Source organism: Panthera tigris, chromosome C2 (genome assembly GCF_018350195.1).
Source record: "Panthera tigris isolate Pti1 chromosome C2, P.tigris_Pti1_mat1.1, whole genome shotgun sequence".
Lineage (NCBI taxonomy): Eukaryota > Metazoa > Chordata > Mammalia > Carnivora > Felidae > Panthera > Panthera tigris.
Genome location: NC_056668.1, coordinates 13193235 through 13311312, shown reverse-complemented (window position 1 = coordinate 13311312; position 118078 = coordinate 13193235). Strand labels below are relative to the sequence as shown.

The 118078-nt window shown below is 40.9% G+C and overlaps 2 protein-coding genes, 2 non-coding genes and 1 pseudogene across 9 annotated transcripts; 3 read left to right on the top strand and 2 right to left on the bottom strand.

The window, feature by feature from the left end:
- Nucleotides 1-3307: 3307 nt before the first annotated feature.
- LOC102955739 lies at nucleotides 3308-3906 on the top strand (annotated as a pseudogene).
- Nucleotides 3907-10814: 6908 nt separating this feature from the next.
- LOC122230872 lies at nucleotides 10815-10922 on the top strand. The gene has a single exon (XR_006207942.1). It is a non-coding gene; the product is annotated as a small nucleolar RNA SNORA1 (small nucleolar RNA).
- Nucleotides 10923-29707: 18785 nt separating this feature from the next.
- LOC122230832 lies at nucleotides 29708-29809 on the bottom strand. Its single transcript, XR_006207914.1, has one exon. It is a non-coding gene; the product is annotated as a U6 spliceosomal RNA (small nuclear RNA).
- A 16182-nt stretch (nucleotides 29810-45991) lies between these two features.
- Nucleotides 45992-54537, top strand: SOD1 (superoxide dismutase 1). Its single transcript, XM_042957079.1, has 5 exons — nucleotides 45992-46155; nucleotides 50535-50628; nucleotides 52063-52132; nucleotides 52995-53112; nucleotides 54153-54537. The coding sequence occupies exons 1-5, from the start codon at nucleotides 46084-46086 to the stop codon at nucleotides 54258-54260; spliced, it is 462 nt and encodes a 153-aa protein (XP_042813013.1). The 5' UTR covers nucleotides 45992-46083; the 3' UTR covers nucleotides 54261-54537.
- A 2371-nt stretch (nucleotides 54538-56908) lies between these two features.
- On the bottom strand, nucleotides 56909-116848 carry SCAF4 (SR-related CTD associated factor 4). Of its 6 annotated transcripts, none has more exons than XM_042957073.1 (20): nucleotides 116403-116848; nucleotides 94018-94101; nucleotides 92811-92855; nucleotides 90899-91060; nucleotides 89622-89757; nucleotides 89175-89314; nucleotides 88388-88564; nucleotides 82631-82842; nucleotides 81875-81983; nucleotides 80104-80268; nucleotides 79479-79564; nucleotides 78571-78761; nucleotides 77342-77442; nucleotides 76785-76898; nucleotides 75880-76036; nucleotides 74280-74437; nucleotides 72425-72590; nucleotides 72251-72337; nucleotides 71905-72096; nucleotides 56909-58062 (listed from the first exon to the last, which is right to left on the bottom strand). In XM_042957073.1, exons 1-20 carry the CDS (start codon nucleotides 116430-116432, stop codon nucleotides 57125-57127), a joined length of 3450 nt encoding a protein of 1149 aa, XP_042813007.1. In that variant the 5' UTR covers nucleotides 116433-116848; the 3' UTR covers nucleotides 56909-57124. The 6 variants fall into 6 exon arrangements, with proteins under 6 accessions (XP_042813007.1, XP_042813012.1, XP_042813008.1 ...); XM_042957078.1 differs by having other exon boundaries at nucleotides 71905-72030; XM_042957074.1 differs by having other exon boundaries at nucleotides 88388-88558.
- Nucleotides 116849-118078: the final 1230 nt, after the last annotated feature.

Genomic DNA, 118078 nt, shown 5'->3' with positions numbered 1-118078 from the left:
GAGTTTGAGCCCCACGTCGGGCTCTGGGCTGATGGCTCAGAGCCTGGAGCCTGCTTCCGATTCTGTGTCTCCCTCTCTCTGCCCCTCCCCCGTTCATGCTCTGTCTCTGTCTCAAAAATAAATAAACATTAAAGAAAAAAAAATTAAAAAAAATAAAAATAAAAAGACATTCCTTTTGAGGCGCCTGGGTGGCTCAGGCGGTTGAGCATCTGACTTCAGCTCAGGTCATGATCTCGTGGTTTGTGAGTTTGAGCCCTGCATCAGGCTCTGCACTGATAATGCAGATCTGCTTGGGATTCTCTCTCTCTATCCCTCCCCCATGTGCATTCTCTCTTTCTCTCTCTCAAAATAAAGAAACTTTTAAAAGTAATTAAAAAAAAAAAAAAAGACATTCCTGGGGCTCCTGGGTGGCTCAGCTGGTTAAGCGTCTGACTTCAGCTCAGGGCATGATCTCATGGTTTGTGAGTTCGAGCCTCACGTCGGGCTCTGTGCTGACAGCTCAGAGCCTGGAGCCTGCTTCCGATTCTGTGTCTCCCTCTCTCTCTGAGCCTCCCCCACTTGCACTCTTGTCTCTCTCTCTCTCAAAAATAAACAAACATTAAAAATAAAAGACATTCCTTGTGAATAAACATATTGCCAGTGATATGACACAGCTACCAATAAAATGACCAGATAAAGAGGTAGGACTCTCCTACCCACGAAGTTCCTTTTATGGAAACTCTAGACAGCCTAGATACCTGACCACTCGAGTGACCCTGTTCCCACTCTCCCATGCCCTAATTTCAGTTCTGATGCTTCAAATTAGCCAGGAGACACCCCACCCTCTGACCCTAATAAAGGCAGAGCCCTAGGTCTGTGCTAATCTCTCTCTCCCCACAGCTGTAACATGTATCATAATTTCACTTTTTTGAGTTTAAATGTTTATTTACTTTTGAGAGAGAGAGAGAGAGAGAGAGCATGAGCTGGGGAGGGGCAGAGAGAGACACACACACAGAATCCAAAGCAGTCTCCAGGCTCCGAGCCGTTGGCACAGAGCCCGACACGGGGCTCGAACTCATGAACCGTGAGATCATGACCTGAGCCAAAGTCGGATGCTTCACCGACTGAGCCACCCAGGGCCCCTCAGAATTTCATTTGTTTTAAGGCTGCATAATATTCTATTGTATAGATATATCATCCTCTGCGCCTCCATGGTCTGTCGATGGACGTTTGGGTTGTTTCCTCCTTTAGCTACTGCGAATAATGCTGCTATAAATGGTCCCTGCCTTCAGTTCTTTTGGCTACAGTCCCAGCAGTGGGACTGCTGGATCATATGGTAATTCTACAAGTTAAACTGCTCGACAATGGCCATACCATTTCACATGCCCAGCAGCAATGCACAAGCGTTCTAGTTTTTCCACATCCTTGCCAACGCTCATTATTTTCCATGGGGAGGTTATTTTAATGTTCATTTATTTATTTTTAAATGTTTTTATTTATTTTTGAGACAGAGAGAGACAGAGCATGAGCAGAGAAGGGGCAGAGAGAGAGGGAGACACAGAATCTGAAGCAGGCTCCAGGCTCTGAGCTGTCAGCACAGAGCCCGACGCGGGGCTCGAACCCACGGACCATGAGATCATGACCTGAGCCGAAGTCGGACGCTCAACCGACTGAGCCACCCAGGCGCCCCAATGTTCATTTATTTTTAAAATTTATTTATTTATTTTGTGAGAGAGAGAGAGACTGGGAGGGGCAGAGAGAGGGAGAGCAGGCTCTGGGCTGTCAGCATAGAGCTTGATGCGGGGCTCAAACTCATGAACCATGAGAGTGTGACCTGAGCCAAAATCAGGAGTTGGACACTTAACTGAGCCACCCAGGTGCCCCAGGGTTTTGTTTTTTTTTTTTTAAGATTTTATTTTTAAGTAATCTCTACATCCAGCATGGGGCTTGAACTTACAACCCTGAGATCAAGAATTCCGCGTTCTCCCTACCGAGGCAGCCAGCCGCCCCTCCATGGGGAGTTTTGGAGCTGTCCACACCAGCACACATTTCAAGAGGCTGGAATCAGTACTAGCAGTGCTGAGGTCCTTGCTTGGTTAACCATCTCCCTGTCCCCACTGGCTTGCCTCCCTTCCCCGCCTCCGAGAGCCTCCCCTGTTCAAGCCTGTGTGGTGACTGTGGTGTGGGGCCAGGCCAAAGAAGCACCACCACACTTCCCAGGGACGCAGGGCCCAGGGCACAACCCTTCTCCCACCCCCGCCCCTTTAAGGACACCGCCATTGAGAAATGAACACCTTCTTAGGTCCTGGCGTTTCTAGCTTAACAAGTGCAGGTGGCAACCCACTCCTCTCGGAATTTGTCATGGGGGCTGCTTCCTTGCACACTAGTTGTAAGGGCTTCCACCGAGAGTGAGGCACAATAGGATGCCATGTGGGTTATTCTTCGTTTGTCGTCCACACCCACGGTCCACCCTTCTCAGCCCTGTTAGTGCCCTCCGGGGCTGGCCCCTGTGGATGACCCTCTGGGTTGCCTCCACTTTGACTTCCTGTGGGTGTGGCCAGTGAGAGGTACAAAGGAGAGATCAGAGAGCTCGGGTATTTCCTCCCCCCAGCTGTGCTCCATGCACTGGCGCCTGGCTCCTTCTCTCGGGCTCCACGAAGCTCAGCAAGCCTGTTTACTCCCCTTGCCTCTGCTTACCCTCTCTTTGCCTCCATCACGGTTATTGGTCTCAAGGGTCTTCACTCTCCTTCTTTGTCTCCATTATCCTTGCGTGCCGCTCTGTAAACGGATGCTTTGTTAAATTCTCTCCAGAGTTCCGTTTGAGTGTACCTTCAGTTTAAGAAAGCTCTGCCCATGGGCAAGGGCAGGAAGGGGTCACAGGATTGTGGTATGATTTCTCTTTTATTCGTCACTGACATGGTGTAATGTTGTTGATGTCAGTGAGATCAAGGAGAGAAAATGGAGCCCTGTGGATTTGAGAGGGGCCCGGCTCTACATGTGCTACACCGCACATTCATTCTTCTCTCCACCTGCTGTCACATCAGGAAGGTGGACTTACTGGAGGCTGCTCAGTGTGGAGAAATACATCAACATGAGATCAATTCCTCCAACCTTGGGGAAAGGTGGAATCAACCTTTTTTTTCATGCAAATTACTTTTTTTGAAGCTTATGCATCTTTAAAAAAATTTTTTTAAGTTTGTTTGTTTGTTTATGTATAATCTCTCCACCCAAGTTGGGGCTCAAACTCACAATCCCAATATCAAGAGTTGCATGTTCTCGGCTGTTTTTCTTCTTCTCTGGATAGTGGCGCAGCCTGCGGTCCATGAAGATGCAGCTCAAACTGCTGGAGATTAACCTCGAGATGCTGAACAAAGTGCTGGCCTGGCCGGGGGTCGCCGGCCAGGGGCGCTTCGAGGACGTGCTGGGGCTGGAGGCGGCTCTGGGCTTGGGACCAGCGCCTGCCTGAGCACTGCTGCTTCTGCTGCTGCTGTTTCCCCTCACGGCCCAGCAGGAGACCTTTAGGAAGAAAACAGACTGGAGACCAGATGGGAAGTCAGTCCTAAGGGGCACTTCATGAAGCGGACCATCGGGAACTTGCGAGGTACCACTGGACTTACACAGGCGGTGGCCAGTAACCAAGACAAACTGGAGTGTGAGGACGGGGTCAGTCCTGAAACAGATTCTTTCTGAAACGGAGAAGCTGTCCCCTGAAGGCAGAGCAAAATGCTTTGAAAAGAATGAGGCCATTCAGGCAGCCCACGGTGCTGTGACACAGGAAGGCCAATGTCGGGGAGATGGCAGAGTGAATTTCCATTTGATGCTTTTTACCAATGTGGATGGCCACTTCTCGATGGACAAATGCCTTTTCCGGTAAACCGTGGCACCGGTTCAGAGGATGCATCGCTGCAGGAGGCCGCCAAGGTCTGAGCGTGAGCAACGGAGGTCCGTTGTCCTGTGGCGCTCTGCAAGGCGGCCTCATGCCCTAGGGGAGGGACACAGCCTTTTTCCCCCCTCTTCCCTTCACTGGGAAACCTGTCCCCACAATGCGGTCTAAAATGCGTCAGTACTTGTGGAACAGAGTGGTTCTCCTTTGGTTCTGCGGATAATGTTCTTACCCTCAACTAGCAGAGCTCAGCTGTTGATGGAGCAAAGTTTGATATATGGTCAGATGGTGAAGCATTTTTCTCCAACGTATGTATTGTACCTCAGTAGCTAATGCTTTAAATGGCTACTTTGTTTTTTTTTAATATGAAATTTATTGTCAAATTGGTTTCCATACAACGCCCAGTGCTCATCCCAACAGGTGCCCTCCTCAATGCCCATCACCCACTTTCCCCTCCCTCCCACCCCCCATCAACCCTCAGTTTATTCTCAGTTTTTAAGAGGCTCTTATGGTTTGCCTCCCTCCCTCTCTTTTTTTTTTTCCTTCCCCGCCCCCATGGCCTTCTGTTAAGTTTCTCAGGATCCACATAAAAGTGAAAACATATGGTATCTGTCTTTCTCTGTATGACTTATTTCACTTAACATAACACTCTCCAGTTCCATCCATGTTGCTACAAAAGGCCATATTTCATTCTCATTGCCAAGTAGTATTCCATTGTGTATATAAACCACAATTTCTTTATCCATTCATCACTTGATGGACATTTAGGCTCTTTCCATAATTTGGCTATTGTTGAAAGGGCTGCTGTAAACATTGGGGTAAAAGTGACCCTATGCATCAGCACTCCTGTATCCCTTGGGTAAATTCCTAGCAGTGTTATTGCTGGGTCATAGGGTAGATCTAGTTTTAATTTTTTGAGGAACCTCCACACTGTTTTCCAGAGCGGCTGCACCAGTTTGCATTCCCACCAACAGTGCAAGAGGGTTCCTGTTTCTCCACATCCTCTCCAGCATCTATAGTCTCCTGAGTTGTTCAGTTTAGCCACTCTGACCAGCGTGAGGTGGTATCTCAGTGTGGTTTTGATTTGTATTTCCCTGATGAGGAGCAACGTTGAGCATCTTTTCATGTGCCTGTTGGCCAGTTGGATGTCTTCTTTAGAGAAGTGTCTATTCATGTTTTCTGCCCATTTCTTCACTGGATTATTTGATTTTCGGTGTGGAGTTTGGTGAGTTCTTTATAGATTTTGGGTACTAGCCCTTTGTCCGATATGTCATTTGCAAATATCTTTTCCCATTCCATTGGTTGCCTTTTAGTTTTGTGGAGTGTTTCCCTTGCAGTGCAGACTTTTTGTCTCCATGAGGTCCCAATAGTTCATTTTTGCTTTTAGTTCCCTTGCCTTTGGAGATGTGTCAAGTAAGAAATTGCTGCGGCTGAGGTCAGAGAGGTTTTTTCCTGCTTTCTCCTCTAGGGTTTTGATGGTTTCCTGTCTCACATTCAGGTCCTTCATCCATTTTGAGTTTATTTTTGTGTATAGTGGTAAGAAAGTGGTCTAGTTTCATTCTTCTGCATGTTGTTGTCCAGTTCTCCCAGCACCATTTGTTGAAGAGACTGTCTTTTTTCCATGGGATATTCTCTCCTGCTTTGTCAAAGATTAGTTGGCCGTACTTTTGTGGGTCCAATTCTGTAGTCTCTATTCTATTCCATTGGTCTATGTGTCTGTTTTTGTGCCAATACCATGCTGTCTTGATGATTATAGCTTTGTGGTAGAGGCTAAAGTCTGGGATTGTGATGCCTCCTGATTTGGTCTTCTTCAATATTACTTTGGCTATTCGGGGTCTTTTGTGGTTGAGTGCACATGGAACATTCTCTGAGATAGATCACATACTGGGTCACAAAACAGCCCTTCATAAGTATGAAAGAATTGAGATCATACCATGCACACTTTCAGATCACAATGCTATGAAGCTTGAAATCAACCACAGGAAAAAGTCTGGAAAACCTCCAAAAGCATGCAGGTTAAAGAGCACCCTACTAAAGAATGAATGGTCAACCAGGCAATTAGAGAAGAAATTTTCAAATATATGGAAACAAATGAAAATGAAAATACAACAATCCAAACACTTTGGGATGCAGCGAAGGCAGTCCTGAGAGGAGAATACATTGCAATCCAGGCCTAGCTCAAGAAACAAGAAAAATCTCAAATACAAAACCTAACAGCACACCTAAAGGAACTAAAAGCAGAACAGCAAAGACACCCCAAACCCAGCAGAAGAAGCGAAATAATAAAGATCAGAGCAGAAATAAATATAGAATCTAAAAAAACTGTAGAGTATATCAATGAAACCAAGAGTTGGTTTTTTGAAAAAATAAACAAAATTGATAAAACTCTAGCCAGGCTTCTCAAAAAGAAAAGGGAGAGGACCCAAATAGATAAAATCATGAATGAAAATGGAACTATTACAACCAATCCCTCAGAAATACAACCAATTATCAGGGAATATTATGAAAAATTATATGCCAACAAACTGGACAACCTGGAAGAAATGGACAAATTCCTAAACACCCACCCACTTCCAAAAGTCAAACAGGAAGAAATAGAAAACTTGAACAGACCCATTACCAGTGAAGAAATTGAATCAGTTATCAAAAATCTCCCAACAAATAAGAGTCCAGGGCCAGATGGCTTCCCTGGGGAATTCTACCAGACATTTAAAGCAGAGATAATACCTATCCTTCTCAAGCTGTTCCAAAAAATAGAAAGGGAAGGAAAACTTCCAGACTCATTCTATGAAGCCAGCATTACTTTGCTTCCCAAACCAGACAGAGACCCAGAAAAAAAGAGAACTACAGGCCAATATCCCTGATGAATATGGATGCAAAAGTTCTCAATAAAATACTAGCAAATCAAATTCAACAGCATATAAAAAGAATTATTCACTGTGATCGAGTGGGATTCATTCCTGGGCTGCAGGGCTGGTTCAACATTCGCAAATCAACCAATGTGATACATCACATTAATAAAAGAAAAGAAACGAACCATATGATCCTGTCAATCGATGCAGAAAAAGCATTTGAGAAAATAAAGCATCCTTTCTTAATAAAAACCCTTGAGAAAGTCGGGATAGAAGGAACATTCTTAAACATCATAAAAGCCATTTATGAAAAGCCCACAGCTAATATCATCCTCAGTGGGGAAAAACTGAGAGCTTTCTCCCTGAGATCAGGAACATGACAGGGATGTCCACTCTCACTGCTGTTGTTTAACATAGTGTTGGAAGTTCTAGCATCAGCAATCAGACAACACAAGGAAATCAAAGGCATCAAAATTAGCAAAGATGAAGTTAAGCTTTCACTTTTTGCAGATGACATGATATTATACATGGAAAATCCAATGGACTCCACCAAAAGTCTGCTAGAACTGATACATGAATTCAGCAAAGTCACAGGATATAAAATCAATGTACAGAAATCAGTTGCATTCTTATACACTAATAATGAAGCAACAGAAAGGCAAATAAAGAAACTGATCCCATTCACAATTGCACCAAGAAGCATAAAATACCTCGGAATAAACCTAACCAAAGATGTAAAAGATCTGTATGCTGAAAACTATAGAAAGCTTATGAAGGAAATTGAAGAAGATATAAAGAAATGGCAAAACATTCCATGCTCATGGATTGGAAGAATAAATATTGTTAAAATGTCAATACTACCCAAAGCTATCTACACATTCAATGCAATCCCAATCAAAATTGCACCAGCATTCTTCTTGAAGCTAGAACAAGCAATCCTAAATGGCTACTTTGGTTTGTGTCTATATATTTAGGCCTCGGGTGTGGTTTAATTGTTTGTCCCTAAAAGAAACAAACCTTTTCTGATTAAAAAAAAAAAGAGTTGCATGTTCTTCCTACTGAGTTAGCCAAGCACCCCAAAATTAAAAAAAAATTTTTTACTCAAGTTTAATGAACACACAGTGCATTAGTTTAAGATGTGCAATACAGTGATTCAACAATTCTATACATTACTCAGTAGTTCTCATCTCAAGAAGTATATTCTTTTTTAAATTAAAAAAACTTTAAAATATTTAATTTTTTGTAAATGTTTAGTTTTGAGAGAGAAAGAGAGACAGTGTGAGTGGGGAGGGGGAGAGAGGGAGAGAGGGAGAAAAAGAACTTGAGGCAGGCTCCAGGCTCTGAGCTGTCAGCACGGAGCCTGATGCAGGGCTCAAGCTCGTGAATTACGACATCATGACCTGAGCCGAAGTCAGACACTCAACCGACTGAGCCACCCAGGCACCCCTCAATAAGTATGTTCTGAATCCACTCCACTTATTTCATCCATTTCCCCACGTACCTCTCCCTGGCAACCTCCAGTTTGTTCTCTACAGTTAAGTGTCTGTATTTTTGTTTCTTTTTTCTTCATTTGTTTCTTAAATTCCACATGAGTGAAATCATATTTGTCTTTCTCCTACTGACTTATTTCACTTAGCATTATAGCCTTTATATCTATTCATATTGTTGCAAATGGCAAGACTTCATTTTTTATGCCACACCTTCTTTATCGATTCATCTACTGATGGTCTCCTGGGTTGCTTCCATATCTTGGCTGTCAGTGTTTTCATTCTCTTTAGGTAAATACCTGATAGTGGAATTACTGAATCATATGGCAATTATATTTTTAATTTTCTGACGAGCTGCTATACTGTTCTCCACAATGGCTGCACCAGCCTGTACTCCTACCAACAGTGCACGAGTGTTCCTTCTTCTCCACATCTTTGCCAATACTTGTCTCTTGTGTTTTTGAGACTAGCCATTCTGACAGGAGTGAGGTGATATCTCATTGTGGTTTTGGTTTGTATTTCCCTGATGATGAGTGATGTTGAACATTTTTTTTCATGTGTCTTTTGGCCATCTGTATGTCTCCTTTGGCAAAATGTCTATTTGTGTCCTGTGCTCATTTTTTAATTGGATCATTTGTGGGTTTTTGGTGTTGAGTTGTATAAGTTCTTTGTATGTTTTGGATATTAACCTTTATTGAGCATGTCCTCTGCAAGTATCTTCTCTCATTTAGTAGGCTGTCTTTTTGATGGTATCGGTTGTAAAAACATTTTTCTAGATATGTCTCCTTTGGCAAGGGAAACAAGCAAAATAAAACTATTGGGACCACACCCAAATAAAAAGCTTCTGCATAGCAAAAGAAACCATCAATAAAACAAAAAGACAACGTATTAAATAGAATCAACCTTTTATTTGTTGGTGAGAGTTCCTCACTTGGTGTGCAATCTTCTAGATTAGAAAATGTCGCCAGGCTGATTCCACCATGAGATCAACAAATTTAATAAAATATATTTACATAAATCATTAATATATTAAATACATTAATTAAACACATCACATTTATTTAATGCCCATTCTGCTCCACATTCTGCTGAGCTCTACTTAATAATTCACAAATAGACCACAGGTGTACCCCTATATTTTTGGTTCTTAAAAACATAAAATCTGTTTAATAAAATTGATTATGAGGTTTCTTAGCAGCCCCTCCAGCTGGATGGCTCCATGCAAGACGGCACCCAGGACCCCTCCTCAGGAAGTTCCCCCGGCCTGGCAGAAGCTCTTTCCCTGGGGTTTTCTGCCTCTGCATCCTTGACTGCAGTTTCCAAAAGGAAGTGTCAGCAGACAGCATGTCCTTTGGTTCTGTTGAGATTCTCCTTGGGAACCTGGTCTTCAAACTCCTCTTCTAATCTCACTTCTAAAGGTATCATTACTGGGGCGCCTGGGTGGCTCAGTCGGTTAAGCGGCCGACTTCGGCTCAGGTCATGATCTCTCGCGGTCCGTGTGTTCGAGCCCCGCGTCGGGCTCTGTGCTGACAGCTCAGAGCCTGGAGCCCATTTCAGATTCTGTGTCTCCCTCTCTCTGACCCTCCCCTGTTCATGCTCTGTCTCTCCCTGTCTCAAAAATAAATAAAAACGTTAAAAAATTAAAAAATAAATAAATAAATAAAGGTATCATTACTGTCTGTGGAGAGTTCCAAGGACTATGTCTTGAAGACTCTAAGGGAAAGTAGTTGGTATTTTTCCTCCATCATTTCGATTTCGGTTTGGTGTGTCAAAGAGAAATTGTCGCTTTTGGTGACAAAGAAAAGGGAACACGTCAATGAAGGGATTAACTGGGCGTTAATTGATTCAGTGGATTCCCACTGTAGCCAAGGTGATGGTCAATTTTATGGGCCAACTTGGCTAGGCTGCGGTACCAGTTGTTTGATCAAGCACCGGTCTTGATGTTGCTGTGAAGGTATTTTTAGACTTTGAGTAAAGTCAGTTACCCTGCACAAGGTGGGTGGGCCTTATCCAATCAGTTGAAGACCTTAACAGAAAAGACTGAGGTCCACAGAAGAGAGAGGAATTCTGCTTCCAGACTGACTGTGGACTCAAGACTGCAACTCTTCCTTGGGTCTCCAGCCTGCCCTACATATTTCAGACTTGCCAGCCCACATAATCATATGAGCCAGTTCTTTAAAATCAATCTCTTAAAACCAATCAATTTATTTTTAGTTGTTTATTTGTATTTTAGAGGGAGAGTGCAAATGGGGAAGAGGGACAGAGGGAAAGACAGAGAATCCCAAGCAGTCTCCATGCTCAGTGTGGAGCCCAATGTGGGCCTTGATCCAACGACCCTGAGATCATGACCTGAGCTGAAACCAAGAGTCAGACATTCAACTGACTGAACCACCCCGGTGGCCCTGCCAATCAATCAGTGTATATACATACGTACAAACTATTGGTTCTGCTTCTCTGGAGAACACTGACTGATACAGTAGGATAAAAAGAGCCGACTCCACTTTCTCAGCAACTTTAAGGGCTACGTAAAAGGCTGGAATTTAGTATTGCCAAAATTACCCTCATGAATCTTAAGTTTTCAATAGGGACCATCTTTACACAATATTTGATGAGTGACACATGGGCTGTCCAAAACAGTCCTCTGTGGCTACACTGACACATAGGTGATCCTTCCATCACAGCAAGTTTACTGCAGTGGTGACCATGAGACCTATAACATTTTCTGCTAGGCTCATGGAGCAGAGGGAAAGTAACAAGACTTTCCAATATTAGAAACAATTAAGGAATAAGAATTTTAGATCATTTGCCAAAATAGCAATTGGTATACTTCCTACAGTTTGACTTCTAGGGCCCTAAAGTAAAAAAACTGAATTCCAAAGATTACAGGTGGGGAATTTTGGAAGAATGTCTATATTCAAGTGGAGATCAAAGAGGCCCAACAGAGGGGTGCCTGGGTGGCTCAGATGGTTAAGTGTCAGGCTCTTGATGTTGGCTCAGGTCACAAATTCATGGTTCATGGAATCAAGCCCCGCATTGGGCTCTATGCTGACAGCAAAGGGCCTGCTTGGGATTCTCTTTCTCCCTCTCTCTTTGCCTTTCGCTGCTCGCACACTCTCTCTCTCTCTCTCAAAATAAATAAATAGACTTCAAAAAAAAAAAAAAAAGCCTAACCGAAAGAACTCTGGACTGATAGTGGCAACTGGATTAAACAAAAGTTCTTTTTAAAGGGACTATTTTGAAGATTATGATCATGACTTTGGAGGAACTAGGGTGATTGGCAGTGGAAGGAATCACATGTAAAATTCCTTAAATAAAAATTTATTCACTTAAAAATAATAGTCCTCTTCCCCGATACCAGAGGTGAACAGATTGTTGTTTTTATGTTTATTTTCAACTGAGCATCAGTTGAAATAACCACTTGGGTATACAGGGCCTGTATACAGTACCTAAACTACATCAAACTAAAAAGCTTCTGCACAGCAAAGGAAATAATCAACAAAGTGAAAAGGCAACCTATTGAATGGGAGAAAATATTTTCAAATCATTTGTCTGACAAGGGCTTAATAACTAAAATATATAAAGAACTCACACAACTCAATAGCAATAAACCAAACCATCCGATTTAAAAACGGGTGGAGGATCTGAATAGACATTTTCCCCAAGAAGACATCCAGATGGCCAACAGACACATGAAAGGATGTTCAACATCATTCATCGTCAGGGAAATGCAAATCAAAATCACAATGAGATATCACCTCGCACCTGTCAGGATGGCTAATATCAAAAAGACAAGAAATAACAATTGTTGGTGAGGATGTAGAGAAAAGGGTACCCTCGTATACTGTTGTTAGGAATGCAAGCTGGTGCAGCTATGGTGGAAAACAGTATGGCAGTTCCTCAAAAAATCAAAAATAGAGGGGTGCTGGGCTCAGTCAGTAGAGCATGCAGCTCTTGATCTTGGGGTTGTGAGTTCAAGCCCCACATTGGATGTAGAGCTTACTTTAAAAAAATTAAAAAATAGGGGCACTTAGGTGGTTCAGTTGGTTGAGCGTCCAACTTTGGCTCAGGTCATGATCTCGTGGTTTGTGGGCTTGATCCCCACATGGGGCTCACTGCTGTCAGCTTGTCAGCACAGAGCCTGCTTCGGATCCTCTGTCCCCCTTTCTCTGCCCCTCCTCCACTTGCACTCTCCCAAAAATAAATAAATATTTTTTAAAAATTTAAAAATAAAACTAATATATCATGTGATTCCACTTCTGGGTATTTATTCTAAGAAAATAAAAACATCAATTTGAAAAAATATATGCATTCCCACGTTCATTCGCTACAGCATTATTTACAATAGTCAAGACGTGGAAACAACCTAAGTGTCCATTGATGGATGACTGGATAAACAGGATGTGGTATACAATGAAATCCTGCTATCTGTGACAACATGGATGGACCTTGAGGGCATTAAGCTAAGAGAAATAAATCAGACAGAGGACAAATAACCATATAATCTCACCATATAACCCATTTATGTGTAGGGGCACTTGGCTGGCTCAGTCAGAAAAGCATGCAACTCTTGATCTCGGGGTCATGAGTTCAAGCTCTATGTGTAGAGATTACTTAAATAAATAAAACTTTAAAAAATCCATATATATGTGGAATCTAAAAAACAAAACAAACAAGAAACCAAGCTTATAGATACAGAGAACAGATTGTAAATGCTGGGGGGGGGACAGGTGGGTCAGGGGAGGAATGGGTGAAGAAGGACAAAAGGTACAATCTTCCAGCTATAAAATAAATATGTCCTGGGGATGTAAGGTGCCACATGGTGACTGTAGTTAATAATACTGTGTTTCGTATTTGAAAGTTGCTAAGAGAGTAGAGCTTTAAAGTCTTCATCATAAGAAAGAAAAGAAAAAAAATTATAACCACATTTGGTGAGAGATGTTAAGTAGAAACGTAGTGACCATTTCACAATATATACAAGTATGGAATCATTATGTCATATACCTGAAACAAATATAATGTTATATGCCAATTATACCTTAGTAACTTTTTAAAAAAAATATGTACTTATAATAGTAGAATCACACACACAGTGTGAAATGCTCACACAATGAGAGTTACCCAGAAACTGAGAGCATGTGAAGAAATATTTGATTCAAATCTCCAATCTCCCTTCTACTCCAGGGCATAGACTTATTGATGGGAATAGTAGGCAAAAATCTCCTTCATGATGTAAATTTATATTCTTTCATTCTTTCTATCTTTGCCCCTGTCCCCAATATGCATATATAATTAAGTTCATGTAAGTTATACATAAATGTATGTTGGAAGTGATCCTACATTAAGAGTGATGGCTGAGGCTACTGTCAGATTTGACTAAACAAATTGCCCGAGACTAGGGGGCGCTTTATTTACTTATAATTTTTTTAAATATTTATTTGGGGGAGGGGGAGACAGAGCGTGAGTGGGGGAGGGGCAGAGAGAACAGGAGACACAGAATCTGAAGTAAGCTCCAGGTTCCAAGCTGTCAGCACAGAGCCTGAAGCAGGGCTCAAACTCATGAACTGTGAGATCATGACCTAAGCCAAAGTTGGATGCTTAACTGACTGAGCCACCCAGGCGCCCCTAGGGGGGTGCTTTAAAGTGGCCTGATCTTGCAGTACGAGGCCTCTTCATAACTGTCCCCAAGGGGGGGTCATCAATTATTTGAGTTTGGGTAGAAATGTGTAAGAGACTACTCTGATCTTGGCATAAAAAAATGCGAGCAAATGTAGATCCATGGAATCTGTCCTACAAACTGCAGACTGGACTCTGCAACCATTGGTCTAAGTGCTTCCAAAGACTCAAGATCTTCTAGGGAATAGAAGCTCTATAATTTCATTTAACTACCCAAACAATTACAAATGTGGTCTACTTTTATTATTTATTTTAGTGTTTGTTTATTTTTGAGAGAGACAGAGTGTGAGCCGGGGACAGTCAGAAAGAGAGGGAGACACAGAATCCAAAGTAGGCTCTAGGCTCTAAGCTGTCAGCACAGAGCCTGACATGGGGCTCGAACACACAAACTGCTAGATCATGACCTGAGTCGAAGTCTGATGCTTAGCCGACTGAGCCACCCAGGTGCCCCAAATATAATCTACTTTTAGCATATAAAAGTGTTTATAGAGGTGAAAAAATAATTATGCTTATAGTAAAAAATTATATCCTTAACATTTCTTTTCATAACACTGGCAGAAAGACTTTTCAAATTGAGTTTAGCTGTGATTCTTTTTTTTTTTTTTTTGAGTTTAGCTGTGATTCTTAACAGCCAGTCAGTCTTTATGGGATGTATATCTCAAATGAGACATAAAATACACATATGATGATACATATGTTCATTGGGAAGAGGCAGCTTCACTTCTGTTAGCTTTCCTGAATCCTGAGTCTAATGAAAATTTCAAATGTAGTTTTGTGCACAACAAAAGAGAATGGAAAAAAAATTTTTAATGTCTATTTTTTAAAGAGAGTGTGTGTACATGTGCGTGAGCCGGGGAGGGGCAGAGAGAGGGGGGGACAGAGGATCTGAAGTGGGTGCTGTGCTGACAACAGAGAGCCCGATGCAGGGCTCAAACTCTCAAACTGTGAGATCATGACCTGAGCCTGAGCTGAAGTCAGACGCTTAACTGACTGAGCCTTCCAGGCGCCCTGAGAATGGAAATTTCTGATAAAATCTCCTGTTATGTTTCTTCTCAAACATCTTTGAATTAAGCTAAATTTTATTTTATTTTTTAAGCAGTTCCGAAGTTATCATCAGAAATGTAATTTAAGTCTGGTAAGGTTTATATAATATGAACATGAAACTGGTAGCCAGCCTCTAAGATGTTCGCTATTGACCCCTGCCTCCTGGTGTCCACACCCTTGCACAGGTGTCCACCCTCCTAGCTTGAACCTGGGTTGGCCTGTGGGACCAGTAGGATGCTGTGAAAAGTGGTGGTGTGTGGCTTCCAAGGCTGGGTCATAACAGACATGGTGGCTCTCCTGGATCACTCATGCTGAGGGGAGTGGTTGCCATCCTCTGAGGATGCTCAAGCAGCCCCATGGAAAGGCTCATGCAGGGAGTAACTGAAGCCTCCCACCAACCTGCAGGCAAGTGAGGGAGCCATGACCCAGGCACATCCTTCAGCCCCAGTTGAGCCTTCAGATAATAGCAGCCCAGCCAATGTCTAACTACAACCTCAGGAGTAGCCTTAAGCTAGAACTACTGAACCATACCACTTCTGAAATCTACAGCCATAGAAATGATCAGAGATAATAAATGATTATTGCTGTGTAAAGACACTATGCGTGGGGTGATTTGTTCACAGCAATGAACAATACAGGAACATGATTTTATTTCAAACATCAGTTATATGGCGGCAAAATGGCAAAACTAATCATGCATGATATCCATTCCTGTGGTTTATAATTGATACGCTTCTTTCACTTTTATTCTTTAGTCATATTAGTGCCTAGATACATCTGCAGACATTAAAAACTGAGTATCATTATAAAAATATTTTTTTCAGTCCACGATTTCAATTTGGCAATTGTTTTTTTAAGATTTTAATTTTTTAATTTTTTATTTTTATTATTATTTTTTAACATTTATTTATTTTTGAGACAGAGAGAGACAGAGCACGAACGGGGGAGGGGCAGAGAGAGAGGGAGACAGAATCCGAAGCAGGCTCCAGGCTCTGAGCTGTCAGCACAGAGCCCGACGCGGGGCTCAAACCCACAGACCGCGAGATCATGACCTGGGCTGAAGTCGGCCGCTCAACCGACTAAGCCACCCAGGTGCCCCAAATTTTTTTATTTTTAAAAAGAGAGCAAATGGGGAAGGGGCAGAGAGCGAGAGAGAATCTCAAGCAGGTTCTGTGCTGAGCTCGAATTCATGACCATGAGATTACAACCTGAGCTGAAATCAAGAGTCAGATGCCCAACTGACTGCACCACCCAGGCTCCCCTAAAGACTTTATTTTTTTTTATTATTTAAAAAAAATTTTTTTTAATGTTTATTTATTTTTGAGAGAAGCAGAGACAGAATGCGAGTGGGTTAGGGACAGAGAGAGAGGGAGACACAGAATCCGAAGCAGGCTCCAGGCTCTGAGCTGTCAGCAGAGAGCCCGACGTGGGGCTCGAACTCACGAGCTGTGAGATCATGACCTGAGCCAAAGTCGGATGCTCAACCGACTGAGCCACCCACGCGCCCCAAGACTTTATTTTTTATTTTATTTTATTTTATTTTATTAAAAAAAATTTTTTTTTTCAACATTTATTTATTTTTGGGACAGAGAGAGACAGAGCATGAACGGGGGAGGGGCAGAGAGAGAGGGAGACACAGAATTGGAAACAGGCTCCAGGCTCTGAGCCATCAGCCCAGAGCCTGACGCGGGGCTCGAACTCACGGACCGCGAGATCGTGACCTGGCTGAAGTCGGACGCCCAACTGACTGCGCCACCCAGGCGCCCCAAGACTTTATTTTTTAAAGTAGTCTCTACACCTAACATGGGGCTATTAAAATAAATATATAAAAGTAGACCACATTTGTAATTGTCTGGGTAGTTAAATTCATGTGCCAGCCCCTGAATTTGGCAATTGTAAACATTTATAGTCATGAGGTATTCAATCTATGATCAAATGTGAAGGTATTTTTTGAATCTAAAGGAGTAAAAATTGATTTCGTACCTGTTACGGGCAAGGTACTGTCATAAAACAAAGGTGAGTGAGATGTGGCTGCTGTCTTCAAAGAATAGATTCTAGTAGGAAAATTAAGACACATGTAGTACACAGACCCACACTTTGATGGCTAAATGCCATTCCCAATGAAGAGGAACCCAGGATTCTTTGAGAAAGACCAAACAGGGAATGTAGGAGAGGAGGGACATTTCTACCACAGAAAGCAAGATCAAAGAGCAGTGGGGTCCTGTCATGAAAACTCAGAACCAACTTGAAGGAATTGCCATGGGTCTAAGGGAGCATCAAAACCAATAATGCACTGATGGTGAATGGATAAACAAAATGTGGTATATACGTATACACAGGAATATTATTCAGTCTTTTTTTTTTTTAATTTTTTTAACGTTTATTTATTTTTGAGACAGAGAGAGACAGAGCATGAACGGGGGAGAGTCAGAGAGAGGGAGACACAGAATCTGAAACAGGCTCCAGGCCCTGAGCTGTCAGCACAGAGCCCGACGCGGGGCTCGAACTCACGGATGGCGAGATCATGACCTGAGCCGAAGTCGGCCACTTAACCGACTGAGCCACCCAGGCGCCCCTATTATTCAGTCTTTAAGAGGAAGGAAGTTCTGACACATGCTACAACATGGATGGACCTTACGCTAAGTGAAATCAGCCAGTCATAAAAAGACAAATACCGTATGATTCCACTTTCAGGAGATGCCCAGAGAAGCCAGATTCACAGAGGCAGAAAGTAGAAGGGTGGGTACCCCAGGGACTGGGGGAGGGGAATGGGGAGTTCTTTTGTAATGGGTATACTGTTTTGGTTTAGAATGATGAGAAAGTTCTGGAGACAGATGGCGGTGACGGTTACATAACAATGCGAATGTATTTAATGCCACTGAAGTGTACACTTCAAAATGGTAAATTTATGTTATGTATATTTTACTGCAATTAAAAGGAAGAGAATACTTAGAAATGATTATAGCCAGGAAAGATGTTCTCTTAATCTAATACATACACTGTAAGGGCAATAAATAAATAAATAAATAAATAAATAAGAATAATGACTACAACTGATTGAAGCAGTGGGTTATATAAAAAACCCAGAGCAGAAGGTAAATATGAGTGAACAGAAGTCAGGTAAACTTACGCTCACTTCCAGAGGCAAAGATAAGGGAATGAAATTCCACTATGTGTTTTCTCCAACACCACAGGCAGTTAGCTCACTCCTAACACCATCTACCTGCAGACTGTGTCACGTCCCACAGGTTAAGGGCTCAGTCCCACTATACTCTCCCCCACCCCCGCCCCTTCGGATGCCGATTACAAGTCCAAGTTGTTACCTGTGCTTCTGGTGACTTGCCATAAATTGGAGCATCCCACGATCCCCCCTTGGGTTGAATTAACTTGCTAGAGAGGCTCACAGAACTAGCTCAGAGGAACATTTTACTTGCCAATTATTGGTTTCTTATAAGAGGGTACAACTCAGGAACCATCAGATGGAAGAGATGTGTAGGGCAAGGTACGTGGGAAAGGGTGTGGAGCTTCCGTGACCTCACTGAGAACTCCGCTCTCCTAGCACCTCCCCTTATTCACCAACCCGGAAGTTCTCTGAACCCCATCCTTTTGGCTTTTTACGGAGGTTTCGTTACATAGGCAGGACTGATGAAATCACTGGCCAATGGCAACCGATTCAACCTGTATTCTCTCTCCCTTCCTCAAAGGTCAGGGGTCAGGGCTGACATTTTCAACCTCTATTCAACCTCTATTTCCCTGGTAACTGGCCCTGATCCTTAGACGCTTTCCAAAAGTTACCTGGTTGATATAAACGCATGTGCGGCTGAGAGGGGTTTGTTATGAGTATCAAGACACTTTATCGCTATCGTCACTTCGGAAATTCCAAGGGCTTTTGGAGCTCTGGGCTATAGATGGGGACAAAGACCAAATATGTATTTACTGGACATCACAGTATCACAGACATCTTCGAGGAGAAGTGATAGGGCGTTCAGGCAGAGCAAGCAGCCAAGGGAAGGGTTTGAGGTGGGACGGCGATGGTGTAGCAGAAGAGCAGCACGAGGCCCACTTGGCTAGAAGCCGGAGAGCGTGGTTCTTGAGTAAGAGATGGGGCAAAGGGCTGGCCGGCGGGAAGGCAGGACATGGGACACGGGAGGGCCCTGTGATACGTGTGGACTTACTGCTGAAGGAAGCCAGTGGGGCTGCTGGGCAGAAAGAAAATGTTACAAACTTGAAAAAATAAAAATCAAGTGTCAATGAAAATGGGAGGAATCACACACTCTCACACAGCTGCAGTTGTATGACCGAGTTCATTCAGTCTGGAGGGAAGTGTCTCAGAACACAGAGACATTAAGTGTGTGCCTGCCCAGCGGGCAGCAAGTCCATGTTTACTCAGGGACACAAAGAAACACGCATGAGAAGGTACATCTGGTAGCAAAGCGCATAGTCAGGGTTCTTCGGAGAAACAGAACCAAGATGCACATACGCCTGTGTGCGTGCATATGTGTATACCTGTACAAAATACAGAATCAGCTCACCTGATTATGGAGGCTGAGAAGTCCCAAGATCTGCAGCTGGCAAGCTGGGGAACCAGGAGAACTCATCTAAGTTCCAGTCAGAGGATAGGAAGAGACGGATGTTCTGATTCAAAGGGTCAGGCAGGAGACGTTCCCTCTTATTCAATCTTTTTATTCTATTCACGTCTTCAGTTGATTGCATGAGTCCCACCTATACCGGGAGGACAATCTGCTTTACTCAGTTTACACATTCAAATGTTATTCTCACAAGAAAAGAACAGCCTTACAGATGGTCAGAATGAAGTTTGACAACATGTCTGCACCCCCCCCCCTCACCGCCCCCCGCATGGCCTACTCAAGCTGACACATAAAGTTAACTATCATAAGAAGTATTGGTAGCAACATAGGTGCTCAGCCCAAGGGGATTTATAATTAAAGTGTAGTAAATGGAAAGCATAAAATGTACTGCTGACCAGTTGCAAGCAATGAAATTGTCTCGTATCACCATATGGATAAAACAGAAAAAAACGATCAGTATCAGGTAACAAGGTAAAAAACAAAACAAAAGAAACAAACTTATTTTTATTGAGACTCTAGAATGAGACCTAAAAAATCTCCCCCATCAAAAAACCCCCAAATCATAAACTCATTGTGATATTCAACAAAAAGAGAAAGTTCCTTCCCCTAAAACAATGCATTTGCCACCACTGATGGTAGCCAGCGCTATAACTCCTTACTTGGAAAATGGATCATTAAAGAGAAATATGTGAACATTTATTTTACCTTTCCTACAGAAACTGTATTTCAGGATGACCAAATGGGCCTGAGGGATGAGAAAAGTCTCTGCTTTACAGAAGGAAACCGGTTAATTAAAAAAAATTTTTTTTAATGTTTATTTTTGACAGAGAGAGACAGAGCACGAGCAGGGGAGGGGCAGAGAGAGAGGGAGACACAGAATCCGAAGCAGGCTCCAGGCTCCGAGCTGTCAGCGCAGAGCCCGACGCGGGGCTCAAACCCACAGACCGCGAGATCATGACCTGAGCCAAAGTCTGACGCTCAACTGACTGAGCCACCCAGGTGCCCTGGAAACCGGTTAATAAATGTACAAAAGTCATGATATAAAATCCCCATTGTGCAAACTCTAATGAAAAAACTGACTCAAGCAATATCCCTCAGCAGATGGCACACCCTTTAGGTGAAAGACTGACGGCAAACAGGGTACCAAGTGTCATGCCAGAGATTACTTGCTGGTTGACAGGGGGAAATGCAATTTTTTTTTAATGTTATTTATTTTTGAGAGCGAGTGAGAGAGAGTGGGTGAAGGGCAGAGCGAGAGGGGGTAGGACAGAGGATCTGAAGCAGGCTCTATGCTGAGAGCAGAGCCCGATGCAGGGCTTGAACTCACGAACTAAGAGGCACCCAGGCGCTCCGAGAAACACAATTCTACACAAGCGATCATGCTGCCAGAACTCACCAGATCCTAGCATCATTAGTAATAGGGCAGCCAGATATTCTAAGCAAGCTGGTGAAGCCCACAACATCACTTTTAAATATTCTTACTAAAAATATTTAACATTTTTGTTAAGTCTAAGCAGGATTCTAGATTTAAATGCCAGGTGACAGGAAGTATAGAGGACAAGTTAAATGACCACATGAGGAAGAAACCAGCCAGATTCAGAATGGCAGAGTAACTGATTTGGTTTTCTCAATCAGACAAGGATATGAAACAAAGAAAAAACTGGGAGTTGTTCTATACTAATTCTAACAAACCAACTGTACTAAAGTTTTTTTAAGGACAACTGGAGAAATTTGAATGTGGGCTAAGTGGAAGAAGATGCTAAGGAATTAATTTTCTTATGGCGACGAAGGAATTATTCTGGAAGACACTGTCCCTTAAGGTTGAGCTGCTGTGATGTTTGTAACTGACTTTAACATGCTTCAGGAGGGGCGCCTGGGTGGCTCAGTTGGTTAAGCATCTGACTCTTGATTTCAGCTCAGGTCAGGATCTCATGGTTTGTGGGATTGAGCCCTGCGTCCAGCTCTGTGCTCAGAGCACAAAGCCTGCTTGGGATTGTCTCTCTCTCTCTCTCTCTCTCTCTCTCTCTCTCTCTGCCTCTCCCCTGCTCACCCTTTGTCTCTCTCTCAAAATAAATAACCAAACATTTTTTAAAAATAAATAAAATGCTTCAATAAATTATATAAGACAAAGCATGAAGCAAAAAATGGCAAAATGGTAATTGTTCAATGTAGGTGATGGGTTCACTAAATCATTCTCTGTACTTTTCTGAATATTTAGAATTTTTCATATGTGAAAATTAGAAAGAGCCAGTGGGGCTCTTGGGAAGAAGAAATTCAGGAGCTTTAGGAATCATTTCACATATAAATGTTACATCCAAACAGAAAATGGTGGGTCTAATTCTTGCTGACATATTTATCTTTCCATTAAACCTGTCTCAGAAAGATTATTTCCTCGACGCAGTAAGACAACACAAGTTCCGGTTGTTAAGAGAAATTCTAGGTCATAACGTGGTGAAACTGGCCAGACACCCAGCGCTCTATAGTGGATTGGGAACTCCAGCTCAGGGCCCAGGAATCTTGGGTCCTCCAAAAGCCTGGGGCTTCTCACCTGGGCCTGCCTATTCTTACTGCAAAATGAGGATCTGTATCTGTTCAACCGCACAAACCTAACTTACAACCATGCGCAGTGCTCCAGCATAGGGTTAGCAGCTGCCAGGATGAAGGATGTCCCTAAGGGGCTTCCCATCCTGTAGGAAAGACAGTAGAGAGACAGGTAAAGTCCAAAAACCTGCGGGTGCTGATCAGGGTTATGAAGGCAAATAAATGAAGCACGGAACGAACAGAAAGGGAAGGACTGATTTGGGCTGGGGTACAGGGATCATCTCAAGAAAGACCAAGTCTGGAAGGACAGCAGGTTTTCTTTTTGAAGCAGAAGAGAAGACACACGGCAGGCCATGTCATGAGCAACAGAACAAAGGGGTGTCTGGGTGAGGCCAGATTAGTGGGAGCAGCAGATGAAAAACCCAAGACCAGATCGTGGCAAACCTCCAAGCAGTTCCTTTGATTCTGGTGCCCAAAGCAGCAAATGCTCGAGGGCCACAGAGGAAAACCAGGAAAGCTGGTGTTTTCAAAAGGTGATTCTGGAGAGGTAAGGAGGACCAGCTAGAGAGGAGAGAGGACAGAGGCAGGGGTCATTAACCTTTTTTGTGCCATGGGCTCCTGCTCAGGATAATGTCCCTATGTGCTGCTGTGGTCTGAGTGTTTGGTCCCTCACAAATTCACATGTTGAATTCCTAACGCCCAGTGTGGTGATAATTAGGACGTGAGGTCTCTGAGGCGGTGCTCAGTCAGGAGAGTGGAGCCCCACGAGTGGGATTAGTGCTCTTCTAAAACAGACCCCACAGAGCTCCCTGCCCCTTCCACATATGGGGACGCAGCCGGAAGCAGCAGTCTGCAACTCACTAGAACACTACCAGGCCGGCCCCCTGATCTGTCTTGCAGCCTCCAGGACTGTGAGAAATTAATGTCTGTTGTTTGTAAATACCCAGCCTCTAGTACTTTGTTATGACAGCCTGAATGCATTAATGCATTAAGACAAGTGCAGAAAGTCAAGTGCACAGGCTGACAAAGGAAACACTGTTGAAATTCTAGCATCAAAATGTATTTAAAATTTGATATGTAATATATGTGCTTCTTTATTAATACACGGAATGACAAGATCTAGTGATGAGTCTAATAACTTAGGATTTCAAAGGAATGATGAGTGTAAATAATAGTCCGTATCAGTTGTAATGTGATACAAAAACATCTGGAATTTCCATGGGTGACATAGACACTGGTACTGCTATGGTTTGCTGTCTCTTCATAATTTACAAGACTAATGAATTTTACTTCGAGGTTGGTGGAAATATCAACCTAACTGCTTTCCCAGCCAAGTGTAAGGCCTCCTGAGTTCTATCCAAGGACCCCTTGGGACACCAGTTAAAGACTCCTGGGACACCAGTTAAAGGCTCCTGAGCTTGAGGGTGCCCTGTTTCCCCTGAAAATAGATACAGCACTGATGGGTAAATTTTTAGGATCTTGTCAAGTTCAGGGAGAATCCATTTTCTTTACAAGGTCTGAGTTCACTGATTCTTTTGGGTGAGACAGACTAGAGCACTATATTAACTAAGGCTCTAAGTGGCTCCCCACAGGTGAGGTATTAACTATAGAGAGGAAAAAACACCTTTATAGTGGAGAACTATCCCAGATATTATAATGTTGACCACAGAGCAAGTGTCCAACATTCAAACAATAATAATAGGACACACTGAGATCACAATACTCCAGACCCAAAATGTGTAACCAGAATAATCTCAAGGAAGCAATCAGATAAGCCCCAATTAAGGGGCCCTCTATAAAACTAGGCACTTGTCCTCTAAAAAACGTACATGTCATGACAAAGTAAGGCAGAGGAATGCTTCCAGATTATGGGAGATTCAAGAGATTTGACAATTAAATGTCTTGATTAATCCAGGACTGGAGCCAAGCTTGAAAACAAAGGTTTATAAAAGATATTATTGGGACAACTGGCAAAATATGAACATGGAAAAAAAAAATATATATATATATATTTATTTATCTAAAAATGTTTTTTAAAGTTTATTTATTTCTTTTGAGACAGAGAGTGTGTGAACACAGGAGGGGCAGAGAGACAGTGAGAGAGATAGAATCTGAAGCAGGCTCCATGCTATCAGCATGGAGGCCGATTCAGGGCTCGAACCCACAAACTGTGAAATCATGACCTGAGCCGCAATGAGTCAGATGCTTAACCGACTAAGCCACCTAGATGTCCCTACAATACTTTGTTTAATATATTTTCCATGTTCGGGTGGAAAATGTTTGGGTGGCTCAGTCAGTTAAGCATCCAACTCTTGATTTCAACTCAGGTTATGATCCCAGGGTCATGGGATTGAGCTTACACCGGGCTCCATGTTGTCTTGTGCTTCTCTCTCTCTCCCTCTGCCCCCTCCCCACCTTGAGTTCTCTCTCTCTCTCTCTAAAATAAAACAAACAAAACCAAACAAAAAAAACAGTATTATATTAATACTAATTTCTTGAATTAGATGATTTTTCTGAGATTATATAAGAGAATGTTTTTGTTGTTAGTATATTCTAAATTATTTAGGTGTAAAGGGTACATATTAGTAGTCTTAGTGATTCAGCAAAAATGTCTCTTTTATTAGACACATAAATATACATATATATACATGTATATCCAGACACATATATATACATATATGGAGAGAGTGTTCATGAACAATTGTGACATAAAAATAAAAATGTTGGGGCACCTGGGTGGCTCAGTCGGTTGAGCATCTGACTTCAGCTCAGGTCATGATCTCACGGTCCGTGAGTTCGAGCCCCATGTCAGGCTCTGCGCTGACAGCTCGGAGCCTGAAGCCTGCTTCAGATTCTGTCTGTCTCTCTCTCTCTCTCTCTCTCTCTGCCCCTCCCCTGCTCACACTCTATCAATCTCTCTCTCAAAAATAAATAAACATTAAAAAAACCCTTAAAATAAATAAATAAAAATGTTAACAATCGGTTGATTCTAGATAAAAGGTATAAAGAATATCGATCTATCTACCTACCAACCTATTTCTTGTAAAAAAAAAAAAATGAAGTCTCCCTGAACTTGGCAAGATCCTATTTACCCATCAGTGCTGTATAGATAGAGCTTATCTATAGTGATATCGAGAGAGAGAGAGAGAGAGAGAGAGAGAGAGAGAGAGAGAGAGAGAGAAGGAGGGAGGGACAGAGAGGGGGAGAGGGACAGAGAGAGAAGTGTAATTCAGGATAATACCAGAAGTGCTATTTCTAGGTCAAAGGTAAATACTGTGTACTTTTGTTAGATACCGCTCAATTCCCTTCATCAGGGGATGTACCATTTTGTATTCCCACCACCGTGTGTGAAAGCCTACTTCCTCACAGCCTCGCCACAGAGTAGTTTGTCAAGATTTTGAGGTTTTGTCCTGATGACAGGTGCACTGTAGCTTAAATTCGTGTCTTGTGACATGCACAGGGCTTTCATTCTTCTACCAGGTAAGTGGCTCCTGAGACCTTATTTCAGAGAAATGGCTTCCACTTAGGCTCCAGGTACTTGCTCTTCAACCCCAACCCCCCTTTCTTCCCTGTCTAGACAGATAAGCTCAGTCAGACTGTAGGAGTGGGATCCTCACTGTCATCATCATCATTATCAAATCTGCCTAGACAAGAGAGGGCACTCAACACATTTGTGCCAGTGGTACATTGGCACGGAACTGGACAGCTTCCCCTCCATCTCTTATATCTTCCACCTCAATATCCACAGCAGCCTCCTCTGGGGGGCACACAGACAACACCCTCCACATTGAGTGGTGACAAAAACGAGGTTCAAGGAGATGAAGTGGCTTGTCCAGCCTGTAAGCGGAGAATTTAGGACTAGGGATCACACGTTTGGGTCCCTACTGAGTGCCTGTAAAGTTAGGGTACAGTCCCCAAGACTACCCTCACTTCTGACACCACTGGCAAGTCCAAGGATTCCCACAACCACCCTAAGTTCAAGAATTCACTAGAAGGACTCTCAGAACTTGCTGAAACCTGCTATACTCACTGCTATGATTTATTAAGCGAAAGGATACAGATTAAAATCAGCCAAGGGAAGAGACACAGAGGGTCCAGGAGAGTTCCACACACAAAGCCTCCAGCTGTCCTCTCCCAGTGAAGTCATGGACAGTGTCAACTCTTGGAAACAATGTGTGGCAATATGCATGGACTACTGCCAACCAGGAAAGTTTACTCAAGCCATGGTGTAGAGTTAATTTTAATTGGGCTCTGATCGTGAGGACATGGTCAGTTGCCCACATGGCTGACCTCAGTCTCCAGTGTATCCAAGGATTGAGCTGATACTGCATGACCAACACCCCCACACAAATCACATTGTTAGACCATCTGGCACACGGCCCAAGGATCCAAGTAAACAAAATCACTCTTATCAGGGAGGACCTTCTCAGAGTTTAGAGATCACCTCCTGGCTGAGGGCAAAGACGAGATCTCTCTTTGGGCAAGGTTAATTCTCTACTGCACAGCGCCCTTTCCTTGTAATCCACTATGATAAGTGGGGGTACCGGCTCACCGCCACAGAGGGCTCGGCCTCTGCACCCACACAGCTGTGATGGAGTAATCCCCCTGGCTGAGCACCAGGACTGGGGAATGGAATCCAAGAATAACAGAAGGGAGGATGGCACAGGGGAACTCAGGAGTGAACTGAATGATGGCCTTTGGCAAGAAAAAGTACAATCGATGCTGGTGACTGAGAATTTGCATCTGATACTTTTCTCTGCTCACCAAGCGTGGAAGAAAAGTGCTAGTTTGAGCCCCTGTCTCTTGGGTCAGGCCCGGCTGGCCTCAGTATCATTCTCTGAGTGCATCCGGGACCCCTAGGTGGTGCCCATTTTCAGTTTAGGAAGCAAATTTAAAAAAACAAACAAAAAACAAAGAAACAAAAACAAGGAATCCAAAAGATTAACAAACCTCAGCCTTCTATCAAGTCACATTTCCTGCTGAGGTACTGTTACAGTGAAAACTGGCTTGCAATTTGTGCAAAAGGTGTTGAGTTCACCTCTTTATTCGCTTTTTAAATCTTAGCCGTGGGAATGTTGTGGACATTTGGAAAAATATTCCACCCCCAAATAGGACGAAGTTCAACAGAGATGAGGCCAGGGGTCACAACAGAGAGGAGAAGGAGAGGATGGGGCGACAGGGAGTTGGGAGTGAGCAGAGAAGTCTCATTCACTTTCCCTCAGAGCTTCCTCTACTGTGTTATCTGAAGGAGGACGGGAGACCTTTGCTCCGGCTCCCTGAGCCCATCCCAGCTGCTCTTTTCAGGATTTCCATTCTCTTCCAGCCTTCCCTGGAAAGGACCCCACAGCCACAGGCAGCTGTTTTATTTCTTCATAACACAGAAGGCTGGAAAGACCCAAACCCAACACCTGGGTTACCAAAGCGTTGGTGGGTGCTTATTTGGGCATAAGATTGAAATAAGACTTCTTACTCGAGACTTGCTCTTCCCTGCCCCCTTCCTCTTCCCTGTCTCATTCCCGCAAAGGAACCAGAACTTTCCTCCCAGGGATACTTTACTTATTGATTAACAAGTATTAACTGAGCATCTATTAATGCCAAGCATCGATGGGAGTGATGATGGGGAAACACAAATGATAAAAACAAACCAGAAAAATACCAGCGGGTGACCATTGCTTACAGGTGAGTAAAATAGTGTTTGGTAGAGAATGGGTGGGTGGTTTTCCCATGATCAGGAATGGTCTAAGAAGGTGACACTGAGGGGCACCTGGCTGGCTCAGTCAGAAGAACATGCAACTCTTGATCTCAGGGTCATAAGTTCGAGGCCCACATTGGTTATAGAGATTACTTAAAATAAATAAAAATTAAAAAAAAAAGGTGACATTGAAATAAAGGCTTGAAAGACAAGAATGGGCCAGCAATGTTAAGAGCTTCTGTGGGGAAAGAAAAGGGAAAAAACCTTGACTTGATGAACCAGCCCTGACTTGCCCCAGAAGATGTGGAATCAACTAGGGTGAACTGAACTGACTGAAACATGGCTTCTACACCTTGTGGAATGAGTGAAAGAGAAGTTTGTAGGGAAATTAAGAAAGCTACAGTTCTCTCCAAGAGGGGGAGAGGCAGGTTAAAGAACAGGGCTGTGGGCTGCTCTACTGAAACCCACCAAAAAGTCTCCAGGGTCTTCCTACCAGATTTGCCCCAGTGGGGACCTGCATTATTTTCAGCTTAGTGAAGTGGTAATGAGCAGGGACGCTGGCATCAGATGGATAAATCTTTGAATTCTGAGTGTGTGACTTTAGGCAGAAACTTAATGAGTTGGAGCCTCAGTCTCCTCCTTTGTAAAAGGGGTATAATGAACTCTCGCACTCAGGGAGGTCAGGAGGGCTAGATGTGATGGCCCGGCACAAGGGACCACAAAGGGCAGTGCCCAGCCCTTGGGGTGGCCCAGGAGGACTGCTCAGAGGGATAAGTAGGGTTCCCTTTGGCAGCCCCAGGGACAGGGTTAGGGTCAGGGTCTAAGAAAGGAGTAAGGAATGTCTTTACAATGTGGTGGGCTCTCTTCCAGCAAACTCCTGGCAAAGGCCAAAGGGCACTATCTCACGCTGCTGTTACATAACTGGTTATATAACTGCTTATGGGGAAACATAATTCTACTGAAGGCTGCGATTTAACAGCACCATTTGTAATTGTTTTAAAACACATCATTTCCCCACACCAACATGGAAACAGCCAGCAAAACAGGCAATGCAGGTGGCTTGTGACCATGTGTAAGGTTCGGATTTCTAGGGATTGTCAACATAAACTGAAAGAAAAAGGCAAAAGTAAGCCCATCTTGTTTTGGGACACAGTAGATCAGAATTCCAGTCCTGCTTGGGTAGCCTTGGGCAAGTTGCTTAACCCTTGCTACTCAAAGTGTGGTCCATGTGCCAGCAGTAGAAGGATACTTGGGAGCTTGGTGGCAATGCACAATTTCAGGCTCCACCCTAGATCTGCTGATTCAGAGCTTGCATTATTAACCAGATCTCTAGGTGATTTTAGGCGCGTGAGAACTGAGGAAGCATTCGTTATACTGCATACCTGAAATACAATATTGTATTTTAACTGAAAGTATTATTATTGTTATATCTTTTAAGTAAGCTCTATGCCCAACGTGGGACTTGAAATCATGACCCTGAGATCAAGAGTCATATGCTTTACTGTTGGACCCAGCCAGGTGCCCCTTAACTAACTGGAATTAAAACGGAAACTTAAAAAGCCAAAAAAAAAAAAAAGAACTGGGGAAGCATTTAACATCCCTGAGAGTCACTCTCCTAAGACAGGGGCCAAAGTGGCTTTTAAACAAATTAAATATAAGTATAAACAGCTTTTTTTTTCTAATTTGCTAAATCATTCTCACCAATTTATTCTTCCCAACAAGTTTTCAAATCCTTTGTAAGCACTCTGCCAAAAAAGAAAACCATTGGAATTCTCATTAGAATTGCATTAAAAATATAAAATAATTTGAGAATTGATATCTTTATAATATTTTCCTATCCAGGAACATGGGCTGTCTCTATACTCAGTCTTTTTATTTTTTATTCAAGTATAGTTAATATGAAGTGTTGTATTAATTTCAGGTATATAATATAATATAATGACTCAATGATTCTATACATTACTCATAATGATCAAATCTGCTTCACAAATTTTTATGTCATCCTTGTGTAGGGGTTATATTAATCTTCTTCATATAGTCCCGATTTTAGTATATGTGCTGCCAAGCAACCAATAAATATACCCAGCTTTTGAACAATTAAAAATTAACCAGGGCATGCCTGGCCGGCTCAGTTGGTGGAACACGCAATTCCTGATCTCATGGGTTGTAAGTCCCAGCCCCATGCCGGGTGTAGAGATTACTTAATGAAATCTTTAAAAACAAAATTAAGCAGAACAGCGAGTAAAAGTGAAAAAGCAAAGTCCTCCTCCATTCCCCAACTCCTCTTCATCCCACAACTCCTGCCCCCCCCCCCCCCCCCAGCCACTCCCTGAACCTTCTCCAGCTTGGCCTGGTATTGGGTCTTTCTCCTCTGCAGGCAGGCAACCCCTGCACTCTAGGCATTACTTGCCTGGAGTTTGGGGGGTGGCAGTAGAAAATCACCCTCCCGCCCACAAGCCAACATGCTCTTCAAAGAAATGTTCACTCTGATCTGGCTGACAGATCACTCCAATAGATCACTTCTTCCAATAGAGCCCATAGGAGGCGATGGTTCCAGGTCAAAAACTGGTCCGGCCACCTCTTAGCAAGTTATGAGGGGAGGTCCCTACACCTCTCTTAAGAATGTCAGGTTCTTGGGGCACCTGGGTGGCTCAGTCATTTGAGCAGCCAACTCTTGATTTCAGCTCAGGTCGTGATCTCATGGTTTGTGAGTTCAAACCCCACAGCGGGCTTTCTGCTGTCAGTGCAGAGCCCGCTTTGGATTCTCTGTCTCCCTCAATCTGCCCCTCCCCTGCTCATGCACACACATACTTTCTCTCTTTCAAAAATAAATAAACATAAAAAAAAAAAAAAAAAAAAAAAAAAAGAATGTCAGGGTCTTGTCACATGTCACTTATATTCTTGGTTTGGAGCATCAGTTGTTATTCCCGGACAGGGGTCTGCTACAGTTCTCCAAATCTGCAGTTGGTGGATTGACTCCAGAGACGGAATCTGTCCCAATGCTCATTTCATGGTCAGCTCCTTCAATATGAACGTGACATGATCGAAATGTGACTTCCCTTCATGTGGGCCATTCTAGACGCTCTAAGGGAAATCAACCAGCATTTTGGGCTTCCCTGACTGCTCAGATACCTTCCATCTTTCTCCAGTTTTAAGAGTCTGGGCATCTTGGCCCAACTTAAAATCTAAGGTTCTCATCCGTCATCTCAACTAATGAACAATAAATATTATATACTCTGCTGATTTCTGTGTAAAATGATTCTAGTACCAATCCTCATGTGCGTGTGTTGGGGGAGGGGCTCCCCACACCGTTCAACAAGTATCCGGACACCAGCTAGGTGTCCTACAGTTCAACTCAATTCTGCCACCATCTACCCAGAGAAAGCATTAGATTCCACAGGTTGAGGTCTCAGTCCTGCAAGAATGGTCTCACCACCCCTCCACCTCAGAAGCTTATCATAAGCCCAATTTATCACCTGTGCTTCTGACCAGCCAGCTGTAGATCCGAGGTTCTAATGGCCCCCTCCTTGGGCTTGATTAATTTGTTAGAGCGGCTCACAGAAATGAAGAGGAACATGTCGCTTGCTAGATTACTGGTTTATTATCAAAAGAAGATATGCCTCAGGAACAGCCAGCTAGAAGAGATGCATAGGGCAAAGGGGGGAAAGGGTGGAGAGCTCCCATGCCCTCTCCCGGGGTGCCACTCTCCCTAAATCTCCACATGTTCACCCACCCACAAGCTCTGTACACCAGTCCTTTTGGGATCTTGTGGAGATCTCGCTGGATAGGTCTGACTGATTAAACCACTGGCCACTGGTGAGATCCAACCTCCAGCCCTCCCCCCCCCCCCTTGTGTAGGGCAGGGGAGGCGAAATTAAGTTCTGACCCTTGAGGCACACGGTTGGTTCTCAAGGTAACCGGTTTCCATCCTTAGGTGCTTTCAAAAGTCACCTCGCTAATGCTCTTATCACTTATGGAATTGCAAGGGCTTTTTAAAGGAGCTCTGTGCCAGACATGGAAAAAGATCACATATATATTTCAGCACAGTATCACACTGGACACAAATATCCTTTCCTTAGCGAAATGCGGACTTGAGGAACATAAGCAGCCTGCATCTTCTTTTGATACCAATTGATTGATCCATCAAATATTTATTAAGAGTTCGCTCTGTGCCAGTGCTATGCTGGCACTAGTGGTTTCATGATGAGTAAGACAGGCAAGGTCAAGGTTGAAGAAGGACACTCCTGTGAGCTGGCTTTCAGTTATTTCTAATTCTAAAGGAAAAGACTCTCTGAAAACTGAAAAACTTACCTCAGTCTTGTTGAAAGTAAACTGAAGCATATTAAACATTTTAAGACTTGGAGCAAAAATCGACCGCAATCAGACAGCACCCAATCTAACAGATAGGAGCCCCAAGGAGCTCCTAGCTGAAAATGAAAGACTTTTATAGGCAGAAGGGAACAGGAACAAGGGAATTATACTGGGCAAAAAAGTGGGTTGGTTACTGAAAGGTTACTTTTCTTTGGGGACGGCAGGGAGTCTCTCAGGCAGAACACCTAACTATTGCTGATTCCTGACTGACTGGTTTGAGATTCCATTTCTGGGAGAGCCAAAACTGTAGTTCAATTAATTCTCGGTTTGGTGATGTGGGGCTTAACATAAGCAACTCAATTTTGGGCTGGCTGGCTTGTTTTTAAGTCCCAACCAAAGGTGAATTTTTTTTTAATGCCTATTTATTTATTTTGAGAGTGAAAATGAGAGACAGAGGGTGAGCAGGGGAGGGGCAGAGAGGGAGAGAGAGGATCCCAAGCAGGCTCCACACTGTCAGCATAGTGGGGCTCAAACTCACGAACCATGAGATCCTGACCTGAGTGGAAATCAAGAGTCTGATTAACTGACTGAGCCACCCTGGTGCTCCAACCAAAGGTGAATCTTATATCCTAAAAATTTGCTTCGTAGTATTTTTAATAGTTAAGCATTTAAAAAAAACTATAATATTTTTGGAAAAATTAACACAGTACATGAACATGGCAAAGTCAAATGGCCCAAAAGGCTATACAGGTAAAAGCCCTTCCCTTCCTTCCCAACCCTGTTTCTGGCTCCCTCTCCCAGGGCTGCTAGGTGAAGTTTTGGACTTAATGCCTAAGTGGGGCCTCCTGGCCAGCTCTCCTTCTCCTCAGTCCTATCTGAGATCTTTGGACCCGAGGGCTTTGGCTTGCTGGACAAAGGGGGCGGGGTGAGGACAAGTCCCCAGTCCCCACATGAGGCCCTGAGTTCTCATACCCCATCAGCTATCGGGAGTAGAGATAGAAGTCATTCATTCTCAAATGCTTATTGATTGATCCAGGCATTTGGAACACACTGGCCAGTAAAACAAACAAGTCTCTGCACTCATGACAGCTCACATTCTAACGGGGGAGGACACGGTGAAATGCAAACATGAAAAGTAAATTACAGGAATGAGTAAACCTTCCTTCTTGGGGGTGGAGAGCTGGTGGCAGCGGGGGGGGGGGGTGGCGAGTGCCTGGCTTAACGTTTGCTTTCTTGCTACTCTTACTGCAAACTAAAGAGCTGTAAGTTGGGAAGTGGGCAGTGCAAGGGGTCAGTGGCTATCACCGATGGCTCTAAAACAAACACGTGTTCCTGCGCTTCCCTTCAACAACAAAAATAAAACAGACCTCACAACACAAGAACCCAGTGAATGACCAATTTTTCATCTTTAAGCAGTACTCTTCTAGAAAAGGGGCCATTTCTGATTTCCAGGAAGACTTCTTATGGCCAGTGGGTTGGAGGTGGGGCCCAGGAAGAAAGGAGTGAGTGCACATCACTCACAGGGGCCACGATCCTGGGCAGGCCCTCGCGTGTGAAATTCCCTGGTGTGAAACAAGGCAAAAATGACCCCTCTTCACTCTTCCCTGTTCCTTCACTTACTTGTTTTTAATTGCGATAAAATACACATAACAAAAAATTTACTACCATAACCCTTTTTTAACGTTTATTTATTTTTGAGACAGAGACAGAGCATGAACGGGGCAGGGTCAGAGAGAGAGGGAGACACAGAATCCGAAACAGGCTCCAGGCTCCGAGCGGTCAGCACAGAGCCCGACGTGGGGCTCGAACTCACGGACCGCGAGATCATGACCTGAGGCGAAGTCGGACGCTTAACCGACTGAGCCACCCAGGCGCCCCTCATAACCATTTTTAAGTACACAGTTCAGTGGTACCTAGTACATTCATATTTCTGCAACCATCACCACCATCTACCTCCAGGTCTTTTTTCGTCTTGCGAAACTGAAACTCTATCCCCATTGAACGACAACCCCCCCATTCTCCCCTCCCCCAGCCCCTGGCACCCACCATTCTACTTTCTGTTGTCTGTGGCCTCCTCTGGGTCCCTCATACAAATGGAATCACACAGTGTTTGTCCTTTTGTGTCTGGCTTCTATCATTCAGCATAATGGAAGGTAACCTCATGGTTCATTCCTGTTGTAGCAAGTGTAAGGATTTCCCTCCTTCCTGTTTAAGGCTGAGTAATATTCCACTGCACCTCTGTACCACATTTTGTTTACCCATTTGTCCAGGGACACTTGGGTTGCTTCCACCTTGTGGTTATTTCAAATAAGGCTGCTAAAGAAACATGGGTATACAAATAACTACCTGTTCATGAGCTGCTTTCAATTCTTTTGGGTTTATGCCCAGAAGTGGAGCTGACCTCCTTACTTTTCTTTTTTAAATTTTTTTGACATTTATTTATTTTTGAGAAAGAGAGACAGAGTGTGAGCAGGGGAGGGGCAGAGAGAGAGAGAGAGAGAGAGAGAGAGAGAGAGAGAGAAAGAGAATATGAAGCAGGTTCCAGACTCTGAGCTGTCAGCACAGAGTCCGATGTGGGGCTTGAACTCACAAATCATGAGATCATGACCTAAGTCGAAGTTGGATGCTTAACTGACTGAGCCACCCAGGCACCCCTAGAATTAATGTGACTCGAAGCCCTGTACTATAAGACACTGAAAGGTTAACAGAAAGCACATGTTATGAGAAAACTGTAAGGGGGAAAAGAGCCCTGATCAAGTGGCATATGAAGGAAGGTAACTGTTATTTTGAAGGGGGGCACCTGGCTGGCTCAGTTGGTGGAGCATGTGACTCTTGGTCTGGGGGTTGTGGGTTTGAGCCCCATGTATAGAGGTTACTTAAAAATAAAATCTTAGGGGCATCTGGGTGGCTCAGTCAGTTAAGCGTCTTTGGCTCAGGTCATGATCTCACAGTTTGTGGGTTTGAGCCCCGCGTCGGGCTCTGGGCTGACAGCTCAGAGCCTGGCGTCTGCTTCAGATTCTGGGTCTCCCTCTCTCTCTGGCTCTCCCCTGCTCATCCTCTATCTGTCAAGAATAAATAAACATTAAAAAAGTTTTCTTAAAAAATAATAAAATCTTTAAAAAAAATTACTATCATTTTTGGTAATAGTTTGGTAAAACCAAACATATTCTACAGACCTTAGGTACTCAGTGTGTGTTTTGTCTGAATCAAGACTCATGGCAGTCTGACGATATTTAGTTCCTTTAATTGTATTTAACATGCAAAATTAGAATAACCAAATAAAGTGTGGCTAGCAGACCAGCAGCAGCAGCAGGTCCTGGTGGCCCATTAGAAATGCACATTCTCAGGCCCCATCTTGGACCTGCTGGATCAGAAACGCTGAGGGGTGGGGCTGAGTCATCTGTTCTTTAACAAGCTCTCCAGAGGGTTCTGACGCACAGAAAATTTGAGGCCCTCTCAGGTGGAGAAAGTGAAACACTTTTTCCTCAATATTGTGGGAAGTGAGGGAAAAAGAGAGCTGCAGAGGCAACAAGTACTTCCTCTCTCCCTAGTTCTGAGGGCTGAGGCAGAAACACAGAGAGAGACATGGAAGATCTTGAGAACTTTAAGAGGGTTAGTGGCACGCATACAATAGCGGGCGGAAGAAGATCAAAGGTCTTGGAGAAGGTCCATGTGAGGAGACATTTCAACTTGGCACCAGGCGGGTGCAGCCGGGTATGGAGGGAAATGTCAGGAGAGGGAGGTCTGAAGAGCTTCACGTGGCCTATGCCGGGTCCCTGGGGTTTCTGTGGGCCCCAGTGTCGGAATACAAAGAGGCCAAATCAACCGGTAGGCCAGCAGAAGACTGGGGGCAGGGCAAAGAAGTAGGGACCTGGTGATGAGGCAAATGGTTGGAACCACAGGTGGGACCAGTGACACCACAGCTGTCACCCAGTCCAGAACCATACTGGACCAGCTGCTCCGCGGCAGAAACCAACAAGGACCCTGATGACATCACATGGATAGAAGGTGCCCTCCTCCACTGGTGCCCAGAGTCAATCCTGGAGCGCACTCTCAGGAATGGAGGGAAACTCAGCATCTACCAGTGAGACAGGAGACTGTCCACAGTCTGAGGAAGGCAGGCTTCTCCAGATGGAGAAGTGTGGGGTTTGGGATAATTAATAACCTCCTCCGGAAAGTGACTAGCATTTATGAGAAAATAATTAAGCAATTTTCTCGTAGACTCTGATGAGATTAAGAGCCTCTGTGGGCAGTTAGATTTACCCGCACTGTCTTGTTATGAATCACCTGAAGCGCTAACCATCAGGCTGATACTGAATAGACAATCGTTCACCTGACAGTCCTTTTTGAACCTAACGTTAACAATATTAGCTTACTTTTTTCATTTTTTTGAGAGACAGCGCATGCACACGAACAGAGGGCAGAGGGGGGAAAGAGAGAACCTTAAGCGGGTTCATCGCCCAGTGCAAAGGTTGTGTGTGTGTGGGGGGAGGACATTAGGCTCAATCTCACGACTGTGAGATCATGACCTGAGCCAAAATCAAGAGTCTGACTCTGAACCAACTGAGCCACCCAGGTGCCTCTGGTCTCCTTACTTCTATCCAAAGTTTTTACCAAAAGAAATCTCTGAACTGGCTTTATTCCATGCCTTGCTCTTCTATAGCAAATTTAAATAAAGTTTTATGCATGCTCATAACAAGTTCATGAGAAAGTTGCTTTAGTGTCTAAAAAGCACTGAGTTAATCTAAAACAGTGGTTTTCTGGGGGCGCCTGGGTGGCTCAGTCGGTTGAGCATCCGGCCCTTGATTTTGGCTCAGGTCATGATCTCACGGTTCACGAGATGGAGCCCTGTGCGGGGCAGCACTGACAATGCAGAGCCTGCTTGAGATTCTCTCCCTCTCTCTATGCCCCACCCCCTGCCTATGTGTGTGCGCGCGCGCTCTCTCTCTCTCTCTCAAAATAAATAAACACTAAAAAAATCAAATCAAATCAAATTGGTAAAAAAAATAAATAAATAAAGCAGTGGTTTTCAAAAGTGTGCTCTCTGGGACAACCAGCATTACCTGAGAATACACTAAATGTAAATTCTCTAGCTACACCCAGGTCTAATGGATCATAAACACAGGGAGAGGAAGGTGACTTCTGGCTATGGCCAAGTGAAAAGGTCAGCAAATCCTCTCCCCAGAATGCAACTATAAAGTGAGACAAAATTGACAAGAATGACAATTTCAGTGCTCCGGAAATGGGCCAGAGGCATACGACCATCTGAGAAGTGTTTATGCTTGAAAACTGTTGACCTGTGGGTCAGAACAGAGGATGTCCAAGGCATTCTGGCCTGGGACTGCTTCTATGCCCGCCAGCCCAGTGGGTGTGAAGGCTCTGCCGGGGCGGGACAGGCCGTGACGGCTGGCAGCCATGCTGCTGTGGTTGAGGGGGGCCCAGGGGAGTTAGTGTAGGGGACATGATGCCCACGTCCAGTGACACTGTCAGTGGAAGAGACGGCAGCCTTGCCTTTCAGGAAGTATTACAGGAAGTCTTTCAGACTGAAAGGAAGTGACATCAGATGGCAATTAGATGCACAGGGAAAAATAAAAAGCACTGGAAATGGTAAATATGTGGGTTAATATAAAAGACTTTTTAAACATTATTTCCTCATTTCTCCTCTTCATTTCTTTACAAGGTATAAGATTACGTAAAGCAACACTCATAGCACTGTATTGTTGGGTTCATACCACGTATAAATGTAATACATACAACAATAGTAATACATGAGAAGGGGAAGAGAACTGAGCTATACTGCGGTAAAGTTTCTATATTTTGCCAGAAGTAAATTTGTGTTAATCTCAACTAGATTTGGTAAGTTTAGATGCTGTAATCTGTAGAGCAACTACTAAGAAAATTCATTTTAAAATAGTAAAAAAAGTTAAGAGGAATTTCAATGCTATACCAAAAAATATTTAGCACAAAAGAAAGCAATAAAAGAGGAACAGAGAAGCAAAGAAGAAGACATATAGAAGACAAATAGCAAAATAGCAAATGTAAATCCAAACATATTATTAATTATATTAAATGTGAATGGCCTAGGGGTGCCTGGATGGCTCAGTCGGTTGGATGTCCGACTTCAGCTCAGGTCATGATCTCGCCCTTCATGAGTTTGAGTCCCATGTTGAGCTCTATGTTGACAGCTCAGAGTCTGGAGACTGCTTCGGATTCTGTGTCTCCCTCTGTCTCTGCCCCTCTCCTGCTCATGCTTTATCTCTCTCTCTCTCTCTCAAAAATAAATAAACATTAAAAAATAATAAAAATTTTAAAAATGTGAATGGCCTAAACATCCCAATCGAAAAGTGGAGATATTCAGATTGGATAAAAAAAAGCAAGATCCAAATACATGCTCTCTGCAAGAGACACATTTAGATTCAGAGACACAAATAGTCTGAAAGTAAAAAAATGAAAAAAGATATATCATGAAAATAATAATGATAAGAAAGTTGAAGCGGCTATTATATGGACATCAGCTAAATAAGATGTTAGAGGGATATTTCATAGTGATTAAAGAGTCACTAGATCAGCAATCTACAAAACCCTATTTCCAAATAAGATCACATTCCAATGTAAGGGAGGTTAGACCTCAATGTATGAATTTTGGAGGGGTCACAATTCAACCCACAACAAATCCAATGTCCATCAACTTGTGAGTGGAAAAACAATTTGTAGTATATACATACAATAAAATACCATTTAGACATAAAAAGGAATGAACTACTGATACATGCTACAACACAGATTAAGCTCTAAAACATTATACTAAGTGAAAACACTCGGGCGCCTGGGTGGTTTAGTTCGTTAAGCATCTGACTTTGGCTCAGGTCACGATCTCACGGTTAGCAGGTTCGAGCCCTGCATTGGGCTCTGTGCTAAAAGCTCAGAGCCTGGATGGAGCCTGCTTCAGATCTGTGTCTCCCTCTCTCTCTGTCCCTCTCCTGCTTGTGCTCTCTCTCTTTCTCTCTCAAAAGTAAACAAACATTAAAAAAAATTAAAAAAAAAAAAAAGAAAGAAGTCAGATGCAGAAGACTACATGTTGTATGGTTCCATTTACAAAAAATGTCCAGAAAAGGCAAATTTATAGAGAAAAAGGCAGATCAGTGGTTGCCTAGGGCTTGGGATGGGAGAAGGGATTAAGCAAAAACCAGCAGGAGGAAACTTATTGGGCTGACAGAGAAGTTTTAAAACTGAATTTTGGTAATGATTGCCAACTATGCAAATTTACTTTAAAAAAAAGAAAGAAATCACTGAAGTGTACACTTATAATGGGTGATTTTTTTATAGTATATAAATTATATTTTAATCAAGGTATTTCTTTTTAAAAAGTTTCGGGGCGGGGGGGTGGCGCCTGGGTGGCTCAGTCAGTAAGCATCCAACTTCAGCTTGGGTCATGATCTCGCGGTTTGTGAGTTCGAACCCCGCATCGGGCTCTGTGCTGACCGCTCAGGGCCTGGAGCCTGCTTCGGATTCTGTGTCTCCCTCTCTCTCTGCTCCTCCCCCACTCACACTCTGTCTCTCTCTCAAAAATAAACATTTAGAAAAATAATTAAAAAATAAAAATAAATAAAAACTTTCGGGGGTGGGGACCTACAACCTGGGTATTAAAAAGCCTTCTAGCTAATTCTTATACTAAGGTGTGCAAATCACTGCTCTAAACTGATTAAACTAGATGAACTTGACATAACATCACTGGCACATCCAAGTCTCACCCAGTTCTTACCCACCTAAAGTGGTAGAGGATCATGAAGACAATTACATCCGCCTAGAGGGAACAAATTACTATATTTTCTTTATAAATCTGAATAGCATGTGTGTTAAATTTGATATAGAGCCTGGACTTAGAAGTGACCCTGAGGTTCAGACCCACATCCAGGTGGACAATGCCAGCTTGGCACTTCCAAGGTTCCTCAGGCACCCCAGATGCATCCTGTCCTGAATGAGGCTCTTTATCCTTCCACTTGCTTTCCTTGGTAAATAGCACCACCATCCACACCCTGTGCCCCAAGCCTGAACCCAGAAACTACATTTGCCACCGCCCCCACCCCCCATCCTGACCGTTGATAGTCAATGAGGCTAGCAGTTGCATTTCCATTATCTCTCCCCTTTTTTTCCAGTAATGGCCTTAGGCCAGGACCTTATCACGGCTCCCAAATGGCCTCTCTGCCTTCAGTCCACCCAACCCTTGGTCAGTCCCCACACTCAGATATCCTAGGAATCGCCCTCACATATGAACACAATCGTGCTGCTTCCTGCTAAAACTCCTTGGGTGGCTTCTCTTTATCAGTTAGAAACTGCTTTTGACTGCACATAACAGAAACCTGGTTATGCTTGTTTCACCAAATAAAGGTGTTATTTTTCTCATGTGATAAAACAATACCCATTCTCAAAGAAAACCATTGTTAGTTTCTTAAAAAAAAATTTTTTTTTTTTAATATTTACTTATTTTTGACAGAGAGAGACAGAGCGCGAGCAGGGGAGGGGCAGTGAGAGAGGGAGACCCAGAACCCGAAGCAAGCTCCAGGCTCTGAGCTGTCAGCACAGAGCACGACATGGGGCTCGAACCCATGAACTGTGAGATCATGACCTGAGCTGAAGCTGGACACTTAACCGACTGAGCCACCCAGGTGCCCCAGAAGGAATGTCTTTTTTCTTTTCAAGTTTATTTATTTTTGAGAGTGAGCTAGCATAAGCGGGGGAGGGGCAGAGAGAGAGGGAGGGAGAATCTGAACCAGGCTCTGCCAGTGCAGGGCTCAAACCCACGAACCATGATATCACGACCTGAGCTGAAACCGAGTTGGATGTTGAACCCACTCAGACACCCAGCTACCCAGAGATCATGACCTGAGCTGAGGTCAGACGTTCAACCAACTGAGCCACCCAGTTGCCCCCCACAAGCCCAGTGTCTAAAAAAAACCCAAAAAACTCCCAGGTGGTTCTAATGTGGGGCCCAGGTAGCTTCGATTTACAGCCGAGATCTAGACAGAATTATCCAAGAAGACACTGTGGGCCAGACTGAGCCAGAGACCAGCTTGGAACTGCTGAAAATAAAGCATATGACATATGTTATTGATGAGATTATTAAATATCCAGCTAACTGGCAATCACAGTTTGCAAACTTCTAATTGCAGACTGTTCACTCCTGCTTACTAACGTAACAATCTACATTAACTCTTACGCTATTCACTTTCCAACTTTTAAAAATGCCTCCGATACTTCATGATTCTGTGATATAATCTTCTTACAAGGTTTATTGGGAATAGGTTTCAGGTTGGGGGATTTACTATCATCTGCATTTTAATAGCTGCAGAAAAACTAGCTAATACCACTTTTAACGGTTTCTCGTGGGCTTCCTAGTTGTTGGTGCATTTGTTTCTTAGCATTAAAAAAACCCTCTCTCTTTCTACTTTGCTTCTTTTGGATTATCCCTAGCTTGGACGTTTTCCTACAATTCATATAAAAATATGTTTTCATTAGCAAAGGCCTTGGTGATAATCCCTTTGTGATGTGTGATATGAAGGAGATTAATAGAAAACTAAATATTTACCGAGAATGATGAAGATATAAGGGGGAAATTACTTGCAGTCACAGAAATACAAATGATTCAGGGAAAGAGAAAGATGAGATAAAAGAGAAAAGTAGAAAAATGAGCCCTAGGAAAGGAAGAAGAGGAAGGGGAAAATGGAAACGCAAGACTGAATTTCTAGTCTACCTTCTCACTCACCTCTCAACGACAGAGGTCCCCAAAACACTGATTTTCATTCTCAGGAATGCCAGAATGACACATCACAAGCTGCTTAGTCATCTACACAGGCTGCAGTAATATCGGAGACATCTATCCCCCTTCATCATTCCCTATAAAATCAAAGTCTCTCTGGTTTACCTGTGCTTTATTCTGACTGTCAAATTCCAGCCACATTCTGGGGCTCAAGACAACCCCAGCTACTTTAGGACTCTTTGGACTTCTTGGAGATAATGATTCTCAGTCGGACTGGCCTGATACAACAGTGAACTTTTCAAAATTACCCGTCTGAGTACTCTGGTCACACTCCAGTTTGAAACACACGAACTCTGGGGCTAAATTATGGAATTGAGTCCAAAGCCATCATGGAATCCCAAGGTTCAAACGAATAGGCCTGCCCTAACATTTACAAGACTGGGGCAAGGGCACCATACGCTAAATATTTAAATGATATAAATCAAGATAACAGCTAAATAAAATATACCCTATCCTCTGCCTTAACAAATATACCTTCATAAAGACCCAGAAGGCAGATTCAAATATGGAATTCTTGGACTTCTTGAGTTCTATGTAGGAAGGCGGCAAAAGAATGAACGCCAGTCCTCTGTCCCTGGTCCTTCCTTCCTTCCCCAGCCCCAGGCTTCAAGGTGCACTGAGGGGGCCTATGGTCAAATTCAGACATATACCCATGGTGGCACAATCCATCTTTGGTGTGTCCAAGCCCTGGAAACAGGTCTAGTGTGCCAAGAAATTCCAAGGTCTTACATATTTAATGACAGTTCTGAACAGTGGTTCTCAACTGGGGGCAATTTTGCCCCTCAGGGAACAGTTGGCAATTTGTAGTGGTATTCGGCTTGTCACAGCTTGTGGAGGGGGTGTGTTAGAGCATCTACTGGGTAGAGGCCCGGGGATGCTACTAAACATCCTACAAGGTACAGGACAACAACAACAAGTGTTATCTGACCCAATATTAATAGCGCCAAGACTCAGATACCCTGCTGTAGAAGGACACAATACTGCTCAAGATCACATACAGGCACGCCTTGGAGATATTGTGGGCTTGGTTCTAGACCCCTGCAATAACGTGAATATTGCAATAAAGGAAGTCAGATTAATTTATGGTTTTGTTTACACTATATGAAAGTCCAGTAAGTGTGCAACAGCATCAAGTCTAAAAAAATGTACACACCTTAATTTAAAAATACCTTATTGCTAAAAAATGCTAACCATCATCTGGGCTTTCAGCCAGTCGTAATCACTGATCACAGATCATAACGTAATAATAACAAAGCTTGATATACTGCAAGAATTACCAAAAATGCGACACAGAGAGTGAGCAAAGTGAGCAAAGTGAGCAAAGGCTGTTGGAAAAATGGTGCCAACAGACGTGCTTGATCAGGGTTGCCACAAACCTTCAATCTGTCAAAAAATGCGACATCTGCCAAGCATGATAAAGCGAAGTGCAACAAAATGAGGTATGCCTGTATTTAAATTCCTTAACCCTGTTCTAGAAGGAGGGGTAAGGTTCACCCCCCTGGCTCCACAGACTCCCCCTCAGGAGAGCTGGCTTGAGGAGGGGCAGAACAGGGCCTTCTAAAGTATGGGGCCCAGGGCCAGGAACTCCCTTGCCCAGGAGGGAGGGCAGTGCTGGGAATGAACCTCCGGGGTCCTCTAAACTGGCAGGACAACAAAGGCCTTCCACTGACCAAAACAGGGGGATGCCCAGGCTTCATCTGAATAGCTCAAGAGAGAACCAAGCCCCTGTCTCAGGCCGTTCTTTGCATCCATGGGCTGGCTGGTTCGGGGGCTGGATCCTTGCCAAGTACTCCCGATGGACTGAAACCTGACTCTCTAACTTCCTGGAACCCAAAGAAACTTAGACCTTGAGCAAAGGCCCTTTGGCTGGCATGCACACATTTATCCAACTCTCTATTGGCATATGCCTGGAGAATAGTAAGTATAAGCAGCAAAATTACAAATATGTGCACTTTTGAGAGGACGATAAAAAATGTGGATTGTGCATCTCAGGTAGAGGAAGGCTTGGAGTCTAAGGATCTAAATAAATAAATAAGGTTTAACACAGATGTGGCTGAAGCACTCCCTGCCCTGGTGTCACTGTGGCCTTGGATTAGGTCTCAGTATTTTGTCATCCTCACCACCGAATCCTGCCGACTGAGGGAAATATGGATCCCATGGTGAAGAGTTCTCAGGAAATGGGGAGGATTTAAAAATCCCACAAAGCAAACAGAACACAAATCCCCAGCAAGCAGAGCTCTTTTTCCCGCATGTCTGTCCCTTCTTGGCCCCTGTCGGGGTCTCCTTGTCTCCACTTTTCTTTTCAGGACACTTTCCCCATCTCCTCTTTGGAGTCAGGTAGGGTCCAGCCCTTTGCCTCAATTTTCCTGCTTTCGTGGGCAAGAACTCCTGCAAGCCACAGCTTCTCAAAGCGAGGTCCCAGGCCAGCAGCACCGGTGCTACCTGGGAACAAGTCAGGAATGAAAGTTCCAGAACCACAGCAACCTGCAGTTTAACGAGCCCTTTGGGTGACTCTAATGCACACTTCCACTTTAAGGTAACTTCATCCCACCTCCAAAAACAGTTTAGTCAACTTTGTAGGTGTTCAGTCAGGCATGCCCTGTCGGGGTGGAAGATGAAGATGCCTACTCTCCTCCATGCCCCCAGCGTGGTTTATTTTAAAAATATCAACTTTTTTTTTTTAATTTTTTTTTTTTTTTAGCATTTATTCATTTTTTGAGGAACAGAGAGACAGCATAAGCGGGGGAGGGGCAGAGAGAGGGGGAGACACAGAATCCAAAGCAGGCTCCAGGCTCTGAGCTGTCAGCACAGAGCCCGATGCGGGGCTTGAACTCATGAAACGTGAGATCACGACCGGAACCAAAGTCGGACACTTAACTGACTGAGCCACCCAGGCGCCCCTCAACTTTTTTTTTTTTAAGTTTATTATTCTTTTTTTGAGAGAGAGAGAGAGAGAGAGCAGGGGAAGGGGCAGAGAGAGAGGAGAGAGAGAATCCCAAGCAGGCTCTGCCCTCCCCAGGTGGGGCTTGAACCCAGGAACCATAAGATCATGACCTTAGCCGAAACCAAGAGTCCCAAGCTCAACAGACTGAGCCACCCAGGCGCCGCCCCCTTCCCATGGCCTATCAAACTAGCCTCCCTGCAAAAGTGTGTGCGGAGGAAGGTGGATAGGATTCTCAAAGCCATATCGTTGCAAACAAATTCACATTCACTGTAAAAAAAAAAAAAAAAATCTACGAGAACCTAGCAGAAGTTAAATTTGCACCCCAAAGGTGCCAGAGTCTCCTGTCCATCTTTCTAGACATTTCGGAGCACACCGTGAATATGTTTATCCTTTAATAACATACACACACAAGTAGTTTGTGTTTTTGCTCATTTCGTAACAAATTTGGGAATATCTTTCTGGAAGACTAAGCAATATTCCGGCGTTTGGAGGTATAAATTGTGTGCCCATTCTGCCCTCCTCCCCGACCGCTGGGGCAGGAGGGCCGGACGAAACACGAGAGACGTGCAGAAGTCAGTCAGCTGACGTTTTGGGATTCTCACCGGTTGTGGCCTTCTCGGTCTAACAGGAAAACTGTGAAGAGAACACAGAGTTCCTCTAGCCAGATTACCAACTCTGTGTGCAAAGGACGAAAACAACCGCAGGGAAGAAAAGGCAAGGGCAGGGATTCAGATGCGCCGACCTTACACACCCTCAGAAACCCAAGAAACAAGACACACATGAAAACCACAAAAAGCAACCAGCTTGACGCATCCCGATTTCCAAGCAACAGAGGAGACAAGGTCATTATAACCGATGACATTTCCAGACAAAGTGACTTAAGAAATTAAAGGCGTGCCACGTATACCTCATTTCCCCAGGTTCGCGTACTGCAATCCACAGGCTGGAAGGGAATGGCTGATTTTTTCCACAGTTCCATGTTTCTGGGCGTTTTCGAGCCGCGGGGCGGAGGGAGCCGGCGGCGCGGGACGCAAGGTTCCCCACGCCGCCCCTTAGTCCCGCCCCCGGTCGTTCCAGGCCACTCGCGTGCCAAAGCCCTGTGGGGCGCGGGCTGAGCGCGGGGGACGATTGGTTCCGGGCCAGGGTGGGCGGAGCCAGAGTTTCGGCCTTTAAGAGCGCGCGGCGCGGCCACCTCGGTTTGCGTCGGCGTCTTCTGCGGCGTCCTCCGGTGTCCTCGGAGCCCTCGAAGCTCGGACCGGACCCCGAGAGTCATGGAGATGAAGGCCGTGTGCGTGCTGAAGGGCCAGGGCCCGGTGGAGGGCACCATCCACTTCGTACAGAAGGCAAGGGCTGGGGCGGAGGCCGGCGGGAAGGCCGCGCCCGCTCACCTGTGCCCCGGAGCGCGGGCCCGCCGGGCCTCGAGCCGCCTTCGTCACGCCCCCGCCGCGCGGAGTCTGCGGGTTCGCGCCGCCCGAGGCTTCTGCCCCGCGGCGGTGCGGCGGCCGAGTGCTGAGTCACCGGGCGGGCCGGGCAGGGGCGGCGGTGCGTGGCTAGGCCTGGGCGGGGGTGCAGGGAAGGAGCCTCGGGCGGCCCCGGGGGTGCTTGGAGAGCGCGGACGGAGGCCGGCTGCCCCGAGGGCCTGGGCCGGCGTCGCCGCGTCGGTAGGCCGGGGCGGAGACGTGACGTTTTTGCAGAGGCTGTGGCCCTTCCTTGCGGGGTCGTTTTCTGGGTCCTGAAGCTCGTGCCGATTCGGCGTTGCGCAGTCCGGGGCCTGGCCGCCCTTGAGGTTCGGGAATGGGGCGGGGGGGTGGGGGGAGGCTGGTGGTGGCGAGTGCGGCAGAGCCACCTGGGTATAGTCGCATCCGTTACCCCGCTTTGGGGTTTCCTTTCCGTTCAAGGGGTCTGCAGCTTGCAGCCTGTGGGCACAGCCCGTCCCCATGCGGGTGTTCGTACAGCCCCGGAGCTAAGAGTGGTTTGTATATGGTTAGTTCAGAGGGTCCTAAAAAACAAGTCATGCGACTGTACAAAGAAATAAAACCATTGAATCCCTGAAGTACTGATTAGTGGAAGTTTATTGTGCACACACCAAAAGATGGTCGTGAACCGGGAGCACTCAGACCAATTCATGGAACGCGGCTGAGGGGTATATATTGTCGTAAAGCATCTTCTGTAGTGAGAAGGCAGTGACTTTATGTTTCGCAGTGATGGGTTATGATTTCAGTTTTCTTAGATGCTAAGAAATTGGTTAGTGGCTACCACATACTGACCTTGGGAAACAGCTTGACTTTTGCTTACCATTTCCACAAGGCATAAATAAGAAATGACCCGTGTCAAGTTAGTCTTGCCAAATAAGCCAATTAAGCTTTTGCTTGTATGACTAACTTGGTTTTGTCTGATCAGGGAATTATCAAGGCTGGTCTCCGTTTGTTTTTGATTTTAAGGGGACAGAAACCTTGGCCCCTTGCAGAAAAGTTTGCTGACCCTTGCTCTGGGTCATGGTCTGGCTGTAAAGTCAAAGAAGATGGCCCTGGGCAAAGCTCCTTTTCCTCCTCCAAAGCTCCAGAAGCCAGAGATCTAACCTACTCCCTTGGGTGTTTTCCAGACCTGCGATGTTTTACCCTGGGTGCACAGTAGACTCATTTGGGGAGCTTTTAAAAAATGTGATACTGATACTAATTCCAGATCAATTATATCAAAATCTGTCAGGGCGCAATATGAGCATGGCTGGTTGGCTTTTTTTTTTTTTTTTTTTAACGTTTATTTTCAGAGGGAGAGAACCAGTGTGGGGGGGGGGGGGGCGGGCAGAGAGAGAGAGAAAGAGAATCCCAAGCAGGCCTGGCACTGACATCGCAGCGAGCTTGATGCAGGGCTGGATCTGACGAATTGTGAGATCATGGCCTGAGCTGAGATTGAGAGTCCGAAGCTTAACCCACTAAGACACCCAGGTGCCCCTGAGCATTGCTGGGTTTAGTTTCTACACTAGTACTAATTTGCATCAAGCTTTGAGAACTTTTAGAGGGTAGTGGATGGGATTTTGGAGTTGGAGGTCAGGAGACCTGGAGTGTCACTCAACTTGCTTGTCTGGACATTGATTTAACCAAATTTTCTGTAAAGTGGTTTTGAAATTGCTCTACCAACAAGCCCCCTACTGAGATGGTCAAAAAATAAAGTATACAGAAATACTCATTAATTATATTATGAAACACATGTTTTAGATTCGTCTCCCAAATCTTAGCAAGGTTACGAACTGATGGAAAATTGTCGTACTTTGCTTGATAATCATGATATTCAATATATGAATGAGGTTTAATCTTTAAAGGGGCTTACAGAAATGTGAGAGGACAGGAAAAGTAATCTTTGTAAGTGTCCCTGTTTATGAAATTTATGCAAGGGAGTTTAATTTTATCCTTTGAGTGGTTTGCAAATTTTCTGGAAAAGGCTTTTTGGCAGTTGACTAAATTTTGCTGCTTTCATTTGCCAGACTTTGTTTTGCTCCTCTTCTCTCCTTGTGTAATTTTGCCAAAATACTAGAGAATCTGGGCAGCTCCTGAGGGATCCCTTCCCTCTGGCTATGCAGAAATGGCTTCTGCTTTACATTCAGAAGCCGAGCTGTGAATCCATACGTAACTCAATCTACCCACCTTCCCTGAGCTGCATGTATGACTCCCCTTTTTCAAGTTCCAAACTTCATTTTGGTGGTGCTGTTTGTACCTGATAAAAGATCCTTGTGTAGTTCAGCATTACAGCTCTACGGATATGCAGGTGTGTTAAATTGGAAATAAACCATATTTGTTTGGTTTAGAGAGCGTTTAAAATTCTGGATTAGTGGGGCATCTGGGTGGCTCAGTCAGTTAAGCATGGTTTGTGAGTTCGAGCCCCTCATTTGGCTCTTTGCTGACAGCACAGAGCTTGCTTGGGATTCTGTTTCCCTCTTTGTCTGCCCCTCCCTTGCTTGCTCTCTGTCAAATTAAATAAAAATAAACTTAAAATATTTTTGGATTAGTTTCCAGTTTTTAAAAATCTAAAATTTTCACCCAGAAGTCCAGATTCCTGGCTTCTTTTTGAAAAATTTGGAGATCTTTTGAAAAATTTGAGCCTTCGTTAGCTCAGGACAGCACTCTGCGGGACCAGTTGGTTTATATTCCTTTCGCTTCCCTGACCTGTTTTTACTCATTTAAGACAACAGCGCAGCCCCTGTAGGGCTGTAACTAGGCAGCTTACTGCTGAGCTACTCCCGTGTGCTCTGCCTTTACCCAGGACCCGTGTGCAGATGCTGGGAAGACCCTGCCCTTTGTCTCTGTGCTCTCGGTAACGCTGTGTATTCTTGGGGGGGGGGGGGTAACACTCTCATTTTGGTTTTTACAGAATTAAAGCTTATGCTTAGAAAAATTCTAATGTATCTGTCCTCAAAAAGCAAAGAAGGGCAGCAGTTGCCACACTACTTCCTTTGAGCGGTGCTTTGTATCCAATGGGAAGTCAGATGTTCAAGGCCAACACCTCTTGTAACTGTTGGCCCTGACTATTAAAAAACAAACCAAGCTAAAAACAAAGACGCCATCATGTGTACTTCTGTGTGTGTTTTATTTTAGTTCCTAAGATCTCTTTGTAGCTATACTAGTTAACTTTCTTTCTTTCTGTATGTAGCTGTATAGTACTGTTACCTGTTATTGTTGCCTGCATGGTGATCCCTATGTGTTTTTCTGCCTTTGTGTTTTCATTGCCCTTTCTCTGTGCTGTCAGAGTGGAAAGGTTATCTGGGTTTGAATGCCTAAAATGACTTTAGAAGACAGTACCTTTGGTTAGAGCAGAATCAGTCCCCCGGGGACAGTGGGACAGGATATTTTCTGGCTATTAATAAAAAAATCTCTCTGGTGGAAACTGATAAATACCCACCTAGGGGGAGAGTGGAGAACCAGGGATCCTAGGTTAGTTGTATATGATTAGTGTCGTTTCGTTTTGTTTCTTTTTTTTTCTTTCCTTTTTTTTTTTTTTTTTTTTTTTGAAGGCAAATTTGCATGTTTGCTTTATGGAAGAGGGTCTGCATGAATAAAAAAAGGTGCTATGATGTGTTGACATTTGGGTTAAAAAGTTTGATATATACACCTATTCAGCATGTGCAGATATAGCATATTCAAAAGTATTTACAAAATAAATAACTTATTCATGTTACATATTCACTGTAAGGGAGTCAATCCCTACAAAGTCTATAATCTACCATTTAAGTGCTCACTCTACTTGCCACTCTGATTAGGTGCTTTTTCTGGGCTATTTTATTTATTTTAATGTTTATTTTTGAGAGAGAACAAGCAGGGGAGGGACAGAGAGAGAGGGGGACAGAGGATCCGAAGCAGGGTCCTAGCTGACACCAGCGAGCATGATGTGGGGCTTGAACCCAAGAACCATAAGATCATGACCTGAGCGGAAGTCAGATACTCATCCTCAACCCACTGAGCCACCCAGGCGCCACTGGGCTCTTTTATTTAATTGTGATGCTGGCTTCAGGGCTCCTGGGCTGTCTTAGAACAAGGTCACATCTCCCTAGTGTTGGGTCCCTGGCCTGGAACAGTTAAATAGCTCACTAGAAAGGGGTGGGCCTGGGATTTGGACACAGATCTTTCAACTCCCGTGTTCTTTTCCTGTGACTGGTAAAGATAATTCACCTGTTTTCTTTGTTTAGCAGCACTTGCTCTCTCAAACTTCTTGCACTTTTCTTTGACTAAAGGGCAATGGGCCTGTTGTGGTATCAGGAACCATTAGAGGATTGACTGAAGGCGAGCATGGATTCCACGTCCATCAGTTTGGAGATAATACACAAGGTGGGTGTTGTGTTGGTCCAGGGACTCCTACCTGTTTCACACAATAAGATAAATGTACTGAGTAGAGCTACCCCTTAACATGGAAAAAAAAAAAAAAGTCAAGATAATATGATTACTAAGGTCGACCTTAGGGCAATGAGCCATAGCACTGGCTTTGGACTCTTGAAGTGTGGAAAGGAAGAGGAAGAAGTTGATGTGGTTTTTGTTTCTTTTTACGATCACATCTTGATTATAAAAGAGTCTCAAGTATTTTTTTAGAAAACAAAAAAGCTACTTTCTTACTGCCATAGTGATCGCGGGTGTTTGTGAGCTGGGGTTGAGGGTGGGTGCTTCAAGCACAGGGTCTGCACTTATTTGCATCATCCTGTAAGAACAGCTCCTGCTGCCGACGCAGGGGTCTTAGTGGGACAGAAGTAAAGTCAAATATGAAAAAAGAATGTAAACTCTTGATGCTTTGGATTGAGTTCCATTAATTAGAAGCAAGTTAACAAAAGTTTATGGGTTAAAATGCATTTAATCCTCTTCTACCATATTTGAGTAATCTGAACTGGGTGTTGAGACTTTTTATGGTGAAAACTTGATTCATCTTGCTGGAATTTGTTTTTACTGTTCTGTAATTTAGTTGCTGTAAAAATTGTGATTTAATGACACGCTTTGATCTATTTCAACAATTACTAAAACTCCTCAGGTTGCTCTTTACTTTTTTCCTGGCTCTGCTTTGGGAGGTGTGTGCCCGGCCGCTTGGACTTACTGTGCTGCTTCCTGTAACCTGTGTGTCTTCTCCCTGGGGGAGCTGGGTAGTAGCTGTAAACAATGGAGACTTTCCGTCACCTGCTGAGGGAAGAGAGCCATGTCACAAAAGCACTTTCTGCATTGTTGTGTTCTGTGAGAAAGGCCTTCCCTGAAGCACAAGAGTGCCATTTTTACAGAATATATTCTGAATGCCAACTCCTGGAGTTCTGTGAGGCAACAGCCTTGGCCCTTAGACAGAAGGTGCCATTTTATATTCTGCGGGTACCAAGTAAAGGCCACAGTAGGGCTCCTTGGTAGTGTGTTGCTGGGGAGGTGAGTTTTTGTAGTTAAGGTATGCTACCTTATAAACTACAGTCATAATCCTGGGGTTTTAATGATAGAAGAACCATGAAGATCAAGTCTTGGCCCTCTTGTTTTACGGGGCAGTGAAGAAATCAAAGCCCAGAGAAGGGTATTACCTTTACCGCTGTCACACACACTAGTTAGAACTTGTCCCTACTGCTTGCCTATTTTATTTTGTCTTAAGGTGTTGCTTCCTGTTTTTATGAACCTAGAAGTTATGATGTAGGTCAGTATTTTCTCTGTTTGAGGTTTTAGTAATGACCAGTTTGTTTTAAGAATTTATTTTGGAATTCGGATTCATAATTTAGCTACCTTTTTGTTTTTGCTTTTGGCAAATAGGCTGTACCAGTGCAGGCCCTCACTTTAATCCTCTATCCAAAAAACACGGTGGGCCAAAAGATGAAGAGAGGTGAGTGACAAAGTGCTTAACTCTTCTCAAAAGTATGGCACTGGCTTGTCGGGTCAGAGCGGGTATAGTACTTGTAGATTGCACGCTGACATAACTGAGTGGTCTTCCCCACCTCTGCTCTTGAATTCACTGCCTTCTAGGTAGGCCCTCTATGTATGTATGCCTCCCACCCCGCCCCAAGTAACCCTGTATCCCCAAGTGCTGGAGCGGCTTATTCCCTGGGCTGGTAACTGACAAATGGGGACGCTTAAGACGATTTGGTTTTGTAGCATTTATTGAATATAGAACTAATACAAGTGCCAAAGGGAACTAATACAGGAAATGTCATGAATAACAGTACTGTCAACCACTAGCAACATAAACCATCATTGTGAAACATAGGTAGCCTTGTAGATAAAATTGTTACTGAAAATTCAGTGAGTCCATTTGTATGTGTGTTTCCTGAGAGAGCCTTTCAGGAAAATACTAAATTTAAGGACTGGGAGTAATTTATTTTTATAACAGGCCTGGGGCATAGCTTTCTTAGCCATGCCAAGAAGTAACAGGCATAACTCAGAATTTACCCTTTGGTACTTTACCTCTGAAATTCTAGATGTGCCCCCATCCCACGATTCTTCCCAGAGTATTACTTTGTAGATTTGAAGCTTTGAAGAGCAATGGGTCTAGAATGTCAAGTTGTTTCTGGTTTGTATGTTCCAAAATTTTGTCATTCTGAAAAAGTGGGTCCTATTTGATACATATTGTATCCACCTCTTTGTCCATCCTTATGTATCCGACTCAGTTTTTAATTCAGCTCACAAACTAGCCTGATGGTAAGGTAAATGGAAATTAGTCCTAATCCCTGACGCTTTTTCAATGTTAGGCATGTTGGAGACCTTGGCAACGTAACTGCTGGCAAGGACGGTGTGGCCAACGTGTCTATGGAAGATTCTCTGATTGCACTCTCAGGAGACCATTCCATCATTGGCCGCACGATGGTGGTGAGTTTTCGTATAATAGGATATGCGTACAGTTTTTTCTAACAGTCCTGTATCTTCTCACAATTTCATGATTATCGATCCTGATCCACATACATTGTACTTTTAGTTCAGATTAGGAAAAGCAGTTAACCTATCGATGACAGTGACGATGAAGGAATGATCTAGGTTGGTTACGAACACTGTTCTGCTAAGATGCAGTAGTAAAGTAGGTTACGTTTGATCATGTTAGATCCGTATTGTGGAAGCAGAAGTCGTCTTTGTCTGGTTTTTAAATGGCCGTATTTTCTTGCCACGATTGAATGTCCCCCTCCGCCCCCCGTAGTTAAACAGAACATTTTGTTAGGTCTAAAATCTGAGACAGGCCTCAGTATTCCTTATTCGCATCTGCAGGTTATGGTCACTTGTCTAACACGTGGAAGGGACTGCCTGGGAGCTGCATCTGGTTCTCACAAACACCAAGTAGTCTAGGCTCTCTGTTGCCTGTAGTCCTTTCTTTACAGCTGACCCTTGACTTTTCTTCAGCTGTAGTTGTGAGGCAGAAAAATCATCGATCAGTGTTAGATGAGCCAAATTGAAAATGCTGTTATTTAAATAGTCCCGAGATATTTTTAAGATCATTTAGACTTCTAGTTCATTAGGCACAATTTTGAGTTTTTAAAATTCACTTTCCTTTTCTTTTCTCTCCAAAACAATGTTTATTGTAAGAGAATACGTGTAATTGAGGCCATGAACATTTCTCACGGAGGGTTAACATTGGCAGGTGGTGGCCTAGAAGAGTTGTTGGGGTTTTAGCGATAGCAGCTCAAACCTAGCATGGACAGTTAACTTCCATCTGAATCATCAAGTGAAAGCTTTGAGTAGTAGTTGTTGCTGTTTTTTACTACTAGATTAAATATTAGCGTATTTCCCTGCTAGGAATTATTTTAACATGGTGTTTTCTAACATTAAGTGGTTCTTAAAAGTCTTTTGGGTATTGTTGGGAAGAGGTGGTAATTACTTGCTAGCACTAAGTATGTTAATGTTCTTAAAACTTTTTAAAGGTCCACGAGAAACGAGATGACTTGGGCAAAGGTGGAAATGAAGAAAGTACGCAAACGGGAAACGCTGGGAGTCGTTTGGCTTGTGGTGTCATTGGGATCGCCAAGTAAATATTCCCTAGGATGCGATCTGAGTCCTAGTAACTCCTATGTTATCTTGCTAGTTGTAGAAATTTCACTTGATAAACATTAAACACTGTAACTTTAAAAGTGTAATTTGTGTGACTTTTTAATTGCTTTAAGTACCTGTAATGAGAACTGATTTATGATCACTTGGAAGATTTGTATAATTTTATAAAACTCCTGTTCAGTTAAAATGTCTGTTTCAATGATCTCTGTATTTTGCCAGGCTTAATAATCATATGGGTATTAAACTTCATTGTCTGAATTTCTTCAATTCCCATTCAAGCCCGCAATAAACAAATATACCATATGGCACTGAATTTTGAACCTAGTGAAGTATCCAGATTGAAACTCAAAATTAGCTCTTGATACCCTACATAGAGTTTGAACAGAACAGATTTAGTAGTAGGTTGACAGGTATTACATGTTTCATAGAGGTCACTTTTCAAAGTGTTTTAAATGATGTTTAAATTTTTAGCAGCCGGTCTTTTAGCTAAGACTAACCTCAATTTCAATCTTGGACGAATATCTTTTGTCAGCTTCAGGGAAATTAAGATGGTTTCTCTGATTAGCTCCTTAGCATTTCGACTCAGTAAGATTAAATTACCTACCTGCCACGGTGGCACATATTCCTCTCCATACACACATGAACAGTTGCTCCATCTGTGCCAGTCTGCTTTCACATTAGCCATTTAAAGAAATCTACCATAGCATTTTAAGATGGAACCAAGGAAATGTTTAAACGTGGGTTATGTCTAAGGATTTCTGCATCGAATTAGTAAAGTTAAGGCTAGTTCTCCTATCGCAAGTACTTGCTATGTACCTATGAGAAACTGCTTTTAAATGAATGTTAACCTATTTCAGATTTGACTCTGGAGCACAGTCGTTTATTGAGAGTTGCAGAACATTATTTCTAACAGAGAAACCAGAAAGAAGCTACAGTTCTGATTGATCATAAATATATGATATACTTAATCAAATGTAGGATATCCTTGGGAGGGGAAAAGCAAATTTGGAAAAGGACAATTTGTAATGCTTTCAGAGTTTTAAAATTGGTGATAAAGAATATGCTCAGAATAAGTGGTTAAAATCAGTCAGGATTTAAAAATATGAACAGATTTCACTAATGTGCGATTTGGAGTACATATGTGGGATAGGACTCAAATATAGGGACCTGCTTGTGACCTTTCAAGTCTCAAGTGTAATCACTACCACTTGGTATTGGGCGGGCGGGCGGGCGGGGGGGGGGGGGGGGGGCTTGTCATGTGCAAATTGGATGATCCCAATACTTACAATTGGAAACACGGGTTTCTTAAATCCCTGAAATCTGACCACTAAATGATCACATGTATGTTTCTTTCCAGAAGCAGTTTCAGTTAGGACTTTTTAAAACCTCTCCGTGGGCCAACATCAAAGGACAAGTTTTATCATTTAAGTGCAGATACGAACCTGGATTTTTTTCTCATTTTCTAAAGTCGGGAACACAAGAACATTGTCCTAGATACATTCTCCCTGTCAAAACAAAGATCTTGCTGCAGAGTACTATTTAAGAACCAAAGTAATAAAGCAGCTTCGCCTGGGGATGAGGGCAAAGAAAAAGTTACTGCTCAACACACTGAATGAAACGAGGACAGTTTAAAAATGTAATTTATGGGGGAAAAAAAGCTTCAACAAGGCCATAAATACTTGGATTGTGTGGTCTTTTCCTTGGCACTGAGTAAAGCAGTTTTATGGAACTGCTGTTCTGAACTATTTCAGACACAGGTTTGATTTGGCTTTGGATGACTTCATGTAATAGTTCTTGGATAACCTACATCTATTTTTCCTAGTAAACCCAACAATTTTAAGCGAAAGAGAAAATACTTTATATGTTCTCATATGTGACAAAAAGTTCAGTCTACCTCTGCCCAGCAGGGGAGTTTAAAAAATGGTAAAGAAAGGCAACAGGCAAAGCCTATATTATAGGAAACAATAGGTTGCTTTTAAGTCCTTAAAACATGTAAGACAAAAAGCTTTTAGGTTGCAAATCTAACCTTGATTTCTCTCACCCTTTTGAAAAATTTAATGGGATGGTAAGAAAACATTCAACCTTCTAAATAAGTAATACGCAGGCAATCGGATAATTTTATAGTACAAACGGGTACTCTGGGATCCAGTTTTTTTCCCCCCAGCAAAATTTCTCTTTACAAATTAATTAGGGCAACATTTACCACAAAGCCAATGGCAAAAAAGAAATCCTTGATTGAACTGCGAAACTAACAAGCTTTTCCATTAACATTAAAACCATGAACCTTTACACCTTATGATTGAAATGCTAAAAATAAAAAGTATTACAAATGAAGTGTTTGAGAGTAACTACATAAAGATGTCTATTTCCATCAAGTAAACAAGTCTAATTTAGACTCCAATACAGTATTAACAGCTCAAACTTTGATGGTGAACAATCCTTTTCCACCTTAATGCAGTGTAGGAAGAATAGCACACATTAAAGTTTGTTATGAAAATAGAGTTTATTAAAAACATCCCTATTGTTTTGAGGAGCTTTCACCGTTACCTTGTCTTAAATTAAAAAAAAAAAAATAGAGAGCACTTCTAATTACGATTTGTAAACTTTTTAAAGTCAAAACTTTTAAAAAGTTACAGCAAAAAGGGTAATATTTATTCATATTTTCAGTATTTTTTGTTATTTTGTGGCTATTTTTAAATAGAAGGGAAGCAATCAAATTGCTTACAATTCCCCACCAACTACTGCGGGGCTGTGATATAGCAGGAGCAAATATAATACAGCATCTGTACACCTCAAGCTCTACACTCCAGAAGCGTCACTGTCACATTTTGACAAATTCCAGTCTCTAACGAGGAGCCTCTGCTGCTGAGCCAGAATCCTTTTCGGGTTCAACGGATGAGGTAGCCTCAGCAGGTAACTCTTCAGAAGATTTTACAACTGCAGACTCAGACTCCCCCTTATCAAGTTCTGAAACAGTGTCTACGTCTCCCACTTGGCTACTGGGAGGTTCAACGGTTTTGTTACCACCTGCCCTGTCTGTCACCTCAGGCTTCTCCTTTCCTCGGTTTTCTTCCTTCTCTCTACGAGACTCTCTATCTCTAGAATCTCTCTCTCTGTCTCGATGCCCACTAGAGCGTCTATTTCTCTCTTCCAAGTCTCTGTGCCTGTCCCGGTCAGGGCTCCTTCTTCCCCACTCTCTCCTTTCACGATTGCTATTATCTCTATCATCATTACGGTTCCCATACCGTTCCCGGTCATTTTCCACCCTATTTCCAAAAGATCTTCTTCCAAACCTCTCTTGGTCTCTACCTGAATTGAACTGCTGCCTGTTATCGTTTCTAAACGGTTGTGGTTGCTGCTGAGCCGGTGGCGGCTGCTGAGCTGGTGGCGGCTGCTGTGGCTGTGGTTGTGGCGGTGGCGGCTGCTGTGGCTGTGGCTGTGGCTGTTGCTGCCTCCCGTCTCTGTCTTCGGGACCCCCTGGGCCTGGCCCCGGGCCCCCAAGCCCTGGCATTCCCCCAGGCCTAACAAAGGGGCCATGCGGTGGAAAGGGGCCTTTCATTCCATGAGGTGGAGGCATTCCAAAGCCCCCGGGGCCTGGCGGTGGACCTCTATGCATCATGTGCGGTGGCATGGGACGAGGTGGCATCAAAGGAAATCGCTGTAAATGAGGTGGAGGCATTCCTGGAGGGCGCTGAAGTGGGATTAGGCCAGGTCGGGCACCAAGGAGACCAGTGGATGGTGCTTGGAGCCCAATTACAGGACCAGGTGCAACTCCTTGAGTACCTAAAAGAGTAATAAAAATGTATATAAAATAATGCAGAAGATGGCATTCTGGTTTCAGCTGTTTCCTGTGGAGCCTGAATCAAAATGAAGTTCAACCCGGAATCTTCAAAGTTGTCTGCCAGTCTACCTGCGCAAAACTCAACGTGAGGCCAACAACCCATAGCATGTAGTCTTAAAGATAGATTACATACTATATAAAGACATGTATTAGTGTGTAGATGATGAGGATCTAATAATGGTAGAGGTCAAAGTAAGATGGAAAAGGAAACTGCAATATACCAATTTTTGGAAAGAGTATGTCCATCACTAGTGGTTGGTAAAAATACTTAAAACACTCAAAATACTTAAGACATTTGAGAAAGACAATGTACGGGTCCTCATGACACAAAGAGCTGAACTGTGCTATGTGAGCCAACTGAAGGCCATCTCAGGTGTACTTAGGAAATCTTACACTTTTAAGTCTTAACTTACTGGAAAAAAAATAGGGTCACTAACCCAGAAAATCCACTGAAGAGGGAGGTCTCCGATTCCATGTCATTAAAATGCCTTATTAAACGGTAAACATCACTTGAACAGTAAAGCTTATAAAATAAAGATCAACACACCAGTGGGGAGTTTATTTTTACAGGTCCTTTTTCAAAGCACACCCGAAGGCATAAACCTGCTAGGCCGAAATGATGGAATTATGCTGAAAAGTCCGGCCATTCACTTTCTATTCATTCCTCCTAAGGTGGCGAGACCAATGAAGTCGGTGCTGTTGAAGGTGACAAGGACTTCACTGGTTTTATTTCCTGTTTTCATGAGGGTTGGCTCAGGTTTTGGTGTTAAGTCCTACAAATAAAACCACCCATCGTTTAAAACGATATGGCAAAATAGTACAGATTCGGTTTTGGTTCACCACTTCAGTAACAGAACGACATCATCCCCCTCTCTATTTCTTTGCAAATATCAACACCACAAGGCAAACACTATGACCAATACGAGTTACTCTAACAATGGAAAATGTTCCAGATATTGTCAGAATATATTATTTACCCATCTACTGCATGCAGAAAGGCCTTTGAGCAAGTTAGGGGCTATGACGCTCAACCACCGATGGTTAAGAGAAATGCTTTTGGGACACTGATACCCAATACTTTAATAGGAAGTTTTCTTCCCCCTCCCCCGACAGCAGGTTATTTTATGTTGACAGAACCACTTCTTCATGTGTGCTTTAGCATGCATTAAACAAGTCCTGCTTGCTCCTCAATTTTCTGTACCAGCAATACTAAACCTAAACAAGAGTGTCTACTTCAGTTTCGGATCCTCACAACATGTGGTCCAATCCTGTTCTGTCCGATTTAAGGACTAACTAGAGTGGACCTGAAAATCTACGTATACCAGTTTACAACTCACCAGCTGTGGTATTTACTTAAACACAATACCTTCTTTCAAATGCTTAAAATGAAGTCTATTATGTCTGGTGAAATACAATCTCACTTAGGAATGACCTTGGACGTGTGCCTCAGAAACAGTACCTGCCTCTTGTGGAGATTAAGTGGGATAAAATACATAAGACCGAGCTCAGAGCCTTGTCCACAGTTAAATGCTGAAATTTTCACATCTATCTTGACAGATGATAAATATCCTAACATTAAATATCTGACTTTGCAAAACTGAATGCATTTTTCATTTATGATAGGATCTTATTAACCTCTTGTGGTCGGTCCCCCAATACCCACCATAGTTTAAAGTCCAGCACTTGACAGTTGGGGAAAACGTGAATACACCGAGCTTCTACGTGTCAGGTCTTAATTTTAAAAATGCAAATGACTTCAGTAAGAAGCCAGAAATTATGAAGTGGATAAATGAAGCAAAGACCTAGTTGCTTCACACACTCTTCAGACGTTCCTTAGGAAAACCCCAATGAACATATACAGAACCACCACCTATATACTGTATTTCAGATTGAATAAATCCAATGGCAAACTTATTCCTAGTGTTTAGTAAACATTTACGGAGTGCATACCATACAGTGGGACAGCAAAAGCCCCTAAGATATGTCCTTGCTCTCACTTTTAAAAGGAATCAGTACTGGGGCGCCTGGATGGCTCACTCAGTTGAGCATCCAACTCTTGATTTCGTCTCAGGTCACGATCTCACAGTTTGTGAGTTCAAGCCCCGAGTTGGGCTCTGTGCTGACAATGTGGAGCCTGCTTGGATTCTCTCTCTAACCCATCCCCACTCACTAGCTCTCTCAAAATAAGCAAAGATTAAAAAAAAGTTAAAATAAAAGGAATCCGTGCCAACATTTCCAGACTATACCTCAAAACAACATAAAATGTATGTACCCCATTACTGCCCTTTAAACAAAGAAATCCTGCACAGATGCACTTAAACAAATTGAACTTTACTTTCCCACCAGTCCTTAAGGAGTAAAATGACCACTGAGGTGGGATTAGGCCTTTTTCAGAGATTTGAGTACTTGTTTATAGGGTGAAGAGACCAATGCCAAATTTTTAAGTAACACTAGAAAAATGTAGAAGAGGTTCAAAGCATCTTATTGTTGTTAAAGAATTAAGTTCAGATGAACTTTTAAGAGGAAACGATGACTCTTACAGGACAATGGAAAGGTCCTGTTTCTTGATTTACCCAGGAAGACTGGCTTCCTCAGCTACCAATCTGACAGTGGCCAAAGGATGTATGGCCACCTCACCCTTGTGCCAATCAGACAAAATGGGCAATCATTCTCCATAAAATATAAACCTGTCTCTAGGAACGCAGCTCTTAAGTCCTTCATAACAGGCATCTGAGAGTGTACGAACATCGATTTGATAGGGTTAACATTTACAGTCATGTATTTAAACTACCTACAAAGCAGTATTTTTATACAGCAAAATTATTGCCTAATTTGATTCTGTATGTATGAATATTTGTATTCGCCTAATACTATACACTCAAATCCCTTCCCTCATTTGTAAATAAGTGGATTTCCTTTTAATCCTTCATGAACCAACATTTACAGATTCCCCTGACAGAATATCCAACCCCATAGTCCTAAACGTTGGCTTTCAGGCCACAAAAGTGATAAAAGTGTGGATTACAATTTTTTTTTCTGTAGTGGACAAGTATTGCTTTAATAAGTTATATTTAACTAAAAATATACCAGGTGGCATAAAGCCCTAGATAGGCATGCTAGCTGAATTTCATTTTTAATTAGGAAAGCAGACGTTATGCATATTCAATGGACTGTATAGTGAGTTACCCAGGTCTAAAGGGCATTCAAAGCAATTATTCATTTTATCTGGAAGTATGACGTGCAATGTCACTGCCAAGTTTTCTAGAGTTGCAAGTTAAAAAGAATTCACACATATTGAACATCTGAACTTTATTAACTCATTTCATGTGCTGAAGATAAAACAAGGCCCTCTCCTTTAAACAGGACATAGCCTAAGTAGAAAGAAACTGCTGGAAGAGATGGCACGAGCTAGTATTGGTGACAGAGGTGGAAGTGATTAAGCTGGTGGGCATGAGTCTGAGTGCAAGTCCTAGAGCGTTTGAATAGGGTCTTGAAATAAAGGGCGGAAAGACATCACTGGTCAAGAGAACTGCAACAGAATGCCTTTTGCCAAGAGAGAAACAAATACAGAAGATGAGGTTTGTTACTGAAGTAGCAGGAAAGAATTTGTGTAAATACAAATTACTATCAATTAAAGAAAAAAAGAGGTTCATAAGGCTGAGCAGGCAGGCCAGGGCAATTCAGAAGTGTTACATGCCACAAGAAGAAACCTGGGACTTACCAAGAAATTTTTTGCAGGGATGATCCCGTGTTCATTTTTGAAAGACCTTTCTAGCAAGCAGTGTACAGGAAAGGAAGGGAAAGACACTGGAGAGCAGGTTGACTCTCACTCTCAGAATCTAGGGTACAGAAATGAGAGACTGAACAGAAACAGAGGTGACAGAGAGGAGGTACACAGCTCTCTGCTCTGAATAAGTGGATGGAAGCATCAATACAACGCAGGAATTTAAGAAAAGAAGCTATTTTGGGAGACAGATGACAAATTTCATTCCCTCCACCCCCCCCCGCCCCCCCCACCCCCACCAAATTTCTGAAAGTTAGAGGGGCCTGGCTTAGATCTGGTGGAAATGTGAAGAAACTGGCATGTATACCTAGAGTTCACAAGAGTCACAGTGTTACCCACAGCACAGGCAGGAAAAAGGGAACTCAGACCTGGGAAAGACTCTGAGATTCCTAACACAGTAAGATTTTAATGCAGAAAAAGGTGACAGCCGCAAATATCTGTATTCAAATTTGAAGACGAATGAGAAATACACTGCACTTTAACTCAAAATAACCAAGACTTAACTGTGGATATTCCAATGATGAGCCCCAAACCAGTCATTTCACCATTAAAAAACAAAAGATTAAAGGGGAGGTGACTGCTATCTAGAGCAAAGACGTTCAGAATTGTGTGAAATAAAGAACAAGTGTGTTAAAAGGCTGAAGGGGCAGTGAGGGGGCGGGGGGGTGACTGGGATCATGGTTGGAGTCCAATGTGGACCTTGAAATCTCAGGAGAACATAAATAAGGGCTGCAAATAGGATCTTTCTGCCAAGTACCACAGTGCGTGGGGACAGGGAGACACACAAAGGTTACAACTAAATACTGTGGGTGTGACCAACTGCCTCAGTCATAGTTGGACGCTCTTCAAGAGGATATAGGGGCACCTGGGTGGCTCAGTCGGCTAAGCATCCCAACTCTTTGTTTCAGCTCAGATCTCATGATTGGTTGAGTTCGAGCCCCATGTTGGGCTCTGCGTTGGCAGCACAGAGCCTGTTTGGGATTCTCTCTCCCTCTGCCCCTCCTGCATGTTTTCTTTCAAAATAATAAACAAACTTAAAAAAAAAAAAAAAAGAGGATGTAAAGTGGAATCTTTTAAGGAGAGCAAGGACTTGCTAGGTGAAAAGGGGAGGGAAGAGAGGAGGAGGAGAAAAGGTGGACGGGACATCTAAATACCTCTTCTACAATCTTGTCCTCCAATCTACCAAAGTCGCTGCCTCTAGGAAGTCCTGCACCTTTCATTACCAACATGTCCTCAACTGCAAGCACCCTAACTCTCCAACCTCCTTCCTAGAATCATTTTTGATCCCGCGAGAGTCAGGCCCCCACAGTACCCTTCAATGTCTTTACTTTCCTCCTTACCTGCCTCAGAGTCCGCGGTTGCCCCTCACCACAGTTGTCTGGTAAAACCTCAATGGTTTTGAATGCAACTCTTCTACCCAATCTGTACACAGACAGGGCTGGGGGTCACCCCACCCCCAACACATCGACTGGCCTCATTTTGAGTTTATAACCTCAACCACAAGTGCTTCCTTAATTCTGGTTAGTGATCCTAATTTTCCTAGGCAGCTCACATTCTCATTTCCCTAGACGTCTACTTCACGTGCTCATGTTTCTCCTCAATCCTGTCTACCCTTAGGGGGTTTTAGAACAAATCCAGGGAGATAAAATTTACGTAGTTTACAATTCACCCATATAAAGTGCCTAATTCAATGGGTTATAGTGTCTTCAGAGTTGGGCAACCATCACAATGTTTAGGATATTTTCATTACCTCAAAAAACCAAGTTCTGTATCACCCCCCATTTCCCTGTGATCGCCCCACGCCTCCCTCCAGGCAACCACATACCCTGGTTTCTGTGTCTCTACATCTGCCTATGCTGTACGTTTCATATGGATGGAGTCATACGATATGTGATGCTCTGTGACTGGCTTCTTTCACTTAGTGTATGTTTTCAAGGTTCATCCATGTTGCAGCGTGTACAAGTGCTTCCGTTTTTTAAATTACCATGTACTATTCCATCATAGGGATATACCGCAATTTTATTTATCCTGTCCGGTTTACCATGAAAAAAAAAAAAAAGGTTTTCGGAAAAAAGACTTTTTCATTCACTTACCCACCACCCCACCTACCAATTTACCTGTACCTGTATCCATATGACTCCTTCTGTCTGAGAACAGCTATGCTCCAAGGATTAAGTCCTTTATTCAAACCCTGAACCGATGCCCTCTTACCTACATAAGGGTTATCAGCTTAGCCAACACCTCTTCTTTCCTGCAGCAAAAATTTCCCCTCTGATTTTCCAGTAATAAAGATGCTGTAGTTTCACCCATCTTTTAGAAATAAAAACAAAAACTCCCTTACCTTGCCATCTCTTTCCAACTTTCACCTCATTTTGCTGTTCCTCTATATAACAAATCTCCTCAAAGAAATGCCCAAAATCACTGTATCCATTTCCTCACCTTCCATTCTCTCCTGCCCCTGTGTAACTGGGCTTTTGGATCCATTATTCTGAGGAAATCACATTTCTAAGGTTACCCAAGAGGCTTCATTCTGCTAAACCCAGGCAGCAAGTTCCAGTGCTCTCCCCAAGCCACCTACGTGACTGATGGTTGATCGCTCCCCCTCCTTCCTAGGAATTCTTATTTGGCTGCCAGAAAAGCCCCTCTACTTTCGCTGCGCCTTCCAGTATCCTCTGCTGAACAGAGCAGTGGTTAAAACCACCGGTGTCGCAGCAATGCTGGCTGAAATTCCGACTTCACCACTTGTAGCTGTTCACCTGGGCAGGCTACTCAGCTTGGTGCTTCAGCCTCCCCATCTAGAAAACGGGGGTAACTGTACTTACCTCTTAGGGCTGTTAACGCTCAAATGACTCACACATACAAACTCTTCGCCAGAGTTCCTGGCATCTGGAACTATGTCTGTCTTAGTTCTCAGTATTGTATTCTCAACGGCTAAGTTGCTGAAGTTTTCCTAGGCTCATCCCGCTCACTGTATTTACGTTCCCTTAAGTAATCACTGGCTCCTGTGGCTTTGCTGATCGTTTGCGGAGGATATCTGGAATTATATCTCAACTGTATTCAAGTTGTTTACTTATCATCTGCACCTGAATTTCAAAGTTAAAATAGCCAACCTTTTAACTCGATATCCCCTCTGCAGATCCAGTCCTCCTTGACATTTGCCCATCTCAGAAATGGAGATTACATCCTATCAACTGCTCACATCAAATACTGAGCTCAATCTTGACTCCTTTCTCTCATACCCCACACTTAAGTAGTCAGGCAATTAGGAAGGCCCTATCTTTAAAATAAATTCGACGTCCAACCACTTCATTTCCTCCACTGCGCCACCCCAATGCAAGCAGTTAGCCTGCACCTCTTCTACTGCGACGGCATCCGAACTAGGTCCTCTTTCCACTCTTAACCAACTCCTAGAGTCTGGTGTCTACGTAATAGCCATTACCCTTTATAAAGTATACATAAGACTGAAACTACAACATTCCCCACTGCACACTCAACCTGGCCCTTGCCAACCTTCTCTAAACTCATAGCCTGCAACTCTTTTCTTTGTTCATCCTGCTCCAGCCACACTGGCACCCTGTGGTCCCTCAAACAAGCCAAGTTCACTCCCAATTCAGGCCTCCTTTTGTTCTTCTACCTCAACTATCTTTTCTCTGTATTTCCATGGCTTTCCCCCATCATTTCTCTCCATACTACCTCCTTAGATGCCCTCCTGGGCCATACATATACCATTTAAAATAGAACATCCCATGTGACACTCCTCCAATTCCCTAAGTGTTCTCTGCTTTACTCTTCATCATAGGATTATCTCCATGTGAAGTTATTAGTTTATTATCTAAGTCCCTACTAGAATATAAGCTCTAGGAAGACAGGCTTTGTCTTGTTCATTCAGGTATCTCTAGTACCCAGAAGGATACCTGGCACACAGTGGCTACTGAATAAAATACACGTAGAATGTATGAATGGCAGTGGCAGAAGTGATGACCAAATTCTTCAAGGAGAAAATATCTCTCAGGCTGCAAGAGCAGAGGCTAGAAGGTCCAGGTCTCTCCCCCAGGGCGGTGGCTTTCCATTGTTAACCTACAAAGATCTGAAATTTATTTTGAGAAATTCTGCAATTTTCTTTAACTACCTCCTTTTCTGTTTCTAGTTGGCAGCTTGACATTTTTTGATCTGATCCAAATAAAATGTCACTGTGGCATTTGCATGAGCCTGAAATCCCACACAAGGAAAAAATATATCAACCACTCTTATCTCTCCCACCAATGCCCTAAGATCCCTAAGCATGCATATATATGTGTGTGTGTATATATATGCATATAATGTATATATATATGCATATAATTTTTAAAAACCATTGCTTTTCTTCATCCGAGACATTCAGAAAATTGCAGTAACAGTGCAACCCATACATGTATTTCCTTTGCCTAGATTTCATTGTTTATTAACATCTGGAGCATAACTATTTTGAAAAGGCTCCCAGGCAATTCTTGCAGTAGGCACTATGTTGGGAGCTGAAGAGAACAAGAGTAAGGAGCTAGTTTTCAAAGAATGAGAAAGCACATTTTAGATAGTATTATATATTAAGATTACACCAAAAAAATTGGTGCTTAGGAGGTTAATGAGAAATCTTTAACAGAAATTTGAGTTTTTAATAATATATAATGCAAATATATGGGAGAGGTGTATCTATTTTTAGCAGAGGGGTACATTATGTTTTGCTGAAATCCAATACACGAAAACCAGAATTTCAGATAAAGAGAAATCAGAGGCAGATTATTTTAAAATGACTCCTTGGCTTTTTGCAAAATTATGCACAATAGGTTTTGTCTGGTCAACTTCCCTACAGTTCATTTGTAGTGACTTTTTAGAATTTGTATACCAATTGCTATGTTACCGTAACTGGCAAAATGGAACAACTCTAAAAGAGTTGCACTATTTGAGTCAAGAAGTTTCGAATAAACAATTAACCTATCACTGAATGAGATTTTTGACAGGGAATGTTACTTTCAATGTTAGCTGGAAAAAATCTTACCTGAAATTCTTCACAGCCACATCTTTGTCTACCAAAATCAATCTAGAGCCCAGAGTCCCTGCCCCTCCCACCTTCCTCAGGCCCAAAGTGATGTATGTCGGAGAGATTTAAATTTAAGAGAGACTCCAGGCTGGAGTTCTATAGCCCAGGAAGCACAGAGGGACATGGAGACAACGTGATAAGCAGTTTTCAAGTTTCTGTATAAGACCTTCCCTGTAGGTTTCATCTGAAGTACCTCACCTTCTGAGTAAATATAGGGTACTCGTCCATAAATTTAAATCCAAGGCAAGTATCTGTTGTGGATTAATAGTTATTAATTACCCACTGTATCCACTGAACAATGTTATATACTATATTGAAGGTACTGTGATGACTATTTGGGAACCACTTCTACTATATAACACTAGTGGAATAATTACCAGTGTAATATTTAGAGTGCCAATTTGAGTATTTTAGAGCTTTGAAAGAACATCTTATAGGATAAATAAAGTCAACAGATTTTGGGGGGGGTACCAAAACAAATACCTAGTAGACCCCTCTAGACTATAATTTAAAATAACCAAACATTATAGCAAAGTTCACAATAAGAAAAAATACTAACATGTAGCAGTTGTATTAAAAGTTAGGTATTATCATTAAAAAAACACTTTCCAAAGGATTTTCTTCAGGTTTTCTTTGAATGTTATTCACACTAGATTGGTGCTCTAATGTTCTAATTTAAATGTTGTTAAAAAGTACTAACTATAAAAAAAAAAAAAAAGGCAAAATTCTGGCAGAGAAATCCAAGCTAAGTGAAATCACCACAAATCAAGTATCAATTTTAAAGTAATTATAGAACGTGATGGTAAAACTATTCACCTTCTAGGCAGTTGTAAGGATCATAACTATTACAATAAAGCAAACATGCCTGTTTGATAATTCCAAACCAATTCTGTGCACATAATTTCTTGAAGTGTCCAAATTTGGGAACACTGACTCAAATGCCTACTGAGTTCATGCAGGGATGTGTAGAATCAAGCCTGAAGGGCATCACACCACTGTCTAACAATTCAGCCTGGAGGCCACCAATTTGTGACTTCTGCTTTAGATCTTTGGCAACAAAAAATACCAGTAAGTAGGAGGCAATCTTAGAACTACCCAATTCTTACAAATTTCACCATCAAATATAGCAGTGTGACAAAATTAGGAAGAATCTGCATATTAATAATTAATGAATACATATATCTGACAAGAGAAAAGGCTTTAATTTTCCACAAAAGGAATGAGTCCAAGTTACCATAATTTTTCCTCGAAAAGATATTCTGGATATACTGGTAACAGAGTAGAGATATGTAACACAAACAAACATTTTTTTGTGTATTTCTTTTTTATTGTCTGGAACACCAAAGTAATAACCCAAATTTCACATTTACAATGCACTTTTTTTTTTAATAAAAATGCTATACATATTAGAGATACACGTTATACAAAAGTTTTTGAAAAGTAAACACATACACTTATACAGTAAAGAGAATAAACCGAATTGCTATTATCATTAATATTCCTTCTCTCCTAAATGATCAACCACTGTAGACAGTTACCGACAGCTTTTATGAAACCATCACTATTCTAACTAGCTATCTTGGTGTGTGAGGGACTAAGAATGGATTTCTTTAAAATGACGTGATAATGAATTATTACCGTGCATCATATAACTTCCTACGTTCAGATTATCAGTTACTAAAATAATCAGAATCCCTACAACATGGAGGTTTAGTTCTCTACAAACACGGTAGCATGGGCTACCTCGGCCCAACTCCAGAAACAGGTAGTCCTCACTTCCAGACCAACACCCCACACTTACATCTGATCACTCGGAGAATTCCTTAAGCCAAAGCATCCTTGCAGCACTCATTGCCTCCTCCCAGTATAATCAGCCTTACTACTAAGTTTTGGGAGATCTGTTGAACATTTGTTTGGTCCCCGCTACTTTAAAAGTATCACTATTACCATGTTTCAATAATTAAATCCAAGAACTCAGTTAAGTCTCAAGGATAGGTTCACCTCCCCTTACAAGAAAATTATCTGAATACTGTTAGTAAGAAGAATATAGATATCATATTGTGCTAGTTCAGTGAAATACCACTATGACTAGCATATATTTTCTCAGTACAACTGCTGGAACTTTAAGATGTGTGAATTTCTGACCTGGTCTAATCTACCATGAAAAGATCTAAGGCAACTATGTCAAGATGCATTTTTTCCTAAAAAGCTTGCTTCCTCTGCCAACAAACAAAACAATTTAAAACGAATCATAGCTAAAGTGATATAATTTTAGAATTTCAAAGTATAGATATTCTTCTCTAGGTATTCTAAGTATCACTTAGAACACTCCTTACCTGTAATAAGCACCCACCATTCATGAACAGCCTACCCTGTGGCAGGCTCCGTGTGTCAGTTGTTTTATATACACAGGCCCAGTCAATCACCACAACACCCTGGTGTGTCATTTTTATTCTTTTTTTTTTTTTTTTTTTTTTTTTTTTTTAAACAGATGAAGAAACTGGAGTTTCATATCCCCTTCTAGGCTTAAAGGTTTCTGGTACAGCATAGCATTTCTTTTTATTATCATAAGAGAAAACATTAGAGCACCAAGAGGAAACTTGAAACCATCTTAGTTCTAATATTCTGTGAACCTGGTTAACAGCAACAACATCCCACCCTGATCAGCCATCCTTCTGTGCTGCAATACTGCATGTGATTATTGCATTCCTTTATCAAAATGATGCAACTATGATTACTCTTTTGGATAAATCCTCCTTTATTTGCCCATGCATTAAGGTCTCCTTTCTCTAAAAGGTCAAAATCTACGGGATATTCTTTTCAAGATTTCTAGTTGGAAGGGACACAAAAGACTTTCTTTCTTGACTGGAACTGAACAACTGCATTTTACTTGAAAGTACTCATTGTAACAAAAGTTTTCACTTTTATGTTATGTCACATTTTAGTCTTTCCAGATTTGGAACAGCCTTTAATTTCTAAGTTTTGTTATGAAAGTTATAGACAAAGAAGTGAAGTATAAACAGCCCTGCATTGAAAACCATCTATCTATCTACTTATTCAAGTAACAAATGTCCCTCTCTCATGGAGTTTTCATTCTAGTATGTATCTGGGAGAGAGGGAAGGAGGGAAAGACACACACACACAGTTATGCCAGGTAATGATAAATGCTAAGTGCTTAGCTTACTAAGTTTGCTTTTCAAGCTCACCAACTTTTGATCTGTGCTTTATTTTGTTTCACATGTTGGATGCAGAGTTTAAATTATGCACTTCGGTTGTAAAATAAAGGGCAGAGCCGTCAAGACCTAAATGTTAAATCAGAAGCAGGCTACTTATTCTTTAAATTTGTTTGAAAGTAGTGGTTATTAAACTCTTAGGGATGAAGAAATCGTTCATTCAGTGAGTTTACTAAGACCAGAAAAAAAAAAGCACAAATGCATGCCATTTTGTAGATACTCTCAGGTGGCCTAATATCCATGGGATGCTAGACTAGGAATTTTCACTACAAAGAGAATTTATAATCACGGGTGTTGGTGTGACGTGGAGAAAAGGGTTTGATCAGAAAAGTCTAGCCAACTCAGATTCTGTGATTCTTATGTAACCATCTTACTGCAAATATGAAAGAACAAAATGCGTAACAAAACTGATATCCAAAGACGTTAAGGTCTCCTGGATCCTAGAACAATGTTCCTCTACTACATGATTTTCATTATAGTGTAGACCCCTTAAGCAACTTCCTCATTAAACAAACTATTTTCCATCGTTATGATAACTATTGCTACATTACTGGTGACAAATTTTAATCCCTAATCCTCTTTCACCATTACCCAGTCTGCGTACTAAAGGAAATAAAAATCAAGTTTATTATCGGACTAAGCTCAGTCTCAGAGAGGGCAGAAGACAGCATGCCATTTAAAAACAAATTGATTTTTATTATAAATATAGTATATGCACAAAGTAAAAATTTCCAACAGCACTGAAAGGTTTAAGTGAAAAGTAGAAGTCCTACATCACAAACTAATGTCCTATAGTCCTAATGTCCCATAGTCCTACATCTCAGAGGCAACTATGTGCTCTCTCCTAAAAAAAAAAATCTAAGATTATGAAAGCACATATGTACATATACATATACCTCTGAAAAATACAATGGGCTCACAGGACTAGAATGTTATAATACTAAGGATTATACCTTAGTATAATCTAACTACCCATTAGGAGAATCAAGTGTTAATTATACTTGGCAAAACCACTTCAAAATACAGTAATTTATTAATGTAATAGATTAATAACTATAACAAGTGTATAAAATATAACAAGTGTATATAAAATAATCATTTATAATTCAAGCAAAGGTAAAGCCTCTTAAAGACGTAAATAATCTAAATCACACTTCCCTTGATCGTGGCAGTAAAATTGTGGGTAAAAAGTCCAACAGATAAAACTAGCAGGAGAAAACTGAGGGGTCAATGAGAAAGCATTACCCTAGGCTGTACAAATGTCATTCAGACAATAAAGCCATTTTATTCCATGTACCTAAGAGAAGTTCTCTGCTAGCCAACAGAGAATGCTACCACAGCCCAGGGTTTTAGAAAAATTGGTCCAGACAGGGAAAAATTCTATGTTGTCAAAGAAATCCTATCTCTTTATAAAGCTGAATGTCTGGGGTTGTATCAGTCATGGACTTTGCACCAATTCCTTCTCTCAGAGATTAATCACTTTCCTATACCAAATTAAGATGTACAAATCCCCACTTTTATTCAGGACGAACACGATTTCATCTTTGAGGCTGTCTCTGGGGCTACTCTTGGTAAAGACCAAGTGCACATATTTAAGAGGAAGATCTTCCTCAAAGAAATTAGCATTGTTCTTTAAAAAAACCTAACTTGGGTGGGGGGAAAAAAAAAACTAATGATAAAAAAATCAACTTACCAAGAAGTGAAACAGGCTGCGTTACAGGAGGGGTGGGCAGATTCGTGGGTGCAGCAGGTGGCACAGCAGAGCCATACATTTTCACACTGTCACCAGACTCGGCGTTTCCTCTAGCCCCAGACACCACTGTTGGAATGGGATTTCCAATAGATAAGTCTTTTGTAGTGTCTTCATTTATACCAGCGATAGTAGCTAAGGAATATAATTACATCAACATGTGAAGCTGAATAATTATCTCCCCAATCAACATTCTTTTGCCACACTCTAGACCCTGTTACTGGTCCACTCTCCCCTCCTACTCCCAACTCCAAGAGGACTAGTGAACACAAAAGAAAAACATGCTTACAGTTTGGGATGCTTATTGGTGGAGTGTGAGGAGGAGGAATGGATACTGGTGGAGTTATAGGAGGTGGGGGTCCAGGAGGAAGAAAACCTACAATAAGAAAAATAATGTCAACTTATGTTGTGCCACCTAATCTTGGGCTCTGAAAAGAATGTCTTCCTGAACAACTCACGGTACCTGGTGGCAGATGCATCGGATTAAATCCTGGGCGCAAAAATGGTGGAGGAGGAGGTGGAGGAGGAACACCAGGACCAAAACCCGGAGGAGGAATGCCCAAGGGAGGCGTGAAAGTGGGTGGCTGGAGAGCACCAACTACAGGAGGACCCGGCTGATGTGGTGGGACCTAAAGACAAAGGAAGAATAATGAAGCCACATATCTAGCCACCCTCCCATCCATACAGTGAGTCGAGATGAAGATCTTGTTGAAAAAGATATTTCGAAATTTGTGATTATGTGAGTAAATTTATCTAGTAACAGGTGGTAATTAGTACCTACTCTAAATGACAGTCATCAAATTTCTGTTCTCTATGACAGCAAATTCACACTGCATCTCACAAGCATCTACTGGTGTTCTGACAGAATATCCTATATGTTAAAAAATGTTCCGTGGTCAGGTTAGTAAATTGATAAATACAACTCTAAGAAAAGCTACCTGGCAATTTACAGTGATTAAAATCACAGGTCCTGGGGTGAAACTGCCTGCCCCCTTCCCATTTTTAACTAGCTTTGTGACCTTGAGTAAGCTATTTACAATCTCTAGACCTCAGTTTACTCATCTGTAAAATGAAAAAATGTCAACCTCACATAGTAATAGGGATTAAAGAGGGAATACATGTTAAGTGCTAGTGTCTGTCACTTAATAAACACCCTACAAATGTTAGCTATTTAAAAAAAAGTATGAAAAATTTTAACAGATTAGTCAGGTTTCTTTAAGTGAGTGGTGATACATACATTGAATCTTATTTAGAACTTGTGCTGGAAGGGCCTGTCCAAAAGATCAAATAACGAGTTTGTCAATGTAGGGAATCTATTTATAAAATGTCACCACTAAGTATGTATCAGAGCATGTAATTTTCTCCTTACACTGGGAAAATCAAGAGGCTAGGTAACCCACTTTTGTGACAGCTCAGATTTATCTGATTCAGATTTAATGTGAGAAACTGAAAAAGGTACTGAAAACAAGAAAAACCTAACAGATCACATAGCACTGTGGGTCAAGGACTTAAAATTTTTACCAAACGGTTGTTCATTATTGAGCTCTTATTATGGAACAGGAAACGTGCTGAGTATTTAACATTCACGATCTCATTTAATCCTCAAAACAACTCTGACCTAGGAAGAACACCAGAGCCAAAGCCAGGAAAGGGAACTTGTGCGTTTATAGATAGGAAACTGAAGCTTAGATTAGGTAGGTGATCTGCCCAATGTCACATTGCTGTGACTAAACAATTGAGCTGAGATTCAAACTACATTCTGTCAGAATCCAGTCTGTCTCCTCCTACGTCATAAATGCACTCACTGACCACACAGCAGAGGTTTATGAATATACCTTTGTGTTAAATAGCACTCAATTTATTAAATAGCTCTCACTCATCCATTAAAAAACTTCATTTTAGCACCGCCCAAACTGAAGATTAAGAGACTCTGTTTCTCTCAAAACAGCTGCTTGTTGGGTGGATATCCAGGTTCTCTCAGAATGTAAACCCCCACCAAAGAATAAGATTCAATAAAAGAAAACAAGGGGAAGCGGAATACAAGAAATGCCATCAGGTTTGCATCTCAAGTCTGAAACATTATAAAGACACTAAATAACCTAGACAGATGTAAGGCGATATGAATGGATTTTACTGATGTTTATGAAAAAATGTGTTAGTTTATAAACAGTAGGTCTGACATACCAAAATACTATTAATATGCACATTTATGTGTTCACGTCTTTGAACACTGACCTAGACATACATCTATAAAAAGATTTAGAAAAGTTTACCTTTCAGACACTTACAAGTTTAAATAACGCCCCAAATGTTCTTACCTGTGGAGGTGGCACTGTTATAGGTGCGGGCACAGGAATAGGAGGGACAGGCACTGGTAAAGGTTTAGGTATAGGTGATACTGGTTCTGTATGTGAGGTTTCTGCCCCTCCATTTTGAGCAACTTCATTTTCATGCTTCTTGGGGATTCCTTTCCAATCTATGAGTTAAAGAAATTTAACAATAAAAATTGACAATTTTTTATAACTTTAAATCTAGAATTATTTTTAAATGATTATATAAAAAAATCAGCAGTCTGATTTACTAAAGAAATGCTTATGCTAATCTTGTATTATTTAAATGAATGAACAATAACACGCAAAAGAATGCTTATTGTGTGTCAGACACAGTTTGAAGCATTTTATATATATATTAATCCAATGAATTCTCATAACCATCTAGAAGTAGGTCCCATGATCATTCCCATTTTATAAGTGAGGAAAAGAATTTGGAAACTGTGGAAAACAAGGTCACATACTAACAAGTGGCAGACATGGGACTCAACATACACACATCTGGCTCCAAGGTCTATGTTCTTAACCATGATGGTGTGTTGTCTGGATTAAAGATCCCTGGAGGGAGGAGCAAGACTCTCTGCACCCTGACCAGAGCCTGTGCCAAAATGTTTGGCACACAGTAGACCCCTAATACCTATTGCGTGAACGGAAACCTAGCTCTACCTGCCCTTTTTAAAAGAAGTTTATTTGAGAGAGACAGAAAGAGAGAGCAAGACAGAGAGCAAGCAGGGGAGGGGCAGAAAGAGAATCTCAAGCAGGCTCCGCACTGTCATCACAGAAACCAGACTCGGGGGGCTGGAACTCACAAAAACCATAATAAGATCATGACCTGAGCCGAAGACAAGAGTCGGACACTTAACTGACTGTGCCACCCAGGAGTTCCAACCTAGCTCTCCCCTTAAGTGAAGGCATCACGCACTGTGGGGAAAGAAGTCAAGGTATGGGAATGGCTCAACATCGTTCCACCTGTTTTTGGTTCTCAAACCAACTCTGCTTGCTTGAAACTCCTTTAGTCGCTTATTTTATTTTGGCACACCACCCTGCACTCCTTGTCCCGCTATCTATCAGTCTCCAGGTCATGCCCACACATGCTGCTATTTTCCCCACTGTAATCCTACTGTCAATCTGGATTTTTAATATTCATGCCACAGGTAACTACCTTCTTGCCTTACATGTTTACTTTCAATTGCTTCTCTGGACATTTAAATGCTTTCAAAGAAATTATTATGAAACACTGGATGAAAACAATACCAGTAATGTTCAGTTTAAGACTCATTTGGATCTGTTAGGTTTTTCACAGCGAAAAATTCTATTTAAGATCTACTTAATACTGAAATTAATGATTAACTCCACAATCAGTATTATTTCACTTATGTCTGAATCTATCCCACTAAATATAAGTTGCATTAAGGGCAAAGACCACATCTGTCTTATTCACCATGGTTTCCTCAGTTTTTAATGGAGAGAATGGCACATAGTGGGTACTTGGAAAATCTCAAAAATCCCTACAGCAAAGAATAAACATTTTTCACATGCATTATCAAGAAAACAGATGAATTTTAAAAGAAATTAAATACTGCTTTACCTGGATTAAGTGTATCACTGTCCAACATTCCTCCTTCACAAAAACTCTCCAGTTCTTCAGGCTTGACTTTGTCCCATGGAATATAAGTAACACCCAGTTCTACATCCCAATACTGCTTATAATCTGCCTTTATTCCTTTGTTTAAAGCCCAGGCAATCTATATCACCATTAGTTAAAATACAAAAAGAAAGGACAGGAAAAAAACGTCAGTTGTGACAGTTAAGCATTTCTCACATTTCTAATCACTCAGATTTGGGCAACAAGGGAGCAATCTGACCTATCCCTGGATCTCCCTTCGATGCTAGTTAATTGGTTAACCTTTTCTCCTACTTTGTCCTGGTGGAAATTTAACTGGCATCACCTCCTTATCCACTCCTCCAACCATTCACTCCCCAATCTACTGACATAAAACATAAAAGACAAAAGGAAAATAATGTTTATTGGGGAAAGGCTGAGGTTTCCTGCATAGCCCAGCATACTGGGGACCACTTTCCAAAGTCTTGGGTACTTTGAAATTATTTAAGGTTAGACAAAATCCTTTTGCAGCACAATCATCCAAGGGTACATGACTGAGGAAATGCTGACTCTGGCCCCTTAGGGGAAGAATATCAATGTACCTATTATCTTTAGCTCTGTTGAATATTTTCGTTTATTCTAAGAATGAGATGGCAAACTTTAAAAATAAAATGTGTAAAATCCCAAAAAATCTCGCAAATAAACATTTAACATTTTAAATTAAATTAAGTTAAATTAAAGATTTTAAACTTTATGTTAACTTTTAGGAGATACAACCTCTTAAATAGATATACATGAAATGCCTTAGTGTCCAAAATAAGTTTTTAAAAAGCCAAGTAATATTCTGTGTTAAATTTTTAAAAAATGAATTATAAGGGATAAAAATGTACCTTTATGGATTTCTGGTTCACTTTATAGTTTCCGCGGCTCAGTTTCTGCAGGGCGCGATAAGCATCTTGCCTATGAACCATAACAATATAGGCACAACCTCTGGGAGGTATCATCTGCTCCAAAACATTTTAATATTATAAAATATAATAAAATCAAAGAGCAACAAGAGAAAATAAATACTAAATAACCAGTTCCAACAACCCCAACTCCCCTGCCCGTTACCTACCCACAAAGCCAGGATTCTATAATCTGAGATTAACTTGTTATAAATTGGCAAATTCAAGTTTGGCCTCAACTATCGACTTTTAATAAACCTATGGTTCTCCACGTTTTATTAACACAGATTTTTCTAGAGAAAGGTTTTAAATTAAACTTGGTTGTCCAAGAAATGTGGTTAAATAAATGGGAGGATGCTAAACATGGACTCAACACTTATACTCTAGCCACATCTACTACAAAGCTGGGCAAATTTTAACTTGGGCCTCAAGTCCTTAATTTTATAAAATGGCATTAGTCACACCCATCCACTGTCACTACATTAAACATAAACACTCACATTAATTGATTCAATTGGACCAAACTCTTCTAAGAGACTTGCAACATCTTGCTGAGTAGTCCGTTTGTCCAGCTGTCCCACCCAGAGTGTAGTGCTACAAACTTAAAATAAAATTATAATCATAAAAATATACACATTTGGTAATGTGCAGCACTGTACTTTTCTACAGTGAAAAAAATCATTATAGAAAAAATGCACAAGTTACAGGATACCATAAGGCTAAGTAGCAAATCCTATATACATCTAAAAAAACTCTAGAAAATTGTGGTAGTACTTCCAGAAATGGGAGTAGGATGGTGAATAACATAAGAGTTAAAAAATCCTGTCCCTTTTGTGGACAGATCTAAAGATTTCATCTATGAAAACAGGCCAGAGACATAATAACCTGCCCAAGGCCACGAGAAGACCCGATCCCAGCTCTCTTGATCAACAACCAGTCTAGTGCTTCTGTCCACTGCTACAGTTGTCCCTTTCTGACTATCGAGTGTACACGATAGTTTTTTTTCTTCTGCTGTGTTCTACGTAATAAATCTTATAGAATCAGAAGTTTTACATATGCCCTATTTGTATTATAAATTAAAATTTCAATAATAACTGCAAACTTGTATCAAGAACGTGTCTAGGGGTGCCCAGGTGGCTCAGTCGGTTGAGCATCCGACTTTGACTCAGGTCATGATCTCACAGTTTCTGAGTTCAGGCCCCACGTCGGGTTCTGTGCTGATAGCTTGGAGCCTGGAGCCTGTTTTGAATTCTGTGTCTCCCTCCCTCTGCCCCTCCCATGCTCATGCTCTGTCCCTCCCTCTCTCTCTCAAAAATAAAGAAACATTAAAAAAATTAAAAAAAAAAAAAATGTGTCTAGCCTACCACATTAAACATATTCTAAATACATAATGAAATTCAGGAGATAATATAGTCTGTAAAACTGTATCTTTATAAAAGAGGTTATTAGTTAATCTGGAAAAAAAGGAGAACCTTGCCATTATGTATAGGAGAGCTAGTTAACTGCTTTCTATTCCATACATTAAAAACATGCTATTATTTTATTCCTCATCACTATTAGTTTGGTTCACTCCCTATTTGCTGCTTTACAGCTGGCTTAACATATCAAAGCAAACTCAAGGGTATACACCAAAGCACAAACAAGATACGATAAAATAGTATTTTGCTATCAGTTAGAAAACATTTTAAACCCAGGACACACAAAAAATAATGCAAGAAGTTTAATTTACCACTTGCAGTTTCTGGTTTGATTTGAGGAAGGCCTTTTTGTCGGCGTTCTCTTTCTTTTTCTCGATCTCGCCTTTCTTGGGACCGAGATCTAGGCGAATGTCGGCGTCGATCTCTGGACCGAGAACGAGAACGTCGATGACGGGACCTTCGCGATCTAGAGCCAGATCGAGATCGCCTTCTTTTTGGTGACCTAACATTTTCATGAGGGAGAGAATGAGTAAAACATGAAAAAAAAAAAAAAAACAAAAAAACAAAAAAGGTAAGCAGGTGTTAATCTGGAGAAAAAAAAAAAAAAATATATATATATATAAAAACTAGATAGTTTAATGTTTGATATGTAATAATTCAGTATCAGGGAATTCATTTTAAATATTTTTAATATGTTGAAAGTTAGAAAGCATGCATATACTTAAAATGAGATAAATAAGGTTACTAGCATATAAAAGTATCTCTCATCTTCGATAATTCGGTACTAGACTGAATTACATACTGGTAGTGTTAGAAGCTGTCATCATTGGGATACACTTCTACTATTGATATCTATCTTCTCAGTTAACTTCTTTTCTGCAGCAATTAAAAATGTTACCTGATTATAGTATTACTTATTATCTTCCCATTTTTGTCAGCTAATAAACTTGTGAAGGAACTGTGAATACATAATTCTTATCATTCTATGTATAGCTGTATGCAGAGATTACAGCAACTCAAGGAGAAAAGCATGGGTGAGATGACCAACCTTAGTTTGTTTTTTTTTTTTATTACTGCTTCTGCCCCCATTCTACACATACAGACATACAAATATACCAAATGTTATTTTATTAACACTGCACATCTAAAAATAATCCAGTTTGATTTTAATCAGTCTCCGAAGACATACAGGATTGGAAAAACATTTTCTATCAATTACCTGGATGCTGACCTAGATCTTGACTTTCTGTTATCAGACATGTGTCGCTTAACCTCTTGGATACAAGGTTGTTCTACTTCCATTTCCTTTAAAAAACCAAAACCAAAAACAACCACCCATCATTAAATGAGAAAAGTGAAAATTGTAAAGGCAAGAAGACAAAATCTAAAAATTGCTAACTTACAAAATTTCTCTTGCCCTGAAATAGATTTATTCTGGTTACTTGACATCACATTACTAGTTTAATAATGACTGTCTATCAGCAGGGAAAAAATTTTATATGGTTTACAAGATTAGAAGAAACACATCTAAGAAACACTTCCAGACAAACACGTCTGGAAATCTGTATAAGTCATATACTGTTTTAATAAACCATTGACTACAGCAATAAACTAGGCAATGATTAAGTATTCTACATTCTATCTCGATCCTCACAGAATCCTATGGAAATTGGTATTACTATGTCCACTTTCCAGATGAAAAACTTTAGGCACAGAGAGGGTTAATATGTGCCCAACAAAGTCTTTCTCCACATTCAAAAATGAAGATAACAAGCAAACAGGCAGGAATCTGCACATAAGCTGAAGCAACCAAAAAGATCATCAATCTGAGAATACAGTTTTACCTGATGTGTCTTCTGTGTAAGTGGTTCATTTTGAGCCTGAAAAGAAGCTTGGAAAGGCTGCTGCACGGGTGGAGTTGGAGGAATCACAGACTGAGCCATGGGAGGAAATGGAGGTGTAGGAAGAAGGCCAAAACCTGGCATCTGTCCATTAGGAGGAAGTGGAACCTTTTGAATTTAAAGAAAGCATATGAATAGATTTTAAATAACAGCTACCAAAAATAATTAAGAAAGTCCTTAGTTACTTGATATACAACTAAAATATCTTCGGGGTGCTTTGGTGGCTCAATTGGTTGCACGTTCGACTCTTGATGTCGGCTCAGGTCATGATCTCATGGTTCGTGGGTTCATGGTTTCAAGCCCCGTGTCTGGCTCTGTGCTGACAATACAAAGCCTGCTTGTGATTCCCTCTCTCTCTGCCTCTCCCCAACTTGTGTGTGCACTCTCAAAATAAATAAACATTTAAAAAAAAAAAACCTAAAACATCTTCAATAAATTTTCATCAAGGGAAAACTGTAGTGAGATGCAATGATTAACAATTTCCATAGGTATAATATTTACCTGAAGAACTGTTACATATCCAAGTATATAGATCAAAAATCCTGTAACTCATTTAAAAATTATAAAAAGGTTTGACTTTATAGATTTAAAGACGTGATTTCATTTATATGAGGAACAATAGTGACAGACTAAACTTAAAAATCAGAGAGGTACTGTATTGCAAACTATCTCCCTTCAACCTCAAAGGCAATTAATTAAGCCTTCTGGGAGGGGGAGTGGCTACAGCAATGATGTGTACAGCTTCACTTTTTAAAAATTTACTCCAAGGGATGTTTCAACTAACATGCCTACTTTTTGGGCTTAAAATATCATAATAATAATGCGAATAAGCGACAACGTAACATATTTCTGCATGTGCTGGTCCAATACCAGCAAAATTAAAAGTATAATTATAATTATCACAAAGAAGTATTCCTTCTAATTTAAATTTTCACTAACTGTTAATTGGAACATTTGGAAATAAGTGCACCAGGTTTTCTTCAGATTTTAAATAGGCTTATAAAGTACTTCTCAAACCTCATTCATCAATAAGTCATCAAAATCATAGTATCATTTTCATATTACCAAATTATAGAATGGACCAAACACAATATACATAATAAAATGAATATCCTCTGAAGAAATTTCTTAGAGCCCTTTCTAAATAAGGCTACGAAGTAGTATACAATTAAAAAAAATATACAGATTCTCTAGATTGGCTTTAGCCTGGATCCCGACACCTATAATTTAGCTGCGTAGTCAAGTTTAAGAAACTCTGAACAGAGCATTTACTAAAATAAACCCAATGAACAAATAAATCTCTACCTAACTTCTTCCAATTCTCCAGTGTGCTATGCTCCTTTGACTGCAGATTTCACACTATACTCCTGAATGTGAGAGCTGAAAACCCTCAAAGCATCTTATCATTTACCCCAAAAAAGGCTCCTCGCGAGGGAGAAGTGTACAACTAAGCAGGCTAACTCCCTGAAACAGAGCCATAATCTCGCCCGAAACGATTTTAACAAAAAATACTTACTATTAAAATATATAAGGATGTAATATTTAGCATCCTTGTTTTAATTAAAGTTTTAAAAAAATAACTCAATTACATGCTCATCGGCTTTGACTGCAGCTGCAGTACTACGAAGCCAAACACACGGCTAAATAGTGGTCTGTGAAACGCAATCCATATGCTCTAATGAACAGATCTTCACTTATTAAAACTCAGCTGTACCTGATGGTGCACTGGATCCTGCTGTATTGTCATCATTCGAGGCTGAAACTGATCCATGTTTTGATGTTGTGTATATGCTGGCTGCTGCATGCCATCTCCAGGAAACCCACTAAAAAAAGATGAGTTATCTTTTATCCGTTCAAAAACACATAAGATTCTTAGCCACATTTATACTACAGAGACATTACGAATGTTGCTCAGGAGTCATCAATAATCAACATCTTACCGAATCAGGTACTTGCCCACATTAATTTATATATTCAGCATTATTCCCAACATAAAAGCCATTTTTAACTGTAAATCTGACAGGATCTCCTCCCAAGAGAAAACCCAAAATATAATTTTAAAAAACTATATGAAAAATGATTTTGTTACTAAAGTTATAGCTGACCCTTGAACAACATCACCTTTAACTGTGTGAGTCCCCTTATTCACAGATTTTTTTGTCGACAGTGCAGTACCGTAAACATATTTTCCTTATGATTTTAACATTGTCTTTTCTTTAGCTTACTTTATTGGAAGAACGCAGTACGTAATACACACAACATACAAAATATGCGTTACTCAACTGTTCATGTTACCGGTTAGGCTTCCGGTCAACAGTAGGCTACATAAGTTTTGGGGGAGGCAAAGTTCTACCATGGACTTTTGACTGTGCGTGGGTCATCACCTCAACACCACGCTGTGCAAGGGCCAACTCTACTTGCATCATGTTTCCCACTGAATCCCCTGTGGAACAGAAAAAAAGACACTTACAAGGGTGCCTGAGGAGGGGAAGCGGCAGGCGTGGCAGCCGGTGTGGCAGCAGCAGGTGCTGGTGCAACAGCCACAGCAGGTGCCGTGGCGGCGGCGGCGGCGGCAGCAGCAGCGGCGGCGGCGGCAGCGGCGGCGGCGGCAGCAGCATCTTCTTTCTTTGATTCTTCCACAGCTTCTGGCTCATCATCATAATCAAATCTATCAAGAAGCTTCTGGAATATGGATGCCAATATTCCATTTTATTTTTTAATATTTTTGCTTATTTTCTAAAAATCAGCTCTATCCTCAACATGGGGCTTGAACTCCCAACCCTAAGATCAAGAGTCGCATGCTCTACTGGCTGAGCCAGCCAGGCGCCCTCCATATTCCGTTTTAAAATTGAGATTGGGATACACCGCACAGAAGACTTTATAAAAACAACAGATGTTTACTATCATCTATGATGCCACTGTGTTGTCATGTACAATCTCACGTTCCCACTGGCCCCTTAGGACCTTGGTTTACAGATAATTTCCATACAAATCCCATCTGAAAAAGACAATTTTTCAGTCTGCTTTTCTTCCTCAACTTAAATGCAGTGTTGTCTTCTGATTATTTTCTATATGCTTATTTTATAGTTAACTTAGCACTATAAATATTTTATTAAAATATTCTCTTTCACAGACCAAAAACTTTGGGAACTTGGCACACATGAAAATGGGTGGACAGGGGCACCTGGGTGGCTCAGTAGGTTAAGTGTCCCCTTGATTTTGGCTCAGGTCATGATATCACCATTCGTGAGATCGAGCCCTGTGTCAGTGCAAAGCCTGCTTGGGATTATCTCTCTCCCTCTCTCTCTCTCTGCCCCTCCCCAACCTGTATGTGCTCTCTCAATATAAATAAACTTAGAAAAGAAAAAAAAGAAAGAAAGAAAATGGGTGTACGTTTTCAATTAACTGTAAAATGTACCAAGACTGTCTTATCAAATGACTGTAAATGCCTATAAAAAATGTCCATGTACTGCTTGCATAAGAACATACTAATACGACAAAGAAAAAAAGAGAATGGTATAGACAGGGCCATGAAGAACTTACTACCTAGGCACTAGCTTCTTCCTTAAGACTTCACAGCACATGTCAGATTACCAGAAACATTAAAAAAAGAAGAAAGGAAAGAACCCCAGCACTTCACAAGATCATGTCTAGAAGAAGAGGCATTTAAAAATAAGATTACGAGGACATCTGGGTGGCTTAGTCAGTTAAGCATACAACTCTTGATTTCGGCTCAGCACATGATGTCAGGATTCATGAGATTGAGCCAGCATCGGGCTCAGCATTGACAATGCAGAGCCTGCCTGGGTTTCTCTCTTCCTCTTTCAAAACAAATGAATAAACACTAAAAAAAAAAAAAATGATTACATCCGTTCAGAAAGGAAGAAAGGTAACACCATAAACACCTACTACTAATTCTATTACTATCTACTGTGTCTTACTATCTACATGATACTTCATGACTTCACAAGAAGCCTGCAATGTAGACATAATTTAGGTACAGTTTCTTCTTTTTATAGACAAGGAATCTAAGGTATAGGGGATTAAGAATCATTACTAAGACTGCACAGTCAGTGAATGGAAGAACTGGAATGTAGAACTGTTCTTTTGACTTCAAAGTTCTCAGTCTCTGGCATTCAACAGGTAGACTTTCCCCTCAAGCTGTGTCCATTCTTGTCATGGATTTTCAACTTCAAATTCTTAAATCTGAGTTGTTTCATGCCAGTTCTGCCTAAAAATAATGGTTCTACTTTACTGCACAACAGATTTCTAAATTAGGATGGGAAGTCCCCTTCTTGGACAACACTGTGTTTCTTTGTAATTCTAGGCCATGTCATTAAAAGTTCTTATTATATTGAGCAATCTAATTATGACCAGGACACTATGCTGTTTCACACGCATTAGTATGTTTAACCCCCACAGCAATAGTAAAGCGTAGGTATTACCATCACTATTTTGCAGTGCTGCACACTGAATATTTAAGGGACTAAGTACCAAGACAGAGTCAGTATCAATAATAGGAATCAAAATTAAAACTAAGGTCTAAACTGTCTACGAAAAACAAAACCCATGGTCTTTGCCATTTATCACACACACAGATATGTTCTTTTCAAGTTTATTCAGAGAAAGAGAGAGTGAGCACATATGCTCGAGTGAGCAGGGAGAGGAGCAGAGACAGGGAGAGAAAGTCGCAAGCAGGCTCCTCACTGTCAGCACGGAGCCCAACTCGGGACTTGATCTCACGAACCATGAGATCATGACTTGAGCCAAAACCATGAGCTGGATGCTTAGCACCCCTCACATATAGATATGTTCTTTAAAGTTTTAAGATCTATACCTAATGCTTTGGAAGAAGATTTGAAGCAATTAAAAAATTAAACTGAAATCCATCCAAAAAGGCATTTTTTTGTTGCTTTTTAGGAAACTGAAGATCCATGAAGCACCTGAAATAAATTGTTCCCAGTCAAGCTGTTCTACTAGCTTAAAACAGACCTTTTAGTCAAAGGAAAAGCACAGAATTTCTTTTTCTAAACTTCATGCAACTAATAAACACTGACCAACCAACCCACTTGGGGTGAAACACTAGAGGAATTACAATTCAAATTAACAACAAAAAAATAAGGACTCCATTAGCATTACTGTTATTCAACATTTTTTTTGGAAGTCCTAGCCCCCAATACAATAAGAAAAAGAAACAGGCATAGATGTTGACGAGGAAAAGTCAAATTTAGTAGCTACCCAGAAATCTCAGAGAACCTATTAGAAAACTAAGTGTTTAATAACACGACCACTTAAAAGAAACAAACATGAAAAAGGACTAAATACGTTAAGAATAAATGAAGCAATAATTGAATAAGACTTAAATGAAAAATGATGTTAATAGAGATGCAGTATAAGAAGCTCTGGGCACTTCTTAATACATTTTAAAATTTATGCTAAATTTCTTTTTTTTTTAAAGATTTTTTAAAAAAATATTTTATTTATTTTTGAGACAGAGAGAGACAGATCATGAGCAGGGGAAGGGCAGAGAGAGAGGGAGACACAGAATCCAAAGCAGGCTCGAGGACCTGAGCTGTCAGCACAGAGCCCAACACGGGGCTCAAACTCACGAACCGTGAGATCATGACCTGAGCTGAAGTCGGACGCTTAACCGACTGAACCACCCAGGCGCCCCATGTTCATCTTGAAAAAGTATGCTGTGATGGTTGACTGTACCAATTTGACTAGGTTAGGGTGCCTAGTTGTTTGGTCAAATATTCATCTAGATGTTCCTGTGAAGGTCTTTTAAAAATGTGATTAACAATTAATAGCATTTGAATAAAGAAATACCCTCCATAATGTGGGTGGGCCTCAACCACTCAGTTGAAGGCCTTAAGAGTAAGAACTTAGGTTTCTTGAACAAGGAATTCCCAAGACAGCAACATAGAAAACTTGCTCTGTAGAATTCAGACTCAAAACTGTAACATTAACTCTTACCTAATAAATTTCCAGCCTGCCTTCTGCCCTACAAATTTCAAATTTGCCAGCCTCCACAACTGAGTCAAATAATTTCTTAAAAATCAACCAATCTCTCTTTCTCCCCTTTCCCTCTGTGTGTGTGTGTAAGCAGTATTTTCCCCTGGAGAATACAGATTAATACATATGCCAAAGAAAGTCTGAAAAAGAAGCAGAGCGGGGTGCGTGTGTGTGTGCGTGTGTGTGTATGTATGATACTTGGAAATGAGATACAGAATATAGTATAGAAGTTGCAAGTATTTAAATTGTTATGATACAGAAATAAACATATTAGCTGCGCACAATAGAATCCTAATGTCCACAAATAGACACAGAAACAAATGAGAATTCAGTGCTATGACAAAAATAGTGAGGGAGAATTGGCTATTTCCAAAAAATTCGAGATTTAACTGTCTTGAACCATATTCTAAACTAGGTTCCAGATGGAATGAAGAGACAAACATAGAAAACAAAAATATAAAACTACCAAAATATTTTTTTTTTAATTTTTTTTTTCAACGTTTTTTATTTATTTTTGGGACAGAGAGAGACAGAGCATGAACGGGGGAGGGTCAGAGAGAGAGGGAGACACAGAATCGGAAACAGGCTCCAGGCTCCGAGCCATCAGCCCAGAGCCTGACGCGGGGCTCGAACTCACGGACCGCGAGATCGTGACCTGGCTGAAGTCGGACGCTTAACCGACTGCGCCACCCAGGCGCCCCAAAACTACCAAAATATTAAAAAAAAAAAAAAAAAAAATCCAAGCGGGGAGAGTTTTCCTAAACTCTGAAAGAGCAAACACAAATCTGTTCAAAGCAGAGAATTGCTTCCCTTTTTACTTTAGAGCTTCCTGTTTGCAATTTTTTTCCCTATTAGCATGTATTCCTTTTCTACTTATGTATGTTATTTGTTTTGAGAGAGAACGTGCACGAGCAGGGGAAGGGCAGAGAGAAAGAAAGAATCCCAAGCAGGCTCCACTCTGCCAGTGAAGAGCCCAATGCGGGGCTCAGACTCCTGAACCATGAGATCATGACCTGAGCCAAAATCAAGAAGTGGACGCTTAACTGACTGAGCCACCCAGGTGCCACTATTCAAACTTCTTTTAAACAGTAGTTGTTCATAAATCACTAAGATATAATGACAACCAGTATATACCAAATGCATTCTTTTTTGTTTAAGTGGGCTTCATGCCTAGTGCAGAGCCCAACGCAGGACTTAAACCCACAATTCTGAGATCAAGACATGAGCTAAGATTGAGTCGGACACTTAATCAACTGAGCTACCCAGGCACCCCCAAAATGGATTCTTAATTTGGACTACCAGCAATAAAGTTATTATATCTTAAAATTAAAATCTGGAAAGAATAAAAAAATTTTAGAGATGATTAAAAATTATCACTTCGTTCTAGGGTTTTCAAATATTTTTGCTTTTGCAGTGAGACCTGTAAGATGAAATCAAAGTTTATATAGTCATAAACCCAATAAATACACAAGACATAAAACAGCTAAGATAGAGTTGCTTGAGTTAACATTTCAATGGGAAGCTCTAAGCTGTGCAAATTCAGCACATCTATGCCCTTACTAGCTCAGCTCCTTAAACATGCCTATGTCCAACAAAGTTGGAAGACACTGAACAAAACTCACAAGTTATACATATTGTAACTAAGTTTTAACAGCAAAAAGCACAAGGTAACTTAATTGTCTATCAATAGAGGAATGGCTAAACTGTGACACACAGATGTAATAGAATATCCCTAATAAGCACTCAGTAAAAATGTAGAACTAAATCTACTAACCTTAACAGCAAAGAAATAAGAAGATTAAGATAAAAACAAGTTAAAAACTGTATATATTTTCTTTATAATATTTATAATTTATATTTTTAACATTTATAATATTACCTATTGTGACATACAAACATATTATGACCAATAAAGAAAAATATATCCATGGGAAATTAGTTCGGAAGAGAGTAGTTATCTCCCAAGTATGGGGGTTAACGGTGAAAGCTTTCCTGTTTTCTTTTCCATTTCCTTTTTACTGGAAATTTTTGTAATGAGTATATATTACATTTATAACCAGGAAAAATAATCAATGTTTTGATATTGAGGGGGAAAATTCCTCCAACCAAAAAACAACAAAATGAACAATCTAGAGAGAAAGTAGAGAAGTAACTTCCACATTCCAAATTGAGTGGTCTAAACGGTTAAGGTGGGTCATTGAGTGAAGCCTACCTTGTCAAATGCAGTTTTTTGCTCAGGCGGGGGGAAAGCAGCTTTTTGTTCAGGTGGCTGTGCAGGAGCCGTCTTTAACTGAGCCGTGATAGCCTGGACCTGAGCCATCACAGCATTGTCAATGGCGGGAGACTGTGGTTTTGGAGGTTGCTGAAAAGTCTGAAGGATCTGCTGAAGCTTAAAAAATGGGAAAACTGATAAACCACATAGCAAAGTATAATCATAGTATCAAAAGTTAATTTACTGAAGAGAAAAAATTCTTAAAGGTGACTCAAAATAGCGTAGGCACAAAGTAAACTGGAAAAAGAAAACACCTTTTAGTAATGGTTAAGTCTGTTGTAAATATCAGGGATTGGGGTCACTTAAGGTTAAAAATATATGCTGACACCCCAAAGGCAGAAAATGATGATCAAAAAGAGAAAATACACTGAACTGTAAACAAGGTAAATGAACGTTTTCTAGAAAAATGTAAAATTCACCTCCAATCCAAATAATTTTGAAGTTAATTGGAAATGCTAGAATTACGAGCAACAATACCAACCAGTCAGCAGTTCTGAGGTTCTCTTCAAAGAGGTATTGCCATTTCTCAGTATGTGGCTCCCTTATTTTTCACCTTCCCACGTCTTCTCCATTTATCCCTATTCCATTACCTTCCTACTGAAGGCTTTTCCAGGTGAAAAGTAGAAATATTTCCTCCCTTGAATGTCCTCACTAGTTAGGCAAGGAAAATCAAAACTGACAATAGTACCTAACTGCAAGGAATTTAATCTCCAGACAGGTAGTTTACCTGTTGACCTTGAGTTGTCTGAAACAGTTGGGCCACAGCAGCAAAAGCATCAGAGCTAGGCAACTGCGGTACAGACGGTACAGAGTTTGTAGTGGCTTGGGGGGGTTCAGAAGAAACTTTAACTGGAGGTGGAGGTGAGCCTAAAAAAGAAAAGGTCATTAAGACCTACAAAAACTTTAATCTACACATTTTCCTTTTTGAACTCCATTAAGCTTTTTTACTATAACAACATTCCATTCATTTTAATATATAGTAAAAACACAGATCGTGGTACTACAGCAAATACTGAAAGAGCATATTTTTACTAGAAGTAAGAATTATGGAAAGTAAACCATAACTTCCAATTTCTTTTTTATGGAAAAATTCCACCAGTACAAACAGACTTCAAACTTCACATGCAGAAAAAGTTGTAACATTTTCTAAGCTCACAGATATATTTGACCATACCTTCATTATTAGTAACATTTTCTGGTACTGGAGCGGCATTACTAGTCCCTGCTGCCATGTCCAAAAGAGGCTGAATAATTTCAATTTTGAATACTCCATTTTTTTGCCAAAGGTTCAGCACGCGAACTATTTTACTCTGTTATGTGTAACAAAACATGAATATACAATAAATATTTGCATAAATAATGTATTATACCTCTTACTAAAAAGAAAAAAATCCCAAGGCTAGTATTTCTGTACTAAATCTGTTTCACAAACAGAAAAAAAAAGTTATCTTCAGAATTACAACCTGGTTAAAAACTACTCTGATAAAGTAAAAAACAAAGAAGGGAAAAAAGGGGGGGGGGGGGAAGAATCAGAAAAGAAATATAACCTGGATAATCCAAATATAATAAAAAATGTATTTGAAGTTTTCATTTCATTTATGATTACAAAAAAATGCCATCACCGACAAAAAAAAGTTATCTGAGGAAAGTAAATGAAGTGAAGAAGGATTTCTTCAGGATAATTATAACAGAATATTTACGAAACTGATCTGTAACTGATAGGTAAGTAATCTTATGGACCAATAAATATGGAGAGCCAGAGATGTGTTATTCATGGGAATAACTCTTATGTCCTACTCAAGATATGATCTTTTCTCCTGTATACTTATCCCCTAAGAATACTCCTCCAAGAACATAAATACAATATCTACAACACTCAAATTTATATACTATTTACTGTAAATGTCCTCATTCTTCATTATTCTGAGTAGATTTAGCAGTGTATTTCTCCCACCTACTGGGAGTTCTACTATAAATGTCTGTAAAGTTTTTCTACCTTTCAACAGTACATAGTAAAATCAGCTATAAATACAAGGAATGAAATACTGTAGTCTGATTGCTAATGAATACCATTTATGCTCTAGCATCTCTACAGGCAGGAGAAAGCCATCAATGATTGGTCCCTTTCTTCTGCAATAAGCAACAATATGAGAGGAGTACTGCCTTCCTCCACTGTAGAATTTATCACTCAACTACAAGTAAATCTTTCCAACAATGTCTTCTTTAAAGTAAGATGGTGGTCCTTTTTCAACAGTACAACATTCCTGAAGAACTTCACAAGAAATTAGATTAAACATGAGATGACCACAACAGGAAACACTGGATTTTGTTTCAAGTTCAGAGACCACCACATAATTCTAATAGTACAGTACATTTCAAATACATAATATAAACAGATTCAAATAAATATAGAAATAACAAGTTTTAACGTAAAAATGATTTTTACTATACCTTATCTTCAGATGGACAAAGATATAAATATTGGAATGTGGCAGTTATGTTTTTAGAGAATCTTGGCCCAAAAACATCTTTATCAGTTCCAAACTGATGACGAGACTGTCGCACAATTGAGTCAATTACATATAATCCTGGAACCTTGTACTCTGGTTTACACTACAAAGGTAAAAATGTAAAGTCAATACAAGAAAAGCAAAATCACAATTTGACACGCATTTATCTCCCTTTCATAGAATTCTATATATCCAATGAGTGTTTCTATTTAGAAAGCGCCTGAATATTTAGCTCTTATTGGCTAGCTTGTCAAAGTTCACAAACCCATACAGAACAATCAATTATCTTGATACTTCAAATCCCCAATAATTTACATTGCCCTCTGATCCTTCTATCTCCCCACAATTTCCTGGAATCAACATTACTTTACCAATCCCTAAGCCACTTCCATACAAATCCACTTATTATGATACCTCCTACACCAACTTATCCTGATTAAAAAATAATTTTTGCCTTTTGAAATTATCAAAAAGATAATTTTAATAGCATCAATTTTAATTCTACTAAAGCATAGTACCAGCGAAAACAAAAGCTAAAAGGAGATACCATTTTTGTCTTATCAAATCAACAAGAAAAGAGACATTTATATACATTTCTGGTGGCACAATCTTTCTGGAAGATGATTTAGCAATAAAAGCAAAGCCTTATTTGATCCAACCATTCTACGTCTAGAAATTTACCATAAGGAAAACAATTAAGATGCATCTAATTTTCTCTTTAAGGACAGCCACTGAAGTGAAAGTCTAACAACACAGAACCAGCTGGATAAACTTTGGAAACAATCATGTGATGGAATACTCTACAGATGTTTATGATAAATTTAGTGGGGAAAAACAGGTTATCAATGTCACCATTTTCCCTTTTATGAATGTACATGTACACAATTAAAAAATGAGTAGATCCAGATATAAATATCAAAGTCATTTGGGGTGGTGGCATGCAGGTAATTTTAATTTTTTTCTCTTTTACTTATTTACACTTTGATGTGCTACTATAAAAACTTCTACTGGCCATTTTTTTGATCTACTGGGACTCTAATTCTCATCTCTTAGCTAGTATTCAAAGGCCATGGATCAAAGACAATGCCACACACATTTATTAGTATATACCACATGATACAGCTCCAGGTTGGGGAAGAAGACAGAGAGGTTTAAGTATCCGTTCTCAGTCCTCTGGTGAGACAGATGTGTGCTAATCACATGGTTATAAAACCAGATACAACTGTGAAACTGAAAAATGATTTAATTATGACAGAAGCAGAAAAAAATTAGAAAGAAAAACTTTACAAAGTGATTTCATTTGAAATACTCCAGGATTAGTTAAATGTCAACAAAGCAGACAGGGCAAACAGCAGGGGAGGAATGTCAGGGAAGCATCCAGCACAGTACAAAAGACTGGCTGAGTACCTACCTCACACTCAGTGCTCAGTCAACAGTACTGCTATAAATTTGGTTTTGTTTTGTTTAAAAACAAACTCAAGCCTAGTGACAACTTTTTTTTGTAGAGTGGGTTTAAAAGCAAGCATCCAGGGGCGCCTGGGTGGCTCAGTCGGTTAAGCATCCGACTTCAGCTCAGGTCATGTTCTCACAGTCCATGAGTTTGAGCCCCACGTCGGGCTCTGTGCTGACAGCTCAGAGCCTGGAGCCTGCTTTGGATCCTGTGTCTCCCTTTCTCTCTGCCCCTCCCCTGCTCATGCCCTATCTCCCTCTGTCTCAAAAATAAATAAAAACATTAAAAAAATTTTAAAAAATAAAAAATAAAAAAAATAAAAGCAAGCATCCATATTACAATGAAAAAAGTAAATTACAAATACTGATAACTAAAATGAGGTAATAATGAAATGAATAGTTACCTTTTTGATGAACTTTTCTACTATTTGAACTACATGCTTATAAAGCTGAAAAGAATTAGAAGAAAATTACTATAGTCTACATATTTCCACATTTTCAGTAATATTATTAGAAAATACTTGAAACCTTAAAATTTGCAAAATCTGAATAATTTTCAAGATAATAGTGAGTGAACCATGAGACATAATCCTTAGTCAACAAGTGAATATAAATCAGAGAGAAATTAAGTAAAACAGAAACTACTAGGGTGCCTGGCTGGCTCAGTCAGCTGACCGTCCGACTCTGGATTTAGGCCCAGGTCATCATCTCATGGTTAGTGGGATTAAGCTCCTCGTCTGACTCTGCGCTGATAAGGGAGAGCCTATTTGGGTCTCTCTCTGCCCCTCCCCTACTCACACACTCTCTTTCCAAATATATAAACAAACATGAAATAAATAAATAACACAGAAACTACACCCCCCTCCCTTGGAAAAGAAGTTCCTTTTCTTAGATTTTTAATCAATAAGCCTTAATAAAGCAGTATATCAAGCAACTTTATGAGGGATAAGAACAGTGTAATAAAATAACAGAAACACCTTTGATTCTACTCTCCATTTCAGTTAATTCAACTTTCTGAGTCAGTCTCTCTCTCTCTCTCACACACACATACACAGGCAACTATGTGAGGCAACGGACGTGCTAATTAGCTTGACTGTGTTAACCATTTCATAATGTATGTATGTATCAAACTATCATGTTCCTCTTTTCTTTTTAATGTTAAACAATTTTGAGAGAAAGAGAGAGAATCCCAAAAAAATCACTCAGTGCAGAGCCTGACGCAGGGCTCGATCTCACAAATGTGAGATCATGACCCAAGCCAAAATCAAGAGTCAAGTGCTGAACCAACTGAGCCACCCAGGAGCCCCAAACCATCATGTTCTGTTCTGTTCAATTCTATTCTTAAATATATTCGATTTTATTTGTCAATTATACCTCAACAAAGCTTGAAACAATATAAAGGGGAGATACTATAGAACAAAAGGAAAAAAGCAGGTTTTGAAATAATATGTTACAACGCAAATACACTGTACTTTATTATCATACACCTTCAGCAAAAGCTAGTTACTGCTCTCTGATTCAGGCCTAAACTAACAGGTTGAATTCTCATGTTTAACAATATTTTCAAAATTTCCAAAAACATTTTTCAAATTAAATATATTTTATTCTTACCTTAATAGCTTTAATAGCAGCTTTAGTGATAAGAATCATCTTGGCTCGAGAGATGGGAGGTTTCATATCCATAAGTGAAAAGAGCTTAAAAAAAAAAATAATAATTTAAAAATTAAAGGTAAAGTTAGAAGTCAATTCCCAGTTCTACAAAGACACTGTAATTTATTAACTAAAAGAATAACAAACTTTTGAAACTAAGTTTAAGATTTTAGCTAGTAAAGAAAATCCAAGCACTTTTCTATATAACCTGCATCACCACTAAGAAAATACAGTGGGGAAACAATATTAAACATTAGCAAAGAAGAAAAAAAAAAAAACATGAAGAAATTTACAAAATCTGTAACTAAAATAATTACAAAGTTTTGCTGAAGAACTCAAAAATGATTTGAACAGAAACATACCATGTTCCTGGACTGAAAGCTATAGTCTGACTCAATATTTAATGCAAACCTTACTGAGATTTTAGAGAACTTTAAATAATTCTAAGGTTCCTTTGGAGAAAGATTCATTAAATCAGGAAGACATTTAAAATCCTGGAATTCACAATTTCTTGGATTAGTCAGGAATGGCACCATAAATGGCACCATACTGAACAAATCCCATGACAGTAAATCCAACATTCAGGTGCTCCCCATGAGATTTAACCACCCATGTATACTCCTTCCCCCCAAAGTTTAAATCGAACCAAGACATAATGAGAGCCCACAGAGGGTTATAAAGACAAAACCCTGACACGAAGAAGCTTATATCTAGCTTCTTAAATTCTTCTTCTGCTTTGTTTGTCTGTTTGTTTGTTTGTTTGTTTAATCATGGGCAAAACACTCACTTAGGACTTCTAAAAACATATTTTGAAGTAAGTTTCAGGGATTTATATGAATCATATTTCCTTCCATTTTCATCTAAATAATGTTGATATTTCAAATATGGAATCTCTAAAGACACAGACCTTTACTAGACCACTAAGAAGCTAACCTAAAGGACAAAGTCTCTCTTCATACGGTAAACAGTCCTACCTGGTAGGGTATCCTAAAAATTCAGAGAATTTTCACAGCTTTTCAAAACTACAGACACAAAGGGACTACAGGTAACAGTAATATTAGAAAAGGTATGGAATGACAGATACAATCAATACAAGAACCAGACTTAAGACTTAAAACTCTGGTTTAAGCAGAGAAAGAATTTTTCCATAAGCAGTATTAAGATACAGAAAATAGGAGAAATGCAAAGACATTAAGAAAGGAATTTTGTTTTCAAAAAAGTGGTTCTCTAAATAAGGTCATGATTCTTTATTATTTACCAATGTAATAAAAATTATCCTTGAGAACAATGCTAACAGAAAACAATTAGAAAGGAGACAGTAATCTTTGAGATTATATAAACTAATGAGAAATTAAAAAAAAAATAAAAGATAATGTAAAGTAGGACAACTTAAATGCAAATTCTAAAAACGTAGGGCACCTGGGTGGTTCAGTCTGTTAAGTGTCTGACTCTGGGTCAGGTCATGATCTCAGCCCTGCACTGGGCTCTAGGCTGTCAGCCCAGAGCCGCTTCAGATCCTCAATCTCCATCTTTTTCTGCCCCTCCCCCACTTGCACACCCATCTCTCAAAAATAAAACATTAAAAAAAGTTCTAAAAACGTGAATGTAAAATTCTAAAAATTTTTAAAATGAAATATATAGCATGCATTTATAAAGGATATATTCTGACCATTTATGAGTTAAAAAACTTTGAAGAATTAAGACAATTTATTATTACTGTTGTCCTATTTCCTTCTCTGTACCTTAAAGCAAAGAAAAGGAACGCAAAAAAGTTTATATATGGATCTTAAGAAAGAACAACAGTGAAAACTACTTCTCTGGTAATTAAAAGCTTGTAGAATCATATTTTCATGAAGCCTGAGCCAAAGCTAATATTCATTTAATGTACTGAATAGCACTTCTTATTTCAGCAGTAAGCAACTTGCCATAGAAAAAAACTCAGCCAACAGAGCACACAAGACAGATCAGTGTACCTTTTGATAAAATGCTCCATAATCTATATTTAAATTATAACTTGTTAAAAAAAATTAAAATACTATATCATAAAGTAGTATAACCATTCAAGCAAAAGACCAGCAAGAGAACCTCAAGTGCTATCCATTATCTAAGAGACAGTGAAAAAGGTATTATGTTAATACATTTCAGGAAGAAAAGATGACTTGGGAAGAGGGAACCAACATTTGTGAACTACTATGTATAAGGAAGATTTAAGTTTAGTGGTACATAAATTCATCTAGTTTCACATTAACAACTAACAGATTCTCTTATACCTGTTTTGAGATGATACTCAAAAGGGTTACATCTGTTTTGGATGATGCCCAGGGAATGGGTGTGAACTAAAATTTATAGATTTCATAGCTCACAATTCCCAATAGCATACTCATACCCTTAATAAAATGGTGCTTATTGATTAAATACATACCACATCATTAAGTATGATGGGGAACACAGACAAAATATCAAACACGCATTTATGCCTGTCTATATGCATTGTTTTGACTCAGGAGTAATGATGAAACACATTGAATTTAAATTCCGGATGCCTACTGAAATTCAGGCAGACATGAGAATACGGATCTGGAACACAAAAGATCCAGGCTAGAAACTGGAAAGTCATAGAATCAAAGCCATGAGTATGGGTGAGGAGAAATGTGTAGTTAAGAAGACAACCAAGAACATATAAGCTAAGGTATACCAAAAATTCCTGTGTGGTACAAAGAAAGGGGTTGCAAAAATGAACACCAGGACAAACGCCAAAAATTAAAGGCATTTGGCAAGGTCAACTGGTATTAAGAGGTACAAACCAAACCTTGTTCAGTTTGACTATGAGGTGGCTGAACAGATATGTTTCTGAAAGTGATTTCGAAGTCCAACTGGTAAAGTGGCAGGTGAGGAGGCAGAAATGCAGTTTTGGATCATTTTTCACTAATGTAATGAATCTCTGAGAGCTCAGAAATAGCAAATTAAGTGTCTCATACACAGAGGAGGCAGAGCCCTGTTTCAGTGCTTTACAGATGACCACCCTTAAGTATCTCTTATTTGTGAGCACTGTAATCCTTCTATAACATTTAAGTTTCTTTTTAGATGCTCTTTCCTTTACAAATGCCTTTCTTAAACCTTAAAGCTGTACAATTGTATTTATATAATTTATGAAGAAAAACACTACAGGCAGATATAGAAGTTTCAAAACTGGAGGTTTAAAAATTACCTTTTAAATGCTCAGTGAATGTTAGCAATATTTTATTGACTTCTTCAAAGCACAAATTTATCCATCAGTCTACCTTTTTTTTTTTTTTTTTTTTTGAGACAGAGCGTAAGGAGGGGAGGGGCAGAAAGAGAGGGGCACAGAGGATCTGAGGCAAAGTCTGTTGACAGCAAACAGACTAATGTGAGGCTTGAACTCACAACTGTGAGATCATGACCTGAGCTGAAGTTGGACACTTAACCAACTGAGCCACCCAGACACCCCTTCAGTCTCTACTTTTGCAAAGCAAAAAGGTCCCTAGTATCCAGATCAATGCCTTCATTGGAAAAAGAGACTCAGAAATTATGCTGAAATTGATAGACTTTACTGTAACTATGAACACTGGCACTATGTATTTAAATAGAAACACCAATAGCCTTTATGATAGTTAAATATTGTAGTTCCATTTTACAGAGGAGAACACTGAGGCACAAAAGTTCAAGAATAGCTAGAAGTCATAAAGCTAATTAAGTGGTAAATTCAGTCTGTGGTCTACCACTGCCCGAAGCTCAAGTTCTTTCCAATAACTACCTAAGAATAAGCAAATTATTTAATTAATACTATAATACATTACCCCAGTGGAATGAACAATACACAGATATTAAAGATGATAAACACTGTATGACTAAAAAAATATACATATACACACATGCATGCATGGAGACCCAAATGAGAAAGTAGACAAAAATATAATTGTTATGAGGAGTTGGACTCAAAAATTTTTTAGTAACAAAAAAAAAGTGACCTAGAGATAAAGGGATGTGCCCAGACAAGCAATAAGAGGCAATGTACTGTCCTTAACTGGATCTAGAGCGAAGCTGAAATTGAATAATCTTAGAAAAGAAAGAGTTAACTGAATGTTGGCTGAGGAATCTCTCAGAAGTACACAAACTTGTGCTGACCTAAGACTCAGATTATACTTACTGAATGAATTTTTAAAAACAATAAATTTCTGTTTAAGTAATGATCAGAACATAAGATCAATAATCAACTGTCTGGGAAATCCTGGCTCCACCACTTGCTATAAGAAGTTGTTCCTTCATCTGTAAAATGAAAATAATAGCCTCTACATTTAGAGAAGTTTAACACAAACAACACATTTAAAAAGCACTTAATGCAGCACCTAGCACAAAGTAAATACAAATAGATGTTACCTATTATTACCACCACATATAATTTGGTTGAAAGGAGAAAAGAATCCTGGAGATAATCCAAAGTAGTGTTTTTCAAACTGTGGGTTGAAGTACATTAGAACAGAAATATAAACAATGGATGTGACATAACTTTTTTAGTGGAACAGAGTAAAAAATACAATAGCATTGTACACAGCAAAGGTAGGTACTATTTGGTGAAACTTCTTAGTTTTGTGTGTGCCCAAACACCTGACTCTACGTAAAATTTCAAGTCTTACCATGGGAGTGACAGTCAAAAAATGTGAAAGGCAAGGACTCAGAGAAAAATTATTTTGTTTTCAAATGAGGAAAATAAAGCCCAAACTAACTGCTGTAACCTTTCAATAATAAACAGATTCCTTAAACCACGAACACATTTCTTACAAACTGCAGGAAAACAGCATCATCAAGTTAGAAAAAAAATTTCATATTTTTCAATCAAGTTTAGAATATGCAGTATATTCAGAGTAGAAACAAGGGTAGAGATAATTCAGGCTCTAGTTATTTCTGACCAACATCCAGTCTCAGCCTACAAGCCTCAAGAAAAAAAATCTATTGGCTGTATATAAAAGGCTGAGAACCATAAAATTCAGTACAACTCCAACAAACTACTAGCGAAAAAGAAAAAAATCAGACGTTGTGGTATTCTGGAAAGAGTCAGAAAGACCTGGTTTTGATTCTGGGTCCAGCCATGTAACACAATTCTGGGCAGATTACGTAACCTCTGTAGGGCGCAGCGTCCTCCTATGTAAAAACGACATGGTGGTTATCTACTTCAGAGGTTTCAGTGAGAACTGAATTAGTTCTTGCACATGGAATGACTAGTGTTATCACCTGCAACAGGGCAGGTGCTCAATAAATATTACTAGGAGCAGCACTCTCCCTACTATTACAGCCTATATTCACAATTAATGTAATCTGTCAATGAAAACAACTATGTCAAAGCAGCCAGAGGAAACCATGCAATTCTCTAATATAAAATAGCAGAAGCAGTAGGCCAATAAATGTACAAGACCCCCTTGGAAGGCATCAGTCGGAAAAAAATACGTGCCAACAACAGACTGAGTTTGGCTTTTTGCCCTGTCACTAGCTAAATGACTATAAAAAATATAAATGTGAATATAGTCTTGTAACATGCCTGATAAAGTAGTCTACAAATTATTAAGAATCATTCATCAAAAACTCTTATTTCAATAAAGAATAGTTTCAGGAGAAGGTAAAGAATAAGAATATTTGGCCTGTGACACCTGTAGAATTCAGTTTGAGGTAGTCAAAGTAACAAGATATTCTGCTATTCACTAACAGTATAAACTTTGACAAATTTAGTTAACTTCTTTAAACTTCAAGGATTTTTAAACATGAAAAGGGGGATTAATAGTATACATTACATCTTATAAGGCTGTTAGGATTAAATGAGATAACATACAGACATCTCAACCTAGTAACTGACACATAAGTAGCTCACTAAATAAAGCTATACAATGTCTGAGAATCTTTGCATCTACGATTGCATTTAGAGAAAACTTCTCTGTAGTGACAGTACAGTAGTATCAAAGACTCTTAAAGCTGTATAGCACCTTAGTATCTAATCCAGTACTCACACCGAACTTAGAACCACTTTTATAGTACGTCTGCAGCTCCCGCCTAGTGACATAAGGCTTAATAACTCATAACTAATCAGCTCCAGTGGTTACAAAAGCCTCCTGTGAACTAACCCTGAATCTCCCTTCTGATACCTTCCCTCTCCTGTTCCAATTCTGCACAATATTTATCTCTCTCATGATAAACTATTCGAAGATAACTAAACCGACTTCCCTTCCACCTATCTTCTTCAACTATTAAATGGTATTTCTTGATCTATTCTGGCTCTTTTTTTTTTTTTTTAAATATTTATTTTGAGGGCAAGCAAGAGCGAGCGAGCGAGCAAGCACACAGGGGAGGGGCCGAGAGAGAGGAAGAAGAGAATCCCAAGCAGGTTCAGCGAGGTCTCACGACCCTGGGGTCATGACCTGAGCTGCAATCAAGAGTTGGATGCTTAACCGACTGAGCCACCCAGGCGCCCCCTGGCTAATTTCTTTTAAGTATGATACCACCAAATGGACATCGTCCAGATATATTACTGTGTTAATGGAATCTAGTGTATTTTCTTAGTTTCCTATTTCTGCAAAAACACATTACCACAAACTTAGTAGCATAAAAGCAACACAAATGCCTCTTGCAGTTTTGGAGGTCAGAATCTCTAGTCTGAATTGAGGTGATAGCAGGGCTACATTCCTTCTGGAGGCTCTCGGGCAGAATCTATTCCTTGGCTTTTCCAGCTTCTACAGGGTGCCTACGTAGACTCCTTTGGCTTACGGTCTCCTCCTCCATCTTCAAAGACAACGGGGTGGCATCTTCCATCCTCCCTGACCTCTGTGTTTGTTGTCACATCACTTTCTGATTCTCCTCCCTCTTTTGTGTAAGGACCCTTGGGATTACATTGGGCTCATCTAGATAATTCAGGATAATTCACCCATCCTAATGGGTTCTTAACCTAATCAAATCTTCAAAGTCTCTTGTAAGGCAACATATTAACAGGTTCCAGGATTCTAAAGGGGGGGGGCTTATTTATGATCTCCAAAACAGCAGTGCTTAATCCATTAACTCACATCTATAATCAACCAAAACCCTCAAACTGTTTCCAATGGAATCTCTCTCAAAACTAGATCTTCATGTTGACTTTATGTTGGTTTTGGACAGTCCTTTCAATCTACTCAGGCCATCTGGAAATAATTTTCTGCCACTTCATGTAGTAGCTACTCCAATCAGCTCGTAAATTTCATTAACGTGCTTTATATGCCTTCCTCCAACTCAATGTTTTTAAAAATAAGAACAGGACCTACTTGTGGGATGACCCTGATATTCCCTGGACACTGCCAGTCAGCTAAAATTCATTTAACAACACTCCATCCTGTCTATATTTTTCTAATTTATTCATAATGAAATCATGACAAATATCTTTCTGAAATATTTGGTTTACAGTCCTCACTACACAAAACACACTTCACAAAAGAAAAAAGATTAATGTATTCTGCTCTGAATTGTTAGTGAATCTGTTCTGACTCCTAGACTAGAAATTTCTAGTTGTTCATAAAACAAACTAACAACCATCACAGATGAAAGTTACTGGCATTGAGTCTACAATTTCTGGAATATGCCTTTTCCTATTTTTTTAAAAAGATCTGTCAAAGCAGTAAAAGAATCAGAAGATCATTCTAGTCTAAGTAATTCTTCTAACCTTAAATCCCTCAATGTTTTCCTTAGGAATCATTCAATGGCATACTTACCACTACCTTGTCTCCCCTAAACTTTAAAATACTTGCTTTCCTAACATTTATTTATTTTATAATGAATTATATCGATTATACATGTAGTATTCCTTCCTTCCTATTATCACCTCCAAGATGACAAATTTTGCCTTAAGCTCCTGTTATTAACACTTAACTACAAACTTTAAAGAAAAATATGAATGCTTTCAAAAGGAAACACGTACACTTACAGTTACAGGCTAGTATTCAAATCTTCCTCCTGATGCAGATATCAAAGCATTTAATTCTAGTCTTTCTTCCTCTTCATTCGACTCAATGTATCAGACACACACGAGCTTCAACCAAATCAAGTGAACTCCAACATAACTTGAATGTTTATTAGTAACATAGAAACACTTTACAGAAGTACACATCAAATTTCCTAACAGAAGATAATTAGGAGAAAAAAAAAAAACTTTAAAATCCTCTTTTCTGCAAAGATGCTTTGTCTATCTAATTACAGCCTGAAGATAACTCTGTAAAAAAAATTCTTACTGCTGGAACAATTAGGAAAGGGATAGTTTACAGTTCCTTTTCACTTGGCATTTCACTTTATGCCTTTATATACACTTTACCAAATGTTTGTTGGAACTAATAATTTCGTAATACTGGGTAATTCAGGGGCGCTTGGGTGGCTCAGTGGATTAATTATCTGACTCTTGGTTTTGGCTCAGGTCATGATCTCACAGTTTGTGGGTCTGAGCCCCATATCAGGCTCCGTGCTGACAATGTGGAGCTCACTTGGGATTCTCTCTCTCCCCCTCTCCTGCTCTCTCTCTCAAAAGCAAATAAATAAACTTAAAAAAAAAAAATACTGGGCAATTCAACATGATGGGGGAGGAGTTGGGAGGTACAGAGGGTTGCAAAACAACCACACATTAAACAATGCCATTCTGCCAACTATGCCATTCTACCTGAAAGCAGAACACGTACAAGATGGTGAAATTGAAAAATATGTACAGGAAAGTAACTCAATTAACAAAGAAAACCCCAATAGCTGATTAATAAATACAGAAAAAAAGTTCAACCTTACCAATAATCAAAGAAGTACAAACTAAAACAAAGAGACACAATTCTTCAATTATCTAACTGGCACAAAGGTAGATCAGCATCAAGCAAAGCAGGCACTGCCCTCTGCTGATGAGACCTAATTGGTGAGCTTTAATTCCAGAAGGAAATTTAAACCTATGTACCAAGAACTAAAAAATGTCAGTATCTTTTAAACTAAGAATTCCACTTCTAGAAGTTTATCTAAAACAATAATCATTTGCACTCAAATCTTCCATGATTTGAAAATTAGAAAAAATATTAATGGTATTCAGTGGGATATTTTCTTTTATTTCCTAAACTTATATACTTGTATTAATATTAAAATTGAAATACTCAAACCCACTGACTTAAAAATGAAAAACTTTGTATGAAACAAAGTTTCTCAACTTTTGATTATAAATATAAGTAAATAAATAGAACCATCATTATCAGATACAGCTTATTCATTGCTTAAACCTTGTCTTTGAAATTAACACTTATATTCAAGTCAATGGCTTGTAAATCTTTAATAAAATTTTTCAAAATTATTAAAATATTTAAAAATAAATTTTAAATTTGTTCCTTTAAATCTTTATAATAACGGATACCTTGTGGATACAAAACCCAAATTTAAGAAATCACTGTCTTTAATATAGATTTTGTTGACCTTTGTGCATTAAACAAAGTATCCCTTTGGGGTACCTTGGTGGCTCAGTCGGTTGAGTGTCCAACTTCGCTCAGGTCATGATCTCACAGCTCGTGAGTTCGAGCCCCGCGTCAGGCTCTGTGCTGACAGCTCGGAGCCTGGAGCCTGCTTCACATTGTGTCTCTCTCTGCACCAACCCACTCCCATTCTGTCTCTGTCTCTCTCAAAAATAAACAAACATTAAAGAAAGTATCTCTTTAATTACTGACATACACTTCACTGCCAAGCAAATTGTATTTACTTTCTATAAAGTCAAAAGTCCTTTGAAACCCAAATGATTAACCAATTTTCCACTTCCTTAGAGGAAAGTATACAGACAAGACAGTCTGGCATTAATATGAAATATTCTTAAGATGGAGCAAACTTACAAGGCTTTATTTTTTTTTTTTAATGTTTTATTTATTTTTGAGAGAGAGAGAGACAGACGGACAGACAGACCGCAAGTAGGGGAGGGGTAGACAGCAAGAGGGAGACACAATCCAAAGCAGGCTCCAGGCTCTGAGCTGTCAGCAAAGAGCCCAACGCGGGGCTTGAACTCATGAACCAGTGAGATCATGACCTGAGCCAAAGTCGGACACTTAACCAACCGACTGAGCCACCCAGGCGCCCCTACAAGGCTTTTTAAAACAAAGAGTCAGGAAAAAGAAACTACTGTCTCCCTGTTCCTACTGAGCAGTCTTTCATTTGACTTAAACACTACAAAATAGTTCCACTGATTTCTCTATAAAATTCACTCTTCAGATTTCTCATGATTCCTATCCAGATATTTTTACAAGTAACAATGCTGCACAAAGTATTCTCAAGTTAAAAAAAATTTTCATACTTTTCCTACATTGCTTTATCTTACTACATCCTACATCCTCCTACAAACACTCCAGCTTTTCTCCTAGTTCCAGAATTTAGAGAAATGCACTACAAAATACACATGTAAGTGCAAATGAAAACTGTTAACATTAAATACAAAACCACTTTTGATTTAACTACTTATATTTCTAAGTGAATTAAGAAAACAGCATATAGCAAACAGTTTAAGCTTCATATGTTTTATTCCCCACTTTTTAATTCTATCACCCGCCCCTATTTGTTAATATTTCCTGCTGGCAGAACAGATTTTCTAAGCAGTTAATTTCTGACAACTTATTCTATACAATATGCCCTAATTTATTATTCTTCGTTTAAGACTAACTCTCCTACAATTTCCAAGGGTCCACCTTTCACTCAAACTTTTAAGTTTTAAGTTGGTCGGCTGGCCAGCCAGCCAACCAGCCACTCAAACTTTTCACTTTACAACCAAAGCTGCCTCTCTTTAGCAGGGCTTTTAACCCATTCAGTTCCAGCTTAGGACAACCGGTCATTTTTTTTTAGTCCTTACCTACATTTTGGTTCACTGAACTGCAATCAATCCTCCACTTCTTCCTTTTCACTTGACCAAGAAACAGCCAGGTGGCAATTTTGGGAAATGGCAAATATTTTATCCATGGCACTGCTCTATTTTACTAGCACCAATGCCAGATTTCAAAATTACTTTTACTGTGCCTCACTAGTGAACTTTATGTCTTCCCTCCCAAAATTGGCCAGAAAACATTTTTGTGAATTAAGTATTTCCTCCTAGACTTCAATAGAAGAAATAAAACTTGGTTCCTGGATATAAAATCATTTGATTAGAAGAAAAAATAAAAATTACCCATACTTTATATATTTTATTTATTTATAATCAGTTATTTCCACAAAGTTGTCATGACTAGATTTATGCACAAGCATGGGACTAAAATTAAAAATTAAAAATGTTAGCATTTATAAAATCCCCAAACCAATTTAAAATTTAAATAGTGATTATAAATTAGTAAAAGAAACATACATGTCTAAAAGCATATCTTAAATTTTAAACATGGATCATCTATGGATGACTTAAAAACTTACCAAACTTCATTATTCTTAAATTTTTACAAATCCTTCCAAAAGTATACATTATAGTACACTCACTACCATGCTTCAAATGTACAAAAGCTGTTTAGCGAGCCCTCTCCCCTCATAAACACTCCAGTAGACAAAAATTAGCTGCTCAAAAGCCTTCAGAGTAGCCAGGTGGGACTATGGGCTGAGCTCAGATGGGTACTTCAGTACTCGGTCAAATCTCAGAATTGCCATTCTATACGGTGTGACCGTGGTCAATTCACACCATCTCTTCAGTTTCCTTACCTTTAAAATGGAAAGAATGCAAAGATACCCATATACAACTCCTAACCCATTAGCTGACATCTGGCTGGTAGTTAATGGGCAAATGCAGGAATCATTTCCTGTCCTTCCTGTGAACTGTTCCCACTGGATAACTTCTTAAAAGAGCATGTAAAAACTAAACATATCTTATAAAACAAACTTAGGATTCAAGATCAACAACATAATTTACAGAGGCACTCAGTAGCTAAAAAATATTGTTTTCAATTGAGAAAAAATCAGATCAAGCAACAAAACAATGAAAATGGGTTAAAAACTAACATCTTTCTATTTTTTAAAACAGGTCTGAGATATGATTCATATACTATAAAGCTCACTCCTTTAAAGTATTCAGTGGTTTTTACTATATTCCAGAGTTGGGCAACCATTAGCACTATTTTGTTTTAGAGTACTTTAATCCCCTCCAAAAAACTCCATATTCATTCCTCCCCACCACCAACAAATTTTAATCTACTATCTCTATGAGTTTGCCTATTTTAAAAAATTTTTTAAATGTTTATTAATTGGGGGGAGGGGGCCAAGCAGAAAGAGAAGGAGACACAGATTCGAAGCAGGCTCCAGGCTCTGAGCTATCAGCACAGACACGGGGCTCGAACTCATGACCTGAGCTGAAGTCAGACACTTAACTGAGTCACCCAGGCACCCCATGCCTATTCTTGACATTAAACAATAATAAAGGCCTTTATTAAGATTCAAACATATCTCCAATGAACCCCAAAGTTGGCTGTCCTTTCCAAAGTGATTTACCATTCAGCACCTCTTAATTAAGGTGAACGAGGTGATACATGGCCATTAAAGTTTAGAGAGTATTTTATGTTTCCTCAAGGCTTAAAAGGTATATTGCTGTAAATTTTCCTATTATAGACTTTCTTTCAGCAGGGTCTTAGAATTCCACTTCAGCTAAAACTCAGCTCTGACAAAAGGAGGAAATAAAGTGGAATACTCATGATAAAATGAAAAAAGATATATTAAAAATTTTGCAGAGGAAGACTTTATATAGAGGTGGTCAACTATTGGTCTTTCAGGTAACAGCAGGACAATGGGAGAAACCAATACAAGGCAACCAATAGTGGGTGAATTGTCTCTAAAGCCTCTAAATACAAAAACTGACTGAAATCATTTTACCATTACTAAACACTGGCAATTCTACATAACATCAGGGACAGAATATTTCTTCCCCTAAAATAAGTTGTTGACTGAGATGCTTAAGTTTAAATCTACTGCTGTGGTTACTGTTGAGTTTTAACAATATAGAAGCATCAAATCTGTACATTTTTATTATATTTCTTTTAATAAGCAATCTATTCTTAGTGGAAATTCATTAGGAAACCCTCCAGTTATGTGGTCAGTGCCCAAAACATGCAGATTCACCACAACTGTGAATTCACATTTGGAGAGTCACTACAAAGAAATTTCGTATAGCTTATGCTCAGGCTCAGTTTGTTTCTCCAATCCTGTGGTTCCTATATATGAGTGTGTGTTTAAAGATTAAAGAGTTACATTCAAAATAAGATAGCTGAGTGCAATTCTTCTTTCTTGAAATCCTTTTTTCTGGTATAAATATTTACTAATAGCCAGGATAGGCCCTGAACAAAGGTATAATGGAACATAAAGCTTGAAGATCCATGAACAAAAATCATGGAGGGGTCATTATTATGCAACAAAATATAAGGAAGCAGACATTTACACCTAATTTGAAGAATGTTTAATAGAAATCTATACTGAATTTTTTGGTGGAAATATTTTAGTGAAAAAAATTTTTTGACTGAGGAGACATTTCAAAGTCATTACAATCAATGCTGAAAAAAGACATGGGTACTACTGTGATTTCTAGAATGTATTGTGAAGTGGGTTTTTTTCTAAATTTGTACCAAAAGTGACTTATGTTTAAGACTCCCTAACTAGTGTATGTGTGTTGCTTTATGTACAACTTTTCGTAATTAAAACCAATAAAAAGTGTTCTTCATTCAATTATGGGTGAAGGTAAGATTGATGAATCTGGCTATAACTGTTTACTGAACACAAATATGTGAAGATCACCTTGACAGTCATTGGCAAATATGCAGAAATAAGGCTTGAAAGGAAACTGGAATATAATAGAAAGTCAATATTATGACAGACCAGTAAATAGGTAAGTTTTTCTACTTTTTCCCAAAAAAAGTGCTGATGCAATTTAAAAATATTAACTCCTTTTTTCCACTATAACATTTATTTGCAACTGGCATAAAGTTCAAGTTTCTTTTTTTGGCCAATCTCATGATTACTTCTGCATGAAGTAATTCTGTTGCAGAAAAAGTCTATATTAAAAAGAAAGAAAGAAAAATTGTGCTTTGGTGGCAAATAAGCAAGGCATGCCATTGTTCTATAGTTTCTTCCAACTAGGATTACTGACCCACGTGGATTTATACCAAATTCACCAATTATCCAAACAATGATAACAAACAATGATATCCAACAAATGATAACTCCGAGCGGAACTTGTATGGCTCTCTACTTTTCACTGAGCCCTGCCATCTCCCCAGCCCTGATGCCCAACTCCATCACAACCTTAGCGTGGGGGTGCCTGGATGGCTCAGTCAGTTAAGCATCTGGGTTCTTGATTTCGACACAGGTCATGATCTCATGGAGGCTACTTAAGATTCTCTCTCCCCCTTTCCCTCTGCTCCTCCCCCACACATGCTCGCTCTTTTTCAAAAACAAAAAACCATGGCATCTAACCTTTTTTTTTTTTTTTTTGGAATAATTTATTTTGAGGGAGGGGGAGAGAGAGAGAGAGAGAGTGCAGAAGCAGCAGAGAGAGGAAGACAGAGAATCCCAAGCAGGCTCCACACTGTCAGCACAGAGCCCAATGCAGGCTTGAACTCACAAACCATAAGATCATGACCTGAGCCACTGAGCTGACTGAGCCACTCAAGTGCCCTTTAGCTTCTAATTCCTAACTTCACTCCAGCGTTACAGTAGATTTCTTGCTGACTTCACTACTAACCTGCACCATGTGCTTCACTGGAATATCAAAGTTTCTATATTTTTCTATGCCTTCACAATCACCAATAAGGAGCTCTAGCTATAAAGCAATGAAATGTAATCAATAAACCATGAAAATATTTAACAGGACGAAGGTGACCAGGATATAATAAATTATAATATTGTTTGTGAAATCTTAATAGTTCTCAAAAAAAAAAAGTCGCTGACAGTGCACTTTTAATTACATGTAGTATTAGCAAAAATGCAAACATGTCTCTTCAAATCTAAGCTTTCTTTTTCTAAGTTTATTTATTTTGAGAGAGAGAGAGAGAGAGAGCGCAAGTGAGCGTGCACCTGCATTTGCACACAGTGGGCCAGGGGCAGAGAGGAAAGACAGAATCCTAACCAGGCTCGATGCCATCAGCGCAGAGCCCGATCCAATGTAGGGCTCAAACTCATGAACTGTGAGATCTCAGGAACTGTGAGATCATGACCTGACCCAAGATCAAGAGTCAGACGCTTAACCTACTGAGCCACCCACACACCGCCCCTCCCAAGTTTAACCTTTCAAGATATTTTTAAGGCCTAGTCCTAACACAAGCCTAACTACCACCAAATTCTCCCTTTTCCTGTTCCATCAAAATAGAATATTAATCAACCAATGTTACCAAAAATTTGAACTGGTAATAGGTAAGCTGCTTATTCTATATACCTGACAACATAGCATAGCTTGTTTTTAGCTCATTAAAGTTGTATGCTTGCGAGGTGGGCTAAAAAAAAAAAAAAAAAAAAAATTCAGCATATTATCTCAACAAACGTTATTTATAATATTAAAGGTTCATTGTTTATGTAACAACTTTGTTCCTACCATGTTATCAAGGTATATTTAAAATGAGATTTCAGTGTGTGCAGATATCTATAGAAACGTTACCTGGAATGCTGAAGTAAAGTATATTCACTTGTGCTCCATGGCAGAGAACCACCTACAATCTGTATCTGGTAAAAAAAAGCATTTCCCCACCCCTGCCAAATACCAACTACCATTTTGTCAACTTTCTGTCAGGAATTTGGTTTCACAAGACTTATAAGTCAACTTTTCCATCATTCCAAGTTCTCTCTGCTTCAGTTCCTTAATCATGTGTCCATGTCATTTTTAATGAAACAAAATACTAAGCAAAATTCTAGACTTTTAGGGCAGGGGATATTTTCAACAAGAACATCAGTGATAAATGCTGCAACAGAAAGCTCTGAAAAGCCAGCTTCCCTCCACGCACTATAAGGCCGGATTTTTACTGTTGTTGGAGATAAGCAACTCACTGAGGGTCAAGAAAGAGCAGAAGAATACAATGATAACTTTAATATCTAAAACTTGTGTGGTAATAGCATAACATGGTCAAATGAGGGAAGAGAAACCTCCAGTTTTACTTCAACTATTGCCCTGGTTCTCTGTATCTCTTCCACACAGTAAGAATCTTGTGTCAACTCTTTGTCCACTGCTTGAGATAAAACTCTCCAAGAAGAAAGGAACGATCAAAAACAACTAAAGACTAATATTACGGGTTAAAATGATAACAACAACAAGGTATCTTTATCATACGATTTAAATTCTGGAAGACAGAGGCACCTGAGTGGCTAAGCAGGTTAAGCATCCAACTTTGCCTCAGGTCACGTCTCACGGTTCGTGGGTTTGAGCCCCAACCCCACGTCAGGCTCTGTGCTCACAGCTCAGAGCCTGGAGCCTGCTTTGAATTCTGTCTCCCCCTCTCTCTCTGCCCCTCCCCCATTCCCACTCTGTCTCTCTCTCAAAAATAAACATCAAGAATAAAATTTTAATAAATAAATTCTGGGGTGCCTGGGTGGCTCAGTCAGTTAAGCGACCGACTTCAGCCCAGGTCATGATGTCGTGGTTCGTGGGGACAAGCCCCACATCGGACTCTGTGTTGACAGCTCAGAGCCTGGAACCTGCTTTGGATTCTGTGTCTCCCTCTCTCTGCCCCTCCCCCGCTCTCTCTCAAAAAATAAACATTAAGAAATACATACATACATACATACATAAATTCTGGGAAGACAAACACACCTAATAATTAATAGGTACAATACTCCATACACAAACTTTCCAGTGGGAAAAGGAAGGAGCGACAAGTTCCCCACTGAGATGTGGAACTCAACTCTTCCTTCAGGATAACATGGTGGTTCTAGACAGCCCAGTGAATAAGTGTACCAACATAAATTCATAAAGTATTCATATAGCTTAATTTGTCTGATCTTAAAAATGAATGTTAAAGTTCTCATATTTTCTTCCTGAATTCCCAACATATCGTTATATGCATACCACTTCAGTATCTCAATATCTCAGGGCTGTAGTTCTCTAAAAATAATCTGAGGATCCCTGGGGGTCTGAGTTCCTTTCAGTGGTCAAGGAGGTAAAAACTGGTTTCATTTTAATACTAAGACATTTCTTGCCCCTTTCATTCATTTTCTCACAAGTGTACCGCAAAAGTTTTCTAGAGGCTACCCTGACATGTGTAATTGCAAGAGATTGAACTTCTAAAGAAGTACATATGAGAACCCAGGTTTAAAAACCAAAGTTTAAATGAGATTTGCAAAAATGTAAAACAATGTCACTCTTCTCACTTTTGTTTCAGAAATGTTATTTTTCATTAAAAATGTTATTTTTGCTAACATCTAATGATTTGTTATATTTAATAAATGCATTTTTCAGATTAAATATCTAAAATGGTAAATACCTCCAAAATATATATGATATATCATCCACAAATATAAGAGTTCTCTGTGGTCCTTACCTTTTAAGAGCGAAAGAAGTCAAAATGCAAAGTTTGAGAATAGCTGCCCCAGAGAAACTCTTATACATGAAGACATGTTAAAGAAAGTTCACTGTCATGGGGCACCTGGATGGCTCAGTTGGTTAAGCGTCTGACTTCGGCTCAGGTCATGATCTCACGGTTTGTGAGTTGGAGCCCCGCGTCAGGCTCTGTGCTGACAGCTCAGAGCCTGGAGCCTGCTTCTGATTCTGTGTCTCCCTCTCTCTCTGCCCCTCCCCATTAATGCTCTGTCTGTCTCAGAAATAAATAAACATTAAAAAAAAAAAAAATTAAAAAAAAAGTTCACTGCCAGCAATGAGAAACAACTTGAATGTTCATCAACTGGGGAACTAGATAAATAAAATACAGTTTATTCAAATGACAGCATTCCCCCCCCCCCAGCAGTTAAAATGAAATCTTAATATATAATATTAGTAAAGTTTAAGGAAAAACACAAATATGTACAATATACCACTCAGGCATATCAAAACACAGAATATTACATATTGCTTATGTACCAGAGATTGATACTAAATTCACTTTGATTGCCTCTGGAGGAAGAAATGGCTTTAACTTGTAATATTTTAAAATTTAAATTAAAACCACTTATTAGGGCTCCTGGGTGGCTCAGTCAGTTGAGCATCTGACCCATGATTTCAGTTCAGGTCATGATTCCAGGGTCCTGGGACTAAGCCCTGCATCGGGCTCGGGCTCCGTGCTGAGCATGGAGCCTGCTTAAGATCTCTCTCTCCCTCTGCCCCTTCCCCAGGCTGGCTCCCCAGGCACATGTGCACACACACTCTCTCTCAAAAACAAAAAACAAAAAACCCCACAACACTTATAATATTAATATTTACAACTGTCCATTCTTACTGCTATATCTTCTCTGCACTTTTTAATACTTTAATTAAAAGTCTCAAAATCATAGGTGCTGTCAAAAAAAAAAAGTGTGAGGAGATCTACTCTTTTGGAATTAGACAAGACTGGTTAAAGGCTAAAATGTAATCAATAGATTTAAAAAATCCAATCCATAACTCTTATTCATTCAACAAACATACAACATACCAAACTCTTCACATTAAGGAGTATATAAGCATAGCAGAAAACAATGAAGTATCAGCTATAATTGGCCACTCACTTTTTTCACTTACCTTTTTTACAACCCCTACAAAGTGTCTCACCATAAAAGTCCTGTTTAGTGGGTGTCTTTAGTAACTTCATCTTTTATCTTCCTTCCTGTATCAGAGATACTGACCTCTTTTACCTGTGATCTGTACCCTTCCTTTTATCCACAATTTTGTTCTAAGCAAGCCCTCATGTTGCTTTAAACTATGCTTCTCTACACTTCCACTCTCCCAACATGCTCAAGCTTCTACTAGCATCTAAGAGACCAGGGCCTGAATGTCACTTATTAAGGCTAAAACCTCATATATGCTATATAAGCATACAAATGGCCCAGCACCAGTGCCTTCTATACTGTTAATTGCTCTTTCCCTTCATGTCCTTAAATCCCTCATAACCAAAATTCTAAAAGACTACATTTGTTTCCTTATCTCCATCACCATTCAACCTTAAACTTCAGATCCCATTACTCTCAAATTTTAGTTGCTTTTTTCTTAAGTCTTAACCTGTAACCTCTCCTCTGGTATTATACATATTATCTGTAGGCAGCAATTATGATGGGAAGATGTGCACTCAAATCCCAGCTCTGCCATTAGCTAACAGTATGCCCTTGGGCCAGTTATTATTTAACTTCTTTGAAAATCAGTTTCCTCATCTATAAATGGATGTCTGTGCAAAGCTGTGGGAATATTAAGTTAGATATGTATATATAAAATGCCTGATATGCCAGAGATGCTTATTAAATATTAATTCTTTTCTCTCCCCTCTCAATTTCCTCCAGGGCACATCTGAGAGTGACTTCCAGATGTCTCCCTCTGTTCATTGGTTGCTTCCAAGTTTGAGTCCTACATGCCCAACTGCTTGCCAGAAATTTCCACATGACTTTTCCACTCAATCTCATACCCAACCTGTTCAAAAACCAAACATATTTTCCCCTCCGCTAAGTATGCTTTTGACGATTGCTTGACTTGCGTTAGTAGCATCACCACTCTCCCAGCACCTAGAATGTTGGGGGCAAAAGGTGCTTATAAGCCTACGAGATGGCAAGGTCCACGGATTCCTCTGGCCCATATCCTTTTCCTGCTCTCCATGCCAAACTCTACTTAATTCGACCTTAGTCCTGAAAATGTCAATCTTCCTCAAATATCTGCCTTTATAACATACACTACAAATCAAGCAGTTTTCTTCATTGTATCACCACACTACTTAAAATCTTCAGTTTATCCACAGCCCCAAAATGGAATTCAAACACATTAGACGGACATGAAACTTGTCAGGCACCAAATTACTTTAACCATCTTTACTTTCCCGTAGCCTCTGGAACCAAACTACTATACTGTTCACTTATTCCTGAGCACTGTTGTCCCTCAATCACTACTTCCTACACCTTCTGAAATTCTGAAACTGACATCAACCTTTCCTTCCCAAGTCTTCACTTGCCATCCCACAGTACTTTTAAAGAGCCCCAAAGAAGCTGTTCTATCCCATATTAAAGTTATTTGCCAAAGTCTTGTGTTCTCTATTACATTAGGCTCCTAGGGGACAGAGATCCTTGGTAGTGCCACAGTATTTAGGACACAGCTTTTGTAGCTGAGCACGCACTCGAAAGTTTGTAAAATTAAGGTAAGATTGGGGAGATTTGAAATTACAGGAAACTAACCAATAACATTTCATGAATGGGGAGAAAAAACTGAGAAGCACTACAAATCAAACAGGCAGGCGCAAGACGATGGATTTTAAAATCAGACTAATTTCTCCAGAAGGAAGTTTCTTCAGAAGAAAGATGGAATTGGCAACACACACCTAACATAATGTAATTTGCAGTTCATGAAGACTAGGAATGGAAATAAAAATTGAGCTGAAAAATGTACCAAGATAGGAAAATTCTCATTTTGTATATTTTAAAAAGGTTAAAATACCATTTCCCTTTTTCAAAAAGGCAGTATCATACCTAATTTTGGTTTTTCAAAGTAAAAACTAATCACACTTTTCCAGAACTAACGTAAGATATTTTGCTTATTAATGTGCTCAATGTCAACTTCCATAATGCCTAACTCACAAGTACTTCCGAACTTAAGAATACTCTAAAAATCCCCCTTTTCGTTCATTAAAAAGAGTCCATAAGATTTTATCTGAGGAAATAAATATTTACATCTTTAAAAAACTGTTGTACCATTTATACAAATCCTCATGCATTCAACAAGTATTTGCCTCCTATGGTGAGGGGAGGAGCAAAGAATACAGACTCTCTGCCCTCATGGAGTCAACATTTCAGTGAATTTTGCCTTCAGGAAACCAAGTCAACTTGCAAACCTGAAATCTTTGGAGCAGCATCACAAATTCTCTAGCCATCAAATATTAGGAAATATTATTTCGTTATTTTGAAAATCATCACACTGTCCAACAGCAGTTGCCACTACAGTTAAGATATTTTTTGTACCCAACAGTTGAAGACAAATCATCTAGAGGATAATCTGTAAGGCAATGAAAGGTCCTAACTGCAGTGTTACTGGAGGGTCGCATATTACCGCACTGCAAATCTAGAAGAAAAGTTATCGCACCTTAATTCTGTTACAAGTGAAATTACAAAATCTTATCGTGAGATGCATCAAGTTTTCAATATATCAAGACATCTAGAGCTACAGTACTCCATCTGACTTTTTCAATGTCGGGTTCCTCTTTAGTGTTTGGAAAAGGAAAATAATCCAACTCAACACAAGACAACAGTTTCCATTCGGTAATTGTATTTTAAATTATCAATGGTCAAGTCCCCTCCCCCCAAACCGATTCTGATGAAGAGGGTGTGTGGACTCTACGCTCCAAAAACAGCACCTGGAACGGCTGGAGATAAAACTATAGAGCTTTAAGGCGGCAGGCAGCTTTGTTCCCGGTTTTGGGAGGTTTTCACATGTAAATGTTCCCCTAGAAGGGAGCCGAGGATTAACTACCTCGACCGGACTGCGAGGGTGGGAGACTAGAGGCCAAAGCCGGCTTTCTACCGGACTAAGGCGGGGCAAGTACTCTCCCATTCAACTTTTTAGGTGTCACGTTGGGGCCAAAGAGCCCATTACAAGGATTGTGTTCACCACTCGAAATCAGGAGCCACCCCTCTTCATTTGGGGACCCCAATTCCCAAGTGTGTGAATCTTGAGAGAGGGGGGATGAACACCCTCTCCGACTCCTCCTCGACCCGGGATCAGAGTCCAGTCGCCGCCGCGCTGGGGCCTGAGCAACAGGAGAGCGGAGGCCGCCGCTCCGCCAGCCCGGCGACCGGCAGATGCTCCCGCTCCCCCGCCCCCAACCCCACACGCCCGCCCGCGCTTCTTTCTTAGCCCCTTGCGGACGCCCGGCACTGCGAAGCCAATAACGGGCTGGGAGCAGAAAGCGAGAGCGCCGGGACCTGAAAGAGGGCGAAGTTGGAGGCACCAGCGCCGACGCGGGCTGGGGGAGGCCGGAAGGGGGCGAGGGGGGCAACCCGAGGTCGCTGCCCGGGGGTGGGCGATGGGGGAGGGGTGTGGGGTCGGTTCCCGTGGCCGCCGCGACCTCTCCCGGGCCGCAGGCCTCTCCGCGCAGGCCCCGCCGCCCCGGAACCCGGGCAGGAAGCGTCCCCACCCCGACCACAGCTTTAAACCTCCGGCGGCGGGAGAAACGGAGTCCCGGCTCCCGCGGCAGGCCCGGCACCCCCGCGCCCCGAGCACTCCTCACCTCCTGGTTGAAGGCGTTGACGGCGTCCATGTTCGCGCTGCGGCGGCGGCTGCTCCGGGCCCGCCGGTCACATAGACCTCGCGCCGCGGCGGAGCGGGGCCGGGGAACCGGCCGGGCCTGAGGGGCGGGGGGGGTGGGGGGGCGACGAGCGGCGGAGCCAGAGGCCGGGCAGGAAGAGGCTGCGGCCGAGGCGGCGGGGCGGGCGGCAGAGGCGGAGGGTGGCGGGCCCCCTCTCAGTCCCGTTCGGAGGATAAGGAAAAGGAGGCGGCGGCGGCGCTGGGCTCCAACATGTCCGTTTGGTGGTGGCGGCTGCGCTCTGCGTCTCGCTGACACGGCCCCCCGCGCCCTCACGCACTGGCCCACACTGGCCCGACCGGCGAGCGGGCGGGCCTCTCTCTCCCTCTCGCCAGCGGGATGGCGGCAGCGGCCCGAGTCCACGCCGCGCGGGGCACCCTGGGACGGCTCGGGCCTCCCAGCGCTTCCTGTGCCCGGCTCCCGCCCCGCCCCGCCCCGCCTCGGGCGCGCTGGCCCCGCCCCCGCCCCGCCTCCGCCCCGCGAACCGCGCGCCCGGCTGCTGGCGCGTGACGCCGGGACGCCGGGCGCTTTCCCGCCGGCGGTGGCGGCGGGCCCGGGAGACTGTTTGGCACTGAAGCTGGGCCCCGGCGAGGGCGCGGGAGAGCGCGGGATCCCAGAGTCGGGAAGCTGGCACCGAGAGGGCCAGCGCACACGCGCGCCCCTGCCCGACGCGGCGTTCGCGGGTGCGTTTTCGTGCCATTCTACCCATGCGGGCCCTGCACCCGGCCGCGGCTGGCGGGCGGACACAGACCCGCTAGCTTTCCGCTGGCTGGAACAAAGGGCTCAGGATTTAACCTCAGCCCGCTGAGCGTGCATTTGCAGGCGCCCGTTCAGCCTCTGCCTGCGCAGCCCTGTATCTGCTCTAACTGTGCGAGAGTGAAGCCCCGAGAACGACGTGCAGGCACTGGATATCTACGCAGGCCTGAAGGAGCCCTTGTTCAGCTTGTGCCGCGACAGGAGTGGATTCTCTAAGCCTTGATACCGATTCCCCAAACAAACGTTTCTTTTTTGGTGGAAACCCTTTGCTCTGGCTCACTTACCTTGAGTACCAACTGTCTGCTGGCCACTGAGCTAGGTTCTGGGGTTATGGAAATAAAAGGCAATTTTTCTGCCAGCAGACAACTCGGTTTAGTGGGGAGGACAGACACATGAGCAGATAAGAACTAAAACATGATAAGTATTAGGGAAGAGACCCAGGGGAACAAAAAAGAAAGCTATTCATCTGACTAGAAGTCCAGAAAGGCTTCTCAGAGGAAGTGGCACCCAAGCTACATCTGGAAACTGCAGCAGCGGTTGGAGAAGGCCCTGTGGACTGACTGAACCTGATGAATACTTTGACATCACCGAGGACCAGCTGGAGCTTAGGGAGTGGGGTGGACTGAGAGAGAGTGACTGAGACCAGGTCCTGAAGAGCCTCCGTGCCCTGCCGAGGAGTTTGGATTGTGTACCCGAGGCAGAAGGGAGACCTGGAAAGGTTTTAAGAGGAGGGTGGTGTCATGCAATGTGCTCTTTCAGAAGAAGGGTATAGAACAGCAAGGGTAGGGTCAGGGAAAGAATGGCTCTAAGTCCCAGAGGAGCCCAGGACTTAAGGCAATGGAGCC

Coding starts and splice junctions, on each gene's coding strand:
- SOD1 (XM_042957079.1), top strand. CDS start 46,084: ATGGAGATGAAGGCCGTGTGCGTGCTGAAGGGCCAGGGCCCGGTGGAG. Junction 52,133..52,994: donor GGGCCAAAAGATGAAGAGAG/GTGAGTGACAAA, acceptor TTTCAATGTTAG/GCATGTTGGAGACCTTGGCA. Junction 53,113..54,152: donor TCATTGGCCGCACGATGGTG/GTGAGTTTTCGT, acceptor AACTTTTTAAAG/GTCCACGAGAAACGAGATGA.
- SCAF4 (XM_042957073.1), bottom strand. CDS start 116,432: ATGGACGCCGTCAACGCCTTCAACCAGGAG. Junction 81,984..82,630: donor TCCCCTCCTCAGGCACCCTT/GTAAGTGTCTTT, acceptor ATCTTTTTTTAG/TGGGTTTCCTGGAGATGGCA. Junction 79,565..80,103: donor TTACACAGAAGACACATCAG/GTAAAACTGTAT, acceptor GGTTTTTTAAAG/GAAATGGAAGTAGAACAACC.